Below are 143,673 nucleotides of genomic sequence, written 5' to 3' on the forward strand. Positions count from 1 at the left end.
TTCTGTGTAGATACCGAGTTTGTGCCATCGTCATTTTCCTGTTCATAAATACTGTCATCATTCTCGAAGTTGTCAGCGTCCTCAAAAACCTGTGTCACTGAGCTGCCAACATCCCCTCTTCCCCGCTTCTTTGAACTGTTGAATGCCTTACCAGGTATATAGTTAGTGCCATGAGTTTGTTTAAGAACTTCAGTTCCAGTTGGTGGAATAGGTGCAGAACGCAACTCTATGGTACCATCAAATTGATTATTCTGATGTCGAAATGGATGATTTGCTTCTAACCATCTTCGATGACCCATATAACAGAATTTTCCTCCATGTTTTAACCAATATGAATGAGTTAAATCTCCACAACAAGGGCATGCAATACGCCCCTTAGTGCTCCAACCGGATACATTAGCATATGCAGGAAAATCATTAATTGTCCAGCTAAGAGCTGCACGCAATTTGAATGTTCGACCAGTGAAAGCATCAAATGCATCAACACCCTGCCATAGCTTTTTCAATTCATCTATTAAAGGCTGCAGAAAAATATCTATATCATTACCTGGGCTCTTATCACCGGAAATAACCATTGACAGAATGAGTGAAGACTGTTTCATACACATCCATGGTGGCAAATTATATGGAACCAAAACAACTGGCCAAGTGCTGTATGTAGAACTCATCGTTCGAAATGGATTAAATCCATCCGTTGCCAAACCCAGCCTTACACTGCGAACATCAGAAGCAAATTCGTGATGCCTATCATCAAATGCTTTCCATGCTAAACTATCCGCTGGATGTCTTAACATTCCATCCCTTGTACGTCCTTCATCATGCCATCTCATTAAGGAAGCCGTCTTTGATGATGCATACATCCTTTTCAATCTAGGTATGAGAGGAAAATACCTCAAAACTTTAGCCGAAATTTTTTTAGACTGTGTAGCATCCACTTCATTCGACAAATCATGCCCGTCTTCATTTTGTTTTTTCCATCGTGAAGACCCACATGTTCGGCACAAATCTTCATTAATATTATCACCACGATATAAAATACAATCATTTGGACAACTATGAATCTTCTCATATCCAAGATTTAAGTCTTTTACTAGTTTTTTGGCTTCATAAGAAGTTGACGGCAAAATAACACCTTCTGGAAATGCATCTTTTAATAATTGAAGAAGCATAGTAAAAGACTTCCCAGACCATCCATTCAAATATTTCAAATGAAATAAATGCACCATAAAAGAAATCTTTGTAAATTTCTTACAACCCGGATATAGTTCATTATCACAATCTTTCAGCAAGTTATGATACCGAGTTGTGTTATCTTCAGAGTATATAGGTTCCTCAACATGTATAGATTCAGTAACGGTATGCTCATCACCTATTGGAGCTCCTTCTTGCCCTCCACTAAAATCTGTTAAATTTGTAATATTATATTCAAGAGCATCTCTGAGTAAGCCCCTCATATCATCTTCTACAACAGGATTTCTGTCTGCGTTACTAGATCCAATACTAGCAGTGTGTTCTATAACTAAGGGTTGGTTAGATGAAGACGACAATTTAGACTCTCCATGAAATATCCATTCTGTATAACCCTTCAGAAAACCATTCCATACCAAATGTTCTTCAACAATTTGTGGAGCGATAGCATAACAATTTACACATTTTTGACATGGACAAAAAATATTCCCATTCATTTCAGATTTCTCAGAAGCAAATTTAACGAAATTCTGAACTCCATTCAAATATTCGGCACTGGATCTCGACTTATTTATCCAACTTTTGTCCATTCTATTAAAATACTGATTGAACTGCAAGTAATATAAAAAAATATTAAACACTGATTTCGAGAAGCATATGATGTGTGAGAGGGGGACTAAATATTTAGTGCAGTATTAACTTTTTCAAAACTTAGGCAAGGGATTATATAGCTGCGAACTAGATATCCACTGAGACAAAGAAGTCAAAAGGTAACTCAACACTGATTCCACCATGTGAGAGTTTGCTATTGTGATAAAGTAGATTCTTGATGTGTGAGATGGGGACTAAATATTTAGTGCAGTATTAACTTTTTCTTCTTTTCTTCTCTTCGGAGTGTATAACAGAGCAGTGGTATTTTGAATGACAACAACTATCTGTTTCTAATACCATCTTCTCTGGCTCCAAATTCCCTTTGACAAACTCATCAAACTTATTCATGTGTCTTAGATATTGCATATGGGGAAACTTGTATTCTCTAATACTGATAGTTTAAATCTATATGTTAGGGGAAAAACCCTAAGTCATATATCCACAGAGGCGCTCGGCCGAAGAGCGCCGACCGAAAAGCTGCTCGGCCAAGAAGTGCCGACTGGAAAGCCACTCGGCCGAAGAGCGCCGACCGGAAAGCTGCTCGGCCAAAGGATGCCGACCAGGAAGGCACTCGACTAGAGGGCGTCGACCAGAGCGCGCGCCAAGAAGTGCCCCACCCAAAGCTGCTCGGTTAGAAAGCGCCGACCAAAGACAGCGCCAAGGCGCTCTGCTAGAAGGTGCTCGCCTAAAGGGCGCCGACCAGGAGTACTTGAAGCAACCCCGCCACAGGGCGCCCCATTGGGCGACCAGCTCGGCTCGGCACTCTTGCCGAGCCGATGCCTTAACCAAATGTTCAACCTCCGCCTAAAGTCCAAGGGACTGACAACTCCTACGGCTTGCGACCCGCCACTATCTCCAAGCCATCAAGGCATAAGATCTTCGCAGGTATTCGGCACGACCTGCCATTAATGCACGAGACTCTCTCAAGTCTCCGATGCACTCAGTCATTTAATGAACACGGCCCAAGACGATCTCCGGATCACTGAACCATCAGAGCGCATGGCTCTACCTGACCGCCGGTTCATTCGGTAATAAATGCACTTACCATCTACAGACCCCAGGCCCGCTACGGCCGGCGGTTCAACCACTCCAACAGGTCCGATCGACCGTGACAACTCCCTGGTTCCGGTCTGATTCGGCCTTATTTTCCACCACGCCATTAATGGGCCAAATCGTGCCCAATTATCACATAACAGGACAAACCTCATGTCACCTCCCAGGTAACCGAATCCTCCTATAAAAGGGAACCTGGGGGGAAGAGGAAAGGGGGACAAAAGCAAGAGAAAAAACCCGGAGCTGGAGAGAACCCTCCTAGACCGGGGGAAAAAGGAAGAAAACAACACAGACACAATTGAACACAAGATTCTGTCTTCTCCACATACTCTCTCCCCTGCTCTCTCCACATACTTGCCCCCTCTGACTTAGGCATCGGAGGGCCGGCGCCGGGAAGCCCGGCCACCGGCTTTTTTGCAGGACAGGACAGGACTGGACGCACCACCCCTCTTCGGACGCTCCCACGCCCCCCGGCGGAGGACACAGCCAGCCGGCGCACCACCGTCCGCCCCCTGCAGCAGCGGAGCTCCTCCTTCCCCGGCTTCACGGTGGCCCCCAGGTCCAATTTCCAGCAACACTATCCATGATGTTATCCTATAAGTTAGGCAAAAGAGATAACTTTGTACTTTAATTGGTGGATGAGGAACAATGTGCTGCTCCATACATGCTCAGAAATATTCGATTTAGATAGGAAAGTGAATTTGGTCCATATCCATTGCACAGGCAGCAAAATTCACTAAATATAACTGAGAAGCAAAACAACAAGATTGATGCAACCAACCTAACCCATCATGTGTAAAGACGTAGGAAGATTGGTCAATATCAAAGGAAGTGGATACAATGTATCCATGAACAGCTACACAAAAATAAGCAAACAGAAGCCATGCAAAAGGTGAATCAAATTTGCCAAGGCTAATGAATCTCATCAAAGTAAACATGTGACAACATTGTTTGAAATAATAGCCTAATAAAATGTATATCATCGAATAATAGCCTAATAAAATCTATATCATCGAATAAGGAAGATGATGGAAATTCAAAAGAGGCAAGGCAAACATGTGGATTAGCAATAACAAGAAAACGAAAACCTCAAACTCAAAAAGGTAATAGTATAGGGGAAAAAGCAAATGTAACATCAAATTCAACAACACGCAAAACAGTTAGATCAGTTACATGGAACAGGGCTTCATAACTGCAACATAAAAAAAAAAGATCCAAAAAAGGATCAGTGAAGAAATATAGCCTAAATGAACCTATAATGATAATGCAGTTCAGTGTAGTGCAGCTAAGAGCTCAAATGGATCACAAAACTGAAATAAACATCAAAAGGGAACCAAACAAATTGGAATAACATGTTTTCATTTGATAAGATTTCGGAATATTCATCAGGACTGGTGCCCTAGAATCAGCAAAGTAAACCAACTAAGAATTGACTGTGGTTTAAAATACCAAGAAACAGGCTCATACAGGTCATTGACCACTAAAATGTATACTACCTCAGACCCCTATACTGGCACAAGGTTTTGACAAACGCAGCTCACACCTTGTATTATATAGGCAATATGGACCAGTATGCACCAAGCAATATGCACTATGTCAACCAGTACCTGAATAGGTGGAAATGAAACACTTCCCAGATCAACAATAAAAAGCAACAAAAGAATAGGAGCAACCTGACATCTCAATCCTTGAGACCTGCCAAAGGAGATGAAATTATTGAAGTTGTATCATTTTTCACTATTTTCAATAATATTAAACAAAATGCAAAATTAAAAGGCCTTTTTGCATATCCGATACTAGGTTCAAGCTCTTTGATTAGCTTGAAACTAAAAGCCCATAGCTTGGTTCAGTAGTCAAAAACATTTAAGTAGGACCAACAACCATGTCATTGAAAACCAACATTTGTTGTAGTGACTTCTCCATCCACATCCACATTAAATGACATTTTATCTTTGTGTCAGCAAATTTGAATATATACCGAGAATCCCATGTATCAGATTCTTGGATTGATGGAGTCTCATTATATCACACTTACAAGAGAGGTTGCTGCCATCTTTCTCAAAAAATATGTATACTGTTGCAGGACAAGATGGATTAACCTTGTGATTTAGGTATAGCAGCTGCCCTTGCCCATTGTCTAACAAGAATTATGGATTTATGAGCGCCGTTTTTTTATTAATGAACATATTGACTTCCTCTTGTTGCACAAATTTGTGAATAAAAACAACTAACCCTATTTCATCTACTTAAATTGGATTTATGAATTCAGCAGTGCTTTTGTTCTAACTATCAGATCATGGTGGACTGACTCAGAACGAGTCCCACTGGTCATTTGAGGTCTACTGTCTTTATAGAAACTGATTCAATTCTAACAGAAGGTAGGGATTTTGACAGGGCTGGTTTCCCTTGATCGAAAAAAGCTATAAAAATTTTATACCAGTCCTATTCTCCATGTTTGACACTGCCATTAAGATAGTGCAGTCATTGTCTAGCTTTTAAGATTTCAACTAGGCATTCCTTGTCCTCTTATCATAGTCATATGCATTATATTCTAAAATATACATAAATATAATTTTGTGAATGGATTCATCGGTGGTTGCAGATTCTTCTGTGTCTCATGCGCTAACCATAGGCTTAAAAATCCTCCAGATCTAAAAGTCAAGTGTAAACAATTGACTAACTCATTTGTTGGGGCCTTTGTAACATTGTTTTCAAACTTGGTGCAGCTGGGAAATCATCTAACTGAAGAAATTCAGTGGAGGCATTCATCATGTTGGGGTCTTACAACTACATTTGATTATTGTGCCTAGCCCAATTCAGCACAAGCATGCACAACTAATCAAATAAAAGGAAAAAAAAAAGAGATGGTGAATTATGGCCAATTACTGTCGAGTTGATTGATTAAAAAAAAAAATTCATCAATTTAGCACAATTTTAGATAATTGCATTATGTATAGTAATTGTTAGAACATTGAAGCTTAGGAGGAGGAAATTTACCATGCATCTTTAGTGAAGGTCCTTCAAGTACTATCTATATCGGAATATAAAAACATCAACAGATTCCCCCTCTCTATATAAAAATGTTTAAATATGTATCCTGATGCTTCTTGAGGCCACACATATGCCGGAAAGCACCTATATTGTCTTCATATGCTTTGCACGTTACAATAAGTTCATGGATTCAACATTACAATAAGGAAATGCACCTGGACTTGTCCTGATTCAGTATTAAAATTTATTTCTGAGTGAATTCAATATTAAAATCTAAGAACATTGGCTACGCATGTAACTTGTAGGTGTAATCACTGTTTATTTCAATTTCTTTTTGCATTATATAACCTAGATACTCTTTCTTCTTTCTTTTCTTGTTCTTCTAGGAAAATCCACACTCATCAAAGGAAGGAATGAAAGGTCCTTGGAGGCTCAACCCCTCGAGTAAAGAAATTTGCACCATGTACAAATAATTAGGGCCTTTAAGGAAAAGTTACTTTATGTTAACCTAGAAGCAGTACACTGTACACACAGGCCTTCCACGACAAGTTCTACTGGTCACTTTCCAAGACTTTATAGGGGGTACTGGTTAGCGTTAGCTACAAGGAACGATCGGGACTTCGGGCCGGTCAGTCGACGCCGGAGAGGAGGGAGGAGGAGAAGATCCTCCAGCGGAGGCGAAGCTCGATTAAGGCTTATACCAAAGAAGAGGAGAAGGAGCGTGTTGAGGAAGGAGGAGAAGGAGGAGAACAAGCGAGACGGAGGGAGAGGATGGAGTAGGAGAAACTACCTCGGGCGGAGCGCGTTGGGGTCGGTCGGTCGACGCCGGAGAGGAGGTAGGCCTTCTGGAACGTGGCCGTTGGCGTCAAGGAAGTCCCATTCGTGGCTTTCAGCCGCCGGAGAGGAGGGAGATGGGGGCAGCGCCGGAGACGAAGGCAAGGGCAGCGCCAGAGAGAAAAATAAGGGGTATCAGGTGTAGCTAGGGCAAGAATGCGGGCTTGGGGTCGGCCGCTGGGTTTTAAGGGGGCGTCGGCGACGCTTATAAGCGTCGTATTAGGCCGGAAAATACGACGACGCTAATAAGTGTCGTCTATTCCTAAGAATTGCCAACGCTAAATGAAAGCGTCGGCAAATGTATGAGGGGTGGAACTTTTCCCGACGCTTCATCCTAGCGTCGGTAAAAAAGCGTCGGGAAAGGCCTAGTTTCCTGTAGTGGAAATATCACCATCCGATCTTGATCGATCCGTAGACAAGTACTGAAATCTTCTATAACGTCTGTTATAATATGACTAAAACTTTTTTCCACCACTGTACATGACCATATGTTTTTGAAATGGATCGAATAATATCAACCTAGATCCATTCATATTCGAATCTATTCGGATAAGGTACATATTTTAGCATTTGGCTAATATTTTTGTCCATGTTATACTCATTAAAAAAAAATTGTATTTGAATGTGGAAGATAACTACTCAATTATCATCCGATATCCAACTTTGTTTGCCACCATTTGAATCTCATATTTTTTTTAAAAAAAATAAGTGACAACATTAATATATTTTTAGCTTAGTTTAATTACCTTTCATACTATGATAATATTTGATTTGATGATTTATAAAGTTTTCTATTGGATATATATTCACTTTTATATATCTAATATTATTATCCGATTTGTACTCAAATATTATTTAAAATAAATTTTGATATGAATTTGAGCATTCAACTAATAACTGTATACACTGGCATCCAATTGTTAACCTATTGATCAGAGTCAAAATTGTTAACCTATATAGCATACACAATGTATGTCTTGCAAGATTTACTTAAGAGACATATCAAGTAATTACTATGCAATGCAGAGTGGGTAAACCAGATAAGCCACCCACCGTTTTCATGTCCAGGGTTTCACCCAGTGCATGGCACTCATAAGGAATGTTCCAGTTTAACATATAATGAGGAATGGCAAAAGAGCCCAACTAGGATAAAGTTTTGCAGAACTTTATCCAAAGAATAGTGGAAAAGACTTATAGAAAATCCCAAAATTTAGATTAAAATTGTACGCGACCAATCTTAACCGTAGGGAATAATTTCTCCATTCTCATGCATGCACTGCACCAAAGTGGAACCAAAGAGCAAAAATGGGAAGAGTGAGTGCTCTTGAATGGATAAAGTTGAATTTAATTCTTTCTCTTTTTCTATATTATTCTATTTCTACATTAAATGGTTGAAAACTTACGCCAGTCCCCCGTTTCTCACGCACCTCATAAAGCCTGGTTTGTCTTCGCTCTTTATCCTCGTTCTTCTCACCTTCTCCCCTCTAACCCCTTGCTCTCTGTCTCTCTATTTTCTGAGGTTTCTCTTTGAAGGCGAGGTGAAGATGGTGAGCGCGGAGAATGCTCGCCAAGCAGTTGGAGTTGTGGGCATGTCTAGAAAAACTAAACCTCACTCTATTCTTCAGATTTTGCCATCTTAATTACTTCCCTTCGATTTTCTTTTATGTTATTTTTAAAAAAGAAAATATCCTGTGCAATCTTTTTTATTCTTCCGCGACAAATTTTTTTTCCTCCTTTAATTCTTTCTTCTCTCCATACAGCAATCTATATATCTTAAATCTTTACCTTCTCTTTTTTTCACACAGGGAATGTCCTATCCTTCGGTTTATTTCTCGCCCCAGTGTAAGCATTCTGTCTCTATTTTCTAGTTCATATAATATATATATACTTGCCAAACAAATTAAATTAAATCGATCGATGGCCTTGATTTGTTTAGGCCAACATTTGCGACGATCTGGAAGAGGAAGACTGTGGAGGACTTCTCGCCGCTTCCTTACCTTGTGACGCTGCTGAACTGCATGCTGTGGGTGTTCTACGGCCTTCCAGTGGTGCACCCCGGCACCATACTCGTCTCCACCATCAACGGCGTTGGCGTCGTCCTCGAGACCATCTACCTTTGCATCTTCTTCTTTTACTCCCCCAACCGCCTCCGTGTATGCTCTCCTCTTGCTCTTCTTCTTTAACAACAACGTTCACTTGCAACCTATCTTCACTGCAAGTCTGCAACCATTCATGACTGTTCTAATAATATATATATATATATATATATATATATATATATATATATATATATATATATATATATATATATATATATAATTTTTTTAGGATTAGAATATTCACAGTCATGATGGTGTTATAGATAAAACAATCTTCGTTAAACAAATATTGTTTTATTAGATCATACAATCTGTTTTGGAGGAAAAAGTAATGCAAAAGGTTTGTATTTAGAAATATTTATATATAACCTCATGATAACGGCTTTTGTAACGTTGTAACAGTCGTTTTTCGAAGGTAACGTCGCTCTCGGTTGTCTGCTCCCGAGCCATGTTGAATCTATGTATGTTCTGATCTATTTTCTGACAAGATTTGTCGTGGTTTGTAATTTTCAGTTACGGGTGCTGAAGTTATTGGCCTTCGAGCTGGTGTCCATGGCAGGCGTGGTGATCGGTGTGATCCTGGGCGCTCACACTCACTCGAAGAGGCAAGTCATTGTTGGGGTGCTGTCCGTCGTCTTGTGCACGGCCATGTATGCCTCTCCCCTATTCATCTTGGTAAGCCTTCTTCAGGCATCGTCCTCCCCCTCCCCTCCCCTCCCCAAAAATAAGTAGCCCATGGCCATCCATCAAACATTTCGCAAGGCATGCACTGGTTTACACGGTATTGGGTTATGTTCTAAGGTTACGCATGTCCGGAGAGGAAAAGACAAATGCTACGTGTTTGGTTTATTATACATAAGGAAAAGAGAAAGTTATGGCTATACGGCTCACCACTCAGCGAGTCACGGTACACCCTTTGGTCTGCCACAGGCACCTTGCGAGTTAGTGTTTTTGGATTTTATCGAATATATTCGTATACGAATTGTATGAAGAATCCGCTTCAGCCACAAAAAAAAAAAAAAAGAAAGAAAGAAAAGAAGCGAGAGTTATGGCTCCTGAAGACAAATCCATCTTCCCTTTACTGAACAAGTGGAGATATCGGGAGAGAAAAGGAACCAGATTGTTTTCCTAAAGTTTCCATTTTTTATCAGGTTCGTACGAATGAGGAAAATAAATAAAAAAGCTACTGAATTCTTCTTATATAACAAGAACCAACCAAGAAGGGAACGTCCGGAAGTCATTTCCTACGCGTTTCTTTCTTTATTGCTTTATTTTTGGTTTTTTTCTTCTTGTTTTGCTTTGTCTGTTTCCTTGCTGTCTTATGTCCAGACGAGGTATGAGAGTTCTGATCATCCCCAGAAGCGCTTTGACTGACTTTGTTGAGCTAAATCTCTAGGGATTTTTACCTTTGAATTCCGTTAAAGACTGGGGGGTGGTTGAATGGGAGGTTATTTATGAAGGGACAAGAGGGGACCCAAGTTCGCAGGTTCAACCTATTCTAATTCAAAGGGAAAAACTGAAAATCTATTGTCACGCAGTACATAATGCTTTTCTAATTTTTGAATTGGGCCAACCCTATTCCTTCTCTCTCTCTCTCTCTCTCTCTCTCTCTCTCTCTCTCTCTCTCTCACACACACACACACACACACACACACACACACACGCATACAAAAAAAAAAAGGAAGAAAAATCATGTAATTTGGACCACTTTCTATAGCTCAAAAATCATAAAACTGTAGCTCCATTCAAGAAAAATTATATATTGGTCATATGATTATACACAACAGACTTTGTCTTAGCCTTATCATTTTTTTCTGCACCATAGATGTCAAGTAGGATCCTCTACGGTGCACCACCTACACCGTAAAGTGTTCCGCATCCTTAGAGATCCACCATCAGGAGATGGACTGCTGTCAAACAATAGGAGCCATGTATGACACGATATGTGTTGGTTTGATGGTCGTCCATCTCTTCATGGTGGTCATCCACAGCTGTGCAGCATTCTGCAATGCCGCTCGCGCATCGTATAGGATCCGTGCTCATATTTTTCTTTGTAGTCCAGCACATAATGCATTGATAGTGAAAAGAAAAATCATGTAATTTGGACCACTTTCTATAGCTCAAAAATCATAAAACTATAGCTCCATTCAAGAAAAATTATATATCGATCATATGATAATACACAACAGACTTTGTCTTAGCTTTATCATTTTTTTCTGCACCATGGATGTCAAGTAGGATCCTTTACGGTGCACGACCTACACCGTAAAGTGTTCTGCATCCTTAGAGATCCACCATCAGGAGATGGACTACTATCAAACAATAGGAGCCATGTATGACACGATATGTGTTGTTTTTGATGGTCGTCCATCTCTTCATGGCGGTCATCCACAGTTGTGCAGCATTCTGCGATGCCGTTCGTGCATCGTATAGGATCCATGCTCATATTTTTCTCTATAGTCCGGCACATAATGCATTGATAGTGCATCCGAACCACATCCAGCAAATAAGTATGGCAATTAGAGTAGCTATTACTAAGAACAACATTGTTTTCATATTATAATATTTAAATTTTTATCTATAATATTAGTATAGGCATGAAGGTAAAATTAATATTTAAAATATGAAATATTCACATTGCCTTCCGTTCTTAGTCGTAATAAATCGCAATTAGGGTTGTATTGGATTCCCGTGCCTCTAGTTTGGAATGAATATAAAAATGAACTAATCTAGTTTGACCTGAAATTAATTGAATTAATTTATGATTGCAAATCATAATGTTTCTCAAAAATGAATTGGATGTAGATAACTTTGTGACTCCAATAACCTGAACCTTCCTGAAACTAGCATGGTATATTTTTCACCACCCTCATTAAACTTAAGCAACCAATTTATCCTTTTTTTTTTTTTTGGTAAACCGGATGATTTAAATTAATCGAGTATAAAATATATCCATGGGAATCAGAAAATTTCTTTCAATAATGATTTTTATGTATTAATTTCAATTATGAGTATACATAAGTGATGAATATTCACATGTTGCTATCAACTAACTTTAATTTTGTGATAATGTTATACTATATTTTTAATTTTATTTTATTGCATTCTTTATTTAGAATATAACCAAGTAACCAATTTATATGCGGCTTTTATGATCTGTTTTTGGCTTAATCTCAACATGATGCACCGATAAAATAAATAAAGAAATAAAGGAAAACATGATCTCATCAAGATTGAAATGAATTAATCTTGGATTCAAAATTTTTACCCAGTTCAAGTATGGACTGAATTTGGATTATGCCAAACTCTCTCCCAGCTCGACCTACTTGCAACCCTAATTATAAATCAACATTATAATCTAAAATGGAAGAAGGTTCCCTAGAATTTTAGCATTGCTAAGGTTTTGAGCGAGAGTATTTTAGCTTCCGCTGACTTCCAACTGGATCTCTACTTGATGCTCCTTCTGACTCTTTGATGTCTCCATCATCGCAGAGATTAGTCATCAGCACAAAGAGCGTGGAGTACTTGCCCTTCTACCTCTGCCTTGCTGGATTGTTTAATGGCGCATGCTGGACAACATATGCACTCATTCGCTTTGACATTTTCCTCTTGGTAAAGGCCTCTCATCATTTATCTCACACAACGAAGTTTCTCGTGCATACTAGATGTTCGGATGATTGATGAGCTTTCTTGTTTCTCGCAAGCAGATTCCGAACGGGCTTGGGGCATTGCTTGGTGCGGTGCAGGTGCTGATCTACTTCTACTACCACCACTCGACTTCCAAAGCTCCATCCAAAGGAGATTTACCTGCAGCAGCTGCCTGAGGGGCTTTGATCAAGTCCTTCTCTTCTACTTTTTTTTTTTGTTTTTTTGGAATAGAGAAGAACCAAATGTCGCCTCATTCGCTGCTCATTGTTCTGGAGAATTCCTCTGGTCCCAACTGGCTGTACTCATGCGAGAGCAGTATGAGCTGAACCAAATGTCTAGCACCCAAATGGAGTGCACTTGTTGGAGGGAGAACCCAAGTCATGCCAGTTCAAAGGCACCCGACCAGAGAGGCGCTCGGCCAGGGAGCGCCGACCAGAATGGTGCTTGACCAGGGAGCGCCGACCAGAGAGGCGCTCGGCCAGGGAGCGCCGACCAGAAAGGCGCCCGGCCTCACAACGCTCAAGCTGGAGGCACCCCGCTGAGCAACTGGCTCGGCTCGGCACCCGTGCCGAGCCCATGCCTTAACCAAATATCCAACTCTCGTCTAATCCTCTTGGGGATCTGACAACCAGATACCCAACTCCACCGTACTCTGTTACTGTCCTCTAGCCATTAGGGCACGTGACCTCCGCAGGCCTTCGGCACGCCCTATCATTAATACATGTGACCCCTGCGGGCCTCCGATGCACTCAACCATTAAATGAACACAACCATTAAATGAACACGGCTCAAGATGATCTCCGGATCACTGGACTATCAAAGCGTATGGCTCTCCTTGATCACTGGTTCACTCAGCAATCAATGCACTTGCTATCTACGAACCCCAGGCCCACCACGGCCGGCGGTTCAACCACTCCAACAGGTCCGATCAACTATGACAGTTCGCTGACTCCGGTCTGATCCGGCCTTATTCTCCACAACGCCATCAATGAGCATGATCGTGCCCAATTATCTCAAAAAGACAAGCAACACCTATCACCTCTCAGGTAACATAATATCCTTCTATAAAAGGAAACCTGGGAGGGAAGAAAGGGGGACAGGAACAAACATTCTCCTCTTTTACTCTACTCATATACCAGCCTCCCTCTGACTTAAGCATCGGAGGGCCGGCGCCGGAGATCCCGGCTACCGGCTTTCTTGCAGGATCTTCCAGGAGGACGCCACCAGCCGGCGCGCCGCCACCCACTGTTCCAGCAGCGGAGCTCCTCCCCTCTCGGCTCACGGTCGCCCCCGGGTCCAATTTCCAGCAACAGTTGGCGCTAGAGGAAGGGCACGAGTTGCGGCCATGAAACTAAGAAGTAAAGGGGCTTTCAATGCCTCTCGACGTCCTCCACCCCAGTCCTGGACACTCTGTCCAGAACTCGCCACCTCCGGCTGAGTCAACTCAAGTTCGGCCGGAGCAGTTCGATGTCCTGGTGCAACAAGTGCAGGCCTTGGCCACCGCTGTCCAAAGCTTGCAACCCAGGGGCATTCCGACGGCACCGCTCCCTCCGGCCTCAGTTCAGCCGGTGCCTCCTGCAAGCGGACTCCCCCTTCGAGGCAGGACTCTCAAGCCCATGCCTCCCTCTGGAGAGAACATCCAGTTAGAGATCCTGGTGGCTGGCCACAACCATCAGAGGCTGAGTCGGTCCCACCCCAGAATGATGAACTCGACAAGAAGGTCGAGAAGCTGGAGCGCCAGATTCAGGCGCTCCGGGGAAGGAAGTCGGGACGTGATGGTGACTTCGAGTTCACCACAAAGTCCCCCTTCTCCCAACAGATTGAGGATGAGCCGGTCCCGCCATGATTCAAGATGTCCCAGGTGGAGCCTTACAACGGCAAGACCGACCCTCTTGACCACTTGGAAAGTTATCGGACCTTAATGGCCCTACAGGGAGCCTCGGAGGCCATGCTATGCAAAGCTTTCCCAGCAACGCTCCGAGGACCAGCCCGGCTTTCGTTTACCGGGTTGAAGCCGAGTACTGTCTCCTTCTTCGAGCAGCTCGGCAGACAGTTCGCCAGCAATTTTGCCGCCAGCCAGCCCCAGCGGCGGACATCGGACTCCCTCCTTGATATAAAACAAAAGGAGGGAGAGTCCCTTAGGGAGTATTTGGACCGGTTTACCGCCGCGACATGAAAAGTCCGGGAGCTTGACCAGTCAATTGCCATGTCGGCACTAAAGGCTGGAGCCCGGTCTTACAGGTTCCTCTTCTCCATCGAGAAGAATTTTCCTGCGGATCTCACTAAAATGCTTGTTCGGGCACGGAAGTACGCGAAGGCCGAGGAAGCCGTGGCCGTTAGGCGGAGCGGGACCGAGCAGACTTCCAAAAAACAGAAAAGACGCCGCGAGGAGCGTGGCCAGCCCAGAAGCCCGTCCTCGCGCCGAGCCAAGAATCTGCCCCGTTTGAAGAGTCCACCCCGATTACGGGGACCGCCTCAGCAGAGGTTACCACTCCGCCCGAGGTTTCCACCACGGGCTCAAGCACCAGAAGGGAGGTATGAAAACTACACTCCCCTTACTGCTCCTCAGGCCGAAATCCTCATGGAGATTGAGGGTCGGGATTATTTCCGGCCCCCGCCTCCTAGATGAGATCCCGGAGCCCGGCGTGATCCCCGGAAGTACTGCCGTTTCCATCGGGATCATGGCCATGATACGGAGGACTGTTTCCAGCTCCGGAACGAGATCGAAGCGCTCATCCGCCGAGGGGTGCTCGATCGATTTGTACGAGGCCGGCGTGAAGAAAAGAGGCCGGCGGAGAGAGCTATACAGCCTGAAGATTCAAATGCCAACAGGCCCATCGCTGGCACCATCAACACCATCCGAGGCGGAGCCTCGGTCGGAGAAGCTTCAGGGGAGATGACCTCTTCGAAGCACCTACGCGCCTCGGAAGCCATCTCATTCTCAGATGATGACTTGGAGGGAGTCGAAATTCCCCATGATGATGCTGTGGTCATCTCTATAGTTGTGAATAGATTCGATATAAAACGCATCTTAATCTATCTCACTGGCAGTCCCTCGTGAGTGCGGCACAAAAAGGGAAGGTAATGGAAGCTCGGCGAACGTTCTATATTTTAATGCCTATTGTAAAATGGGAATGACAGAAAAGCAACTACGGAGGATGAATGCTCCGTTGGTCGAATTTACTGGGGATTCGGTCCCAGTAGAGGGCGAGGTCGATCTCCTGGTCACAGTCGGGCTTGCCCCTCGGGAAAGTACTGTGAGAATGACCTTCCTTGTGATACGCCTGCCCTCGGCTTATAACGCCATCCTTGGAAGACCAGGTCTCAACGCTCTTCAAGCCGTGGTCTCAACTCGCCACCTGCTCGTGCGATTCCCCACCAGCCAAGGAGTTGGCGAAGTTTGTGGGGACCAGGCGATAGCAAGACGATGCTACATGGCGACCCATGAGGCGAAGCGACCGGCCGAAGTATCGACCCCAGCAACAGACCAGCCTTCAGCTAAAACCCTGAAGGCACTGGTTGACCCTCAGAAGAATCGGGTAGAGCCCGGTGAGCTACTAATCCAAGTTCCTTTACACGAAAACCTTCCCGAGCTAACCATACAGGTCGGCTCCGGCCTCAATGATCGCGAAAGGGATCGCCTCGTCAACTTCTTGCGGAACAACATGGATGTCTTCGCATAGTCGCCTGCGGATATGCCGGGGATAGATCCCGAGATCATGGTCCACCGGCTCCAAGTAAAGCCAACCTGCAAGCCTGTGCGACAAAAGAAGCGAGGTACCGCTCCTGAACGACAACGAGCAGCAGCTGAGGAGGTTGACAAACTCCTTAAGGCTAGCTTCATTCGGGAGATATCGTACCCAGAGTGGCTCGCCAATGTGGTCCTCGTCAAAAAGGCTAGCGAAAAATGGCGCATGTGCGTGGACTACACCGACTTGAATAAAGCCTGTCCAAAGGACAGCTTCCCGCTCTCCAGCATCGACCAGCTTGTGGACTCCACTTCGGGGCAGGAGCTGTTGGCATTTATGGACGCCTTCTCCGGATACAACCAGATCCGTATGGCGCCAGAAGATGAAGAAAAGACGGCCTTCATCACCGACGGGGGTACCTACTGCTACAAAGTAATGCCATTCGGCTTAAAGAATGCCGGAGCAACTTATCAGAGGCTGGTCAGCCGGATCTTCAAAGACCAAGTAGGCCGAAACATGGAGGTCTATGTTGATGACATGCTGGTGAAAAGCAAGGTGGCGCAAGACCATGTGACCGACCTTGATGAAGTATTCTCCATACTCCGAAGGTACCAAATGAAGCTTAACCCAGCCAAATGTGCGTTCGGAGTCACCTCGGGCAAATTCCTTGGCTTCATCATTACGCAGCGGAGAATCGAGGCCAATCCCGAAAAGATCCGAGCACTCCAAGAGATGACGTCTCCGAGGACAGTCAAGGAGGTACAACGGCTTACGGGCCGAATCGCAGCTCTCAGGAGATTCATCTTCCGATCGGCCGAGCGCTGCCTTCCATTTTTTGCGACTCTTAAGAAGCCAAAGAACTTCCTATGGTCGGCCGAGTGCCAGCAATCTTTTGAAGAGCTCAAGCACCTTCTTGTTTCCCCTCCCCTGCTCACAAAGCCCCGGCAGGGTGAACTCCTCTACCTGTACTTAGCTGTTTCTCCTGTAGCAGTGAGCTCGGTCCTGGTTCGGGAGGAGGGCAAGCTCCAAAAGCCAGTATATTACGCCAGCCGGGTCTTGAGGGATGCTGAGACCCGATACTCCAAGCTGGAGAAGACTGTTTATGCCTTGGTCATCTCTGCTCGGAGGCTCCGACCTTATTTCCAAGCCCACACGATGGCCGTGCTGACCGACCAGCCAGTAAAGCAGATCCTGCAAAGATCAGACCGCGCAGGCCGGATTACTAAGAGGGCCGTCGAGCTCGGAGAATTTGACCTCGAGTACCGACCCAGACCGGCGATCAAAGCGCAGGCACTCGCCAACTTTATAGTCGAGTGCACCATACCGGACGAGGCCGAGCCCAAACCTGAGCCTACACCAACAGAGCAGACCCCGAGTTTGGCATGGACTTTGCACGTTGATGGCTCTTCAAACTCGGGGGGTAGCGGAGCGGGTCTCATCCTCACCAGCCCGGATGGGGTGGTTGCCGAACAAGCCTTACGCCTCGAGTTTCCTGCTTCCAATAACATCGCAAAATACGAAGCACTCGTCGCCCGGCTCAAGCTAATCAGAGAGCTAGGAGTGAAGGACCTGAGGGCCTTCAGCGATTCTCAGCTCGTCGTCAACCAAATCCTGGGTGACTTCGAAGCCAGAGACCCCACAATGCAGGAGTATCTTCGGAAGGTACGAGACCTCACCTCGACCTTGAATTCTTTCCATATCCAACATGTCGCCAGGTCAGAGAACCTTAGAGCTGACCAGCTGTCAAAGCTGGCATCCTCTCGCATGAGCGAGCTTCCCAGAGCGGCGGCACTGGAGTATCTCCAAAAACCCAGCACGGAGGAGCTCGAGCAGGCCCTTTGCATCGAGTTCGAGCCAAGCTGGATGGACGAGCTCATCAGCTATCTGCAAAACGAAGTCCTCCCCAGCAACGAACGTGAGGCTCGCCGAGTAAAGCATTTCGCCGCCTGGTACATATTGCACGAGGGAAAGCTTTATCGAAGATCTTTCACCTCTCCCCTCCTCAGATGTCTCCGCCCGACAGAGGCTGATTATGCAATGCGTGAGGTCCATGAAGGAATTTGTGGAAATCATCTGGGGGGACGAGCATTGGCCCATGAGATCTTGCGCCAAGGATATTACTGGCCGACACTCCAGAAGGATGCTTTGGACTTCGTCCGAAGGTGCGACCGATGCCAGAGAAACGCCAATATCCAACGCCGGCCCTCGGCTCCGTTAACCAGCTCCCCTTGGCCTTTTGCCCAGTGGGGGATCGACATTTTGGGACCATTTCCTCTGGCGACAGGGCAAAAAAAATTCCTAGTCGTCTCCATCGACTATTTTACCAAGTGGGTGGAAGCCGAGCCGCTCGTCCGGATCACCGAGCAGAAGATGCGGGATTTTGTCTGGAAGTCAATAATCTGCAGATTTGGGCTTCCCCGCATCCTCATATTGGACAATGGCCGCCAGTTCGACAACCTCCGCTTTAGAGAATTCTGCTCCGAGCTTGGCATCGACCACCACTTCACCTCGGTCGCGCACCCTCAGACGAACGGAGAAACCGAGGTAACAAATCGTACTATTTTGTAGGGGCTCAAAGCGAGGCTCGACAAATCCAAAGGACAGTGGGTCGAAGACCTATACAATGTCCTGTGGGCTTACCGGACCACATTCCGTGTTCCCACCGGCGAGACTCCCTTCAATTTAACATATGGAACGGAAGCTGTCATCCCGTTGGAGATCGGACTCCCTTCTCCGAGGGTAGAACACTATGATGCCAGCTCCAACTCCTCACAGCTCAGAAACAACCTGAACCTGATCGAGGAGACAAGGGAGGCCGCCCAAGTTCGCATGGTAAGGTACCAGCAAAAGACAGCGCAGTACTACAACGCCAGAGTCAAAGTTAAATCATTCAAAGCAGGAGACCTCGTCCTTAGAAGAGCCGAGGCCTCCCGACCGACCGAGCAAGAAAAACTGGCTCCAAATTGGGAGGGACCTTACCAAGTCACACGCGTCTGGCGGCCCGGAACTTACAAGCTGGAATCTCTCGATGGGACTCTCATTCCACGAAGCTGGAGTTCTGAAAATCTCTACATGTACTACTAGTAGAACCCCGAGGGGTTCTCCATTTTTTAATCATAAATCTCATTTTACAACAGCTTATATGCACTTGTTCAAATTTGCCGATTCTCCTGATGATTGTCTCATGGTACCAGACCTGGCCCGGCTCGCCAATCAGCATAAAGCGGAGCCAGACGCCTTGACGAAACCTTGGACCACCAAACATCGAGCTCGGCTCGATCTCCATCAAACATCGAGCTCGGCTCGATCTCCATCAAATACCTCGACTACGGTCGGGATGCCCCGATATTTCGGGATGACGGAGCACCTACGCGGTCTCCCTGAAGATGTTCGTGAGTTCGTGAGTTCGTAAGTTTGTGAGTTCGTGAGTTCGAGATGCGATCTCCATCAAACATCGAGCCTGGCTCGATCTCCATCAAACATCGAGCTCGGCTCGATCTCCATCAAACATCGAGCTCGGCTCGATCTCCATCAAATACCTCGACTACGGTCGGGATGCCCCGATACTTCGGGATGACGGAGCACCTACGCGGTCTCCCTGAAGATGTTCGTGAGTTCATGAGTTCGTAAGTTCGTGAGTTCGTGAGTTCGAGATGCGATCTCCATCAAACATCGAGCTCGGCTCGATCTCCATCAAACATCGAGCTCGGCTCGATCTCCATCAAATACCTCGACTACGGTCGGGATGCCCCGATACTTCGGGATGACGGAGCACCTACGCGGTCTCCCTGAAGATGTTCGTGAGTTCGTGAGTTCGAGATGCGATCTCCATCAAACATCGAGCTCGGCTCGATCTCCATCAAACATCGAGCTCGGCTCGATCTCCATCAAACATCGAGCCTGCTTATGACCAGTGAAACATCCGTGATTGGCGACAATCTCTGATGGCAATTGGTTTCTATTATGCCGGCGTCCTTAAAGAACGGACCCCGAGCGGAAGAGCGTCCTCAAAATTGCCGAGCAAAGTTCACAGCCTCGGCGTAAGACGCTCATGGTACCAGGTACCCATTCGATTAATGTCTTTATTTTATTTACTTTATTCCTTGTTAATTAATTACCTGAATGAAACCCCGACCAGCGTCGGGGTACCTGGTCGGGCCAATCATTACTTGGCCTCACCCGTCCCACATGCACTGTTCGATAGCGAGCTATAGCCTAGTTTATACCGGCAGCTCGATGAGTCCTCATCCCGAACTTCGGGACATCTGACTCGGTTGTTGAAAGAAGTCCGACAATCCGCCTCGGCAACCTAAGGTCCGAGTTCAAAGTTTGAATAAAATTCGAGTTTAGCGATCTTCGGTCCTAGGGCTCGGCCGAATTCTGAGCTAAGCTCGAGAAGGCTTGCCGAGCCCAAGCGTATCCTCTTAGACACAAGCATCGCGATATCGCTGGTCGAAGGTCCGAGCAGCGGAAACTCGGACCTGAGCTTGGACTGGATAAATACGCCGAGCCTAAACGCAGGTCTAACTATGTAGCGGACGAAGTTGGGGCTGTAGAGCCCAAGTCCCTGGAACCTAAAGCGGACCCGAGTGAAGAAACTTAGGTCTACTGAAAATCGAAAACACAAACCAATTGCAAGTTACGAAAAAATATTTATTTAAAGGAGCCCGAAGGCTAAGTACAAAGTTTGGGCTCGACCTTAACAGTATGGAGGCCATCCCAATTTACAAAAAGGAAAACGAAAAACTTTAAGGCTCAGCCCTACTGTCCTCGGCGACTTCAGGAACGGCTGGCTCCTCCGCGATCGAGGCCTCTACCTCGGTAGAGGTAGCCTCGGCGACCTTAGGAGCAGCCTCAGGAGCAGCCTCGGCGACCTCGGGAGCAGCCTCGCCCGCCTCGGCCGAGCCCTCCTGGTCAGCCCCGTCAGATGCCGGAGCTTCCGCTTCCGCCTCCGCCTCGAATTCCTCGACCCCCGCTCCTGGTTGAAGCAGGTTAAGGTCGAAGTCTGGAAGAAGTCGCCGTAGCTGGTTGCGGAAGTTCTTGAAGCCCTGGATGAGCCCGTTTACGCCTTCCTCTTCCAGTAAGTCGCGAAACTCTTCCGATTCACGGAAGAGTTTAATGGCGTCTTGCGCCTGCTCCCGAGCCTCCTTCTCCCGAGCCTCGTGGTAGGCGGCCTTCCGCTCCAAATTTTTTATTTTCCGTTCGCGATCAACGAGCAAAGATTGCGCGTCGAGCAGACGGGCCTCGAGCTCTTGGGCCTTAAGGTGAGCTTCCCCCACCTCCTGCTCGCAGATAGCAAGCGATGACTCGGCCTCCGCCAGACGAGCCTCCGCGGCGCGCACTTCAGATCTGGCAAGTGCGTGCGCGCCCTTCTCCTCTTCGAGCTCGGCGGTCAGAGCCCGAATCTCGCCCTCGGCCGCCCCTATTCTCGCCTGGAGCTCCAGGCGCTCGGTCTCGGACACCAGGCGCCTCGCCTCGGCCTCCTCGTGCCCCCACTGATGCCTTCGGGCTCGCTCCCGATAATCTTGGATTATATGCATCAGCGTCTCCGTCTCGTGCAGATGCTGTAAAAAAGGGACGTGAGAAACGAGTTTAAAATAAAACTTGCACAAATATAGTTGCATGAACGAAGAGGTGAACTTACCCAGACGGCAGAGCAAAGGGCAGAGTCCATGAAGGCGCTATAATTCATGGACCGGATCTTGGCCTGGTCGGCCGAGAGCAGTGCAGCCCGAAGAACCTCGCGCGCTACCTGGGGGTTATCGAGGGCCGAGTCGCCCTCAAAAACCGCCCACCCGGGAGCGTAAGGCACCCGCTCCCGGGGGCCCGACGAGCCCGGAAGGCCGGCCTCGGCTGGCCTGGGCGGAGCCGACCCCGCAGCTCCTTGACTATTCCCCGGCTCGGGACTGGGGAATTGGGGTCGGACAGGCGGCCGATCTGACTGCCGCAAAGGTGGGGCGGGGCGCGCAAGCGCCAAACCCGCCGAAGAACTCCTCCCCCCTGGTCGGCACTCGGGACATCCTGCCGACCAGAAATTTGTGAAATTGGCGCCGGGCACGGAAGCGCTATCGTAGCCCCACCGGAGCTCGCACCCCTGGAACCTGGGCCCTCCCTCCGACCAGCTTCAGAGTGCGTGGTGCTGGGAGCGCCCGTCTCGGCCGCCGCGGTCGCCGAGACCTTCGCCTTCTTCTTCGGCTCGGTCGGCTCCCCCGCGAGCTCGGCCGCCCTCTTCTGAAATCGGGCGTACAGGACCTCGCTCTTGGTCACCATTTTTGCGATGTCTGCAAGGGCGAGCAGGATTAGAACACGGAACAATAGCAGAGTAAAAAGCGACTTTTCTATTGTTACCCTTACCCTGAGGACGCGCCGAGCTCAGGCCAACATTCACTAGAGCGTCCTCACTTATGAGGCCGCTCAGTAGGATACCGTCCCCAAGGCTGCGAATGGTGTCGAAGATCCCCTGCTCGCGCGTAGAAAGCTTGGGGACTTTATTGACGGACCTGAGTCGGGTCGGCCTCCACCTAGGGTCAAAACCTCATGTCCGTTCAGAGCCCGGAAAGAAGAATTTCTTCTTTCACTCGTGAATGGACGAAGGAGCGCCCTGGAAGAGTGGCCGACCCGCCCGAAGGGCGATGTAGAGCCACTCTCCGTCTCCCGGGTTTGACTTCAGCACGAAGAGTCGCCGGAAAACGTTTACAGAAGTCGGAATCCCGAACGCCAAACATAGCGACAGGAAACCAACTACTGTCCTCCAGGCGTTCGGAGCGAGTTGCGCCGGGACCAACTGATACTCCGTGAGCAACTCGTTCACAAACCCGTGAAGAGGAAATCGTAGGCCGGCCCAGAGTGCCTCCAGATACACTCTGATCCGGCCTACCAGGGGATTCGTTACCCGATCCCCCAACCTGGCGGGCTCCAAATGGAACCCTCGTCGAGGAAAGAACCATTCCTCGACCATTTCAACCTCCAACTCACTCATAGTGGACTCGACATCACTCGGACCGGAACCCATTGGGAAGAAAGATTCTGAGAGAATAAAAAAAAAGGGGGGGGGCCTTTGAAGGATGCCGGAGATAAGAAGCTTCGGACTGAGAAAAGCTGGAGGAAGGAGACAATAAGAAAATAGCAGGAGGCCAGGCGAGGATTTATATAAATCCCTCCAATGGCCCAGATCAGCGAGAAAAAACGCTGCTCCCCGTTCAGATCGCGATGCATGTCGGCCCGAAAGACGGAGCGCCACATTTAATTCGGGCTGACGCTTCGAATACAGAAGCGCCTCGTCGGATTGTGTGGCCCTATCATGAGCCCACGACGCGGGGACACTTCGGAGAAGGCACCCTAATAATGGGACATTTCGGGAAAGAAGAGACGTCGCATATTAAAAGCACCTCGAAGCGCGCGATAATTCGAAGCGCGCGATAATTCGAAACGCACGATAATTCGAAATTTTCTTAACTCATGATAGCTCGACTAAGACTACTTCCCGCGCTCAAGCTGGTGGCCAGCTGGAACTCGGAAGTCGGGGGGTAGTGTTGGGGGGAGAACCCAAGTCATGCCAGTTCAAAGGCGCCCGACCAGAGAGGCGCTCGGCCAGGGAGCGCCGACCAGAATGGCGCTCGACCAGGGAGCGCCGACTAGAGAGGCGCTCGGCCAGGGAGCGCCGACCAGAAAGGCGCCCGGCTCAAGCTGGAGGCACCCCGCTGAGCAACTGGCTCGGCTCGGCACCCGTGCCGAGCCCATGCCTTAACCAAATATCCAACTCTCGTCTAATCCTCTAGGGGATTTGACAACCAGATACCCAACTCCACCGTACTCTGTTACTGTCCTCAAGCCATTAGGGCACGTGACCTCCGCAGGCCTTCGGCACGCCCTATCATTAATACGTGTGACCCCTGCGGGCCTCCGATGCACTCAACCATTAAATGAACACAACCATTAAATGAACATGGCTCAAGATGATCTCCGGATCACTGGACCATCAAAGCGTATGGCTCTCCTTGATCACTGGTTCACTCAGCAATCAATGCACTTGCTATCTACGAACCCTAGGCCCACCACGGCCGGCGGTTCAACCACTCCAACAGGTTCGATCAACCATGACAGTTCGCTGACTCCGGTCTGATCCGGCTTTATTCTCCACAACGCCATCAATGAGCATGATCGTGCCCAATTATCACAAAAAGACAAGCAACACCTGTCACCTCTCAGGTAACATAATGCCCTTCTATAAAAAGAAACCTGGGGGGGGAAGAAAGGGGGACAGGAACAAATATTCTCCTCTTTTACTCTACTCATATACCAGCCCCCCTCTGACTTAAGCATCGGAGGGCCGGCGCCGGAGATCCCGGCCACCGGCTTTCTTGCAGGATCTTCCAGGAGGACGCCACCAGCCGGCGCGCCGTCACCCACTGTTCCAGCAGCGGAGCTCCTCCTCTCTCGGCTCACGGTCGCCCCCGGGTCCAATTTCCAGCAACAGCACTTATTATCTGATTTAATGTAAAGGTGGAGCGCACCCGATAAGGGTTGTAAGCGTGCCAAACTTGGTTCATGTCAATGCTGGATGATTATTAGAACTTGGCAAGAAAAATTAGTCCAAGACTTTAATTTGAATGCAACAAAATGATCAAGCCCCGACTCAGAATCCTACCTCGCCTGGTATTTACACCGACACTGTTTGCACTGCACCACATGATGATTGAATTGTTATTGTCTTACTGGGGGCTGTTCTTCTGAAGATTGGAATATGTTACTGATTCTGATGGTTATCTCCTACTGTGAATTCTTAGCTTTACGTACTGGTCTCTGAAATGAAACACCTAACGTATTTCTGTTTTGTTGGCTCCAAACGGTGCTAGCGGATTAGGATCGCAGAGATGTTTTATGCTAAGGGTTGGGTTAATTGGAATGCACGAGCTAAAACTTATTGGTTTGTGATTTGGGAGTAAAATTGTTTTCTTGGAGTTGTCTAATAGTGGGGCTCACGAGGACAAGTTGGTGGCATGCATGGATATAGCACGGTTCACTGCATCCTACGCTCCAAGGTTTGTTGCTCGTTAGGTATAATATATGGTCTCAAAAGTTCACGGGGTCATGACTAGAAACGTCTTAATAACCAGGCTTTTTAAAAAAAAAGAAAATGATATTTGTGCCTCTGCATGGAGTTGTATATGCTTTTATTGAGTTTTTTCAGTAGAAACTTCTCATAACAAATGTTTATCATAAAATATAAAAGCCCCAGATTTGAACTAGTCCCTTCATCGAACCGGAGGTCGGATCCACCCCGTTTCTTTTTCTCTTCCATCAAACATTTCCATCCGTTTGTACTGAATTACTGGGTTCTATATATATATATGCCTACGCTTGCGTCCAACAATCATTGATAAGAGTAGTAAAATAATATAAATTCTAGGTAGTTCCAATCTTAGTCCACGTAACACATTTCGTACTGCATTACGGACGGGTTATGCTAAATTTTTTTTAGTTCCTTTGATTGGCTGTCTGAAGAGATCATCTTCTTCCATTTTGACGATAATGGTTTTTAATTAATGTGTCTACAATATTCTTAGTATATACAACGGTAAAAAGGTTATAAGGTATCAAAATATTGCTCTTCCATTTGTTATTTGTTATAAATCGGAATGCGAGATTATAGTTAGGGAGGGTTCTCAACATTTTTGCATTACCAGTTTGAGAACTTGGTTCTTATATCTGCCATGCATCGACTGTTGATCATGATGCTATTTAATACACCAAAATCTAAACAGCAGATGTTGTTGTTGTTGTTATAAAAACTGCTTCTTTCTTTTCCCTTCTGCATTTCTTAGTATAGAGACCAGTTATCACCATTTTCTTTCCCTCAGTAGAAATTATAAGATGGATCAGATCCACCGTAGACGTAGGATGAAATGTTTTCTTCTTCTTTTTTTTTTTTTCTCGTGTAATAACCATACGCGCTAGGATCATTTCATCTTAGATATGTGGTGGATATGGAATAGGAGAGATACGAAGTTGCACTTTTTACCTATTCGAAGGAACCATGCTGCATCCGAGTATCCTTGACAATGAGCAAAAAGAGGGCCCAAATGGTATAGTTTTCCATCTTGTGAGATTAAAATGATGATCATTTATAGTGTTGTTAAAACACCACGTAATATATATTCAGCATAACATCTATGCTTTGAATTTTCCTTAGTTTCTTAAAACTATATAAAACAATTTTTATTTTATCTAGGACTATATTATCTAGAAAAATCTAGGGGATCCTCTCACGCCCTAAACCCATCACCTGGGTCGACCACATGATATGACCGCATGAGTCCTAGAATAGTGCCTCAAAAATCATGCAAGACCTAAGATGAACAAAAAATATATATAATAACTTCACGATTAATCAATTAATCTAAATAAATAAATCCATCGTGTCCAAAGAATCAAATTGGTTCAGTTATAAGATCTTCAAATATTTGTCGGTATCAAAAAATAAACTAACTAATAACTCTGATACTCGAACTCCATACCTAACCCATCCAAAACTATGCATCCTGTGACTCTAAGAAGAAATAAAAGAGATGGTGTGAGCTTTACAATCTAGTAAGAATCCTCACACATCTATACCAATACAATAATATAAATTTGAAAATAGCAAGAAATTATTACACACATCATACAATCACAAACTGACTATAAATATCAATAGAAATCCAGCCACTTAAGAGTGATATATCATATAGTATCTCATAATTCTTCGATAGTGTTTTTAATACTTTTCACTCCATTTCTTTTTAACTTGATCTAAATTAATTATCTTTTCGACTTTGGGCCAAATCCTGATCATAATTTCTGCCCATGATGGGGCCATCAATAGGTGTCTCGTTTCCAGCCCGTGACTAAGCAACTGATAGCATCACATTTTCAACTTATGATAGGGCTTCAATGGTATCATATTTCCAAACTGTGACGGGGTAATCGATGATAACAAGATCAGCCCAAAGTTTTTATTCATTCAATCAAGTTTACATTCATACATGAATTCTTTTTTTCTATTTCCAATTTTAGATTAACCACGGTCACATTTTCTACCTGTGATAAGGCAGTCAACATAACATAGTTAATCCAGAGCACCACATCCATTAGTTCGATTATGCAAGTATAAGTTATACTTGTATATACATCCATCATACTATCAATCACAAGTATACATGATCAAAACATGATTTAATACACAAACCATCATAAAAGTATTCTAGCTTCTTACTTATCTTGATCATTAGCATGCATATATGTATATATATATATATATATATATATATATATATATATATATATATATATATACTATGTACAAAATATCTATAATTATGCAGGTCAGTGTACAATAATTCTAACCTTTTTGCTGATAAGCCAGACAAACTAATCACCTGCTCACACCGCGATTTACGAAGCAGAATGCGCAGAACCATGCTCAATGTTCTCTAGCCTAAAAGATTGTTCTACCATACAACCAAATGAATATCAAATATTATTCAAGGTATTCGATAACTCAAAATCCTCTATTGATCCACTAAAGGGTTCACCATCATGTGGTAAGCTAGGACTACCCTCTGAGTTCCTTTAACCAATTTTTTTTCGGATCAAGCTAGAGAGAGAAAATACCAAGAGAAAAAAATAGAAAGAGAGAGAAACTAGAGAGAGGAGAGAGAAAACAAGAAAAGAAGAAGAAAGAATGGAGAGGCTCTCTCTCTCTCTTTCTTCCTTCTTCCCAAATAGAGGAATGTGTTTGGCGGTGGGTAGCCGCCCATAGTCGGCGACTCCCAGTGATCGACGACCCATGACGGTGCCGGCGGCGTGCCACACCCGACAACGACTAGCCAAAATGGAAGAAGAAAATATCGAAATAGGGGAGCTATGTTTATCATCAATCAGACAACTCACCGACCAGAGTCAAGGCGGAACAGTGGCCCAAAGACTGGAAAAAGAAGGAGAGGTAGCTCATTTTGCCTCCGACGAGCTTCTCGGTCGGATCGACGACGAAAACCTCAAGTTCCTTCTATAAAATACTTAGAGATCTAAGCTTCTAATGGAAGAACTCCCCTGGGTGATACCAAAAGAGACGGAAAAAAACTCTTTTATAGAAGAAGATTGGCTCAAACAAGGAAAGATCCGATCACCTTAGACTCCTCCCTCCGATGGAATTGGAGGAAGAAATCGGAACAGGGGTAGTCTTTCCCTGTCACACGTGCCGGGGCATCTGATGTGCCCCAGCGGCCGGCCCAGTCGCAATACGATTCTCCAAACTTCCAAATACGGCGAAGCTTAAGCAACCAGATTTGGGACGGAGTTCGGGTTGCATCTTTCGCACGGAAGAATGTCAACCGTTGGATGGATCCTTGCACAACTCTCAAAGCACTCCAATTTCTCTGTTTTCTGCTGCATAGATCCCGAAGCGGTTATTGTACGATCCAACGGTTGAGAGAAGAGAAATCACTCTTTCGCGCGAAAGATACAACCCGAACCCTCGGGAGGCTGGGACGAGCAAAACCTTTCGTCTTCCGGACAGCCTTATCCGCACCGTGGGGACGTCTAGCGGCTCTCCGATTTCCACTATCCCTTCTCATCGCTATTTGATCCTCTTTCCTTTGCGCTAACTCCAAAACCCTACCTTCTCCAATCCCTCTCCCCTCGAAACCCTAGCTCCCATGGCGGCCCTCCTATCCTCCCAGTCCCAGTGCCGCTTCTCCGCTGCCGCCCCGAGATCCTCCGTCTCGGCCAGGCGGAGCTGCTTCGATGGCCACCGGAGACCCCTCTGGTTCCGCCGCCTAGGGTTCTGCTGCTCTTCTTCTTCATCGAGGTTTCGCACACTCGATTCCGGATGGGGAGATGTTCCGGTTGGTCCAGTTCTCTTCCAACGTAGGCGTTTTTAGATTATTTTCCACTTATTTATATGCAACTAGAGTTTTAAATGGAAATATGAGCAATGTAGAGATGTATACGATCGGGAAGTTGGCATAATCTGAATGAATTGGATGAGCAATTCGATTAATATTCGCTTTTTTGTTACCATAGTCGAATCAGCTACTATTTATGAACTATTCACTGGAGAAGACTTCTTTCCTGTGTCATTGTCAAAATTCTGACTAAAAGAGTTCCTTCGAGTAAGATTGCTGAGGATTTTAGAGCAAATTTCTCCTCTCTCTCTCTCTCTCTCTCTCTCTCTCTCTCTTAATTTCTGTTACATCATAATTTCCACATTGTAAAGATTCTTGAGTCACAAAGAGATGCTTTCTTCAAGTAGGCAGTGTAATATTAAAATAAAGACAAATTTCTCGTATGTTGGATAATTAATGCTATTTGTTTCCTCATAGGAGGAAATGGGATTATTTTTTTATAATCATATCATATGTTCTGTGAAAATCACCTTTTGAATAGTTCCATTCGGTAAGAAGGTTGAGATTCTTGGATCACTTCTCATGATTTTCTTCTCCACTATATTAGATTTTCTTCGTTGTGTTTGGTATGGCCTTTGCAGCAATGCATAGTGCTTTTCTTGACCAAGAAATTGAATTTTCTAAAGAGAGAGACTAATTCTTGATGGGTTTGATGAAAATCCTCTCTTTTTGCACCGTAGATGGTTGAATTAGTTGCACAATTTTGATTTATTTTTCTTTGTAAAGTTAACTTGTTTTTTCTAGTAAAATAGTTCTCGCTTTGGTAAGAATGCTGAGACTTGAGATATTTCTCCTGCTTTTTTTTTTTGGTTTCATAAGATAGATCTCCTGCCTACCTGATATGCTTACTATGAACTAGAAATCAATATGGCCATATTTCCTTTGAAGAAGATGAAAGTGTTTGAGAGAGAGAAGTTCTTCGTGGGTCAGATGAATAATCAGTTGTTTTCATTCATTTCTTTCAGAGCAAGGTTCGCCGTACCGGTATCGAACTCCGTACCGGTGCCGCACTAGTATAGGCGTACCGAGTGTCAGTACGGTACGGTATACGGTACGCCAGGCGTACCGACATTGGCGTACCAATACCGGTATCCATCGGTACGGTTACGGTACGCTCGATACCGATCTGTACTGACCGGTACAGCATACCATGTTCCAGAGTTTGTTGGTTAGATTGGACAGTTTTATTCTATATTACAAAAATTAACTTTCCATCTCCATAGTAAAATTCTTATCAAAATCGTTCCTTGAACTATGCTCCGATTTTTGAACCACTTTCATTTATATTTTTGTACCATTAGATCAGCTTGCCTTCTTGGTGCTTGACATGGATTCTTTCATGAGATATAGGTTGAATTTCTTTCTTTTCTTACTGGGGAGAATAGAATTAATTCTGCCAATTCAATATCATTCTCTGTGGCAGTCACTTTAATGTGTTCTCTTATTAAAACCACAAACAGTTTCTTTTGGTAAATGCTGAGAGCAGTTTGTATATCTTTTGAATTCTTGGGCAGAAGAAGAACTCATTTCACCTAAAGGAATGTGCAATTTCCATAGCATTGGCAATTGGATTGGTCACTGGTGTTCCTACATTGGACTGGCCTGCACATGCATCCCCTTTAGGCCCTGTGCTGCCTGATCTGTCAGTGCTAATTTCTGGACCACCTATTAAGGATCCTGGTGCCTTGTTGAGGTATGCATTGCCAATCAATAACAAAGCCATTCGGGAGGTTCAAAAGCCTCTTGAGGATATCACAGACAGTCTCAAAATCTCCGGGGTTAGAGCATTGGATTTAGTTCAGAGAGTAAGCATAACTAACAAAAGTCTCATTCTGAGATCTTATTTGCTATTCCTTACAATTTCTGCAATCACTCAAGTGATTTTTGTTTTATAATTACTGAATTATACATGTTACAGTATGTCATGTAAAATGATGTTCTTAAATGAGTACATTGTGCTCATCTTTGGCTTTGCTTTACAAAAAGCACTTTCACCATTCTTCAACTTAAAAATAAAAAGCAATTAGTTTGAAAGAAGCTGATTTTCATAATGCTTAATAAAAAGTGCTTCTCACACAAGCAGAGGTCAAATAGCTTCTTCTGCGAGATGCTAGAGAAACTAGTTTTCATTTCATGCTTGTATCAATCACATTATGTTTTCATAAATATAATTGGATTTGCCTCACCTAAGAGCAGGAATGGTGGAGATGCAAATGGATTAGACAAACTTAAATTTAACCAACTCAATGTGCACCCAAACCCGAAACTTGATTATGTTAGTCATCTCAAAGTCCTTAATCCAAACCAAAATCTCAACAAAGTTGGACTTAAGTCCATGTTAGTTACATACAACCCAGTTGAAACCAAATAGACTGAAAACTACTTCCATCTTTGTGCTAGCAAACACCAAACAAGAGGAGCCATTCTCTTTAAAATACTTCTGTGGAGGTGCTTCATGAAAAGCATTCTTTAAATAGCAAAAGCAAAGTGAAACATGCCCTGAGTATGGATGCCCCATTATGCCATTGTAATTATAGCATGCTGGCATATTATTTTTCTAACTGGAAAACACCTAGCAACATTAATGTGATAGACAACAGCTGGAGGAATTTTGAACAAATACAATGAGATTGGAGTGGTTGGTGATATTCTATAACCTAAGATGATGATTTTCTATCACTTATTAAATTAATCGTGTATCTGGAAAAGGAACCCATTTATGCTACATTTCCAGTACCACTATCTAAACTAGTTGAATTCTAGTGCATAATGTGGTTTAAAGGCATGTTGCCTTGCATGCAATGATGAGGCATCCTTGACCTAACCCTATGGCTGTAAGTGAGTGAAATTTTAGGCAAATCAAATCATGCTCAAGATCATTTTGTATCATAAACAGGCTGAGCTTAAGTGCAGCTCAACCAAATTCTACTGTAACTCATAGGAAAAAAAAATAACCCCATCCTTCCTGAGCCAGGGCTTTAAAATATATAATTTGAATACATTTCAGTTGTGAGATCTTAATCTGATGGCTTATTGCATTCTTCTGTACATAAAAAGAGTCAGGGCAGACATATATAAAAATCTTATTTATAAATTTACAAATAATAACTGAAATAACATTGACATACTATGTGATATACTTATTTAATCAAGCTCAACATAAGTGAGCTGGCCAATATCAAACTTTCCTTGTTTACTGATGAGGCAGTCTGTTACTTATCTGAGTTTTATGCTGAACACAGGATTATCATGAATAGCTTACTTGTTTGACTCTACCTCTCATAATGTTGATGAGCTAGATAATGTCTTGCTGCTTTTTTATCAGATGATGATATTCTTGCCCTATTGGTTCATCTCTTGGATGATTACAACTCAACTATAACAATTTACTGATTCTGGCTTGATGTAGTCTCAGGACTCCATCTTATACTTAGTTTATGTTTTTTGTTATTTCTGTGTTTTTCATCCAAAGCCATGTTTAGGCTTGGATTTTCAGTCGAGTCATGTACTAGTACTGCCAAGCAAAAGGGGTCCACCTAGGTGTGATAGAAAGCCTAACCCAACTCCAAACTACTACACTTAATTGCTTGAGCCTTAGCCTTTCTTCAATGCCCACGGTCATCACTCATCTATAGGAATGGAGGAGAATGTATGATAGTCTTGGAAATAAAATTGTTGAATGTCTGGAAGAAGGGGGGAAGGAAGTTAGAAGAGAAAAAAAAATACAAAATAAATCTGCAAAAATATGCAGAAATCTGCAGAAAACAATATAAAAAAAAGAAAAGAAAAAAATACTGTTCACATGAACAGTAACCCGACCGTTGCTGTTCACGGAACAGTAACCCGACCTGGTTACCATTCACAGAACAGTAACTCGGCCTATAAAAAGGGAGGACAACATCCAAAAAAAAAAGAGAAGAAATCCTAGAAAGGTGAGTGTCACCATGGGCAAAGCCCTGAGAGACCTTTTTTCTTCCACTTTCATCCTGCTTCTTGACCTATTTCTTCTTGGAGCCACTTTCTTGACTCCATGACCCTTCATCTCGATATCTTGGTGGAGCGCGGTCTGAAAGTTCTTATTGGATTGGAGGGACCAAACTCGCAGAGGTAATTATCCGACTAGTTCTATCACCATCTTTTGCCCATCCCTCGTTTTTTCGTCCATCAATCATTATTTCCACCCATCATCATTACCCTCGTTGCCATCTATCACATCCTTGAAATTCGAGTTTACTGGCAGTATTTTTTTTATTGTTCTGTTGTGGTTATTTTCAGTTTGCTGCACTAGTTATATTTCATTGATTAAGTTTTAATAATAAGATATCTATCATATTCTGTTTTGCGTTCACATACCTCTATGATGATCTTTTGAGATAATGGGTATTTGCTAAAGTGTCTAGTCAATCGTACCATAATTGATTATTATGAAATCAATCTACACCTGTAGTAATCGATTATAGGTTGCACCAAAGTAGTATCAGAGCAAATAGATCCTGCATATCTAGAAATATTTATTATTGTGTTTGCATCATAACGTTCATTTTTTCTACACTTTAAATTTTGAGAATTAAATTTCTGCACTTCCAAATAGAGAAATATATTTTCTGAATTAACAAAACAGTAAATTATATTTTCTGCATTTAAAACTACAAAAATTTTAATTTTTGGAGTTAAAAATGCAGAAAAATTAGTTTCTGCACTTACAAAAAATTCTGCATTCATTTTCCACATTTAAAAAATAAAAAAATATTTCTGCATTAAAATATTAATTTCTGTATTAAAATATTCATTTTCGGAATTAAAAAATGAAAAAAATCCGAAAAAAAATTCTGAAAAAATTTTGTGTCACCTCCATAACATTGGAAGCACCTCCGAAACAGTTTTGGGTCGAATCTTAGCCTACAATCATGTTTGATAATTGGCAAGATGCATTTAAAATCCAACAACAGACCTTAGAGCAGATCCAACGACAGGTAGAACACCTCTCCAGCTTCATGACTAGACTAGAATTGAACATACCTGAGATAGTGAGACCTAGGAGAGAGAAAAACTATCAGGATAAACCAAGACGTAGAGTCAGACCTCAAGGTAGACAAAGATCCATCAGAGGGTAGTTGAGAGTAGTAAATCAGATGAGATAGAAAATAAATTAGATGACCGACCACCACGTAGAAATAGAGAGAGACCACCACATAGAGAACCCCCTCGTGCCAGACGTTGGGATGATGGCATTAAGATTGATATTGGGGATTTTAAGGGGCGTTTCCAACTAGATGCTTTTCTTGATTGGGTCAACAAAACCGACCAATATTTTGATTGGAATGAAATCCCTGAGGATAAAGAGGTCAAATTTGTGACCCTCAAATTAAAGGGACACGCTCTGGTTTGGTGGAAGCAACTCCAAGAATGAAGAGTTCAACAAGGTAAGGATAATATTCGTACCTGGAGTAAGATAAAGGAGAAGTTAAGGAAGAGATTTGTCCCATTGGATTATCGCCAAAATCTCTACTTGAAATTCTAAAACCTTCGACAAGGGACTAAAATCGTGGATGAGTACACCGAGAAGTTCTATAAGCTCCAAGCAAAAAACGATCTTAGTGAGGACCCCATTCATGTTACTAGTAGATTTATCAATGGCTTAAGACGGGATATTCTGGACCTAGTGGTGATGTTCGATGTCTTGAGTATTGATGATGCCCATCGCCGTGCACTGAAAGTGGAAACACAACAAGGGCGAACTAGTGGTCGAAAGTGGGACTCAAACAGAAACTCTATTACCCAAGGAAAGAGTCAGTTCGACAAGAAAGTAAGTTTTCATAACTCTACCAAGACCACAACTACCTTAAAGCCCAATTTTAACAAGGACTTATGGGACAAGGGCAAAGGCATACTGGCACCGGCACCTGATTCCACTATCATTTGCTATAAGTGCCGACAACCCGGACATAAATTCTTTAAATGCCCCCTGAGAAAATTCCAGTCTCAGTCACATCTGATTGAGCAAGGACGATTCAGATGAGTCCAATCTAGAGGCAAATGAGGGTAAGTCTGAACAACAGGATGGGTCGGAGAACGACGATGTCCACATTACAGGTGATGAGGTGGGCCCACTCATGGTGACTCACCGTGTCATGGTCGCGCCTAAGCAATTTGTCTAGGATAATTGGTTGAGGCGAAGTATTTTCTTGACTATAGGTACTGCGGGGGGATATAGATGTTCTATCTTGATTGATAGTGGCAGTACTGAAAACTTCGTGTCTCAATACATGGTTGATAAACTAAAGATACCTACACAAAAGATTCATAAACCATATAAGGTATCTTGGTTTAAGGAGAGAGTTGAGGTTCCGGTCACCCACAGGTGTCTAGTAGAGTTTTTCATTGAAAAACGATACCAAGATCAGGTATGGTGTGACGTTATGCCTATGGAGGTGTGCCACATATTGTTAGATAAGCCTTGGCAGTACGATAGGAAGTCTCAGCATGATGGAGAAAAGAATACATATTTCTTTGTGAAAGATAAAATGAATATCACACTTTATCCACAAAAGGAATTGTATGGGAATAACACAAAAAAATTTATGAAAGAAAAAGGCAAAGAACCTACTCAAAGAGCCTTGTTTCCTTTCCAACACCAAATTGTCACGCGCTTCAGGAAGACAGGCGTAACCCAAGTTGGAAGTACCTAGAAAAACGACTATTGAAACAGGGCTGCTACCGCGATACTATAGCGCACTTTTTTGCTACCCCGGGACAAGGGACTAAAAGCCCAACCAACTCCTCTTTGATGACTGGCTTATCAAGGCTGAACCAAAAGAGAATACAGGATTGTACACCCTGTTGTCTATCGCTAGTGGCTCTTGGGAGGATGTCACCATGGACCTCATTGTAGGACTACCCATGACTGCTAGGAAGGTTGATTCGATTTTTGTTATGGTGGACTGGTTTTCAAAAATAGCACATTTCATTCCATGCAGGAAAACATCTGATGCATCTCATATGGCACATTTTTTTTTAAAGAAATTGTTAGATTGTATGGTATCCCAAGGTCATTCACATCTGATAGGGACACAAAATTCACTAGTTATTTTTGGAAAACTCTTTAGAGCAAATTAGGAACAAAACTAAACTTCAGCAGTGCTTATCACCCCCCAAACAGATGGTCAGACAGAGGTAGTGAACCGTACACTCGGTAACATGCTTAGATGTTTGGTTAGTGAGCGTCCTACTCAGTGAGATTTGGTTTTAGCATAGGCTGAATTTGCATACAATAGTTCTATAAATCGTACTACTGGTAAGTCTCCATTTAAAATCATCTATGATTTTTCTATTCCACACATACTTGATCGTGCTTCCATTCTCTATCATGGTCGGATAAGTGCCGAAGCAAATGACAATATTGAGTAGGTCCGTCATATCCAACGGAAAGTTCATCAGCGTTTGCTCGACTCCAGTGCTATGTATAAGGATGATGTTGACTGTCATCGCAGGGAGGTTCACTTTGCAGAGGGTGATTTGGTGATGGCCTATTTCAAGAGAGAGAGATTTTCATTGGGCAGTTACAGCAAACTCAGCCCGCGAAAGTATGGTCCATTCCATATACGTCGAAAGCTGGGGAAGAATGCCTATTGAAGCTTCCAGACAACGTCTAGACTTCTGCAATTTTCAACATTGTTGACCTGTATTAGTTTCAAGGAGATCCACCAGAGGCAGTTGCAGTTCCAGATCTACCCAGCACCAACTCAGAGTCCAGTTTCAATGAGGGTATTGAGGATATTCTTGATGTGCGAGTAATAGACACTAGGCGTGGGCAGTACCGTAGATTCCTTGTGCATTGGCAAGGGAGACCTATGTCAGACAGTTCATGGATCAGTGAGGACGAGTCGAGGCGCTAGAGACCTGGTTTGTCGCAGTGCATACAGGAGACCTACTCGTCAGGAGTCGAGTTCTTTCCATTTGGGGGGAACTAATGTAGTCTCAGGACTCTATCTTATACTTAGTTTATATTTTTTGTTGTTTCTGTATTTTTCATCCAAAGCCATGTTTAGGCTTGGATTTTCAGTCGAGTCATGTACTAGTACTGCCAAACAAAAAGGGTCTACCTAGGTGTGATAGAAAACCTAACCCAACTCCAAACCACCACACTTAATTGCTTAAGCCTTAGCCTTTTTTCAATGCCCACGGTCATCACTCATTTTTAGGAACGAAGGAGGATGAATGATAGTCTTGGAAAGAGAATTGTTGAATGTATGGAAGAAAGGGGGAAGGAACTTAGAAGAGAAAAAAAGGATCCAATATAAATCTGCAGAAATACGCAGAAATCTGCAAAAAACAGCAAAGAGAAAAAAAAGAAAAAAAATACTATTCACATGAACAGTAACCCGACCTGTTACTGTTCACGAAATAGTAACCTGACCGTTACCGTTCATGGACTAGTAACCCGACCCGGTTACTCTTCCCCGCAATAACTCCAATAGGCAGAAGTAATTCGGGATTGGAAAAACACCTATTTATAAACTCGCTAAAGGAGCCTTTTTTGATTATATTCCGCGCCGAAGATTTGTGCTTGTGGGCTGGGGTGAATATAGCGGACCAGCGGATCTGGTGGTCGACAATCGTTCGGACTTGGTACCCCGACGTATAAATATTCACAGCCCGGCTCACACGGATTTGAACCCGTGACCTCAAGGTTATGAGCCTTGCGAGCTACCAAACTGCTCTACTCCGCGCTGAAGAACTGGGAACCAATGGACGAAAAAAAATTGGATACACCCCCCTCCCGTACAAGTGCTACCCCTCGATTCATTCGCCTGTGGGTTTAAGCTTCTAGTGAATTCACAGATGTACTAGCAGGCTTTTGCTACTTCATTCCTCCATTTGAAAGGAATGGTAGCGCACTCAACCTCCTTTGTGTGCCGCGCATTTCCTTCACGAGTACGTTCGCCTACTCCGCCAAATACGGATACGCCTCCATGAGCTTTCTAAACCATGTTTCTTTTCTTTTTTTTTGTCGAAACTATCCATGGGCAACCTGTTTCAGACAAAGAATGGGACAGGGGAGGAAGTGGAAGAGGTTGTTGGAGAGGAACTGAGATTTGCAAGGGTACTGAAGCAAGTTGGACACTTTTAGCTTACAGTCACTGCTTCCCTCTCTACTGCGGGCCCTGACATCGCTTACAGAATGGTAGTTTTCAATCTCGTTTGAGTAGGTGAGAAGTCTATTAAAAGGGAAGGCAACATCAGAAAAAAAATTCTAGAAAGGTGAGTGCCACCATGGACAAAGCCCTGAGAGACTCTTTTCCTTCCACTTTCATCCTACTTCTTGACCTATTTCTTCTTGGAGCCACCTTCTTGACCCCATCATCCTTCATCTCGATATCTTGGTGGAGCGCGGCCTGAAGGTTCGTCATCCATTAATCATTATCTCCACCCATCATCATTACCATCGTTGCCATCTATCACATCCTTGAAACTCAAGTTTACTGGCAGTATTTTTTTTTATTGTTCTGTTGTGGTTATTTTCAGTTTGTTGCACAAGTTATATTTCATTGATTAGGCTTCAGTAATAAGATATCTATCATGTTCTGTTTTGTGTTTACATACCCCTATGATAATCTTTTGGGATGATGAATATTTGCTGAAGTGTCTAATCAATCGCACCATAATTGATTATTATGAAATCAATCTACACATGTAGTAATCGATTATAGGTTGTACCATGGCTTTATTATCTGCCACCTATTATTCATTATTTCAAAACTTTAAAAATAGTTATGCATACTTTAGCCAGGTGATTCCCTGTTAAACTAGATTCTTTTGGTCAATACATTATGCAATTACATAAAAAAGAAAATTAAATAAATAAGATATTTTCCTGCTTTGAACTGTAGAATGTAAGGCAGGCATCTCGTGCTCTCAGTCAGGGGAGAACTTTGATTCTGTCAAGTGTGGCTGAATCAAAAAAAGAACATGGACAAGTGCTGGTTGACAAGCTGGCCGCTGGAATGGAAGAGCTCCAACGTATTATAGAGGAACGGGATAGAGATGCAATTGCACCAAAACAAAAGGAGCTTCTACAATATGTTGGAGAGTAAGATATTTCTATTATGTAAAATGTTTATGTTGAATTATATGACAATTATTTCATATGCATATCAGCAAAACTAACCTTATCTCCTGATCTTGCATGTTGATGTTTTACAGTTTTCTTATATTTTTCCATTTCATGTTTACTGCATTTTGTTACCTAGTCAACATTGATAGATAGGGAGCAAGATGCCTAACTTTGGACCTGTGTTCTGTGAATTAGAAGAGCAAGCTTTGGCTCTAGTGTCACTTAAGAGAAATTTACAGACTTTAAACAAAAGGTAGTAGTGAAGTATATAGTACTAGTAATAGTACATTATTTGCAAATAACTTACATGTAAGTTTCTCCTGGAATAGCGGATGATTTAAGATACTAGTATCAACTATAAATTTGGGCTATAGGCCACAAATGAACTTCATTATTTGCAGTTTTGAGTTACTAAATTAAAGCCAGGGTGCCAATTCTAAATAACCATGACATGAGAAATTAAAAAAAGAATGTCACTTTTGCTTAAATTGCTTCCTAGCTTAGTTAGTAGACTTGTGAGTCGGTGCTGGAGAGTTTTTGGATGCCAGAGTGGGAAGCTGAGCTTCAAAAAAAATAAAAGGAAGCACCCAGGAAGCAGGTGTGAGAATGAGATTATGAAATGGGTGCGGCACCTAAGGAAGAAAATCCCATCTACTAAGTTAACAAGTCATGATTGTGCTTTAATGTTTTTTTACAACAGCTGCAGGACCTGATGTTATGTTTTTTTATTATTTAAAACAGTAAGCATGGAGATAATTCACTTTATACCATGAATAATGTCATGTTTTCAAAATATGCATGAACTTAAGGCTCATGTTGTTCACAATTCCATACGGTGTTGTGGCTTTTGAAGGCTGGACAGTCTAGGCATTTCTTTTTGCCTTCTCATTCCTCTTAAATCTGTTAACTTAGTGTTTTCTTTCCTGCATGACACTTTTCCTTATAAATATAATTGCTATTTTTTGTACTGAAAATTCATGTGATATTCTTATTACCATTTTTCTGTTTGGTAGTCGCTAAAAGCATTGAACTGTATTCTACTTGCTTATAAGACGTCATGTGATGTTTAACTTTCCTTGGTTATCTGGGTGAGAAATATCTGACACGAGAACATGGGCATAAGCCTTCTTAAAAGGCACAGTTCTCATATATACCCTTGTCATTGACTGCAGCTGAGATCTTCCTGCGACATTGGATTTCTGCAGTGTTGAAGAGGATATGGTGGATGGTTTCCCGTATGAAGTGCCAGAGGAATACAGCAGTTTGCCTCTTTTAAAGGGAAGGGCAACTGTCGATATGAAGGTTAAAGTTAAGGACAATCCTAATATACAGGACTGTGTATTTCGCATAGTTCTTGATGGGTACAATGCCCCCGTGACAGCTGGGAACTTTTTAGATCTAGTGGAAAGGCACTTCTATGATGGAATGGAAATCCAAAGAGGTAGATCCTTGTCTCATTATTGAAAATGAGCCCTTGTATCTGATTCATCAACGATAATATCCAACTATATAAAATTAGTGGATATGTGCGAGATGACATTTATCATCAGCTTTGTATATTAAGAAACTTCAGCTATGTTTGTATGTGTCTCATTTTCATGTTCCTGTTCTGTATTTTTAATTCATGATGGCTGCATACTTGTCTTATTTCTTTCAAGCATGCAATAATCAAAATTTGATGTGGTTCTTATGCAGCTGATGGCTTTGTTGTTCAAACTGGAGATCCTGAGGGACCTGCTGAAGGTTTTATTGATCCAAGTACAGAAAAAATCCGATCAATACCTTTAGAAATCATGGTTGCTGGTGACAAAACACCTGTCTATGGTGCAACGTTGGAAGTAAGTTGCTTTACTTGCTTTATGAAGTAATTTTGATACTTCATCTTTAATAACCTGGTTATATTATTGTTTAACACTTTGAAGCCTTAAGTGCTAGCATCTTATTAGTGATGGCATCTTTCGAATGCCTGGATAAATGAAAAAATTAGCTAAACTTTACTGCATAAAATGTGAGGTTCCCAACCTTGATTGGACGCCTTTGCTTGAGGTCTCAAGGCCCGTGGCTAACAAATACACTCTCTTTCTTATAGAATGCATCTGTTAAGAGACTAATTACCTGCACTATGGAGAGAAACAAGAGGAGGATCATATCACTGATTAAGCTAAATAGAGTTTCTTGGTAGGAAATATAATCCAAATATTGGTTGATGTCCAGGATTGAAGTCTCTGTCTGTTGCGGTTACCCCAAATCAGAATTGTGAGATATTGTCTTGGGATGAAAACTGGGTTGCTCTACTTTGTACTGTGTAGGACAAACTAGGACAGTTACCAGGATGACCGGTACCCATTGTCCCAACTCCCAACACTTAGGATGGGCTTGCTTCTTGGTAATTTGCTAGGATGATATTTTTTCTTTATTTCTAATGTTTCTCTCTTGTTTATTGTTTTTAATGGTTGTTTAAAGACTTATTTGATATTTATTTATGTCATGATTTAGAATTAGGGGATGTTTTTGAGGGTTTGGACTTAATCCTCAAGGAGAGGTCCTATGTCAGTACATCCTCTAGAGATATGACACAAATAACTAGAAAAGAAAGAAAAAGAGGAAGAAGGTGAGAGTTCGATCATGGGCACCATAAACCTAATACCAAATTGGTACTGGTATTGATTTCCGCACCATAAATCCAATCATGAGCTCAAAAGCCTCGTCTAATCTCAAATTATGATAAACCCATTCTAAAAACTAAACAATCATTAGAAACGGTAAACAATAGTAAGGAACAGGGTTTGTCGTACCGGCCCGTACCGGCTGGTATGGGCCGGTACGAACCGGTCCGGGTTGGGATCCAGTACCGGAAGTTTTTCATTGGAAAACCAGCCGGTACGACTACCGTACCAGTACGGGACTGGTATGTACCGGTCCGGGCCGCCACCGGTACCGGTACGGCAGACCGTGGTAAGGAACAAATAAAAGCAGAAAAAAGTGTCCTAATGAATCAATGGGATGCCAATGACCAATCCATTCCCAGTGTCAGAACAGTACTGACCAATATTAGGTCCAAGACTGAGATTTAAAACCTTGTTAAATGGGTTCCAAGTCATTAGTCGAGAGAAATAAGAAAAGCAATTCAACCAATGACGAGCATAGACACACATCAGTCAAGAGAACTGGGAAGAACGTTTCAAACAATAATGAGAGCATAAAAAGCTAGAGAGCATACACACATCTTTCAAGAGAACTAGGAAGAGCATTTCAACCAATAATGAGAGCATACACACACATCCATCGAGAGAATGAGGAAGAGCATTTCAACCAATAATGAGAACATACACACACATCCATCGAGGGAATGAGGAAGAGCATACACTCTCATACATTTTTTTTAAAAAAAACTGTGGCAGGAAATCTAGTACCAACCATTAGTTGATAGGGTTCCAGCAGACCATCAAGCTCTTGGTTCGCTCAGATCTGCGACCTGCATTACACATGCCAAAGTAGAAACAATAATAGTAGGCATTCCTTTTCATCAATTGATGAAAAGGATCTCACTTCAGCTATCTCATTGAATGGGTTTGTGATTAGCCATCAAGTATTCCTTCCTGTTCAAGTGCTCATGTTGGCATCCCAGATTCTGAATACTAGTCCATGATGACCACCCCTAGGATCTCAAGTTATTTTTACCGATTGTCTCATGCTCCAAGGCTGAGCACAACAACCATGGGCATGCATGCATGTGCATACACTTGCATCCATGCATGCATGATCAAACTTGCAAGCATGCACACACATGTATGCATGATCATGCACATGCAATTAAAGAAATCTTCATGGCCGGAAAGCTAGTACCAAACACGCCCAAATCAAAAATGCTTCTTCACAGGACAAATGGTGCCAAATGTTAGTTAATGCACATGCACACAAAGCTAAATAGAGCTTCATGGCAGGAAAGCTAGAAGTACCGAATGTTAGTTATGGGATCATTGCAGTCCAATACAGTGATAATAACAGGCGTCCATTTCATCAATGGATGAAAAAAGATCTCACTCCATCTATCTCATTGATAAATGGGATTGTGGTCAGCCATCAAGTGTCCTTGCTCTTGAGTTGTTCATGTTGACATCACACATGCTGAATCGTAGTATATGATGACCGCCTCTGGGAAGTCAATTTATTTTGCACTGCCAATCACCTCATGGTACCACACTGAGCACATTTTGCATAACACTTGAATCTGGAATACTTTTGGCATCTTTCTGCTGGATTACTGTTAAAATGTTTTTTTCTGCCTTTTCACATTAACAACATCAATCAATTCTCAGAACTGCTGTACTTCATAACTTGCTGGTTATTGGTGCCTGGCATGTATTGTAAGGTAGGTTTGGAGAGTCTGAACATCTATATAGAGGTTAAACGTAAAATTCAGATCATCTTTATCCCACTCATTGTACGCATTCAAAAACTCTTGTCTGGTAAACTCATAACGGATTTCAAAAATTACTCTTTCAGCATGATCGGTGATGTGTGGCTTTTCTCATCCGTATTTAACTCAGCGGCGCATGTCCTGATTCTTCATTATTTCATTTTGATTATCAGGAACTTGGTCGATATAAGGCTCAAACCCGACTTCCATTTAACGCATTTGGAACAATGGCAATGGCTAGAGATGTAAGTCATGCAAAGATCCCCTCATGGAATGCCGTACCGGCCGGTACGGGCCGGTACGTACTGGTCCGGCCGTGGACCGGTACCGGAACGGATAAAAAACCGGTATTTTTCGGTTTTTTATCCGAACCGGCCGGTACGGGTGCGTACCGGCCGGTTCGAGCCCGTACCGGCCGGTTCGGAGCCCGTACCGGCCGGTACCGGCCTCGTACCGGTGGCCGGTTCGCACCGGTACGATTTTTTTTTTTTTTTTTTAGAACCACAGTGCCGCGCGCTGTGGTTTTTGAAACCACCGCGTACCGGCCGGTACGGGACCGGTACCAGCCGGTACGTACCGGACCGGACCGGTACCATACCGGTCCGGCCGGCCACCGGTACGCCGACCGGTACCGGTACGGCGGACCTTGGATCCCCTTTTCAATAGTAAAGTCTTATATTTGTCAGTCCTGACACCATGTCTGCATTGCTGTACTTGAAACAGGAATTTGACGACAATTCTGCTTCCAGCCAGGTCTTTTGGCTGTTAAAAGAAAGTGAACTGACTCCTAGTAATGCTAATATATTGGATGGGCGGTATGCTGTGTTTGGATATGTTACTGAGAATGAGGATTATTTAGCAGATCTCAAGGTGGGAGATGTCATTGAATCAATCCAAGTTGTCTCGGGCCTCGATAACCTTGTAAACCCAAGTTACAAGATTGTGGGTTAGACTTACTCGACGGTACATTTTTCAGTTTGGTTCTCTCAGCATCTATGTGGGCTTTGGAGCATTCTTACGGTGGACATGCACCGGAGCCTCAAATTCTTTTGAATATTTAAAAACATGACTTGCACAGCAGTTAATTCAAATCTTAGAAATTTGTTGAATCCAGTATGTAAGCAATACTATCTGCACATTTGCTTGTATTGTCTGTTTATGAGATCGATTGAAACTACCAGAATCTAAGCAGGTTGAACCAGAATTTTATACTAGGTTGTTGTATCTTTTTAGCCACGTGAGGTAAGCTGTATGACAGTATGAGGAAATATTAATTAAGCCATAAATCAGCCTAATCTATTCCTTATTATTAGTCACATGGTTTACATTATGGCCGAAAGATGACATTATTTGCTTGTTTTTCCAGAAAATGGCATGCATCGACAGCCCTAAACAATTGTGGTTTTAGTGGTTGTTTTTATTAGTTCATATCTTTATAATGGCCTGCAGCGGTATGCTCGAGTTTATGAAATGAAGTCCTTGGCACTGTTCAAGGCTTGAACATGTATGTGATCTTTGTGCATATGCATAAAACTGGATGATTTGTGCATGTAGAGCAAAACACCAATGACTGTTTGCAAAATGAGATATCCAATACAGGGCAGATGTTGGAAAACATGCCCACTTGTAAATTGAAACAGGCCTGGTTCTAGACTTTCTGAATGGAAACAGACCCAGTAAGCCAAAGAGAGAAAATTCTGATGTTGATTCGGCAGGGGTCCAGCAGTTTAACCCATGGGTAACGCGCGTGAGGGCCCTTGTACTCTGTCAACTTCCCTGCTGCTATTTGGTGATAAATCCATGAGACAGGAGCAAGCAATATATATATATATATATATATATATATATATATATATATATATATATATATATATATATATATATATATATATATATATATATATATATATATATATATATATATTTGTGAATCGGCTGCTCACACTATCCTAGCATGAGCATAGCCAGCTACATCAGCATCAAGTAAACAACATAAAGCAAAAGAAATGGAAGACCGCTCGCCCAAGAGACACCATTGATCCCGTGAAGGCAAGGCAAAAGGAGGTCCAACGTGTCTGCATTTCACATATAAGTTCAAAATAAAAGGTAATATGTCCATCTCAACTAAGAATAAAAGAACCGATGTATTCAAGTAAAAATAATGTCTTGTCTTAGTACAAGCAGCTAAACTGTTTGAGATAGTAATACAGTAAATAAACATTCATGGGTTTTCTTTTTATTTTTCTTTTGTTTTTTTTTTGGCAAAAGACTTTCTGCTGCAGCATTGCACAAATTTTCATTTTTTTATTAAGGGTTTGGTTGGTCTCAACGAAATCCATGGACAAGAAAAAATGGAAAAGGAAATTTGAAAAAATTTCAGAAAATTAGATATAGATTTTCTAAATTTGTTCCTTTTTTTATCAAATAAATAAAAAAAAGATTTTCTAGGGAAAACAAGTTTTCTGAGTAATTTTCATGAAAAGAAACAGACCCTAAGAGCCAATTTTAGTTGGTTGTTCAAAAAAGTCTTTCATTTGTCTGCTTCTGCCAATTCTTCCTGTTGAACCTCTGTATTAGGTTCAAGTGGGGGGGCTGGTTACCTGTTGTAATGGTGCATAATCTCGTAAAATTCACTATATTCTATGCACCTAAAAATCTCGCTTTTAATGTGACGGCCTAGATGCTGATAATTTAGGTCTCACTCCCTTGTGAGGGCAGGCTGGTCGGTGGTTGGCGCTTAGCTTCATTTGTGGCGGGATCTAACATTCAAAATCCGTGAGGTTTGCCGGGATTTGGAGAGCCCGTGGGTTAGGTTGTGCGCATGGTTCAGTGGTACGGTACTCGTGCGATAGGCTAATAATGGGCCGGGCCCAAGTCCAGCCCGCCATAAGTTCAGGCATTCTTTGACATAGCCCTGATGCAATTATACAATACAATGGCTCTGCATGGTTTGATATTTTATATATATATATATATATATATATATATATATATATATACTTTTCAATTACAAACTGATGAAACCAACGAAGAAGATCAGAAATGATTAGAGATTCCAAATTTATTTTTTTTGAGATTAGAAGGGAGCCATCCGAATTTTTTGAGGGTTCTCCAATTAGACTTGGAAGTGGCAGGAGGTGATATTATTCGAGCGCGCCCGGTAGTACTTTTAAAAAATTAAAGATTAATTACGAACCTTGAAGCATCTTGACAGAAATATCCGTACTATATTACCAAATAAGATCTTGGCCAAGATTTTTTTCCTTTTTTTTTTTTTCCATGGGAACGTTTTCTTTGAATTATTATTATTATTTATTATTATTATTATTATTATTCAAGAACGTCCTCCGTCTTCGTAATTTTGAACGAAAAGTGTTCGTGCGCCGCACCCGCACATGACTCCTCTCTTCGATTCCTTCATCCTTCGTGCGCGCCTCCCCATAGACCCTCTCACATTCGTATAAGAATAAAAGCCATCGGTCTCTCCCTCACTTGGAATTCCGCCTTGGCGGTTTGGAGGACGGAGCGATGGCGAAGAAGCCCCTAAACTTGGACTGGGACGAGCTGCTCTCCGGCCGGGACGAGCCCCCGCCGCCGGAGGTGGTGGTGGTCGCCGACGCGGCGGACGGCGGCGTAGGGGCGGAAACGGTTCAGGGTGACGCGCGGATGTTGGCGGAGATCTCCGATCCCGTACTGGAGGAGAAGATCAACCGGGCGGTGAAGAATCTTGCCTCGCCGATGCTGGACAGGCTGCCGGACCGAGGGGAGAAACTGCGGTCCATGCTCCGGAAGTTCCACGACAAGCGCGACCAAAGGACGCTTGCAAAGATCAAGAAGGTATGTAGATAGATAGCGTTGGAAGGAATAGAGCTATATGGGTATTGTTTGTTAGGGGTTTTGGTAGTTTCAAGAAAATTCTTGAATAAACGATTAGGGAGTTGGACTAATTTATATCATAAGAAACGTAATGCCTCACTAGAGTGAGGAAAAAGGAATTTATGAATGAACATGGAGACAGATACAGATAATTCCTTTCCTTGATCTTTTTGGGGTGAGGAAGATGGACCGGCGAGCAGAAAGATGAATCATGTCTTATGAACAGCACCGGTTTCTCCTCTTCTTTGGTGTTGTTATCATTATTATTTTTTTGATCGCCGATGGAAGCATGTCCTGATAAACTAGAAGCTTGAAGAATGTTACGAGTAGTATTAGAAGAGTTGAGAGGGAATTATTCAGTTGAGGTGCTGACTTGGAAGGAAAATTGTGGTTAGCAATTGCACTGCATAATAATTTGTTGTCTCGGTGACAGCATGGATATTGTGCATCTTGAGGTTATAAGACAGAAAAGATTCTGAGAATTTTTTTAGCTTTGGTAGCAAACTAATTAATATTTCTTACATATAAAGAGTTTCAACTCAAAATGCACTGTCGGCTGTAACAGCATTACGGTATGGAGCTTGTCCTAAATGTGAGATTCTTGTGAGCATTTATCTTTCGAGAGAAAAGGGCTTAAAATAGTGATCGGTGCAAGAATCCCTTGTCACCAGGAGGAAAACGGCACAAATTTTGTTCAGGCTTTCTGTCTTTGGAGAGTGAACTGGGGAACAAACTATCGGAGTTTCTTGTAGATGCTTATTGTAATGTTTACCTGTTTTGTTCATCTAATGACAGAATATGTTTGTAGGATAATGGAATATGCGAGAAGGCAAGACAATGTAATATCAAAGAAACATCTGGTGAGTTTTATTATTATTGCTGTTGCAAGAAAATACTTTTCATTTTATGTTTGCTGGGGTTAGTTCATCTAGATCTTAGCTTTTTTGTAAATTTGATCTTGTTCTAACTTATAAGCTTTATTTATCATTCTGGCTAGAGAACCTAGATTATGCATAAAACATATTTTGTACTAATATAAACTAGTGAGAAAACATTTATGATCCATGCAGAAAGCAGAGTGTTGGGCTGGACTTAGGCTAACATGAACAATGTAGAATGTATGCTTGACTACAGTGAATATAGATATAGGAAGAGGAATCAATTCAATATAAGTATGCCGTATTGTTTCTTCACTACTTATGTATACTAGCCAGAAAGGGTCAGTATTAGATGTTGAGCCCTGGTGTACTTGTGGAAACTTGAATTGTTTTTCCAACTTTGTCTTTTTCGTAAGACCAACCACTTCTATAAGTTGTTCATTCTTTTTTCGCAAATTTAAAATTTAAAAATTTATTTATTATGAACATTGTTGTTAAAAAAACTGATTTCTTGAATGCAATTTTAAGTTAAATAGTGGAGACCACCATCGGTTTTGAAAGACAATGGGATTTCTATCAGTTAAACAACCGCTTCTTGTTTCCAAGAGTGGAATGCATTTTTTGTTCCTTTGGAAGAATATAATTGGCTGGTATGATATGTGCTGTGCTGGCACACATGCTGTGTCATGCCAAAACAAAAATAATGGATCCAATAGCCTCTTTATTAAAAATATTACAAAATTAATAGGTCATGTGCTAATCCATGCTGGGCAGTTACTGGCTTGACGTGGTCCCACGCTCAATAACTTGTTCCCTTCTGAATTTGTCTCATAGGTCTTTTAGGTTCTCTAAGTTTTAAAGAGCTATAAATTTGATTATATCCGATAAGTTGAAACAAAACCAAAAGCTGTAATTAGCTAGGAATGAAAGTGGAATGTCTGTTTTGCAAATGAACAACCTGTTGATATTATTAAGTCAATATAACAGAAGGATAAAAACAATTATGTTTCTCCTTGCTTCATTGGGAAGTGTTTTTGTTTAAAAAAAGTGGATGAATTGGTATAGTAGGCCTCTTTGATCTAAAGATGATGAAAAAGAAACACAAGATTACCCGATTATCAGTTGAGATGCAAAAGGTTGCTTGTGGCAATACCTAATGTGCATTGCCATGTCATTAGAGCGGTAGAAGAGAAGGGCATGGTGATGAGGAGGGGAGAGGGAGGCATGAATTCATCCTTGGAGCAGTGAAGGGAAGGGGCAGATATTGGGTGGTCTCAACATCGTTATTGTAGGTAGTGGAGAACAGGAGAGCAGGCCATGGAGTGAGAATGGAAATAGTGAGAAGGGCTTTAAGATCTGGAATCTCTTTGATTTTTTATTTTATCTCCATTGCCCAATTGCATTTGTTGTTGACCCATGACCTGGTGACTAAAATGGTATGCTGCAAATCATTGTGTTTAAAACATTGAGAAGAATCGGTGCATGAAAATTAATAATTTATATCAAAAAACACATAATATGCATATGTTTGTTCTAGTTTTCCTTTTCAGGAAAAGAACTTGATAGAAGACCTATTAGTACATGTGCAAGCAAGATTTTGTGGACACCTTTTATCCCGTCAGAATGCCCCCTTGAGACCATTATTGACTATCTCGCATATCAAAGCCATTAGTTGCCCCTTTCAACCTTAAACTCGAACATATCAGAATTAGGTAACAGCTGTTAAAACATCTGTTATAAGCTGCTAAACCAGGGAATGGTGGACAATAATGATAAAATAGTTGTGTCATTTGATTATTACTTTTTACTGTTTTCTTAATTGACATGGAAATCTGAATTGTAAAATATTATTTAAATGAAAAGAAGAGTAAAAAGGCCGTATATCAGTTGTTATAATGTGGTAATTGATAACTGACATTTATCGTTTAAAAAAAATTGTCCCTCAACACAAAAGGAAAGATGGGGACATTTGATAACCTGATATATACTAGGAGGTATTTTTCTAAGTAATCATGGATTTTTGTATTTCAAGTTACTGATGCCTTTTAGTTGCAGATTTGTTTAGTGAGTTCAGCCTCGACACTGCACCATGTAAACCCGATTCACAATCTTCATTTGCCTTTACGTTTACTAAAAAGCTTGAAGGCAAGGTAAGATGATAGTCACCTAGCTCAAGTGTACACCTACCTTTTGTTATTGCTGGTAGAGGTACTCATTTTTCCTCTTATAATCAGGCTGATGCTGCATTTAGCAAGGAATTGAGTTTTATTAGCCAAGAGAAGCACAAAAGTTTAAAGAAAAGTGGAGAGCAAAGGCATGAGGGATTTCAGCCACCTAGAATGTCTTCACAGCGGGCTAAAAGGTCTTTTACGGACATCCCTTCTTTGTGCTTTTACAGTGAAGTTAAAAAGAGAATTCCCAGTGGTGATCAGAAGGACAGAGTCTCCAACTTATCTTTGCATGAAGGCAGAACCTTACCCAGGCATTTCTCTAAGAGGTATTTGCTGGTGAATGAGCTTTATAAGATGTTTCCAACTTCTCGAGTATCTGATACTACATTCAACCAAACTATTACCTTTTGATTTCTTTAAACTGTATTAAATTGTGCCTATTCAATTTTTCATTATTTTGATCTGGTGTTTGTTTAGCATTTTTTAGATGATGCAAGCCCCAAAGATATTTTTTATGTGTTGATATTTCAAACCAAACTTTGCGATCTTTTAGAACCAAGCTTTCTTGATTTTTAGAAAATTTTGCAGGCATCCTCAATGATAAAATGTTGATGTTTCACCATGTTATTTAATAACCATCTATAATTTATTCCTTTCAGGCTTCTGGATTATTATGGCCATTTTAAATCATCCAGATTGTATTGCTTTTGGGTTGCGAGTTTCCTCCCTTCTAGTTTTGATTCAATAAGGGGTTGGGAGATAGGGTCTTTGATTGTTTGGCCCATCTGACTAGGTATTAGGTTTTTCTTCTGATTAATTTCATCCTAGTGCCCTCTAAGGATAAAATACTGGGTGATAGTGGTTATTTGTACATGCATGACAAAGCAGGTTCTTTCTTCCCTTAGGTGGTGGTAATGGAAATTAGTGAGAAATGATAGGATTAAGAAAAAGGAAAGCTGACTTGTTAGTTTCTTGTCAAAATGCTTTCTTCAAAGGTTGGAAAGGGAGGTCTTGCTGCTTGCTGGATCTAGCTTGCAAGTCTGGCACATCTATTGTGTGTCTTGCAGGAAATAAGGCAAAAATCTGTATCTGTTGTGTACTTGTGTTTATATATCTTATGGTTTGCAGGTTGGGCATTGAATAAGTGCAGTATTTGTTAAGTTGAAATTTTGTTATTGAGGAACAGCATCATCATGTCATCAAATGTTATTTTGATCATGATAATTTCCTCTATGAGTTCCATTTTGATTTCTGAGGATGCCAATTAATTTAGAGACAATACGTAGATATTCTACTGGATTCCCGTTGAGATTGGAAGCTTTTTTGTTGTTTACTATCCCAGCGTTTCTTGCTTGGAGAGGAACCATGCTGGGCTCTTTCTTAGTTGAAAACTTACAACAAGTAGATGGAGGAGAATAAGCTGACTTGTCTTTGTCTAACCAAAGTTCTTGTTGAATAATCATCTTGCCGTAGAGTTATTAAATTGGACATCGACCAATTTGTTGTGGACAAAGACATCCAAGCTCACTTTTCTAATAATTTGTTTAGACAAGACTTCTGACTAGTTAGTAAATTGACTCTTTAGGTTTGAGAAATTTCTAGTTTTATTTAATATAAGGAAACGCTGATCATCTGCAAGGCAAAAAGTAAAATAATGTTATTTTTTTTAAATATTGAAGATATTTATAAAGAAAATCAATTTGTTAATTAAAAAATTTTTTGAGGCTAGTGAGGAGAACAGAAACTTGTTTACGAATACTGAAGATAATGGTGAAGAAGATTAAGTTGAAAATTCTTTGGGTCAGCAGAAATGAATATGGAAGCAACTGCTGAAACATTCAAAGTGCTGGATTTTGAAGAGTCTCTCTTGTAGCAGGTGAATGTTAAACAGAGGTTCAATATGGGGTATCAGCTTGGTTATATAATGAAGGAATCTGAATGGTGATAGACTACAAAACCCTCTGCCTTGCCGAGCATCTGAATACCTCTTCTCTGACAAGGTTGAAAATAGTTGTAAGATATTTGACTTCATAGGGTTTATTAAAGTAGACATGAGTTTCAGAGAACCTACAAATAATCACGTCCGCTCAAGAACTCAAGAATAAAAATACCAGTACCAAGCTCCTATCTGTTCTACCCCGAATGGTATGGTATCAGGATGTTAGCATTCCAACTCCTGAGATGGTCTAATTTTTCTTAATTTCCTAATCATTTAATCAAAAAGTGCTTTTTCTTGCACTTCAAAGTTCTAATCTTTGTCTCCCTAAAGGATTTCATTTCTATTGAGTGAATCATCTCAAGAACAATTGTTGAATTTTGTAAGAATACTGAAAATGGGTTTGAAGGTTAGGACACACGAATTGTAATAAAGTGATTTTATGTTTAGAAAGATGATGCTTGTCCTTCAACCTACCAAATTATTTATAATCCTTTAAATCTCGAAATCGTAGTTAAGATGATAAGATAGTTTACACTTGAAGACCCATATTTGATTATAACACATGACATTCTGCAGAATAAACTGTAATGCAGTGGTTCTATTTTGCTTCCTTTGCTCTCCCCACATCCCTTTGAAGTATGAAGCAGACTATAGATAAAAGTGGCTCATCATTTGATGGCAACATCTTGAAATATGGATGACTCAGGCTTATCAGTATGTTGCAATTTTGGACGCTTGATAATCATAAAATAGTTGTCCTGCAAAAGAAATTATTGTTCAGAATAATGACTGTTATGAATTAAGGAGACACGAAGTTCCTTTTTATAAGACCGGTATAATTGACTTGCAATACCAAAAAATGGAATACATTAATAATTGAAAACTTAGTTGTAATCAAGGATTTAGATATGATATTTGCTGTTGCATACAGCATCAACACTATGCCAGCTAGCACAACTCTGATTGCAGCTGTGGTCGGCTGGTACATGAGCGGCAAGTCTATTTTGATCTCCCAAATTATTTTTTCCATTTTGTTTATTTTTCACAGTTTAATCATCATGTATAATGAAAATTTGAAAGTTTTAAACACATCTGTATTGAAAGATCAAGTTTTAGGTGTTTTAGTACATGGGATTCCATAAGGAACATTTGTTGATTCTTGTGTTAATGGTTTATCTTGGCAATCATCTTTCTTTATTTCTTTTGAGTTGTTCATGAGGATTTTGATTGTGCAAATTCAAGAACCGGAGAGTTCCTCACCACTCTCTCTTTCTCTCTCTTCCCATCCAAGATCTGTCGAACTGACTGTATAGTACTAGTCTGGTATTAACTAAGGTCCACCGAATTGGTACTGGGACTCATACCAGTCTGCGGCCGGTACCGGATCCCGGTGCTGACACGCCCAATTTTTTTTAGAGTTTTGTAAATATTTAATTGATAATCATTCTTTTTGAATTTTTTCAATGATTTTAAGTCTAATTTGATATTTTTTGGTGTTTTCTTGATAATTTTTGATGTTTCTATGGTTTCGGTTTAACCTAAATGATGTGCCTTAATGTTTTAAAATGATACAAATCATAAAATGATTAGTGAGATGTTGTATGCTACAAAGAACAATATAAAATATTCTCAAATCAAGTAGTGACGTAAAAATTATAAAATAATAAAATCAATTACATACATTTAAAGTACAACATATATACCGATATCTAAAATCGGATCAAGTGGTGATGACTCTCGTAGATATCTGGATTATCAGTATAGTCAGGAGGCATATCAATCCACCTCTCTAACCAAGCGGCATTATAGTCTTGTATACTCATCCCATAAGAAACGCACGCCGAGTTGTAAGCACTCTCGGATCTCTCGCTGAAGCTCTGACTCTGAGAGATATCCTCTGGTTGATAATATGACTGTGGAGGGGCCATTCGAATATGCCGGCAGCAAAATTCGACTTATGAGATACTCCGAACTACGTAGGATAGTAGCTACCGGAAGATGCCTCAGACGCACTAGATTCATATCCGTATCCGTATGGATCATAGGTTGCCTGTAGTTGCGGATAATAGGATCTAGTATACGACTTAGAACATGATACGTCTATGGATCATACTTCACGTGCGAGGCCATCTGCGGCTGCATCTTGGCCTCCTGAATGACCTCGAGGAGCCCGTCTTCTACATCTGTACGTCGAAGTAACCACCAGCTAAGTGCTGCTTCAACTTGGTTATTCCTCATCTCTTGAACTCTATGTTGTACCAGTTGTACATCCAATTATGCCGACTCGCGAGCATTTGCCCATGATCCCAACCAATATCACACCCTGGCTTCTTTTTTTTAATGGCTCCATTCCGGCAGTTTTATCAGATACGTCAGTTTATCAATTATTTAAAAATAATAAAGTTTCGTTATGATGAAGAAATGGCTTGTGGCGTCAAGCTTTTCTAGATGGAGTAGCGTCGTGAGAAAAAGTTCATAAAAAAAAGCTAATCACAATTATGATCTCTAATAATTTGTTATCTCAAAAAATATATCTTATTTATCTAATACATAATACTAATTTTTTATATTTTTTAATTTGTTTATATATTTTTAATGATTTTTAAATTTAAAAATATGTTTAAATATCATACATTTAGAAAAATATGATTTCAACCTCAAAAATTACTTCTAAATTATGTAATACGTACTACTAATTTTTTGTAATTTTTGGTATTATTTATATATTTTTAATTATTTTTGAATTTAAAAATAATATTAAAATATTAATATTTTAAAAAATTAATTCCAGCTCAGATCCATGTAAAACCTAATAATGGATGCTACATATATTTTTTTAGACCTTTAGGCATGCATCAAAGAAAACTTGTTTTTCAATTTTTTTTAAATTTAGGCCTATGCCACTGTGCGCATGATCGCGTAGAAACTTGAATAAATTGATACCAAATATTTATAGAGAGTAGGTTGTATACTCCTAAATATGTTTATGATTTTACAGCTTTTTTAATTTTTATTTTTTTAAAAAATAATTTTTTAATCCAAATATATATATTTAATTTTTAAAAATTATATGTAATTTAAAAATTAAAAATTTTAATGTCATCGTGTAGATCGTCCATAGATGTACAACATACAATAAAATCAAGCCCAAATCAAAAATTTTGGCATGATCTTTCCTTATTTTATAGTTTTTGAGCTATTTTTCCAACTCGAAAAAAAAATTAAGGAAATGAGATAGGGGAGAGTAAGCACATCTGATTTAGGCTTTCTTCTAAGCTGCTGAATCGGTGAGTGTTTTGATTGTTTGGGAAGAAAAGCGATGGAAATTTTTTGCCGCTTTCATTTACAGAAGGCCTTCCCAACAACAATATGATGCTTTAAAAGCATCAGATTAGTCCACAATGACAATCTGGCTCGGGACCAGGCTGACCGATTTGCACCAAGTCTGCACTGATCCGATCGGTTCGGTACGGGTTCTGGCCGGTATGAGGCGGGAATAGCAAATAAAAGGCAAACCGACCCGGTTTTGCACCGAGTTGGCTCGGAACCACTTGAACTCCGGTTCGGTAGACCATAGTATCAACTATCAATGTTAGGTTCAGTATATGAACCAAACTGGCCTATAGGTCTGAACCAAGCAGAACCATCCCATGTTGCCTAGTACCGCTCTGTACCGCTCTATTTCAAGCAATACCATGGCTGGGAGTGAGAAAAAGTATTAAAAACTTGTCTTAATATGAGGTGCATATCGTATCGTACCAATAACGTACCTGTACGGTTCTCAGTATTGGTTTTGCAAACTTTGATCACTTTCACATGAAACCAAAAAACAAGTGGGCAAGGTACGCCGAACCGATACCGGTCGGCGTATCGGTGGCGACCCAGATCGGTTCGGTACCGGTTTAGGCACCGAACTGATTCGGCTGGTTCGGCCTGGTTTTGGCTACGGTAGCTGCACTGTAGCTGTTATATTGGCATTAAATGCTATTGTAATGCCACTGTAGCTGCATTGTAGTTGTTACAGTGGCATTTAATATCACTGTAGCTCAGCATTAAATGCCACTGTAGCTGCATTGTAGTTGTTATAGTGGTATTTAATAATGCCACTATAACTCAGTATTAAATGTCACTGTAATGATACTGTAGCTGCACTGTAGCTGTACTGTAATGATACTGTAGCATTGCTACAATGCATTTAATGCCTATAGTGGCATTAAATGCCATAGTGGATCAGACTCGGTGCCGGTTTGCACCGAGTTCTGGCCGAACCGGACGGAACCGGTTCGGTTCGGCCTTGTACCGATGTGAGCCGCTCCTAATGGCACTGGTACACCATCCGTTTTTCACCTCTGTATCGGACCAGTCCAGTACGGGCTGAACTGGCCGGTACATGTTCCGTCTGGTTCGGCCTTGTACCGATGTGAACCGGTCCGATTCGCACCGGTATGCCATCCGTTTTTCACCTCTGTATCGGACCGGTCTAGTACGGACTGAACCGGCCGGTACATGCCGGTTCAGCATACCATGCTTATAGCTATCCTGCTTGGTGTCGAGTGTTTTCCAAAATTTAGAACACTGTGGTATGGATGTGTACTGGTCATGTATTGATGTGGTATGTGCCATAGGATGCCCTCATATCAACTCATGCTTTGCTGATATGGAGTGGGCATGTAGTGTGTTAACGGGTAGTGCATGCTGTGGTATGGTTGGTTTTTGAAACATTGATATGCCTCAATCCAGTGCGAGACAACAATTGAGACCCAATCCAAAGACATCGAGGTCTGTTCTACCAGCTCAAGGCTGGTATGGTACATACCAGTCACTATGGGGCTGGTACGCTTGGTACTTTAAACCTTGGCTGGAACATTCAGGCAGCATTTTCTAGGAAAGCTGTGCTATCCACGTATTAAGCAAAAAATCAGGTCAGCTTTGTTCTACAAGTTGTGCTATCGAGCTCAGGCAGTCCTTTGCATATTTGCACTTGTCTTTAGGTGGCATACTCCTACACTATTAGGATCTATTCTTGTATAGAGAATGACCGAATTGAACTCATCGTTTTATCTAGAATTGCTTTTGGTCTGAAAGAGATTTGAACCACTCTATCAAAGCCATCCAGCAATCTAATAGGCTGGAAAGCATACAGTTTCTATGGGTGCCTTTTCTTAGGATAAACTTCTTGGTCTAAGATAATTTTGGTGATGCTTGAAAAGCAGTTTATTGAAATAAAGCTTTTTTTTTTTGCACACTTGTTAACAAAATATAAGTGAATATTAATATAGAAAGACACTTTGACATCTTCATTCATGAAATTTGAATCTCTCTATGCTTAGGCTAGCGCAATGCATATTCTGATGGCAACTATATGGATTTTTATCAGACAAAAAAATTAACATTTGCAGAATACGCATGTTAATTTTCCAGCTAATTGATTCAGTCAAAAATGGTTTTTTTAGTTGTTAATCATGGAAGAGTGTTGGTTCTTTTCAGACCATATGCTATGTGAAATCTACTTGGCCTCATGATTTCTTTTTTATGCTTTTTATTGCGTATGCGATCAAATATGGTCTAGCTATACCCTTATGGTCCTTCATGATCTGGAAAGAAGGTATTCTGGCATGTACACTACTCTATATGCTCTTTCATAATATAAAATGATGGTTTTCTGACGTGTATGCTACTCTCTTTCAGGAAGAGAATTTCTGAATTGCAGGACTCATTGGATTTGGAGTTTAAGAAGGTGTATATGCTTTCCCTTACTTATTCTGGAATACTACTCATCATTTCTTTTGCATACCCTTGTATTTATAACTACTTTTCGCTCTACACATCTTGTGATGCCTGCTTTTTTTTTTGAATCTTCTATTTTTTGGTGTCTTAATTTATTTACCATTATCATGTAATATTTGCCTAGTGCACCTTAGTTTTTCTATTGCATGGTATGACTGCTATTATATTTGTCTATTATTTCATTTCAAATATCAATATTGTTGGGAAATATCTTTTAAGTAAGAGAATTTGACACCATGTGCTTTTTTTGATATGGGTAATATTAACTAGATCCGTTGAAAATGACTTCCACCTCATTAAGTTGCAAACACATGTTTTGTATGCTAGTTCATTTGTCCCTTCAAACAACCTATGGTGCTTGTAAACGCTACTCAATAACTTGCCCAATTATTAGGAAGTGAATGGGTTCATATACTGACAATTGGACCTGTTTTGCTTTTGGCATGTTTGGTCCTGCATATAATACTTATTTGATTTTAGGTTTGTCATTCTGCTAGGTATGATAGAGATAACCCGAAATCATGTCTTATATGTGGATGTTTGCCTTATAACCATATTTTATTTGTCTACACATGTTTTATGGAGGCAAAAGAAATACATCTATTACGAAATAAATGTACTGAATTCCCATCGCTTTGGAACATGGGGTATAAAGAAGCAGACGCCATGCTTTTTTTTTTTGGGAAGACTGGCTCAGCATGTCCTAGAAACTTATAGCTATCTCATTGGCTCAAGAGAATCTATCTGTCCACCTCTCTCCTATCTAACTTGCTCATCCACTTCACCACAAATCCTCTTCCTCTCCCCCCTCCATATTTCTTTATCACCTGATTTTTGGCTGTTGTAGTCACCCTTCTCCATCATTTGAGGATGTAACTCCATGTGTTATGCCATCAAGGATGTGCTCCACTCCCCGCAGCCAAAATATCAGTGTTTCTTACTACTATGTCTGGATACCAAGTGTTGGACAAGATAATGTTATTGGTTGAGCAAAGGCCCCATGGAGGATATGCGAGCACCTGATACTGAGATATGAAGAGGTGGTGTAAGCAAATGGATCAGGCGGTTGCAGCTTACTGCTCATACTATAGACCAAGGTCCACCGAACCGATACCGGGACCCATACCAGTCGACGCCCAGTACGGTTTGGTACCGGTTTGGACCTGTACCATCTCGATACGGGTAGAGCATGTTGGTTCTGTACTGGCACGCCCATTTTTTTGGAGTTTTCAAAAAATTTTAATTAGTAATCACTTTTTTTGAACTTTTTCAATATTTGAAGTCTAATTTGATATTTTTTTAATATTTTTTTGATATTTTTTGATGTTTTTATGATTGCTGTTTAATCAAATGATGCATCTTATTGTTTTAAAATGATACAAATCATAAAATAATTAGTGAGATGTTGCATACTATAATGAAAAATATAAAATATCCTCAAATCAAGTAGGGGCGTGAAAATTAAAAAAATAATACAATCAATTACATATATTTAAAGTACAACATGCATGCCGATATCTAAAGTCGGATCGAGTGGCGATGCCTCTCGTAAATATTCGGATTATCAGCATAGTCAGGAGGCCCATCAACCTACCCCTCTAATCAAGCAGCATTGTAGTCTTGTACGTTCATCCCATAAGGAACATGCACTGGGTTATAAACATTCTCGGATCTCTTGCTGAGCTTTGGCTCTGAGAGGTATCCTCTGGCTGATAATACGGCTATGGAGGGGCCCATCCGAATATATCGGCAGTAAAATCCGACCCATGAGATGCTCCGGGCTGCGTAGACTAGTAGTTACCGGAAGATGCCTCAGACACACCATATCAATATTTGTGTCTGTATGGGTTATATGCTGCATGTGGCTGCGGATAATAGAATCATATTTACGACTCGGAATCTGATACGTCTATGGATTCTACTCCACGTGCGAGGTCATCTAAACCTGATACATCTAATAAGAATAAGCTTTGTCTTCAATTATTTAAGCTTGATAAGTCTTGAACAGGACTTTTTTTCTTTTGACTGACATGATTTTTAAGTTTAATAGCAGATTGAAGATGTGGTTCTTTTGGATGATGAAGACATAGAACCTGTTCAGTCGACACAGGGAGATACACATAATGAATGGTAAGACCTTTTCTACACGAGCATCATTTTTTTGTCAAAGTGTGGTTCATTTTCTTTTGTTTTGGATCCAAAATTTATTATTTAGGTTCTCCTGCTTGTTTGACCTATTCTTCTTGTGTTCTAGGAAGGAGACGAAAATTTATTATCCTTCTAGGTGAGATTTATTTAAGATTGAAGGATGATGCAGGTTTTGTACCATCTAATGGCACTATTTGCAGCTTCCAGTTTACTATCTTGTGCTCTCTATCTTTCTTACAGGGAGGACCCAGAATGTGTTGAGCTTACTTATTCTGACATAAAATGCCTAAATCCTGAATCATATTTGTCTTCACCTATAATGAACTTTTACGTTCAGTAAGTGATTTTTTTTACTTTACTTATTGCTTTTGCATTAAGTTCAATTTGTTGGTTATCTTGATGTTACTTCTGTGTTTTTCGTCCATTACAATCTTTTGCACAAAATCGCATCTAAGTTTTTTTTCTTTTTTTTGTTTACTTCTTTTTGTGTCTGTCCATGTGTGTGTGTGTGTGTTTTCCCAGGGGAGAGGTGCTTATTGGCTATTATTTTAATTTTGTGGTATGAGAATGAGCATTCACATTACAGCACGTGGGAGGTTTGATTTTATCCTTCCAAGTGGTTGAAAAATTATAGGGGTATTAACGGGTCTGCATGGAGCTAGCCAAAATCTATCCTAGCAAACCCTGTTACTGAATTTGGCCAGATGGTTCTGTATATATCCCTGTTTGATGGATGGTTCTGTACTGGGAAGCATGCAGCAAAATATCACATTATAGAATGGTGCAGAGGGGATTAATACTTAAATGATGCATATTAAAACAAGATTTTGGTTTAGACAAGGGATTCAGTCATTTCGCACATTCACAATCTTTGTGTGATGAGTGATGACAGGGTTCAGGATCAAGCAATGTACCTGTAGGCGTGTGAGTTGGTTATTCTTGCTTTAAGTGATGCTAAAATTGAAAATATAATATATTAAGTTAATAAAAGTGGTAATGTTGTTTATTGACCAACTATTAGATATATGAACTGCACGGGTGAGGCAGAAGATTTCCTGGTTATGTATTTTGATTAGAGGATTTCTTTTTTATGTTTATCAATACAAAATTAGTAAAGATGTGAATGTCTAGAAGCTGAAACTGGTTGCATTAGAACTCCTGGGCCATGTAGCAACTTCTTGGTGTAGGAGAGAGTCAAGTGCAGGATTTTAACTGAGAAAAGATGATGCTGATAACTGAGAAGAAATGAAGATGGTCAGGTTGTTAAACCAAAGGAGATTCATCGAAAAGCAATATGTTGGAGTTATGAAAAGCCACAATGGTCACTCAGGGAACGGTTGCCAAATGTGTTTATATTTGCATGGAAAAATGATTGACATTTTTACATAGGCATTTAATGCTTAGCTATAATGTAGGTTGCACATTCTTGTGCTTCCATTATAGTGGAAACATGGATCTAGAGTTACTAGAACTTTTTCTGACTTGTTTGGAGGTTTATTAACATTGCTATAGCTGTGAAAGACTCGGACCTCTTATTCTCCTAGTTATTGGATCATCAAATTTTTCTCCACTTGTTGAAATTTGTATAACTTGCAAAATGATTGCTTAAAAAATTGCTTCAAATTAGGAATTTAGTTAAAACCGCTGAACAAAAATAGGTTTGAGGAGTCAAATCAGCAACAGGAATAAGTTCAGAAACATCTTTGTATTTCCTGGAAGCACTGCTATATCACCTGTTGTCTTACCAATGATTTAGGCAATTTTGGTTGAGGGCCATGGCCAATGTTTTCATTGTTACAAGGCTTTGCATCTAATTTCTATATTTAATTATCATATTACTAATGTTGATATGCATCTGCATTTTTCTTAGATGAGTTATATTATTCATAGAATCATAGTTAACTTCTGCAGAAGTATTCTAGAATATCGGGCAGATCTAGTATTTTAGTGAGGTGCACTTTTGAGTAGTTTTTATATTATTCCTGGCTTAGCAAGTCGGGTTCAATGTTGTAAATTTTGATACTCCAGAATTGTCTTTTTATATTTTATATCTTTTAAGCTTGTAATGGTCATGCCTGTTCTGTTTGTTTGTTTTCTAAACCATCAGTTTTTTGGCAGGTACCTTCAAAGATCCCTGTCTTATTTAGGTAGGCCAAGCAGCGACTACTATATTTTTAACACATACTTCTACAAAAAACTTGAGGAAGCTGTGTCTAGCAAGGTATGCTTGTCTAGAGCACACGGAAATGATGATGATTCAGTTCAGTTCATCTTGGCAAAAGTAATTTTCATGTCAATGCAGTATTTCCTATTGCATGAGTATAATACAAAATTAGCAATGTTGTAGATCTAACTCATATTGATCCAATACCCAAGAGTTACAATATTGGATATCCTACCTGCACTTGCTAGGGGTGGCATGTTTCATATATTGTGCTATCCAATGCCAACACTTCACACATATGATGACTTGAAAAGAAACTGATTTTTTGTTCCTTTTTTGACCAGTCTATGAACACGTTCTGATCAAAAACATATCTTTTTAATTGATCTGTAAAAGTCAAACATCATTTATCATTGTAGATATCTGTGATGGTTGTTCTTCTAAATGTGCATTGTATAGTTTCAAGTTCATTTATCAGAGAAACTTACGTTGTGCTAAGGAAAAATGAACCGAGCCAACCCGGTCGGAGATCGGGTCGGTTCGGCAATAGAAAATGTTTCCGGAACCGGACGGTTCCGTCCGATTCGACTCGGTTCGAATCGGTACTGACCCGTACCGGATGCCGATTGGTATGGGTCTCGGTACCGGTTTGGCCAACCTTGCGTTGTGTAACCACTTCTATCAGAATGATAGCTCAAATTCATGACAGAGAACATGTTATAACTTAATAAAAACGAATATAGGTGTTATATGTGCTATTATTCTTCAAAGCTTATATTACTGTGGGTTGCCTTATATCTTAGCATTTGATTTATATGAGTTTGCATTATTAGTATTTAGTAGTGTCTGATCATTAGATTTCATAGAGTATTGCTCAATATAAGGCTTTTCATAGAGTTCATAGTCTATACGTACTATACTCCTTGAGCAGTGCCATATTTGAGTGTGGTAGTTTTACCTTTGTTAAGATTCCCTTTGGCATATGCTCTTCATCAAGGATTTGGGTTTTGATGCATCTTGGCATGTCCCAATCCCACAAATACCATATCATTCAAATGAAAGAGCGGTACCTCAGAGTCACCCAAGGTACATCGTACCGGTACCAGTAGGCGTACCGGTCGCCTACCGGACTGGTATGGTTCTGGTTCGAACCGGTTTAAACCGAGACCGAATCGGCTAGCTTTTTTCTGCGGAAGCAGGTACGCCCAGCCGGAGCCGGGGAAGAAGAAGAGAAAAAGAGAGCGAGCGGGGGAGGGAGGGAGGAGAGGCCTCTGCCGCCCGTGGAGGGCCGCTGGGGGCGGTGGGGGCCGAGCCCGCGGGGGCAAACTTGCCAACTTCACTTAAAAATCTCCAAATTAAAAAACCGCGGGCTCCACCGCCACCCCCTGTGCAAGCTCCGCTGCCCCCCCTTGGCCTCCGCCAGCCCTCTGTGGACGGTGGAGGCCTCTCCTTCTCCCTACCTCCGCTGCTCACTCTCTCCTTCTCTTCTTCTTTTCCGGCTCCAACTGGTTTCGGCATCTACGGGCCTTGTACCGATTTCCACGGCTCCGTCGTACCGGTCAGGGCCCGGACCGATACGGTACCTGCTGAACCGGCCAGTTCAGCATACCATGGAGTCACCTAGGATGTTGGTTTTCTTATGGATTAGGACATTTAGGACATCCTGGTGGGTACCAATCGAGATAGAATAGGATAGTTGTCTGGTCAGACAGCTTGGCATTCCAAGGCATTTTCCCCCCCTTCATTTGTGTTGTTAATGATAGTTCCAATCCATCCTAGTTTTCTTGATATTATACTGACCAGGGACCAAAATGGGATGGGTACCAGGACCAGGACGATGATCCTTGCTCTTCATAGTATTCCAGTTCAAAATGATGCCTCCAGGATTATAAATGTTGTGGCGACCTTTGTGGGAGATCCACTTATAATTTGGTGCAGTTGGACTAATTCACTACCTAGAAACTATGCTATTTTTGTCTTTCCCAGCTAAAATTGCTTGGAATGTCCCCATATACCTATGATCCAGTATCAAGATGATATAGTGCATCCCATACCTTAGGGCGTTTGTTTCTATCCTTGAGGGGGACCTAACTTTATTTTATGATTAGATGGAAAATTGTTAGAGCAGTCAGAGTGAATGCCATCTTAGTTGGTCAATTATTTGGCTTACCTCATTCTCCGGCCATGAAGGGTTGCACAATGCCATAGTTTCATTCTCTTGCAGAACCATGCCTTCATGTGGCCATCTGCAAGCACAAGGTGGATTCCCCTGCTTATGAATCTGAATTACAACTATGTCAAATCTTACACTTCCTGTTCTTCTTTTTTTTTCATCAAATTAATGTTTTATTGATTGTGGCTTCTTTTTAGAGTCTTTGGTAGTTGACTGACCATAAATATCCTCCCCTATGAATAGTAAATATAAGCAAATTCATGGTGAATGAAATCCATTTTCAACATCATAAAATTGAATGCAAATTACTTATTAAAATCAAAAAAAATTTGATCACAAACCACTTCCCCGGCAATCTTTTACCTAAGGTCCACCATACGGTACCGGTTGGCATACCGGTCTGTACAGGTCCGTACCAGTCCCATACCGGTTCTCCAACGATAAGCTACCGGTACCGGATTTCACGCTGATCCAGTACTGGTCCCAGGCCGGACCAGTACGTACGGGCCCGTACCGGCCGGTACGGACCGGTATGGCAGACCATGCTTTTACCATTTTGGGCCTAATTTACTGTCTTGAGATTTCTTCTCTCTTTCTTGAGTGCTGGATCCACTTATGCACCCACTGATTTGGTGAATCATGAACAATTATGTCTGTCACACAACAACCATGTTCCTGCACTCGACAGCTTCTTCTCTGCTCAATTGTGCACCATGTATTTGCATAGTCGATGGATGATGGACCGACCTTCGTTGCCACATTACATGAGTGGTAATGACGATTTTTCTCGGTACCCATCCTTTCCATTCTAGTTCTACACATTCATTTCATCTTTATCATGGTTTTGAACTTGCTTTTAGTATCTAGTGGAACTACCTTGCAAATTCATGAGTCATAGGACTTAGATTACATTTGCCGACTGTTAATACATAATGGTACTCTGCCTGTCTCCCAGTCAGGTGATTTTTTTAATAGTTGACCTTTGTTGTGTTGTGGGACCAACCACTAGCCCTTGGGTCATCACCATCTTGTCCATCTGGCAATCTCCAACTCTTCTAGTCAGTGTCTTTCTTCTGTCTTCAGCTCCCCTCTTAACTTTGTGTGGAACATGCTAGCTGGACAACTTTGCCTTTTAGGCTCTACAATTTCCTTGGGCTTTCTTTTAGACTTCTTTTTGTCAAAGCACTCTACAATTTCAAACTCCATCAAACTTACAGTTTAACCATTGCTTTTAATGTTTCATTACCATTATGTAATGTCTTTTAATGTTCCTCATTCATGAATTTCATCATCTGTTAGCCCATGACCTTCCATTGCATGGTTTTCTTTGACATTATTCTTGGCTATCTTGTTTTTCGTTTTGTCTTATCTCCTTTTGGTTTGACATTTTTGCAACCTCTGCTATGATTCTATCTTTTATCTCAATTTGTATTTTCTTAATGCTGTTATAGCCTTCATTCTTGAGGATGCTTCATGGTTCGTGTTACACTAAATCCTAAATGATGAATTAGACTATTTGAATTGTCAATCCTTGTCTTTACAGCCTCAGTATGTGGATATCTTTGAGAGAAGCTTATACCACTCATGCAAAAGCCTCCATTTTGGTTTTCTACAAAACATCATAATTTTCAGATGCTTGCATCACGATCGAGCCACCATCCTTGTCTTTTTTGATATTTCTTGGTAACTTTTCTGTTTTAGCATCACTTTTGAGTCACTGACAGTTGCAGTAGGAAAAAAAAAAGCAGGAGTTTTTTTTTTCTTTTCTGACTTGCGGGATCATACCATTCTGGCGAGGCTTTAGACCTTCTGATCAGTCATGCATATCCAGTTTACTGCAGGCCTTTTCTATGAATCACCTGCTATCCAGCAGGGTTCAGGCCAATCTGGTCCTATGCCTAAAGGGCCTGACAAGTGTGGTCCTCGATTCGACAAACTGTTGGTGTATTATACTCCGTGAGATTGAGAGGGGAGGAGGGTTTTCAGATTAGCTAGCAGGCTAGTCTGTTATTTTGATCATATGTTTTGATACATCCATAACTTTTGTCTAAAAGCGGAAGGGAATATTTCCTTCCCAATTCCTCAGCTTACCGTAGTTCCTCATCCTGTTTCACTATCCAGTACACTCTTATCTTTTCCCAATGCTCTTTTAGCATGACATCTCCCCTCTTCTTTCGGGAAAAACAACACTTTACACTACCCCCTCTTCTCTCAACCCATTTTTTGCTTAAAATGTGACATTTCAAATTTTTAATATTAAAATAATCACTATTATAATGGCTGCTATAATAGTATTATAAAATTATTTTTTGGACTGTATAATTATTTTTGGAGGTAATCTGATAAAAAATAAATTTGAGAAATCATATTTTATTTATAGAAAGGTACACATGAAGGTAATGGCCGTTATTTATGTTATAATGGATCATTATAATGCTAAATAATGTGTTCTAGTAGCCATCATCTTTCCCTCGTTATTATATAAAAATGACAAAGTTCGGAAACACTGAAACTGATTTGATGAAAAAATTGAAACTTTGAAAACAATTTTTATTTAAAGGAAGGGGCACAAGAAAAGAATGACCATTATTCATTTTATAATGGACCATTATCATGCTGAAGTGCTAAATAATGTGTTATAATGGCATTTAACTTTTCCTTTTTATTTTATAAATAAATAATTTGGGATGCAAAAACTGATATAACGGCCGTTCTAATGGTTACAAAACCATTATTTGAACCCTTACCTTTCATTATAAGATACATAATATTGGGATAAAGGCTAAATGTTTTCATGACAAGTTATGTAGTGATAGAGCAACCACTAATGAATCCCTCATTCAGGGTTTGCCCTTTTTCATTTGATAAAATATTTTCAAACTTTATTTTTTAAATTTTCCTCTCAGAAAAACCTACCAACTAAATATTGATTTTTATTAAACAATATTTTTTTTAACAATTGTTACAACAATTTCAATCTCTATATTATATTATATTATATATAAAATTGTGTTTAAAGATAATGGTTGGCAGGGTCGGCAGAACTGTCCCGAACCGGACGGTTTCGGCCGTCCCGAGCCATACCGGTGGCTCACTGGTACAGTTCCGGCAACAAAAACGAAATTCGTTGCCGGAGCCAGAGAAGAAGGAAAGAGAGAGCGAACTGAAAAGGGAGGGAGAGGGAGAGAACGAGACGACGACGGAGGGCCGACGGGGGCCGCGGGAAGCGAGACCGACTTCACTTAAAAATCGCAAAATTTTTTAAGGCAGCGGTTGGGCCCCTGTTTCGTTCAAAATAGAAAAAGCGGTCGCGGCCTTGGCCGGCCTCAGTTGGCCTTCGCTGGCGTCCGCCGGCCTTCCTCCCTCCCCCTTCTCTCTCTCTTCCTCTCTCCCACGGTCTGTGTGCCATCTCCTCTGTCGGTACAAGCCCGGCACAATCCGTACCGACTCGTGCCGCCAGAGAACCAGTACAGTGCCCAGTACCAGTTCTGCCGATCTTGGTTGTAAGTGTTACAAATAACATCAATTGCTTGGTTTTTTTACCATTTAATAAAATAACATATAGAATTTTTTTCCATAAAATATTGCCCCGTCTAAAGTTTTTTTTATTAATTGATGATTCAGAGAGATACCATTCCTTTTCTTATCATTCAGTATTTTCTGTTATAATGTTGTTATTGTGATTCTTTATAATAGGTATTATTTTGGCATTAAATAATTACATATCACACCAGATGGAGTAAATGCCAACTGTAATAAGTCAATAACAATTTCGATGGGCTCTATTATAATAGAACAACGCCATCACTGAAATATGGTTTCAAGCTAAAAGATGAAGGCAAGGTTTCAGTAATGGTGTTTTCCTATTATTATATGCGATAGTCAATACTTGTCTCATCTTATGCTATTTGAAATTATTTAAGTCAAAATAATGACTATTTCTAATGATTGTTATATTAGCATTGTATAATGAAAAGTAATGAAAAAATAAAGAATAACAATGTTATTGTTTAGATCACTATTTACTTCATTATTTTTCAAGTGGTACAAACTTTTTGGAGAAAAAATTGGCAAAGAAATTAATTTGAAAAAAGAAATGATATTTTACTATGGAAACAATACAGATACCAAATGATGGGCATTATATGTGTTGTGAGTTGTGACATGCCACTATCGCTGTAGATAATCCATTAAAATAGATAATCCCACCACAAGTATTTTCACTTTATGCTCTATTATTACTAATAACCAATATACTATATGCTATATAAGTATAATGTTCAACACCAAGGTCGGAGAAATCGGTACCAGACCCCGTATCGGGTCTCCGGCGGGATGGCTCAGTACGGGCCCACGTCGTGCCGTGCTGGGCCTGTACCGACACAACGAACAAACGGGGGAGAGGCAAAACGAGAGAGAAAAAGAAAGAGAGCGGGGAAAGGAGGGAGAGGACGCCAGAGGAGGCCCAACGGAGGCCACGAGGGGTCCAACGATGGGGAAGAAGGCCGCTTAAGCTGGCCCCCTCGCGGGCTCCGCCTCGTTCCCTCCCTCCTCCGCTCTCTCTCTCTCTCTCATTTTTCCTCTCTCGTTCTGCCTCTCCCGATGGTCAGCCGCTTAAGCGGCCCTTCTTTCTCGGCGCCTGCCCCTCGGGCTCCACCAGCCCTCCACCAGCGTCCTCTCCCTCCCTCCCTCCCTCCGTCTCTCTTTCCTTCTTCTCCGTCTCCGAGAACACGTCCCGTTTTCTGAGCCGAAACCGTACCGGTGAGCCAGCGGTACGGTTCGAAACGGGCGGAACGGGCCAGTTCGGGTCGGTTCCGCCAAAATTGTAATCAATACAAAACTGCGAAAATCTTTGATTTTGATGTTATGTTGATGCTCTAGTGCATAAGCTTGACATTTGTAAACTATGGCTCACCGGTACGGTTCGAAACGGGCGGAATGGGCCAGTTCGGGTCGGTTCCGCCAACGTTGTAATCAACACAAAACTGCGAAAATCTTTGATTTTGATGTTGTGTTGATGCTCTAGTGCATGAGCTTGACATTCGTAAACTATGCAATTAACCTAAAATGCAGTCCCTACTCAAATCCAAACCTCCCTTAGCTTTGAGTGGGAATTTTGGGATGAATTTTTTAAAATAAATAGAGCATTAAATGCATTATCTACCTGGGAACAATGTTCTATCCTGTAATTGATGATTTTCCTATGACATGATCTCCAATAATGCAAATCTCTAAACCTTTCTAATGTTTCTCATTGCATTCCCACCTTCAAATGGTGCAAAACAGAATAGAAACCCTTTAAAGGGAGTCTCACTTGCTACTGAATGTTTAGATCAATCTACCTTTAACTGGTGCGATCCAGGCGGTTCATGCCCGCTTCACCGAAACCAGCACTTACTGAGCCTCGATGTACTGGTAGTTGGCTAGTATAATACATGCTGAGATGTGACCACTGTGGCTGGTCTTTCAAACCATGCTTTTCAGTGATTGTAACTGACTTTATGCTAGTTGTAAATTTCCTATTTCATACTTACATTACTTATAAACAGTTCTCCCAGTTTGTTTTTTCATAGTTGTCTGATGATTTGCAACTGTTCAATCCTATTCTAAATTTGTACCCATCTACCCCAATTTCATTTATTGTCTATAACAGTATTTTGTGAAAATATCATAAATATCTTTTTTGTGCTTAGTTTAATACATTGATTACAAAAGAAGGCTAATTTTCTACCTAAATACATATCTGATTTGGATTTATCTTGATTTCTAGGGTGATCATATTTCATGTTTCTTGAAGTTGAGACGATGGTGGAAAGGTGTGGATATATTTCAAAAGGCATACATCTTTTTGCCAGTTCATGGAGAGTAAGTTGCTGATTCATAAAATGTTAGATGTTTGACATATTGTTGTTATAGTTTTTCTTTTGGAAGTTGATGTGTTTGTGTGTAATCCGGCTTTTATCAATAGTGACCAGGAGGGGGGAAATTATTTTCTGAATATAAAGAAACATTACATTGTTATAGAAGGATGTGTCTATTTGTACCAGTCCGTACCGGTTCCGGATTCAATGCTGATCCATGATCCATGCTAATCCCATACCGGTCCCGTACCGGCCCCGTGCTGGTTCTTCAACGATAAGCTACCGGTACCAGATTCCATGCTCTAACCATTAAAAGAAAATTTCTACTATTTCTTCTTTTAGAAAATTAAAATAAACAAATAGTGTTAGTCTTTGTTTCCTGAATTTGTATATGTATTGACTGAAAAGTGAAAACAATAAAAAAAAAATTAAAAAGATTCCTATTGGAGTCCCTAGTGATATGGTCACCTATTTAGTAGTTGGGCTGTTATGGGAGGAGATTCCTTTGATAGTGGGATCTTAAATGTGCTTGTTAAAAGGTCGGGGCACATTTTATCAATCCATGATTCTTAGACGTGGCAAACTAAAGAGTATATCAGGCCCGTGTGGTGAAAAAGAAAGAATGTAAAGAAGTTTATGGAATTAGGGGGCCTCCCCCTGGAGCTAATGTAGCTCTGTCATCATGGTCTGCCAATCTGACATAAATCGCTCGGTTTGTGGCATATTGACTCAAATTGGTGCAGAACTTGGTCGGTTTGACCTCTTAGTTTGAGAATTAGTGCGAATTGGCTTAAACCACTCTGAACCAAGTGGAACTACTCGATTCTCCTATGTTTGGAGCAGTTTGGGTCATCTCGACCAAAAAGAAAGGAGGCCATGAAATACCATTTTCCTCACTTTTCTTCAAAAGATTGTGAAGGTAAGTGAAGCAACGTGAGGTGCAAAGGGCGATTCGAAATCGGGACTTAATTTGAAGATCAACACACAAATTGAAGGCAAACTGGATTGAAGAATCCTTTTTTTGATGAAGAAAGTTTTCTCCGAGAATTTTTTATTAATATTATCAAAAGCAACCCTTCATACAATATATTAGAAGTATGTATAAGATATGACCCCTACTTCAAACATTAAATCTATACAAAATTATACTAGAACTTGGATCCAATAATAAAAATATGTTAAAATTATTCGACACAAATATAGAAACCCAGCTAAAATTTGATTTTGTCTCTAATAGAAAATTTATAGAAAAGTTTGCTTATCAAAGTCTTTGCCTATGAATCCGTTGGCTCCTACGAAACTTGGCATGGTCCAGCAGGTCATTATTCCTATTGGCTGCACCCTGTGCTACATCAGGAAAAGTGGGTTTTGTAAGGAAAAACTCGTATATTCTACCTGATGCAGGACAAGGAATCAACAACGATGAAGATGGAAGCGTTAGAGGAGAAGACATTGATCCAGGGGGATGAACTCATTGAAACCCCGTCGTGGAGCCGTGATTAGGAGAGTCATTTTGCTTTAGAATTATGTTTTGGTTGAGTCAAGTGTTGTCTTTGTTTGATTGCTGAATTAAGTTTGTTTTTGGGTCTGAATTAAGTTGGGAATTAGGTGTCCATGTTGAATTAGGATTTGGTTGTTATTGGGTCCCGTTGTGAGGTTTTAGGGTGAGTTGTGATCCTATATAAGGATCGTTGGAAAGGGGTTGTACCCTTCTTCTTGGTTATTGTTTTTTTCAGCCGTCAAGGAATGAAGGAAAGGAATGCTTGAGAGTGCAGCATGAATTCCCCCTGTTTTATGCTCTGTTCTTGTTCAGCGAAACAGAGTTTGGTTTGATGTTTGGAGCAACGTTGAATTCCCTGCTTGGACGCCTTGATACAGGCCTTTGCGGGACGATCCAACACCACGGCAGCCTCGTTTGAGGATTAATCCTCCTTCCCAAGCAGCGTTTCCGTGGCATCTTCGCGACGCTTGCTAAGTTCTGAGTTTTTCTCTAATCCGGCAGCGTTGAATAATCATCTTCTCCACGCTCCCGCATCACTACCACAAGATTAGGTTTGTAATAAAAGCTTAAAACCCTTGCCCTAATTAAGAGGCATTGAAATGGAGATGGTCCATTGGTCCTGAACATAATCAATTTCCAAATCTGTAGAGGATGACAAAGGCTAGGACATGTAGATCTAACATTAGACCCCATGAAAGAGACTCTCTTTAGTTCATCTAGAAGAAGGTTTGTTGAAGACGGGCAACCACAACATTTAGTTGAATAAAAGTCTTGTCCACCATTATAGCCTTTTTCATAACCTATTTGATGCCCTTAATTAAAACAATTCACCACTATCTGAGCTTTTGTGTTGCTTAACAAATATGAATAACCTAGGGCATACAATGATATGCATCTGGCCATCGAGTTACAAATCTTTGTTTAAGTATCATAGTTGCATCTGTTAAGCACTCATACAGTTTCTTGGGACCAATGCGAAATAAACACTAAAGCACCCTTAAAATTATAATGTAAAGATCCACGAACCTTAATATAATACTGAGAATCAAAAATTCAAAATATTGAAAAAAAAGACAAGAATATTGAACTGATACCAAACTAGTACCCATTTGCATATCGAGTATCGGTATGCTTCAGCTTGGTACCTTATCATACTGATACCTGATCGGTATCGTCCCTAGTTGTGGATTTTACCGCCCATGATAGTAACCTGGAAATTGTGATTAGAGCTTGCATTTGACACTTGTCTCATTGCAAGGTATACAATAGCTTAAAATTTGGAGGGCAGTAAATCACGCATATCACAAATTGCATGCCTAGTCCTTGTCACTTAGAAGTCTGTGTTGAAGCTTCTATGCTGCTTCCCCTTAAAGAAACCCTACCACAATGTCACTGAAAGTGAAAATAAGTTACTTCTATGAAAGACAAAAAGACACAGAGAAAAGTGAGGCAGCAAAGTTGGTCCCCAGTGGATGCCTCTGAGCCCATGGCTAGCTCTCCAGTAATTTAGTTGCGCCATCCTGAGGTTTAGTCTCAAGGAATGCAACCTACACATGTACAATGACGACATGCGTGCAGTGGTTATGTATACTTGTCCAATGGTGAACCTGCTGTATTAGAGTCTGATCTATCAAAACGATAGTCTGACATGCATAAACATTATATGTACGTCATAGAATTTTCTATGCCTGGAGGAGCTAGAACTTATCCCAGATTGTCATTGCAAAGGGTCAAAAAGTGTCACCTGGATATTTGAAAATCAGTGTTTGTGGCCTCCAAACACTTGGCACCTGAATATTTCCTGACACTCCTTGACACTTAAAAGAAGAAAACTATGATGCCGTCACTGTTATATATCAATGTCGTGCTAGTAATTTTCGAGTCTAATGTACCATTTTGCAAAAGTTGAATTTTCCCAAATTACAAAACAATCAGTCAAACAGATTATTATATGCTTGTATGCATCTTTACAGGCACACTTATATTTTATGGAATGTTCTTATGGCCAATTCTTCTGAAATATCTAATGTCTGACTCTTCTAGACAGTTGGGCACTTGACACATGTGTCATGTATTCAGGTAATATTGATGGTAACATGTGACTTGATATATATCTTCCCTCTTTTGGCTGATGAGGAAGAGCTGAATGAGGGCGTGATTACAAAAACGGGAGAATTTATAGAGTTGGTGAAGATAGGATACCTAATACAAGAGAGTGGGAATTAAAGTTTGCATTATGATAGTAGAAATAGATTCTCAGGTTTCCAAACAACGAAATACTATAATTTTTAATGAGAATTATGGTTGGGCACCACTAGTAGGGTTTGAACCCTAGACCTCTTGTTGTTGGTGGAGAGGGGTGCCGACCAGCTGAGACAGGGCTGGTTAGCCAACAAAATATGATACTCAATTAAGTACTACTTACAGGAATGACAAAATGTGCACAATTTTTTTTTAAATAATCATTGATAAGGAGCCTATAACATCCCATATTTCATTATTCATTCAAACATACAATATGTCTTTATTGATGGGAGGTATAGATGATTGATATGACAGAGAAGATACATTCAATAAATGGCTGTGACCTCATAACCAATTAGGTCTTTGGAAACATGGACTCACTTTTAGCCTAGGCTTCTGTAGAGTGCAATTGCGGTGGAAAGAGGAATAGTTCGTTATCATTTATGATATAGAAGATTAGAATCATTGCACTGCCTGTAAGTATTCGAAAATGTGGGTCTCCTCTCACTTCTGCATATGTGGTTTTTTCCTTGATGTTGAATTTTGACCTTGCCTTCAGCAACAAACACTCTAATCTTTATATTGGTTGACATTACTTTTTGCTGCTCCTCTGAATATAATAGTTTTATAATATTGTTAGTTGAGTCTTCCTGGTATAAAGCTGTCATCTTTTTCTTCATCCACTATGTATGTACTTACAAAGCTCTCATAGAAATAGATGTATATAAAGCTACTTTCTAGAGGAAGATGTAATGACTCTGAATCCTTGTGAAATTTCTTGGCATATGTTATGATTACATGGAGCCAGTCTGCACTGGAGCTTGGTGATTATTTGTATTCCTTCAAAGGAAGATGAATCAGGTCCCATCATCCTTCACTTGGATTCACTGGGGATTCATCCCAGTGGTCAAATATTCGATACTATTGGTAGGTAAGTAATTTGCTAAGTTTTTTAATTACTAATACTTGATTTACATTTATGCACGAAAAAAACATTACCAACTTTTTATTGATCAATTGTCACTTAAGATTAGTTTCATTTGTCATTGCGTATTTGTTGGGAAGTTTAAGTTTCTCTTATATCGTATCGCTAGGGTGCTAGCAAGAACAAATCTACTTTCTTCCAAAAAGCATAGGACTGAATCCCATATCAAAGATAATAAAAAATGTGACAGTTCTTTTTGTTTATGTGTCAAAAGCAGCGGCGGTGAATGTGAACATGTTGCAGCTATTGCTTCTTGTTCTATTTCACGTGTATGGACCTGCACAAGGTGTTGCATAGGACATCTATTGTATGACACATATGCTAGAGGAATAACAACTATTATTTCATAGGAAAACCTCTCTCTATGGACTATCAGAAATGGATCACGAGGGATCTAGAGAATGAGAGAAAGAGGAATGTAGTGAGGAATGTTTCCGATAAAGTACTTTAATTTTTAAACATATAATATGTTTAAAGAGAAGTTTCATGCTTGTTGCATTATCAACTTATCACTTCTTTCTTAATTGCATGTTGAATTGTTGATGGCATGTTGCCAAGGAAAAGCAGATCCTTGAATTTATTCAGTTTGCACCATGTATTAAAAATTCAAAAAATACAGTTTCATTATTTTGAAATGATTATCAATAAAGATATCTTTCTAAGATCTGAATCTGTATCATGCATCCTAGCTACCTAAAAGAAGAATGGAACTACGTAAATCAAAATGCTCCACCACCAGATCATGCTTTTTCTGATAGGATATGGAGACATCTTCCTTGTAGGATCCAGAAGGAAAGAGTAAAGGTAAATCTCTTTTCAGCAAGCCACTTTAAGGTTTTAAACTGTCTGTTATAACAAATTCCTTTGCTGCTATGCAAGAAAACCATGTACACGATACAAAGTATATCCTGTATAATGTATGAATCATATTAGAAATCACGTACAATTGTGTTGATTGAAATAGATGTTACATGTTGATTTCTAGGAACAATATGCTATCTTTCAAAGATGTGCATAAATGTGCTACATGAAATCGTTCGTTCTAGATGTTTGTATGATACATGCTTTTGTGATAGTCTGATGTAAATCACATGTTCATTTCTAGAAAGACAAGTGACTTGGCATGTGCTTAGACTCAACGATTCAAGTACCGATTTGTACTTGGTCATACTAATTGCATCGTACCATACTGAATACACCTGTCAGTACCATAATGTACTGACACATGGTAGTTGGTGTCGCCTTTTTTTGTGCCAGCACCAACTGCTATACTGTGTTAGTATGATATGATATGCACCATACAAGAGCATGTTTGCCTATTACAAGAATGTGCAAGAAATGTTCAACTAACTCTTTTTATATTTTGTTTATGTTAATAAACTATTAAACATGAACTAGGCGAAACCTGCAATGTCCTCTAAGATATGGTCTCTTGATTTTTTATTAATTGAGACCGGTGTGGGTAACTCATAATTGAAAAAAAAAAATAGGGAGAAAAAGCAAACCTGAAGTGGCCCAAACCACGTCACCCTAAAGGTCAAACAATTGTAGCACTTTGTGCCACATAAGGTCCTTGTGTGGGTCAAGAATCAAACAAAATATTGTACCACTTCAGATTTGGCAAGTCCATGCCCAAGCCATTGATAGCCTCAGCATTCACCAATTTCTGAACCACATCCTTATTAGTACCTTGTCTAAATTTTTGGCACACCTTGTTCATACTTTAAACCAAGGTATACATGGATTTGCACTGATGCACACTTTCTCCCCAAAAAATGAAGGTATATAGTGTACAAAATTGTAACAACCCAAGATCTCATCTAGAAAGGCTAGCAAGAAGGTATTATTTATATGGTAAAAGAAAGGAGTTACCCCTCTTTTTTGAGTCATGAATCTTCCATGTCCAACTATATAAAAAAGTAGAGTACCTTTGAAATCCTTGATATTGGAGCAGTACTCATCTGCATCCATGTCATCTTGATGCGGGCATAAAAGTATTCATTGCACGTTGAGATATTTGACTTGGTACATTGGAGGTTAAGTGATGCAGCATAGGGTGCAGCCAGCAAGTATTATGACCAGCTAGACCATATTAAGCATCGCAAGAGCCAGCGTAGTCGTTGGCAACGACTTCAATAAACAAATATTTGATTTTGCTGGATTTTATTATGAATTTTTTATTAGGGAGAATATTAAATTTTAGCCATGTTTCTATATCTATAGTAGAATAACTCTAGCATGTTTTCTTATTGTTAAGTTCTATGTCGAGTATGATTCTGTCACGGGTTTAATGCCTGAATTAAGGTTAGGGGACCATATCCTATAAATATGCATCTAATGCATGGTAAGGGGCAGCCTTTGACATATTAATAAAGTTCTTCGAAAGAATTTCCTTCACCAAGCAAAGGGTTCTTCAATCCAACTTACTTCTGTTTGCATGTTTATTTTTGAAGTGCAACCTCATCAATCAAATTATCCCTTCTTACCGAAGCATGCATTCCAGTTTGAAGGGCTTATTTGTTCACGAGAGGATAAATTCTGGTATCCATGACTACTGATCCTTATCTAACCTGTAAAATGGTTGGCTTTCTTTTGATCATTTGGCCTCTTCTGACAACTGTATCTTTGATATGAATGTCCTCTTACCTGCATTGATGCTTGGGAATGACATCTAAATGGTACATGAGGATGTTAATTATGACTGATTAAAATGACATAAGATTTACATGAAAGCTGCAATGCACACAAGCTGCAGTGCATAAGTCAACTTTATTTCTATTTACATGTTTAAATGGTGTAATTTGCCTGCCACCTGGTTATTTATTGTGTTTATGCATGCTCCTCTCTTTGGTCCCTTGTCTACATTTATTTGTAATCCCATGTAGTTCTGCAACCTTGTTAGCCGCAGCACATTTTTCTTTCCAATTTCATTAAGAATGCACTCTTCACATCCATTTGATACAATTTGAAATCCATGAAACATGCAAATGCTAGAAGTAATCTAATAGCCTCTAAGGGATACAATCAAGAAGAAAGAATAGATTTTGATGAAACATTTGCTCCTGTATTTTATTTTCCCTTTTCCCTTTTCCTTTTTTTTTTGTTGGGGGCTAAAGTAAAGTTGAGCACCCGGACCGGAAGCTGCCCGCCCGGATGACAAGATCTGATTTGAGGGGGTGGGGGGCGATGTTGTGATTCTTCATGTTACAATGTTCTCTGCATTTCTAGTTGCGAAAACTGAAATCCAGATACCATAGTTCTAGATTACTTAATGAATATTACCTGCTTACGTTAACAGGTGCCCCAGCAGAAAAATGAGTATGACTGTGGCCTCTTTGTGCTATACTTCATGGAGCGGTTTATAAGAGAGGCTCCTGAAAGGCTGAGAAAGGAAGACCTTGACAGGGTTAGGCAATTGAGAATATTTAATAGTGCTTTAAATTCAGGTGCCAACTCATTCCCCTTGCTTTTTACACCCTGGCATTTTGTTTTGACAGTTCGATCGCAAGTGGTTTAAACCTGAAGAGGCATCTGGATTGAGAAAAAGAGTCCAAAAGCTGCTACTTGAAGAATTTGAGAGTGCCAGGCTGGAGGATGGAAAAGAATCATCCACATCCTCTGCTAGTTCTGAAAGTGACAGCAATTAACGAGAATAGTGACCAGTATTAAGGGATTCAGGAACTGCAACAGTTTGTCATCTGTCTTTGTTTTTTGAAGATTGCATATCATCACAAAACTGAAGACTCCGAAGCAACTGAACTGGCAGTAAATAGCTACGGGAGGAGCAAATTTTTGTTGAAGTTGATGGGCAACGATTCTGCAGCTGAAACATACCAGCTGGAAGGATTTTCTAAATATATCTGAAGGTGATTAAAGCTAATAAATCAAGGTGGTTAAAGCATTAAGAGAAGATGTGTGGACTTCTTCATTTGGAGGATTGGAAAATCATTCCATAGATACTTTAGAGTTCTTCACATAAAAGGTAGTTTCCTCAGCAGGGGGAAATCGCAGGTTAGGTGCGGCCGCAAATACTAATGAATCGTGACTGTTCTGCAGTCCCTTTCTTGATCTCAACTAGATGGTTTGTAGAGGGTGAGCGTTGGTATAATGATAAGGTTGCTCCATTGTGGCCTAGGTTTTATGGATTTAAAGCTCAAACGGCCTCTCTGCACGCAGGCATAATGCTGCATACGTCCGACCCTTTCCAGATCCCTCATGCAGTGGACCGCCTTTAACCAGATTGGCTGTCCAAAGAAAATCTTGACAGATGTAAAGGCATCTAATGTTGATAGAGTTATGATTGTTAGAGTGGATGTTTAGAATGGCGCCCAATTTATATCCTTGCAGACTAATTCAGTCTTCCTCAAGTATATTTTGAATGTCTGAGTAATATATTTTCCTTACCAAGAGCAGTCTATCCCTTTATGTTTATACATTTTACTAATTCTATATAGTAGGTTCTCTTCATATAGCTCTAATTTGACATCTGTTTTTTCCTTGGGAATAAGCCATCTAGCAGCGGATATTACTTGGACACACAAGCCGTTTTCAGATTTCTGAATCAACAACCAAAATGGAGGGTAGTTGTTGGTGCTTTAATGGAAAAGGTACTTTTTTTTCTGAGAGAAATGGAGGGAGGGCAGGCGATGATTTAATTACCCAATTCTAGATTTCGGGGGATGCACATTTGAATAATCAAACCCAGAGCTTGCCATCAAGGCAAGCTCTAATTTTACTGAAAGAGATACGCTTTGGTTTGGTTATCTTGTATGCAGGCTCACCATATGTGGATTCTTCTGGCAAGTATTTGTTGCTTTGCAAGGTAGCATTTCAATCCTCAGCGGTGCTGATGGTGACATATTAGAGCAGCTTTGAATGCCAGCATAACTTCTAAAATGTGCTTTTCAGCACTGTAGATCTCGTTGGTGAATAAAGAGGGGTTAAAGGGCAGAAATGCAATCATGCCTGCCAACTATGATGATAGTTTCTGTTAATAATCATACTATTTATTTCCTAGTCTATGCAGCTCGCAAATATGGATGTGGCTGTTTGTGAATATGTGTGCGCCTCTTTTTTCAGAAAAATAAATAGGACAAGAGGAAGCCTGACTCAAAGCAAATGGAGGTCACTGGAGTTGACACCTGGTGTTAACAAGGAATATTTGAGAAGAAAAATATCAGAAAAAATAATTAACCAGAAAATATTGTGATTTTTTTTTAAAGATCAAGAGGGGCTAATCTCCACCTTTTTACCCTTATCTCCGCCCCAACCCTTGAAAGTGGCAAGAGGTGGTACTGGAAAACATTATGACATTGTCACCAGAGAAAAACTCATCTTCGTCCCATCTTCACCTGATCCTTATTTGGAACGCTAAATGGCATACAACAGGCAGTACCATCTAACGATTTCTTATTACAATTCCTTCATTGCGAGCACCTTGCTTTCTTTTCTGTAAAGAAGGAGATTTAAAAAGAAGATTAAAATAAACTAGAATAGGTTATATGTGAATCATCTTACAGGACATCTGAAAAGTCAGCTAATCCTAAAACTGGCCGGCCAATGATTTAATGCACACAAAGATGAAAAATTCTTTACATCATCTTATAGAACTGAGAGATGTGCAGAGCTCCTCAACTAAAACAAGGATCCCACTGCCTCAGCTCCAGGAAACCAGGTTCGTCTACCTAGGTAGGTACAATCTGATCGCCGAGGTCTATATCCTTGGAGCGATTAAAGGGCCCTGGTTTGCTGTCTTGAGTTATCAAGGGCCTCTCTTCTTGCGAAAGCATGAGAGACATCCTTGGGGCTGATCAAGAGGGATCATTCCTCCACCCTTTGATGTGTCTATCGCCTCCAACAAAGCCACCGCTCCATCCATCTCGGGTCTCTTGTCAGGGTTCGCATCCCAGCATCTCTTCATTATATTGGCCAGAGAGCTTGGGCAACATCTTGGTATCTCTGGCCTCAAGTTCTGCGATTAACAAAGTCCAACCTTTTAAGTGCTGGAAACTATTCATTCTAGCAGTGATGTGAAGATGCATGCATGGATTGAAAGTATACCTGCCGAACAACTGCAGACGTAACCTCTGAGAAGCTAAGATCAGGATATGGCATATCACAGCAGTATATTTCCCATAAGCAAATGCCGAAACTGTAAACATCACATTTTCTGTTGTAGGGACTGCCATTGAGGACCTGCATGCAATTTAGATGCCAAGTCATTGGTGATAAGTTGGACCATACAAAACTAAAGAGCATAAGAGGAAGTGTCATGGGTGAACGGTAATGCAGCTTGCACAGAAAAATCATCATGCTAGAAAAAAATGTCACATGCTTTTCTTAGTACATCTTTTTTTCCTTGTAAGCAAAGATCAGCCAAATTGAACATTGAAAGAAATCCATGTTTCTCCTTATTATTCAGCTAAAAAGATCTTGGAATTTCCAAGGAATTATAAATCTTTTCAGGTAATAACGGAAAACATAACTACGCCAAAATTTGATGCTTCCAGCTGAAGACCAGCAGTTTGCAGACTGCCATAGAGTGAAAATATTGAAGGGTCAGTTAAAAAATAAAATATGAGTTTGAAACCTGCTTATATCCTTCTTAAGCATCTCTTAGTGCAGTTCTGGTGGGAAAAGAGCCGTGCATTGGATTTTTTTTTTTTCTCCTCTTTTTTCCCCTTCCCTACAGGCTTCTATGAAAAAAAGAAAAACAGTAGCTGCACATGGGTCCATAGAAACTGAAGAATGCATATTGGAAATAACTCATCTAGTTAATCTTACGTTATATTCAAAAGGTACTGCATTTGTAAGATAGAATTACTATTTGGTTTTGATTTGGGAATCACTGTTTGGTTCTGATGGCCTTTTTCTCGTGTGTAGGAAAGCTTTCTCGGATATTAACAACTGAAATATTTTAAATGTTTCATACAAATCAATTCAAATCAAGGTTTAAAACTACTGACTTGTACTAGCCAGTACAGCATGTACTGTACCATCCCAGTACCTGTATCAGCAAGGTACAGGAGTAAAAGAGGATCATTTCTCAGCCTACATGATCAATTTAATCTGCGAAAAAAATGATGCCTTAAAAAGGTCAATGAAGGGAATACGCTATGCCAGACATTGAACAATTCCTGCAGAAAAGGATGGTGGCATACCTCAGGTGCCATGTAACCAAGTGTTCCTGTTTCACCCGTCATGTCATTAGGATTTTGAGCCTCAACACGAGCAACACCAAAGTCAGCAATTTTTACTGTTCTTGTCTTATCCAGAAGCATATTCTCCGTCTTCACATCTCTGTGCACGATCTTTTTTGAATGCAGATAACTCAGTCTGCAGAAGAAGCAAATTCTTCAGAAGGCTAGAAGCTGTAATATATTAGATATTCATTTGCTTTGACTGCCTCTTTTTTTTTCTTTCTTGGTGCACTAACTGCCTCTCTCCAAGACAGCTTAATATTAAAAGATAGTAGTAAGTAGCGAACCATAAAATAAGTCAGATGACGCTGATATTACCCTCTTGCAATATCAAGAGCCAATTGAACGACAACTTTGAAGGCTAATTTTCTTCTCCGGTTTTTGATAAGAAATGTTTTCAGTGCACCACCAGGAAGGTACTCGACGACAACACAGCATACATTACTTGGTATGCCAAGAAGGCCATTTTCTGTTTGTATATTTAGATCTCCGGCACCCATTGTAGCACCTATAAACTGTAGAAAAGTAAATTGACTGGTTAAATTAATGTTAAGATTGTCAGTTGAACAAATTGAAAGGGAAAACATTTACCAACAGGGTAGGAGCTTGTGCACCTTTTCATTTCCCCCCAAAAAAGTACAAAATGCATGCTTACATTGGATTATACGAGTATGTTTGGATGTCAGATAAACAAAGTGGGCATCAGCTTGTCTGCAGTTTGTGCATGTGATGGATGATATTATACACAGCATAATCCACAAATTGTTGTAAATTAGATATACATGGCAGTGGATTTAAAAGAGAAGGAATCTGCAGAATACTATAACTATATATATAGCTATAGTTAGAGTTATATGCGAGATCGCTGTAAGCTTTAAGCAAATGGACTTCTTTTTAAGATCAAGAATTTCAAAATCCAAGAAAATAAATAGATCTTGTGGTTCTCGTAGGGTAATTACAACTATTAACTGGAAGACTAAATTACATAGTAGCAGCTTTGATTAAGAACAAGTTAATGTGTGGAGTGTACGATTTCATGGATTGCCATGACATGTAGAAATTATATAAACCTTGTGTTTACTTTTGGAGTATGTTTCCTATAAGCTATAAAATGGGATGAACAGAGAGACAGAAAGGTGGGCAGGAAGATTGGCAAGGAATCCAAGCAGACTAGGATTAGAAAGGCGTGCTGTGATTAGAGTGAGGACACCATCTAAGGGTGAAATATGGGTAATCATGGGACTTGAAAATTTGGAAAATATTCCCATTTTTATATAGTCTTAGGATGGGAGCTTTTCCAGAATGATTGAGCATTGAGTGTTTATGGTAGGGCATAGGAGATTTCAGTGGAGCAATGAAATGCATAGAGATTAGAAAGAATAACAACAAAAGCATGTTGTTGTGCCAAACACTAAGAGACAAAATCTAGGTGAACAAAAGGGATTTGACACCCTAGTTTTATGAAAGATGATGATTAAAATACTTGGTGGGCGAGGGTTGGGTCTTTCGAGGTACATGGCAAGAAAGATATAGGACTCCATTTGGAACAGAAAGCTAGATCCTGCAAGCTAGCAGGTATGCAAGAGTATGAAGGTGACTCTATTGCTTTTCCTCTTCTTTTTTTTATAAGGAAGGAGCACTTTGTTTTTATTGAGTCTAAATATTTTGAGGTAGCCAATGGATGCCCAGAAGTATGAGTTTGTTTTTGATGTGTGCCATTGACAAAGAGTCCAAGATTTGTTGACGTATGTGGAGTCTGGAGTTTGGAGATATATTTTCCTAGCCATAGGATTTTTCTAGGCCATGGCTTCAGATACTACCTATATATTTCTAGGCTGCAATTTCTCATACTCCTTATTTTAGTGCATCATTCGATCTTGCTAAGGGAGCACGGCCCAAGGGTTAGCAAAACATCTAGTTATATACTTATATTAGAAGGTGGGCTTAATTAGAGAAAGTTTAATAAGAGAAAGTTTATGAAAAGAAAAACGGGCATTTTGGAATTGAAAAGAAGTTGGGAAATAGTGCTAGTTTAAGAGTAGGTCTTCAAGGATAAGGATACTGCTGGAAATGTAGAGGATTGAGAGATACTAAAATTTTATAGAGTGTTAGGATTTATTAATTTTTTATAAAGCACATCAAACATGCCAGGTTGCTAGTATAGTTAGAAGTAGATAGAGTGATAGAGAAATGATGCATGACTTACCTTGGACAAGTTTTATCTACGGAATTTGCTCCACTTCATCTTTCCGGTCAATTTAGCGAACCTAGAGCTAGTGTGGCCCTTGTTTATATCATACTCAAACTACTAGAAACCATGTGAATTTGATGGCTTATGAAATGCCACATCATCCTTATTCTTGAACAAGTGGATCAAGTCAGCTGGGGTGAGTTGTCCAAGGTGGACCAGACAAAGCTGATTCACCTGCCTGCCCTTTTAAGCAGTTGCATCCAACCACTCTGGGTATAATGTAATCTCGATCTTGACCATTGATGATCTAATCAAATGTTAGGCGATCATATGTAGCTTAAGTAAAGGAACAATCCTAAAAGCCATAACTCGTATGCCAACACCTCCAAAATTTGCAACAAATCAAGGTTTTAAGTCTCAATATCAAGTTCCATACCGGGAGGATATGGTACTGTACATCCTTGTACCAACGCATGGTATGCTACCAAAGTTGGCACAACACTTATACCATATGTCAATACAGCAGCATACAAGACCCTTAACCCCCAAACCACCCAGTACAGGTCAGTACTTAAAACCTTGCCACAAACAATGCTAAATTCTGATAATATCCTAAGTATTCAATTATTATGGCAAGATGGTAAGAGTAAAGTTAAGCATTTAATCCCCCAATATTTGTCTTAGATTTCTTTTCTTAATTCCTTATTCTTGGTAACAGGATAGAAAGTCTTCTAATCGAAATGCAGCAATTAATTATCCTAATCTTATCATTATCAAGTGAGAAAGTGCAGGAATTACATATGCTAGTTTTCCTGATCAGCTCCAAGTGCCATGTCATCCTTACTCTTGAATAAGTGGATTGATTGGGCGCAGGCAACCCATCCAAGTCGGACCATACCGAGTCAGTTCTGTGAAGTGTCAAGATATTTGTTGCTTTTGTAGGGGGTAACCTTGTGCAGTTAACTGCAAGTTTCCCACCTCTTTCAACATGAGACAACCAAACACAATGATTTCCCTTGCCTTTGTTAGTTGCAAGAATTCAAACAGAAAAAATGGCTCTTACAATAATTGCTGGCAAATTAAATAGATACTTGCAAATATAAATTGTGGCTTTTCTATTTGCAGTACAAACCTTATTGCAAGCAAATGGAATCATAGGCAATCAGACTGTCCCTTACGGCCATAATTAATCCTCCAGGTATGACAAATATGATAATATTTTGTTTTACTTGTACCTTATCATAGTGGGAATCTTGAATTTGGAAAATTTCCTTTAGCAGATTCCATCTGTCACTTTTTTCCTCAAAATATCCTTGACCAAAACCACTAATCCCCTAATCCCCCACCTTTAAAATCACTAATGTTTGTGGTGATATATAAAATCACTAATGTTAACTAGCTCAAAACTGCACACAATTTTCTCCCACATTCCCCCTTGGCAACTTACTAAAATAGTAAAATCTTCACCAATTATACGAAATGACTTTGGATTGAATCGTGCCTTCACTAGGGTTTTAGGGGCTTAGGGTTATTTCAGAGGTACATAATTCCATGTAACTAAGATGGTAATCATGAAAAAGGCAAGATTACTGATAATGTAGCCAGAAAAAAGGTAACACATAAAACATATCAAGAGGAAAACTAAAAGAGTAATGTGCTACGTTTTCTATATGAGATCTTTTTCTATATATAAATTAAGATTTGGATCTGATTTAGGAGAAGGAAGAATTTTCCCAACCCGCTATCTCGAATCTCTAAAAAAAATAGAAAAAGATGAAAAAATTATGAAAGTAAGGTTCTCTTTTCTTTTATTGATGATCCATCCCTCATAAACTGTGGTTCATAGCCTCTACTTATAATAGTAGTGAGGTCTTCCCTTGTATAGTTTGGGTCGGATTCCTCTTCTAGTTCAAATAGAACTAACTTTCCAAAAATAAATAGAACTAATAGAAATAACCACCAAAAAAATAAAATCGTACAAGAGGTAGATCTCGAGTTCTACATCAATTTTGCCTTCTATTGCTTCACCTAATTCTTCACAGATTGAGAGATACACCTAACCAAAGTCTTTTTCGAAAAGAAACTTTTGGTTTGATCAGCCTATTTTGAGACTTAAATGATGAAATTTCGGCCCATTTCAACCCCTTAGCAGGTTGGCCCTAAGTTGGAGATGTAGAAAAGTTACTCAATTAAAAAAAATATACATCTTAATTAGAATTCGTATGACCAAGTTATAGGCTCCAAAATTTTAGCTCACAATTTGGCTTCCTAATGTGGCAGATCTTGCTCGTGCACCCTGTCCAGCCCTACTCATATTGGCCAAAGTGATTCACATCGAGTCTAGTGATCCTTTTGGATACCCGTAGTGGCCAAAATGATCCACATCGAGTCTGGTGATCCATTTGAATCGAATTTTGACAAAAATATAAGACTAATATTGCCTATGACCCTATCAAAAATAGTTATTATTGTTATAATAAAAAGTTGTTATTATTTGACGAAGGAAGCCATTGACCCGATATTTCTGCATGCAAAAATGGAAGTTACAACAATCATTCTAACATAGTAACAAAAAAAGAGAATTTTAAGGTGTCATAGCTTTGTGAAATTATAAAAATCTAAAAGAAGAACACCTTGTTTTTTAATCTCCTCATGTAATAAGCATGCATATGTACTAGTACATTCCATATCACCTGAATAAAATAAGAGCGATTTAAGATCTGAAGCATTTTTTCAATATTGTCTATGATAATAGGATCTCATGAATGAATCTGTCATAACTTACCATAAAACTTTAAAAAGATGCAGTGGAAAATGTGGATATAACGCACTTCAACCAAGTGGTCTTATCCAGCAAGGCGACTTATTTGAACTAGAGGTCAAGTTTTTAGATTCTGCTTTTGCTCCCACCAATCTTTGAAGATATCATATGTTATCCTAAATTATCTTTCTCTAGAACATTGCTGGGAGTTGAAAACATGAAAGACAATTAAGAAATTAATTTTAATGTCATACACTAAGTTGTTTCCCAATTAAATGACACACTGGAAACTCAACAAGTCAAACTGATATAATTAAGGTTTGGACGAGGTAGAATTAAGGTTTAACTCCACTAAATAGAAGAAAATTTGTTTAGTTGCGCCTTCTATGCGGCATGCTAGTCTTTGTTTAGCCCAAATAGTAGCCTTCATCAATGAAGCATTTAACTTTCACAACATGATTTTTACCTTGCTAAGCATGGAAGAGGACCCCCACCACATCCATTGAATGCACAGAAAGAACTGTAACTTAGCATGGCAATGCCTAAATGGGTTTGTTTGAAAAGTAAATGCATTTATGCGATGAAACTTTACCTTGGTTACGTTGGGATGATCTAACTTATGCCAAACAGAAACTTCCTGAGAAAAAGCTGTCCTGAGTACAGAAATTTCAGCTTCTGTCCTGTGACCCTCTTCTCCCCAATCAAGCAGCTTCACTGTGGAAAAGAAAGAACAAAAAAAGATGCTCACAGTCAACAGTGAATGAAGATACAATACATAATCAGACTTTTTTGCTTATGTCATTCTGGATAAATTATCTATCAAATAGAACAAGGAAAAAAGATAACCACAGTAAGTAGATTGCATTATTTATCTCCAGTATTTGCAAAAGAATAGTATGGAATTATTAATCAATTCACAAAAATCACTCCATGTGCTGATGGTTATGCTTTATGCTTTTTTTGCTAAAAAAGAGCAAAACACATATGTGGACTTTTAAACTATGAAAATAGGAAATGGAGTGCAAAGAATTTTCAAAAAGAACTGACACAAAAGTGGTCCAGAGTGCTCTTAAAGACAGGTTATCAGGGACACAAAGAAGTGAAACAAAGAAAGGATGGAATATTTTAGCTTAATGTAATGACGACCCTCAGTTGTTTATTATTGATATAAGTCCCACCTCAGAGTATGAATTCTACTAGTTTGGATATTTCTAAGGAAAATCAAACTTTTACTTGGCAAATACCTCTCTTGTACCACTTTGGTTTACATGTTGATGAAATATGTTTTGGTACTGTCTATTTTCCACCATTCACTCGAAGAAAAATAAAAGAAATAAGTTCTGGCAATGATTGCAGCTCTGAGTTACTGAACTTAAATATAGCCCATCTAGTTTAACTCCAAGTAAGGATGTAGGAACATGGTGATCTAATGTTTTTTATCATCTTAAACATGGTTCGATATGCCATTCAAAATTTTGATATTGAAGCTGAAAAGTCAAGATTTCAGCCAGAATTGATTTGAAACTTGGGCCCACTTCAAAATTTTATCCAACATGACTATTTTATTGGGTCAAAATAAAATTTATATGTGAGCAATTTATGCTAAATTTGCCTTCATTCTATCTTTTTAAATATCGGGAGGCATTTTCTCCAGATCCAGCTTAGATCTTGTGAGTGTCAGAATAGAGAGTGCTACTTCTTTTTTTTTGGTGAGAAGATAAATGTTATAATGTTAGGTTCCAAAAAATACGACATTGTTTTCTGTTTTGGGAGGAAGGGGGGGTTACAGACCACTTGATGCATAGACTAGGGTCTCTAAATCATATGACTTGGTATGTAAGCAGTTTGGAAGTGGTCAATCACATCCAATGGCTTGGATCATTGATGTGGGACATCCATTGTCCGATCAAAACCTGACCAGATTTGAGTAGAGATCCACTTAAGTATAGCCAAGTCTATATGTCTCCCTATGTATATACACACACACATGTATGTATGTATGTATGTATTTGTTTGTACATCCTCACACTATCTCCATCTTTATATATAGGATGGACTATGCTCCTCCCGAGAGAAGAGAATATCTAATCTTGGATCCAAAAAATCAATAATTAGACACCCAAATTGAAAATTCAAACCGTTGATCATGATCTATACCACTAAAAATGTTTAGAAACTAAAAATCATGTGTTTCAATGGTCTCTAACAAAGGCATCAAGTTGGCAAAAAAGGGATTTTTTTAATTGTGCTAATGTGCAAAATATATGATAAAGCATTTAAATTAAGAATCTACTCTATATAGATTGAAAATCAATAGATTTTAATGCTTAGATCATAGCAACATATGGTCTCATATTATTTTTTGTGTCTACTTGATGCATAAATTAGAGAACATCAAAATACACAAGTTTTAGTTTCTAGGTATTTTAGTAGCATAGATCATGAACAATAGCGTAGATCTATGATTTCAGTGCCTAATTATTGATTTTAGACCTAAGCAAAGTGGATATTCTCGCCTGTCAATATATATATATATATATATATATATATATATATATATATATATATATATATATATATATATATATATATATATATAATGAAAGAAAATATAAAAAGTTAGTGTCTTTCCACAATTTTGCTGATATCTAATATGACTGCTGTACGCACCTGCTTCAAAGTTACTATTGGTTGGAGGTTAGTTGAGTTCACATGAAAGTTTCAAAGCAAGAAACCCTATCCAACCAAGGTCACGGGAGCAATTAGCAGATCCAACCCAACCCGTGAGACTCGCAGGCTTCTAAATACTAAAAAAAATCGGGATATAGCACACTTCAAAAAAGAAAAAAAAAATCCAAATGCCGTAACGATAAAATCAAGAACGAAAAATTTCCAAATGCCATGAAGACAAAACAGAAACAATACCAAATATATCCCACATTTAGGATAAGTGACTTATTCGACATTGACAGGAACTTCACAGGATACAGATTAAAGACTGGGCAACAAAGACAGCGAAATTTGAACGTAGAAAAACAACAAAGAAACAAAAACAAATCGGATATCTCAAAAATTAAGCCAAGAGAAGAAAAGAAAAATATTCCCAGCGATGAAAGATCAAACTTTACCAACTTTCTGAGCGAAAAAATCAATCGGAGTACCGATGGACGATCAAAGAACCAAGAAACCAAGAATAGAAACAACTGATCGAATTGGTACCAAGAACCAAAACAAAGAGTAGACAGAGTGGCTAAAGATTGGATTTTTACTCTTGTCGTCGTCTCACCTGCGACGTCCTGGCCGTCGTAGACACCGCGGTGGACGGTGCCGAAGGTGCCCCGGGCGATGGCCCCTTTGATGACCAGCTTAGAGGGATCGATCTCCCATTCTTGCCTCTGCCTCTCCCCTCGGCCGCCGCCGCCCTCTCTCTCCTCCTCCTTCTTCTTCTCCATCGTCCATGCCCGGCTCAGGTGCCTCTCCAGCTGCTCGTCCAGGCTCTTCAGATCGATCTGGTCCGCCCGCAGGAACCCATCTCCCCCCTCCCTCATCTCCTCTCCTTCTCTCTCTCTCTGTTCTCTCAAGAAGAGTTTACAAGAAGTGCGAGTTCTTGTTTTCTTCTTCGTCCTTATCAACTTAGCAGCTATGAGAGCTCTTCCCTTCTCTCCCTTCTTCTCTCTTCGCCTCCTGCTCTTCTCCTGCTTCTCTTTGCTCTATGTTCCATGTGAGCACATGGGTTGCCTGAAGACAACGTGTCTCTGACCCAGTTGGGGTCTCTCAGTGTTCTTTTTTTTATTATCTTTCTCATTCTCTTTCTCTCTCTATATTTAGAGTCTCAAAGACTCGTCATTTCCATTACACGTATCTCTCAAATGTGACTTTTTCTGTCAGCGTTGGAAGCATACTCGCGGTCAATTTTCGTTTGCCACGGTCTTGCCTTCTTTCTCTCTCTAGATTACCGTGAGTCCAATGCAAAGATCACCCGATCCGGATCGGGTAGTAAGATTTGTAGTCCGATGGTACCCGTGTAAATATTTTAATCAAAAACTCCACTAATCCACCTCAGTCTTGATGGATGATCCACCTTAGGCCTCATTTTGCCGTTGATAATAGAGTTTTTTTTGAAGCATAGCTTTTTCAAGTAGGACTTTTATAAAAAAAACTATTTGTTGCTTAGTAACTACAATTATAAAGTGCCATATAATTTTAATATATATTTAGTAAACAAAGTAAGAAAGTATTTTGGGTATGACAAAATGATAATAAAAAATATTACAAATATTATACAACAAAGCATAATAAAATATAATAGGTGTTAATATATAAATATATCATATAGTATAAATTACTATAATATAATATTATATTATTATATTATTATAATATAATATTATATTATTATATTATTATAATATAATATTATATACTGTAGCATAATAATATAACATAATTTGATATTATATAATATAATATATCAATGTATTATGATATAATGTAATGTAATATATAATAAAGGTATAAAATATTATAATTATTATCATTATATATTAATAAATTAAAAAAATTATTTTTTGTAATTATAATATTTTATTATAGGTATTTTGATATAAAAAGAAAAAAATATAAATCAAAACAGCTTTCCGACGCACGCTAAAAACGCTTTTTCAAATAAGCTTTATTTTTGAGCTTCTCCCAAAAAAACTATTTTAGCTAGAAAGCTAAAAGAGCTTTCCGATTTTTTTTACTAAACATCTCTACTCCATCCAAAAGTACCTTTGGAGTATCAGAAAGTGCTTTCTAGCCAACCAAAATCTCTATCAAATGGAACCTTAGTCGAATTCTCAAATTTATTCTTAGAAAAATATGTTCAATTTATATTACATTAAATTTATTAATAATTATTTAATACTTTATATTTATTTTTTATTGCTTTATATTAATTCTATATTATTTTTTATTTTATATATTCTAATATATTTATAATTATATTTAATAAATACATTAAAATTATCATTTTTAATATTACATGATCATGGTAAGGGTATTAAAACAGAAAATTTTAATTCAGATATACTGCTTTATTCAAAAGTTGATCAAATAATGGTTAAATATATAACAGTCATTATTTGGATGCTGATCATCAACATACATAATGTTGCTGGAAATTGGACCCGGGGGCGGCCGCAAACTGAGAGGGGAGGAGCTCCACTGCCGGAACAATGGGTGGCGGCGCGTCGGCTAGTAGTGTCCTCCTGGAGAATCCTACAAGAAAACCAGTGGCCGGATTCTCCGGCGCCGGCCCTCCGAAGCTTAAGTCAGAGGGAGCTAGTATATGAGTGGAGTAAAGGGGGAGAATGTTTGTTTTTGTGTCTGTCCTTCCCCTCCTCTCCCCCCAGGTTCTCTTTTATAGAAAGATATTATGTTACCTGGGATGTGACAGGGCAAATTATCTTTTTCGTGATAATTGGGCACGATCATGCTCATTAATGTCGTTGTGGAGAATAAGACCGGATCAGACCGGAGTCAGCGAACTGTCATGGTCGATCAGACCTGTTGGAGTGGTTGAACCGCCGGCCGTGGTGGGCCTGGGGTTCGTAGATGGCAAGTGCATTGATTGCTGAGTGAACCGGTGATCAGGAAGAGCCATACGCTTTGATGGTCCAGTGATCCGGAGATCATCTTGAGCCGTGTTCATTTAATGGTTGAGTGCATCGGAGGCCCGCAGGGGTCACACGCATTAATGATAGGGCGTGTCGAAGGCCTGCGGAGGTCACGTGCCTTAATGGCTTAAGGATGGTCACAGAGTACGGTGGAGTCGTGTATTTGGTTGTCAGATCCTTTAGAGGATTAGGCGGAGGTTGGATATTTGGCTAAGGCACGGGCTCGGCACGGGTGCCGAGCCGAGCTGGTTGCTTAGCGGAGTGTCTTGTTGTGAGGTCGGGCGCTTCTTGGTCGAGCGCCTCTCTGGTCGGCGCTCCTTAGTCGGGCGCCTCTTGGTCGAGCGCCTTTTGGTCGAGCGCCTTTGGTCGGCGCTCTTTGGTCGAGCGCCTTTCTAGTCGGCGCTCTTTGGTCGAGCGCCTCTAAGCTGGCATGACTTGGGTTTTTCCCCAACACTACCCCCCGACTTCCGAGTCCCAGCTGGCTACCAGCTTGAGCGCGGGAAGTAGTTTTAGTCGGGCCATTATGAGTTAAGGAAATTTTGAATTATCGCGCGTTTCGAATTATCGCGCGCTTCGAGGTGCCTTTAATAGGCGGCGTCTCTTCTTTCCCGAAATGTCTCATTATTAGGGCGCCTTCTCCGAAGCGTCCTCGCATCGTGGGCTCATGATAGGGCCGCACGATCCGACGAGGCGTTTCTGTGTTCGAAGCGTCAGCCCGAATTAAATGTGGCGCTCCGTCTTCTTGGGCCAACACGCGTCGTGATCTGAACGGGGAGCAGCATTTTTTCTCGCTGATCTGGGCCGTTGGAGGGATCTATATAAATCCTCACCTGGCCTCCTGTTATTTTCTTATTGTTTCCTTCCTCCAGCTTTTCTCAGTCCGAAGCTTCTTATCTCCGGCATCCTTCACAGGTCCCTATCCTCTCAGAACCTTTCCTTCTTCTTCCTAATGGGTCCCGGTCCGAATGATGTCGAGTCCACCATGAGTGAACTGGAGGTCGAGATGGCCGAGGAATGGTTCTTTCCTCGACGAGGGTTCCGTCTGGAGCCCGCCAGGTTGGGGGATCGGGTAACGAATCCTCCGGTAGGCCGGATCGGAGTGTACCTAGAGGCACTCTGGGCCGGCCTGCGATTTCCTCTTCACGGGTTCGTGAACGAGTTGCTTACGGAGTACCAGTTGGTCCCAGCGCAACTCGCTCCGAATGCCTGGAGGACAGTAGTCGGTTTTCTGTCGCTGTGTTTGGCATACGGGATTCCGACTTCTGTAAACGCTTTCCGGCGACTCTTCGTATTGAAGTCGAACCCGGGGGACGGAGAGTGGCTCTACATTGCCCTTCGGAGGGTCGGCCACTCTTCCAGGGCGCTCCTTCGTCCATTCATGAGTGGAAGAAAAAATTCTTCTTTCTGGGCTCTGAACGGACATGGGGGTTTAATCCTAGGTGGGGGCCGACCCAACTCAGGTCCGTCAATAAAGTCCCCAAGCTTTCTACGCGCAAGCAGGGGATCCTCGACACCGTTCGCAGCCTCGGGGACGGTATTCTACTGAGCGGCCTCATAAGTGAGGACGCTCTTGTGAATGTTGGCCTGAGCTCGGCGCGTCCTCAGGGTAAGGGTAACAGTAGAAGTCATCTTTTATTCTGCTATTATTCTATGTTTTAATCCTGCTCGCCCTTACAGATATCGCGAAAATGGTGACCAAGAGTGAGGTCTTGTACGCCCGATTCCAAAAGAGGGCGGCCGAGCTCCCGGGGGAGCCGACCGAGCCGAAGAAAAAAGCAAGGGTCTCGGCGACCGCGGCGGTCGAGACGGGCGCTCTTCGCTCCGCACACTCCGAGGCTGGTCGGAGGGAGGGCGCAGGTTCCAGGGGCGCGAGCTCTGGTGGAGCCACGATGGCGCTCCCGTGCCCGGCGCCGATTTCGCAGATTCCTGGTCGGCAGGAAGCCCCAATCGCCGACCAGGGAGGGAGGAGTTCGGCGGGTTTGGCGCTCGCGCGCCCCGCCCCAGCTTTGCGGCAGTCAGATCGGCCGCCTGTCCGACCCCAATTCCCCAGTCCCGAGCCGGGGAATAGTCAAGGAGCTGCGGGGTCGGCTCCGCTTCGGCCAGCCGAGGCCGGCCTTTCGGGCTCGTCGGGCCCCGGGAGCGGGTGCCTTACTCTCCCGTATGGGCTGTTTTCGAGGGCGACTCGGCCCTCGATAACCCCCAGGTGGCGCGCGAAGTGCTTCGGGTCGCGCTGCTCCCGACCGACCAGGCCAAAATCCGGTCCATGAACTATGGCGCCTTCATGGACTCTGCCCTTTGCTCTGCCGTCCGGGTAAGTTGATCTTTTTATTTGTGCAACTTGTGCAAGTTTTATGCAAGTTTTATTTTAGATTCGTTTCTCACGTCTCTTTTTTACAGCATTTGCACGAGACGGAGACGCTGATGCATATCATCCAGGACTATCGGGAGCGAGCCCGAAGGCATCAGCGGGGGCACGAGGAGGTCGAGGCGAGGTGCCTGGCGTCCGAGGCCGAGCGCCAGGCGCTCCAAGCAAAGGTGGGGGCGGCCGAGGACGAGATTCGGGCTCTGACCGCCGAGCTCAAAGAGGAGAAGGGCGCGCACACACTTGCCAGATCCGAAGTGCGCGCCGCGGAGGCTCGTCTAGCCGAGGCCGAGTCGGCGCTGGCCACCCGCGAGCAGGAGGTGGGGAATGCTCACCTCAAAACCCAAGAGCTCGAGCGGGAAATAAAGAACTTGGAGCGGAAAGCCGCTTACCACGAAGCTCGGGAGCAGGCCCAGGACGCCGTTAGGCTCTTCCGTGAGTCGGAAAAGTTCCGCGACTTACTGGAGGAAGAAGGCGTGAACGGGCTGATTCAGGGCTTCAAGGACTTCCGCAACCAACTGCGGCGGCTCCTTCCGGACTTCGACCTGAACCTGCTTCAACCAGGAGCAGGGGTCGAAGAGTCAGAGGCGGAGGCAGAAGCTCCGGCATCTGACGGGGCCGACCAGGAGGGTCCGGCTGAGGCGCCCGAGGCTGTTCCCGAGGTCGCCGAGGCGGTTCCCGAGGCTGCTCCTGAGGCTGCCGAGGCTACTGAGGAAGAGGCCTCGATCGCGGAGGAGCCAGCCATTCCTGAAGTCGCCGAGCCTTAGTTTTTTGTTTTTTCTTTTTGTAAATCGGGATGGCCTCCATACTGTTAAGGCCGAGCCCGAGCTTTGTACTTAGCCTACAGGCTTCTTTAAATGAATATATATTTTTTGTAACTTGCAACTAACTTGCGCTTTGATTTCGGTAGACCTAGGTTTCTTCACTTGAATCCGCTTTAGGTTCCAAGGACTTGGGCTCTGCGGTCCCAACTTCGTCCGCTACATAGTTAGACTTGGGTTTAGGCTCGGCGTATTTATCCGGTCCGAGCTCAGGTCCGAGTTTCCGTTGCTCGAACCTTCGACCAGTGATATCGCGACGCTTATGTCTAGGATACGCTTAGGCTCGGCAGGTCTTTTCGAGCTTAGCTCAGAATTCGGCCGAGCCCTAGGACCAAGGGTCACTAGACTCGAACTTTTAGTCAGACTTCGAACCCGGACCTCAGGTTGCCGAGGCGGATGATTGGACTTCTTCCGACAATCGGGTTAGATGTCCGGCAGCTCGTGATGGGGATTCATCGAGCTGCCGGTATAAACTCGGCTATAGCTCGCTATTGAAAGGTGCATGTAGGACGGGTGAGGCCGAGCGATGATTGGCCCAACCAGATACCTTGACGCTGATCGGGGTTTCATTCAGGTAATTAATTAACCAAGAATGAAAATAAATGAAATAATGTAAAGATATTAATTGAATGGGTACCTGGTACCGTGAGCGTCTTATGCCGAGGCTATGAACTTTGCCTGGCGATTTTGAGGACGCTCTTCTGCTCGGGGTCCGTTCTTTGGGGACGCCGGCATAATAGAAGAATACAGTTGTCGTTAAAGACGTTTGTCGCCAATCACGGACGTTTCGCTGATCACGAACAGGAGATCGAGCCGAGCTCGATGGTCGATGGAGATCGAGCCGAGCTTGTTGTTCAAGGACATCACGAACTCACGAACATCTTCAGGGAGACCACGTAGGTACTCCATCATCCCGAAGTATCGGGGCATTCCGACCGTGGTCGGGGTAGGAGAACGAGCCGAGCTCGTTGGTCGGTGGAGAACGAGCCGAGCTCGTTGGTCGGTGGAGAACGAGCCGAGCCCGTTGGTCGATGGAGAACGCATCACGAACTCACGAACATCTTCAGGGAGACCACGTAGGTACTCCGTCATCCCGAAGTATCGGGGCATCCCGACCGTGGTCGGGGTAGGAGAACGAGCCGAGCTCGTTGGTCGATGGAGAACGAGCCGAGCTCGTTGGTCGATGGAGAACGCATCACGAACTCACGAACATCTTCAGGGAGACCACATAGGTACTCCATCATCCCGAAGTATCGGGGCATCCCGACCGTGGTCGGGGTAGGAGAACGAGCCGAGCTCGTTGGTCGGTGGAGAATGAGCCGAGCTCGTTGGTCGGTGGAGAACGAGCCGAGCTCGTTGGTCGATGGAGACCGCATCACGAACTCACGAACATCTTCAGGGAGACCACGTAGGTACTCCATCATCCCGAAGTATCGAGGCATTCCGACCGTGGTCGGAGTAGGAGAACGAGCCGAGCTCGTTGGTCGGTGGAGAACGAGCCGAGCTCGTTGGTCGATGGAGAACGAGCCGGGCGAAGTCTGGTACCATGAGACAATTAGGAGAATTGGTGAGTTCGAACAAGTGCACATAAGCTGTTATAAAATGAAATTTATGATTAAAGAGTGGGGAACCCCTCGGGGTTCTACTGGTAGTACACGCGGAGATTTTCAGAACTCCAGCTTCGTGGAATGGGGGTCCCATCAAGAGACTCCAGCTTGTAAGTTCCGGGCCGCCGGATGCGTGTGACTCGGTAAGGTCCTTCCCAATTTGGAGCCAGTTTTCCTTGCTCGGTTGGTCGGGAGGCCTCGGCTCTTCTGAGGACAAGGTCCCCTGCTTTGAAGGATTTAATTTTGACCCCGGCGTTGAAGTATTATGCTGTCTTTTGCTGGTACCTCGCCATGCGAACTCGGGTGGCCTCCCTTGTTTCCTCGATCAGGTCAAGGTTGTTCCTGAGCTGTGAGGAGTTGGAGCTGGCATCATGATGCTCTACCCTCGGAGAAGGGAGTCCAATCTCAAACGGGATGATAGCTTCCGTTCCATACATTAAATTGAAGGGAGTCTCGCCGGTGGGGACACGGAATGTAGTCTGGTAAGCCCACAGGACATTATATAGGTCTTCGACCCACTGTTCTTTGGATTTGTCGAGCCTGGCTTTGAGCCCCTGCAAAATAGTACGATTTGTTACCTCGGTTTCTCCGTTCGTCTGAGGGTGCGCGACCGAGGTGAAGCGATGGTCGATGCCGAGGTCGGAGCAGAATTCTCTAAAGTGGAGGTTGTCGAACTGGCGGCCGTTGTCTGATATGAGGATGCGGGGGAGCCCAAATCTGCAGATTATTGACTTCCAGACAAAATCCCGCATCTTCTGCTCGGTGATCCGAGCGAGTGGCTCGGCTTTCACCCACTTGGTAAAATAGTCGATGGAGACGACCAGGAATTTTCTTTACCCGGTAGCCAGAGGGAATGGTCCCAGAATGTCAATTCCCCACTGGGCAAAAGGCCAAGGGGAGCTGATAGAAGTTAACGGAGCCGAGGGTCGGCGTTGGACATTGGTGTTTTTCTGGCATCGGTCGCACCTTCGGACGAAGTCCACAGCATCTTTCTAGAGTGTCGGCCAGTAGTATCCTTGGCGCAAAATTTTATGGGCCAATGCTCGTCCTCCCAGATGATTTCCACAAATCCCTTCATGGACTTCGCGCATTGCATAGTCAGCCTCTGTCGGGCGGAGACATCTGAGGAGGGGAGAGGTGAAAGATCTCCGATAAAGCTTTCCCTCGTGCAATATGTACCAGGTGGCGGAACGCTTTACTCGGCGAGCCTCACGTTCCTCACTAGGGAGGACTTCATCTTGCAGATAGTTGATGAGCTCGTCCATCCAGCTTGGCTCGAACTCAATGCAAAGGGCCTGCTCGGGCTCCTCCGTACTGGGCTTTTGGAGATACTTTAGTGCCGCCATTTTGGGGAGCTCGTTCATGCGAGAGGACGCCAGCTTTGACAGCTGGTCGGCCCTAAGATTCTCTGACCTGGCAACATGTTGGATGTGGAAATAATTTAAGGTCGAGGTGAGATCCCGTACCTTCCGAAGATATTCCTGCATTGTGGGGTCTCTGGCTTCGAAGTCACCCAGGATTTGGTTGACGACGAGCTGAGAATCGCTGAAGGCCTTCAGGTCCTTCACTCCTAGCTCTCTGGCTAACTTGAGCCCGGCGACGAGTGCTTCGTATTTCGCCATATTGTTGGAAGCAGGAAACTCGAGGCGTAAGGCTTGCTCAGCAACCACCCCTTCCGGATTAGTGAGGATGAGACCTGCTCCGCTACCCCCCGAGTTTGAAGAGCCATCGACATGCAAAGTCCATGCCAAACTCGGGGTCTGCTCTGTTGGTGTAGGCTCAGGTTCGGGCTCGACCTCGTCCGGTATGGTGCACTCGACTATGAAATCGGCGAGTGCTTGCGCTTTGATCGCCGGTCTGGGTCGGTACTCGAGGTCAAATTCTCCGAGCTCGACGGCCCATTTAGTAATCCGGCCTGCGCAGTCTGACCTTTGCAGGATCTGCTTTACTGGCTGGTCGGTCAGCACGGCCGTTGTGTGGGCTTGAAAATAAGGTCGGAGCCTCCGAGCTGAGATGACCAAGGCATAAACAGTCTTCTCCAGCTTGGAATATCGGGTCTCAGCATCCCTCAAGATCCGACTAGTATAGTATACTGGTTTTTGGAGCTTGCCCTCCTCCCGGACCAAGACCGAGCTCACTGCTACAGGGGAAACAGCTAAATAAAGGTAGAGGAGTTCACCCTGTTGAGGCTTTGTGAGCAGGGGAGGGGAAGCAAGAAGGTGTTTGAGCTCTTCGAAAGACTGCTGGCACTCGTCCGACCATAGGAAGTTTTTTGGCTTCTTAAGAGTCGCAAAAAATGGAAGGCAGCGCTCGGCCGAGCGGGAGATGAATCTCCCGAGAGCTGCAACTCGGCCCGTGAGCCGTTGTACCTCCTTGACTGTCCTCGGAGGCGTCATCTCCTGGAGCGCTCGGATCATTTCAGGATTGGCCTCGATTCCCCGCTGTGAAATGATGAAGCCAAGGAATTTGCCCGAGGTGACTCCGAACGCACATTTGGCTGGGTTGAGCTTCATTTGGTACCTTCGGAGTGTGGAGAACGCTTCATCAAGGTCGGTCACATGGTCTTGCGCCACCTTGCTTTTCACCAGCATGTCATCAACATAGACCTCCATGTTTCGGCCTATTTGGTCTTTAAAAATCCGGCTGACCAGCCTCTGATAAGTTGCTCCGGCATTCTTCAAGCCGAATGGCATCACTTTGTAGCAGTAGGTTCCCCCGTCGGTGATGAAGGCCGTCTTTTCTTCATCTTCTGGCGCCATACGGATCTGGTTGTATCCGGAGAAGGCGTCCATGAATGCCAACAGCTCGTGCCCCGAGGTGGAGTCCACGAGCTGGTCGATGCTGGGGAGTGGGAAGCTATCCTTTGGGCAAGCTTTATTCAGGTCGGTGTAGTCACGCACATACGCCATTTCCCGCTGGCTTTTTTGACGAGGACCACGTTGGCGAGCCACTCCGGGTAGGATATTTCCCGAATGAAGCCAGCCTCAAGAAGTTTGTCAACCTCCTCGGCTGCTGCTCGTTATCGTTCAGGGGCGGCGCCTCGCTTCTTTTGTCGCACGGGCTTGCAGGTTGGCTTTACTTGGAGCCGGTGGACCATGATCTCTGGGTCTATCCCCGGCATATCCGCGGGCGACCATGCGAAGACATCCATGTTGTCTCGCAAGAAGTTGACGAGGCGATCCCTTTCGCGCTCATTGAGGCCGGAGCCGACCTGCACGGTTAGCTCGGAAAAGTTTTCGCGCAAAGGAACTTGGATTAGTAGCTCACCAGGCTCTACCCGCTTCTTCTGAGGGCCGACCCGTGCCTCCAGAGTTTTAGCTGAAGGCTGGTCGGTTGCTGGGACCGGCACCTTGGCTGGTCGCTTCGCCTCATGGGTCGCCATGGAGCATCGTCTTGCTACCGCCTGGTCCCCACGAACTTCGCCAACTCCTTGGCTGGTGGGGAATCGCATGAGCAGGTGGCGAGTTGAGACCACTGCTCGGAGGGCGTTGAGACCTGGTCTTCCAAGGATGGCATTATAGGCCGAGGGCAGGCGTATCACAAGGAAGCTCATCCTCACGGTACTTTCGCGGGGAGCGAGTCCGACCGTGACCAGGAGGTTGACCTCGCCCTCTACTGGGACTGAATCTCCAGTAAATCCGACCAACGGAGCATTCATCCTCCGTAGTTGCTCTTCTGTCATCCCCATTTTACAATAGGCATCAAAATACAAAACGTTTGCCGAGCTTCCATTATCGATTAAGATGCATTTTACATCAAATCTATTCATAATCATAGAGATGACCACGGCATCATCGTGGGGAGTTTCGACTCCCTCCAAATCATCATCTGAGAACGAGATGGCTTCCGAGGCGCGTAGGCGCTTCGAGGAGGTTCCTTCCCCTGAAGCTTCTCCAACCGAGGCCCCGCCTCGGATGGTGTTGATGGTGCCGGCGATGGGCCTGTTGGCGTTTGAACCTTCAGGCTGTGCGGCTCCCTCCGCTGGCCTCTTTTCTTCACGCCGGCCTTGCACAAACCGATCGAGCACCCCTCGGCGGATGAGCGCTTCGATCTCGTTCCGGAGCTGGTAGCAGTCCTCAGTATCATGGCCATGATCCTGATGGAAACGGCAGTACTTCCGGGGATCACGCCGGGCTCCGGGATCTCGTTTCGGGGGTGGGAGCCGGAAATAATCCCGATCCTCAATCTCCATGAGGATTTCGGCCCGAGGAGCAGTAAGGGGAGTGTAGTTTTCATACCTCCCTTCGGGTGCACGGGGCCGTGGTGGAAACCTCGGGCGGAGTGGTGGCCTCTGCTGAGGCGGTCCCCGTAATCGGGGTGGACTCTTCAAGCGGGGCGGATTTTTGGCTCGGCGCGGGGACGGGCTTCTGGGCTAGCCACGCTCCTCGCGGCGTCTTTTCTGTTTCTTGGGAGTCTGCTCGGCCCCGCTCCGCCTAACAGCCACGGCTTCCTCAGCCTTGGCGTACTTCCGCGCCCGAACAAGCATTTCAGTGAGGTCCGCAGGAAAATTCTTCTCGATGGAGAAGAGGAACCTGTAAGACCGGGCTCCAGTCTTTAGTGCCGACATGGCAATTGACTGGTCAAGCTCCCGGACTTCCCATGTCGCGGCGGTAAATCGGTCCAAATACTCCCTGAGGGACTCTCCCTCCTTTTGTTTGATATCAAGGAGGGAGTCCGATGTCCGCCGCTGGGGCTGGCTGGCGGCAAAGTTACTGGCAAACTGCCTGCCGAGCTGCTCAAAGGAGGAAACAGTACTCGGCTTCAGCCCGGTAAACCAAAGCCGGGCTGGTCCTCGGAGCGTTGCTGGAAAAGCTTTGCACAGCATGGCCTCCGAGGCTCCTTGTAGGGCCATTAAGGCCCGATAACTTTTCAGATGGTCAAGGAGGTCAGTCCTGCCGTTGTAAGGCTCCACCTGGGGCATCTTGAACCGTGGTGGGACTGGCTCGTCTTCAATCCGCTGGGAGAAGGGGGATTTCATGGTGAACTCGAAGTCACCGTCACGTCCCGATTTCCTTCCGTGGAGTGCCTGAATCTGGCGCTTCAGCCTCTCGACCTTCTTGTCGAGCTCATCATTCTGGGGGATCGCCGCAGCGGTCCGCTTCGGTGCAGGTTGCCCTGGAACTGACTCAACTTCCGAGGGCTGTGGCCAGCCACCAGGGCCTTTAACTGGATGTTCTCTCCAGAGGGAGGCCTGGACTTGAGAGTCCTGACCTCGAAGGGGAAGTCCGCTTGTAGGAGGCACCGGTTGAACTGGGGCCGGAGGGAGCGGTGCCGTCGGAATGCCCCTGGGTTGCAAGCCTTGGACGGCGGTGGCCAAGGCCTGCACCTGTTGCACCAGGGCATCGAACTGCTCCGGCCGAACTTGAGGAGTTGACTCGGCCGGAGGCGGCGAGTTCTGGACAGAGTGTCCAGGACTGGGTGGAGGACGTCGAGAGGCATTGGAGGCCCCCTTACTTCTCAGTTTCATGGCCGCAACTCGGTCCCTTCCTCTAGCGCCAACTGTTGCTGGAAATTGGACCCGGGGGCGGCCGCGAACTGAGAGGGGAGGAGCTCCGCTGCCGGAACAGTGGGTGGCGGCGCGCCGGCTGGTGGTGTCCTCCTGGAGAATCCTGCAAGAAAGCCGGTGGCCGGATTCTCCGGCGCCGGCCCTCCGAAGCTTAAGTCAGAGGGGGCTAGTATATGAGTGGAGTAAAGGGGGAGAATGTTTGTTTTTGTGTCTGTCCTTCCCCTCCTCTCCCCCCAGGTTCTCTTTTATAGAAAGATATTATGTTACCTGGGATGTGACAGGGCAAATTATCTTTTTCGTGATAATTGGGCACGATCATGCTCATTAATGTCGTTGTGGAGAATAAGACCGGATCAGACCGGAGTCAGCGAACTGTCATGGTCGATCAGACCTGTTGGAGTGGTTGAACCGCCGGCCGTGGTGGGCCTGGGGTTTGTAGATGGCAAGTGCATTGATTGCTGAGTGAACCGGTGATCAGGGAGAGCCATACGCTTTGATGGTCCAGTGATCCGGAGATCATCTTGAGCCGTGTTCATTTAATGGTTGAGTGCATCGGAGGCCCGCAGGGGTCACACGCATTAATGATAGGGCGTGCCGAAGGCCTGCGGAGGTCACGTGCCTTAATGGCTTAAGGATGGTAACAGAGTACGGTGGAGTCGTGTATTTGGTTGTCAGATCCTTTAGAGGATTAGGCGGAGGTTGGATATTTGGCTAAGGCACGGGCTCGGCACGGGTGCCGAGCCGAGCCGGTTGCTTAGCGGAGTGTCTTGTTGTGAGGTCGGGCGCTTCTTGGTCGAGCGCCTCTCTGGTCGGCGCTCCTTGGTCGGGCGCCTCTTGATCGAGCGCCTTTTGGTTGAGCGCCTTTGATCGGCGCTCTTTGGTCGAGCGCCTTTCTGGTCGGCACTCTTTGGTCGAGCGCCTCCGAGCTGGTATGACTTGGGTTTTCCCCCAACACATAACATGGTAAACCACATCTAAAATCATTACAATGGTCATCTTATAATTTTATAATGGCTGTTATTTAATCCATGGATTAAGCCATGTCTGGAGAGAGAGAGAGAGAGAGAGAGAGAGAGAGAGTAGAAGATAATGTACTATTTGACTTTGCTTGCAATCTCTTACGTTGAAAGTTTTTTCCTAGTTTTTAAAGACTCTGCCTCCTCCGATACTGGGAAGCGCTGCTTGTATTTTAGAGGCATGGTCGTTGGGTATGGCGCAGTGAAGGTTGTATCAAGGGAAAATGGTCAAATAAGTGGACAAAAACGTGACGTACATGTCGGATTTTAGTTGGGCTTCCATTGTTGACGTGGTAGGACGCACGGGTGGATGCATTTATGGGTGAAGTTTTATACGGGGGAGGTTCGTTCTTTGAAGCATCATGAAAAGTCACCTCTGGGCTTATCTTTATTTGACTTTGTTGCCCGAGGAAAAGACACAGGACGGGAAGATGTCCCGTGACCGGATTGCTCTCCTCCCCCTCCTCTTTTTTTTTTTTTTTTTTTTTGGGGGGGGGGGGGGGGGGCGGGGGGGGTGGATGAGAACAGTATGAGAAAAGTGCACCATTCAGAGCCATATAACAGAATTGGATGCAACATTGCAGTTGTCCTCTGGAATGGGGAGACTCAGGGAAAAGGGATTGGGCGAGGAATCCTAGGACTGGTGGGAGAAGGTGTCATGCTTCCATAAGGTTCTTCACGGAAAAACTAGAGGAGATACGTGGTGGAATATATAATAACATGGTTTGAGATGACTCGATTGGAAAATCTCATAAAATTATCCTTCCTACTTTCGGGATTAGAGTTCTCTCAACAAAACAAAACGGTGTGAAGATATTATGAATAATATCTCGAAGACAAAATCGATAGCAGCCATGTCTATGTTTTATCGTCAACAGATAAGTCGTGAGACAAATATAGAAACTCAGGAAAAAAAATAAAGGGATGTTTGGATTTTTCTATGCTATTGGGTTGAATATTCTGTAGAGTTTATGGATTGGGCCAATATAACTAGAAAAATTGCAGACTGTAGGCTAGTTTAGAAAAAATATGCATGAATAGCTTTGGAATGGGCGGTGTTGGCTTTTTTTTTTTTTTTTTCTTCATGTGGGATTCAGGCTGTGTTGGTCTTTTTCTTCTTTTTATAGGATTACCCACTTCAAGATATTTTATAAATACAGGCCTAACCCAACATGTAGCATGTGATATTGCTGGTTGTGTTGGTCCAATTCACAAATCCTAAAAAAATTTCGGCCTAATTCTATAAAAAAATCCAAACCGGCCTCATTCATTTATACCAGCGATATCCATGCTAAAGATAAGGGCTTTCTTTCTATTTCAGTTCATATCAGCCTAAATGAGAAAGTGGAGTTAATTTCGTTAATAAACTGGACCGAAAATCTAACAGAGGTTGACTTGCTGGTTTACGAGTTGCCAACTTGGTAGTTGATTGCTAGCCAAAAGATAGTGATAGCCAATATTTCTATTCTTGTTTGTGTGCTTGTTTGCTATTTTTTCAGACGATCTCCGCTCGAGCTGACCCCACACCGAAAGTTATCAAGCAGTCTTGGGCTCCATATCAGTAAGGGGGAAGCCAAAACCTATTAGAGTTCCCCACCATCGTCTCACTTAGATTTGGGGGTTCATACCTTCCAGTAGCAGCTATGTAAGTTGCAAAAAAGCAACTTGCCTACCGAGGTGAGAGATCAAAATTTTTTTATCTTTTTTCTATAATCAACAAGAAATTTGAAACTAATGATAAAGTCGACAACAATCTAGCTTGCTTAGTTGGGCAACTGTCTTTTAGGATAATGTACTTCGAAGAGGTTCAGAAGGTCAATAATAATTTTAGCTTAGTTCGTTGGCGTCCCTCTTTGAAGGATTTGTACGCGGAAAAGGTTTAAAGTTCAAATCCTAATAATAATTATAAACTAGTCAAACATTGATGCCCCTCCTAATAATTTAGATCCTATGCTAGCTAAATACTTAGCTCCATGTTAAGCATAAGTTACTAACCTTGATTGGAGAACCCCAATGCAAGTAGTGCATTGCGATCATCCACCGAAAGGGGCCAGCATCAAAATGCGAACCGGCTTTCCTTTCTCCAGGTCACTCGCGGTCTGTGGCCCGGCCCGGTCCAACAAAAGCCCTGGCCCCAAATCCCTCTCCCAAACCCTACAAAGAAGATAAAATGAGGAGTCCCGCCCCTAAAAAGGAAATAATATGAGCAGCTCCGTTCGCCATCCCCGCTTCCTCCTCCTCCTCCTCTCATGGCTTTGATCCGATGGACCGCCACCTCTCTCTCCTCTCTCGGCATCTTTCCTTCCTCCAATCCTCGCCTCGCTCTTCCCCGGCGTTGCTTCTCTCGATTCCCTCGCCGCCCGCTTCCTCCATCCGGGAGCCGTTCCGAATCGGGTATTGCCTCTCGAATCCTCAACAAATCCCCATCTTTTCTGCGGTGTTTTTCTTCCATTTTTGTTCAATGATCCATTTCTTGGTTTTCGGTGAGCCAGCGAGCTCGAAGGTTGTGCTGAAGGAGATGGAATTCCCGGAACTAGAAGTAAGCGCGCTGTTCTTTTTAACCGTTTCCTCACCTTCTTTCTTCTTGCTATCCCTTAACGCGCTTACTTTTAACTAATAACTCGCAGTACCTTCTTTTTCCCCGAATGAAAATGCGGAGTTATGTTAGTATAAATTAAGGGAAAAAAAAATAGAAATCCAATTTTGGAGTACTGGAGAGCTTTCTTGTAATCTTGGGTGCATTTTTATATGCCTGTAGTTGTTTACTAGAAACTTGTTCTGGTAAAACTCAATCTTTTTTTTTTTGGACAGAAATGGGTTCAATCATATGGATTTAGATCTGGGCAGGCCATGATGTTGTGGAAGTGCCTATATGGAAACAACAGCTGGGCACATTGTTATGATGAATTGACAGGTCTCTCTATCCTCCCGCCCCCTTATGATAACACCTTCTTGCATGCATTGGTTGATGGACCTTTTTAAATTCGGTTTATACTTTACAGTATTCGATTTATTAATTCTAAAAATCGAACAGATACTCCAGGCAACTTATTTTTTGTTGTTTGCTTCATTCGGGTGTTCCACAACATTTTCTTTTATAATATGTCTATCTAAAGAAAGTCTTAGAAAAAGAAATTTTCTGTTAAATCACTCAACTGGTACTTGAAATGCTGTTCTTACTCTAAGCACTTGCAATGGTAGGAACTTGATTTCTTTTCTTTTGTTCTTTGTTCTTTTTCCTCTTTGGCTGGGGAATGAAGCTCTTAATGCACTAAAACCAAGTACCTTAGTAACTTAGTGTTAGGCAAGTTATGCTTGAAATAGGATCACTCTTAAGGCATGGTTGGGTTGTAAGTCCTTTATCAAAGCCACAATCATTCTTCATCATTCAGTTTCTTGATATGCTATAAGGGGATTGAAGAAGTCATATTGAAGGAATGCCAAACAGTAGAAATTATTGATTCAGTCATTTACAAATAGTGAAAATGAAAATAATCATGTGGCAAAGGTGAGGGAAGGTGTGTGGTAAGCATTTTGGTGCACTAGGATAGGAGGTGAAGTATAGTTTTGAAAGTAGTTCTCTAGCACATCCAGAGATAACATTATTGCGGAAGGCATTTATGTTTTATGTTGCTTAGAACCAAGGGACGCGGTACCGAGCATACTGACGTACCGGTCGGCTCCGGTAACAGTACGGTATCGGTGCCGAACTGAGCCGAACCGATACCGTACGATGGGGCTGGTTCGGCCTGGTTTCGACCCCATCGTCATTTTTTTTTTGTGGAGTTCTCTCACTTTTGGATTTTTTTTTGATGTTTCTATGTTTAGGTTTAAGATTAAAACTACATGATGCAACTTATTACTTCCAAATGATTCAAATAATGAGATGAAGAACATAAAATATCTTGAAATTAAGATACAATCAATTATATACATTTAAAGCACTCTCGTATATCTAAAATCGGGTCGAGTGGCGATGCTTCTCGTCTATATCTGGATCATCAGCATAATATAGAGGCAGATCAACCCATCCCTCTAATCAAGCGGCGTTGTAGTCTTGTATACTCAATCTCCGAGGAATGCGCGTCGGGTCATAAGAACTCTCGGATCTCTTGCTGAAGCTCTGGCTCTGAGAGGTGTCTTGATAATATGGCTGTGAAGGGGCCCATCCGAATATGTCGGCACCAAAATTCGACCTGTAAGACCCTCCGGGCTGCGCAGGATAGTAGCCATCAGAAGATGACTTCGATGCACCATATCCATAGGCTGGCTGAGGTCGCGGATAATAGGAAGACTTGGAACTTGATACATCAATGGATCCGACTCCATATGGGAGGTCATCTGCAGCTGCATCCTGGCCTCCTGAACAACCTCGAGGAGCTCTTCTTTGATATTCAATGGTATCCGACCGGCCTATATCAGACGGCCTACCGTGGTCCATATTTTGTGTAGCATGTGTAAATAGAGACTCACCGGTGTATCAAAAACCTTCCTCCGGTTGTGTCTCATAAGTAGTACCATATTGTCCTCCACTTCCTCCATGGCTAGTAGATCCATCACCACCAGAACCTTGATTGCTGCTGCTCCAAGTCTCCTTGACACTCTCCATTGGGGCCATTTTCTTTCCTTTTCTCGTTTGCTGGGATAGACGCCCTCCTGATCGAATCGATTAAGTACTAAAGCGTCCTCGTCCTCGCATGAGAGGATCATCTCTCTAAATGGAAGCGTCGTACCAGTCATGCGGTGACTGGCTCTCCTCTAGCCACATCCTATCAGCTGTAGGAGTGCGTGGAATGTTGTGCTCAGTCCATTGCTGTGGATCGACCATAGCCTCGGCGGCTATGATGCTGGCTGGTCGTCGAGGCGATCCTAGCTCATCAAGCTCGGGCTCCTGCTACTGGGTCGTAAGCCAGTCGAGCATAGGATTATCATCATCATCTGTAAAAATCCTATAGATAGGATCTGCATTCTTGAGCTTCACTTTCTTCTGAATGCATTTTAGCCTCAACCGCAGATTGTAGTGCACATAAACTAGGTCGTTGAGGCGCTTTTGTGTTAAACAGTTCCTCTGTTTGTTGTGGATGAGGGCGAAGGTGGACCAGTTGCGCTCACAACTACTTGAAGAGACCGTTTGGGAGAGGATCCGGATAGCTATCCACCTAAGATTTTTTGCGGATCCGCCAAAATGAATCCACCACGCAGCTGCAAAAATATTGAAGATAATTACATTTTACATATATGATGGCCTCATAGTTGAAGATAATTCAGCTGCAAAAATGTCTTGCAGATTTGTATTGTACTTGAATTCATAGTTATTTTGCTCACGACAGCTGGTCGCTGTCCAAAGCTGTGGCTGCCCTCTCTAAATAATTTGGTCAGTAAAAAGAAACTTGTAGTATATTAAGAATATAAGATCCAATATATTTGCATATGCTACTAAATCATAGTTATCTCTTCTATACATGACGCAACGACTTCTGGATCAGGCTCCATCTTATAAATAACATTACGCAGAGCATCAAGAAGTTCATCATCCATACCAATTCCACTCTCGTACTGGAATCGGATATTTAGGTAGTATGCTGCACATAGATGACACCATCTTAGTATAATTATACAAATATATCAATCAGTATAATTATCAATATTATCGCTTACCTGCTAGATGCAATTTTCTACTCATTTGGGCTCCCCATCGCCGCTCAATAATGTCGATGTACTCGTGGGCATGGGCTACATCTGCCTCCATGATCTGAGCCTTTGCCTTCTCCATCATGTGAAACAACAAGCCCATCTGGGGGTACCTCTCGCTATCCACGGCCCGCAGTACTTCATATAATGGTTTGATAGCCTTGACTATCACATTGGTCCACTGCCAGAATGACTGTCTACTTACCAAGTCTTCCATCCTGCTTTCTTCAGTGCCGGCCTGGGCATATCTACTTTTCTGCCACTCGGGACTGACAAACATCTGATGTAGGGCTCCTTTCTTCTCGATAAGGCTATCAAGTGCAATGTAGTTCGTAGCAAACCATATGACTCCTGGTCTAAAAATCTCTCCTCCTGTATACTTTCTCATTAATGAAAGAATCCAAGTATGGCTATAAATATACCTGGTGATGCGTTGGGCTATCTCCACCGTATATTGCACCCTACGGATCTTTCTAATGTCCATTAGGATGAGGTCGGTGCATTGTGCAGCACATGGGGTCCAGAAAATTTGTGGTCGCCGCTCCATCAAGACCTCTCCAGCCAACTTATATTGCGTCCCATTATCAGTGACGACCTGCACGACATTCTCCTTTCCAATTTAATCAATCACCTCCTCCATAAGTCTGAGGATGTATGAGGCATTGTGCACCTTATCCGAAGCATCAACTGACTTGTGGAAGAATGTCTTCGTATCACAGTATTTCAGAAAGTTGATAATGGCCCGCTTTGTCGGACCGGTCCAACCATCACACATCAGAGTGAGCCCATATGTGGGCTACTTGCTTTTATATGAGCCAATTCAATTCTGTAGCTCCTCCTTATTGTTGTCAAGAAGCTCACCGTAGATGTCCTTCGGGCCTGAAGGATCGACATCGGGACCGGCAGACTGTATGGCGGAAATGGCAGACTTGTAGTATGTATTATCTGCAGCATTTGCTGGGATGTGGCTGAAGTGGAACCAGGATCCAATAGCTTGTTATATATCCTTTTTCTTCTCCTTCTTCCATATTGTGTCTACCCTTTGCTGCTTAGAATCTCTTCTGGGGAAGCCATGTGGATCTACATCATGAATTGACACTGCTGGTGGAATTCCTCCGGAAGACTTCTTTCGGCTACCAAAACCATCCAGGATAGATGCAATCCGGCTACATCCTTTGCCCTCGCCCTCCCTGACTGAGGTGGTCCTTTGAAACTCTGGATCTTGTCTGCTTCCACCAGAACCGGCGCCCGACTCGAAAAACGAAGGCTCAAATCGAGCCCGATGCCTCGCCACCTCCTCCTGCTGCCACCGATCATCCAGACTCGCCTGCATGACAGCCTAGATCTGTGCCTCCTTATCTGGACCATCGACCTCCTGTGACTCCATGAAGTGATAGGAAGGTGCTTCTGCAGTTTGGCATTCCACGTCCGCTTTCTGCTTTGTAGCTCTCTCTTTGGTTGCTTTGATCTCAGCGAGGTTTTTCCTCATTAGTTGACGGATGTTCGGTGAGCACTCTGAGCACGCAGATATCTCACAAGAATTACCGGCTGAGTGTTGCTTTAATCTGGTTACGCCTTCTTCCTTGAAGCACTTGTGGCAATAATTGCATTGGAACTAGTGTCGTTCACTGAGCATCTTCCCATGCTCTCAGCCAATATTACGCTCTTGGGGTTGCCCTCTCCTTGATGGCTCCATTTCTATGACCACATTAATTTTTTTAAATTTTAAATTTATTTTTAATTAAAAATTAATTTTAAAATTTTTAATTAAATTATAAATTATATAAATTCTGTAAAAACAAAAGTTAATGTCACCATTAACATCGTCCATATATCGACAACATATAAAAAATTCAAGACAAAATGGAATCATTTAATCATTTCCTTTTTTTTTGGCAATTTTTGACTTATTTTTTTAAGCAATTTAAATGAAATATTAAAAAACAATGTAGGAGAAAGAAATTTTACCTTATTTAGTTTTGCTGGATTTTTCTTGAAGAAAAACGACGCTCTCTGACCCTTCTAAATTTTTTTCACGTCTTTGTCTTTGCCTTTCTCTTCTTTTCCTCCTCCTTTGTCTCTGCTTTTTCTTTTACCTTATTTCTGGCTTTGGCTGATAAATCGCTCGGCTTTTATAGCCGAACAAATGCTAAGACAACCACGCTACGGGTGAAGTAAATGGCCAGTGCTGTGGCACTTTCAAATGCCGCCATTTACTCTTCGCTGTGGCACTTTTGATGGTGCCACAGCGCATGGCAGGGTGGAAATCATCCGAAAAACTACCCGTTGAGGCACTGTGGCACTTTTGAAAGTGCCTCTGGCCAGCTCTAAAAAAAAGTGCCACAGCGCTGGTACTTAGCATGTGGCTACAGCCACGCGCTGCCCCCCATTGGTTTGCACCAGTTCGAGCATGTACAGGTACGGGCTGAACCGACCGGTACAGGTCGGTTCAGTAGACACTACTTAGAACTATATGTTTGAAAGCATTTTGGGCGGCACTAGGTAAACACCTATTTAGTGAAAAAAAGAAATTTATAGTATAGGGTTGTTGTACCATCCCAAATTGCCTGGTTTGAGGCGTACCAAAACCAAACTGATGGAAAATCGGGAGAGTTCACTCTGTCGGATTAGAACCAGTCGATTAAATCCTCCTAGAGGCTCCTGACATTTGAATAAAGCCTAGTTTGGTTAAAAAGCCCGACCATTGGCTCGTTAAAAGCCTCCCACCACCATCCCTGGCTTGGATCATTCGAAAGCCTCAACCCCTGCATGCTTGCAATCACCCCTCCCGTGGTGTCACTAGAAAGCATCCTCCTCTCTTTCTTTCTCTTTGGGGTTCCTCTTGGCCCTCTTCCTTCCTCCCCTCTCTCTCTCTCTCTCTCTCTCTCTCGTGCTCTGCTAGGGTTAGGGTTAAGGTTTAATCCTCCCCCTCCGTTCCTCTCCCTCCCACCCTTCCTCTCCCTCTCCCTTTCTCAATTCCTCTCTCCTTTCCTCCCTCTCCCCTTTCCTCTTCCTGTTTTTGGTACCTCCCAAAATGACCCGGTGCAGACCCATACCTTAGAGAACCTTGTTATAATATCAAAACATTGTTGCATTATGCATTAAGATGCAACTTAGACATTAATGGGCAAAATAAAATCTACATGATTTGCATGTGATAGAGGATTTTTTAGGTAGACATACTAAAGGGCTCAAGTCATTTAGCTATGCCAATTCCTCATCAAGACCACTGTCTCATTCCTATGCCGTCATTCAACATTATTTATTCATGATTTGACTCATTAAGCTAACTTCAACCCACATAGATGAGATAAAGCTTGCGAGTCAAGGCTTACGTGTATGCCCCACACACAGATGCAGGGAGAGATATACATTTGTATACATATATGCATGCACGCATACACATGTGTGTGTGTATACATGTATATTTTTTATATACGTGTATATTTTTCTTAAGTATATTGTTTTTAGTAATTTAATTAAAATTTTAAATTGTCCATAAACAAATTTTTGTACCTTTCTTTTTACCTTTTGCAGGTTTAAAGAAAGAATTTAGGAAAATGATAAGTGAAAATGCTATTCTAGAGGCATTGTCAGTGAAAGAAATTCTCAGAGCATCGGATGGAACTCAAAAGGTGGTTTTGGTCTCCCATCTAATTATATAAAATGTCTTTTTGGTTGCACTTAAGCAAATCTTATAATTTGAGGCACAGATTTCTGAAACTCGTTCTCCACATATTCCGGGAATATCCTCATTAATTTTGTAATTCACAGGAGGTTGCAGATTTTGTTCGTTTTGAAAGACGGGCAGGTGATAGAAACAGTTGTGATTCCTTGCAGTAGGGGGAGGACTACAGTTTGTGTTTCAAGTCAAGTGGGTTGTGCTATGAATTGTCAATTCTGCTACACTGGCAGGTATGGCTACCTTCATGCTCCCCTCTTGTTTTGCATATGCTGCAGATTTGCTAAGTTGGATTCAGAAACTTGTAGGATGGGTTTAAGGAAACATCTATCAACAGCTGAAATAGTTGAACAGGCTGTTTTTGCTCGCCGATTGTTCTCCAGTGAATTTGGATCTATTACAAATGTTGTATTTATGGTAAGCATGCGATTCTTTTATATATTATATCGGTAAAGAACATGATATATTGAAAAGGTAAAAGAGGAAATTGTTTTTGATGCATGTTTATGATCAATTAGACATACTTTTTACACCTATTGGCACATCACAAAAAAGTTGACAAGGATTCGTGATGGCTAGAGACATCAGTGTCATAGAAGATTTGCAGCCAATCAATCAGTGGCTGACACCATGACTCGTGATGCCTTTCCATCAAGTATGCTCAATATGCATGGATGTAATTGCCTTTAAATAGATACCTGTTTCCTTGTGATTATTATTGCATACTATTCTCACAAATCAAGAAATAATTTGCCATTTGCAAGTTATGTACCTTGTTACCTATTTAACATTACTAAGGTTGAATTGGTTTAGATGAGTGCAACGAGACTATGAGGAGCTAGTTGTCTCGCTGCAACCATTTCCTCCCACAAAGTTTCATGATCTTAGACTCCATTATTCATCTTTCTTTCGGAACATCAAAATCTTCTAATGGCACTGTATAAAAATCCATGGAGAGACATTCCTTCTTTCTAATTGTATCTAACAATTTCTTTAAGGGATTGGCAACAATTTCTGACATTTCATGGCATAAAACCAAGTAAGCACTCAGAATATTTTCATGTTGCTTAACCTTTGCTTCATCACCTGCTCCAATAACTTCATTTTTATGAAGATCAATACTGCAATACTTTTTGACTGTTGGTTGATTACCTTATTTTCCAATATCTCATCAACTGATCTAGTCATGAAACTTCATTATTTTACCCTATGATTCCTAAACTTTTGCTGTTATTCCATATTGGTCCTCATATCTGGTTTGTTTGCACCATAATCAAATGTATCTTTATTCAGTTGCCCGAATTGGGTCTTGGTATGCATATCCTCCCTTGGTTGTTTGTCTAATTAATTACTTTTATCGAAGTCCTTAATTCATCAATTTTCTTAGATATCCATGTTTATTTTTGTTTGTTGTACCCTATTCCACTGAAATAGTATTTGTGAGTTGTGACACTCTTAATGCATCTCTAGTGATCCATTAATCGCCGTTTACTCTCCCGTGCATTTATCTAATTTACATTTTCTTCTTGTTGCTTTCCCTTGAGCTAGCTTATCATATGGATCATCATATGTTGCAATTTTAATTCTACCTCTTTAGTTCTTTCCCTCTTTAAAGTCTTACTTCTCATATTTCCTTTGCCTTTGAGTAGGACTGCTATTTATATAACCTGATGATTGTAGCCAAAGTAAGAACCTAACGTATGTGATGTAGAAATAAAACTGACTAGCCCATGGAATGTGCATGTTGCAGAACTTTCAGCTGACCACACCTTCCTGATTATTAAGTATTAAAGTGAATTTCAGAAACTGATAATTGCTGGAATATTCACCGTAAAAAATTATTTAATTACTTTAAGACAAAAAGGCAAGTTAACAAAGCAAGCGAGAGGTGAAAAGTGATTGAATAGTGACATAAGAAGCTAGACATCCATAAGCCATTAGTTCTTTAGTATCCATATCAAGATAAATAAAAACTGATTTGCTAGATCCACATTAAATATTAGGGCACCCTCTGTCTACTGAATTGCAATCATAAATGTGGTCATGCCGAAACAGCTGAAATAGTCAGGAGTTCTCCCCCAAATTAATGGTTCTTTTTGTCACATTAAAAATTAAGCATGCTGGTATTATTAAATTTAAAATGTAAAAAAAATGGATGAAGGATATGCATTTTGTAAAGTTGTTTTGTATTATGCAAATGGACTATAGGTATTTTGTAATGTGATTGTTTTCTTTAATAATATATCATTTTTAAGTTCAAACCAATAATACTTTTTGTAATAAAAAAAAGGCAACCCATCACATGTGGCTTGTGCCATTGCTAGGTCTAGGGAGTATCAGATGTACACAGCCTTATCCTAGCATGAGGAAAGGTTCTTTCCATATTTGGAACCCATAACTTCTAGGCCATAATGGTGCAACCTTACCATTGCGCCAAGGCTCACCTTCTTTTATACTTTCTATGATCAAAAAGAAACTTTATTGTAAATTATAGAAAATTCTAAAGAAAATTCAACCATTCCGCTGTTATGTCTTTCCCTTTACCCTCATTATATGTTTTATTTGATTTTCCTCCACCACATCAGTTCTTTTCAGGCTTCTGTTTACTCTGATGCAAGTGATGGCAATTTTATTTCATACTTCCTAGCTATCTCTTTTTTCTATTTATTGTGTTTAGGGTATGGGTGAACCACTACATAACATTGACAATGTCATAAAAGCTGCAGCCATAATGGTCGATGAGCAGGGTCTTCATTTTAGCCCTCGCAAGGTGACCATCTCGACCAGTGGGCTTGTCCCACAATTGAAACGCTTCCTTCGTGAATCGAACTGTGCATTAGCAGTTAGTCTCAATGCCACGACAGATGAGGTGATTTTCAAGTTTACTTCAATGGACAACTACACTGCAACTAAGTTTTCTATGGCTTGACCAATACAAAAATGCAGGTCAGAAATTGGATCATGCCAATCAACCGGAAATACAATCTCAGCCTGCTGCTGGAGACCTTAAGAGTGGAACTTCAGTCCAAACCTAAGTATAAAATACTATTTGAATATGTGATGCTTGCAGGAGTAAATGACAGGTTGGAATCACCTGCTTTGTTCTTCACAGCATTTATGCTTCTCTTGCCAGTTAGCTTAATAGTCTTCTGAACTTCCCAAATTATAATCTTCTGTCATAATACTTGTACCGTATTTTGCTGGAAGTCATTAGTGACCTTCATAAAGCACCAACATAAGCCTGCAGATGGCATGTCTGATAAAGCTCTGTGCTATCAAAAGTCAAAGCTGTATCTTGCAAAAACTACAGGGCCGAAGTTTGCAAAATGTTACCCCAGAAGGTAGAGGAGTAACAATCATGTACTCCATGCAATTTATGATATGGTGAATACTCCTGACTAGGACTACCTAATACACCCCATCTGACCATTTGTCTAAGACATATAGACAGTGGTAATTTCGATCCATTCTGACATTAATAGGGACAATATGTAAGACCTTTTCCTACTCTTGCATTTCTAATGAGGCACAACCATCTTTTAGTTAGATTCAGTGTTTTAAATGCGGTGGCATATGTGGCCGCTCATGCATATGTGGTCCTCTGACCACACTGCATGGTGCATACCCTTTATGCAGTTACTACAAGCAGGCTGCATGCATATGCAGTTAGAATTGTGCAGCTGCATGCACAGCCTCCATATCATTGCTTGACCACATTTATGGAACATTGTGCAACCATATATTCTAGTTGGATTTGGGTTTCACACAGATTAGCCACTTGTATTATCAATAATATCAGTATGTTAATTATGTGATCATTATTACTGCTAGGAATTAAGTATTAAGTTATAAACACTAATTACTAGATGTTGCTCTTGTTAAAAATGCTATTATTTGTATGAATTATTGCTATGTTATTGTATTTAACACATTTTATTTACTTTTAAATACTTAAAATACTAACTGCATATGTGCCTGCATATGCAATCCACTCAATGAATATGTGCTATGCAGTCCCTTGACTGCCCACATGCCACAGCCACCTTTCAAAACATTAGCAAGATTCACACCAAAGGAGTACAATGGTGAAAATTGTGTGCAAATATCAAATTTTTTTTCAGAGGTAACTGCAAATATCAAATCCTGATTTGGTTCTGACCGACACGATGAGCTGTGTTTGAGATCAATATATGAACTCTGCATACTCCATATTACAGTTTTAAATGGCACATGCAGGACAGATACCTACTCGACCATAAGAAAAATCTTATATATATAGGACACAACTATATTTGACCAATTTTGCATTTTAGATATTCTCGCCCAGAGTTATCATGGTTTAGCTATGACGATTTAGATTGCAAAGTGCATTACGTAGCTTCAATTGTGTTGGTTCAAAATCTGCGTTAAGATGTGCCAGTTTGAGCCTGATTGTGTTGGTCCACCTTAGGAAAGCCTATTAATTAGGAGACATGGATAGAAATTCAGGGATGTGCTGATCTCTTGAATCATCTTTATGTGGGAAATTTTCTCTAGGACTGCAGATACTGTTCTTAAGATTGCAATAGTCCAATTTGCTTTTCCAGTTAAAATTGACTCCTGGCTGTGTTTTTATTTTTTTTGGTCGGGACACTAATAAATTAAGCTGCTATGTCATCCATTAGCTTCTTAGTGCATTCTTATGGCATGAGAATTTTATGAGTTCATGGTGATGCAGGGAACTCAAATTCTTTTTTGTCCAAGAGCATCACAAGTGCCTTCTTATGGCATTATAATTTTAATAATTGTAGTAACAATGTATTGCGTGCTCCATGTGATATTGCATTACAGACTGATCATAGGATGTTAGTGACCTTTTTATTTTGCTTGTTCGCCTATATTTCCACCTAGTTATATTTTGAATTAGCACCTATGACCTCCAGTAAACACAGGGAAGCCTTCAGGATTACTTCAATAACCATTTTGTTGTCCCTTAAGAACTGGATAGAGCTAATGATAGTATTATTTGGTTGTGTATATAATTCATGCATGAGTGTGCCTTTCGTAATGGTTATTCTTCCTTTCTTTCGTTTCTCGTATCTGGTCTCTAATTTGATGTTTTCATCTTTCTTTGAAAGCATTGAGGATGCAAAGAGACTTGTAGAACTCGTTCATGGGATTCCTTGCAAGATCAACCTCATCTCGTTCAACCCTCACAATGGATCTCATTTCAAGCCTACCCCCGAAGAGAAGATGATAGAGTTCCGGAATATTCTGGCTGAAGCTGGGTGTGTCGTTTTCTTGCGACTTAGCAGAGGGGATGACCAGATGGCTGCTTGTGGCCAGCTAGGGGAGCCTGGTGACATCCGGCTACCGTTACTTCGTGTTCCTGAACAATTTTCAAATGACCGTATGATATCAAAGGAAGATCAGTGAATGAGGAAGTAACTTATAGATGACACATTTAAGATTAGTAGAGCAAAAAGTTAGATACCATAGATGCTGTGATGGGCATCATGTGTCAATTTGTCAAAACTTGCATCATTCTTGTCTCAGGGAATCAAATTCTCACTGAGAAAACAATTCTTGACTTCTTGTGAGATGTTTGTGCTAACTGTATACTTAGTAAAATTGCTGACCCTACTTGAAGGTCATTTTGATGGGTGCATCTAATTAACGCAGCAGGATCATGTACCTTGCATGTTCATATTGCTTACTTTACAAAGGAGGGCTAAAATTGTGCTTCGGCCAGGTTGTCTACCTACATCTATGGGCTTGTTTGGTTCGCGGGAAAAGAAGGGGGGAAAGTGTGGTCAACGGGAAAGTAATGAGATGCCTTTTGTTTGGTTAGAGTTTTCAAGAGAGAGAGATGGAAAAGTTGTATTTTTATGGAAATATGATTTCCACATTTCATGGAAAAGTCTTTCTCATGAGAAACATGGGAAAGTTATTTCCCCATGAGAAACATGGGAAAGTTATTTTCCCATGAGGTGGAAATTACTCCATTTTTATTTTTTTTCAAAAAGACCCTTCGGCATTAAAGAAGCATTAAAGAGGCATTGAAGATCTAATTTTTATTAAGGGTATGATAGAAATTATACATAACTTTTCCGGGAAAGTAGATGGTTAATCAAACATAAGCATTTTGAAAATCTGTCATTTTTCCATAGTTAACCAAACATGGCAAAAGTACTTTCTTAGGCATCCTCTTTCTAGAAATCTGCTTTTCAGGAATCATATTCCTAGGAGAAAAAATTCTTCCCGCGAACTAAACGAGCCCTATAATGCTATTTTAGGTATATTAAGCGGATGTGCTTTGTGCTGGGCAGGGCTTTCAAATAACCGGGCGGTTTGTAAGCAGCTTGGGCTTGGCCTGAATTTAGCTTCTTGAATTAATAAACAAGCTAATCTATTTGTGGCTTGGCTTGTTTGAGCTTTGTTAGATTTTGTTCAAAATATTAGTAAACAATTTTTTCAGTTGATATTTAAATAAAAATATTTTTTATCTTTATCTTTTACAAACTGACATAATTTTGGCAAAATATATAATTGTTGCATGCACATGCGCATGTGCATGTACGATAGCTTGAGAGATCTTATGCGCTTATCAGAACTCTTAAACAAGTTGCAAGTAGCGTAAGTTTTCAATAAACTAGCTTCAGCTTGGTTCGATCGCAAATTGAACCAAGCTAGAGCTAGATTTCGCTCAATTAAACCAAGTTCATTTATATTCTGCATTTTCGATATTAGTTCATCATTATCATTAAATCAAATTAATTTGAATTTGTTTAGTTTGCTGGAAACTTTTTTCTCACCAGAATATTTTTTTTAAAAATAGTTTTTGCATATTTGATTGAGTATTTAAAAAAAAATGTTTGAAATATATTAGTTCATAAATTTTGATAATTTAAGTGTAGTTTTTTAAAAAAAAATTAATTTCTAATCAGAAAAGTGACTTTTCTATATTTTTTTATAAAATATAATAATTTTATTTTTATAGAAATGCTATTTTTGTATTTTTTATTTAAAAATTTTAATCAAATAAGTGGTGATTCTTCATCTCCCAGCACTTTTTTCTTTTTTTTTCGCGAACCAAAATATTTTTGCAGAAATTAGGAATAGGGGAGAGACCACAAGGTAGAGAGCTAGAGGTATCTGGAGGTATCCATACCGTCCGGTTCCTCGATCTCATCCCCTAGTTCGAGAGGAGATAATGCCAGACGCGACCAACCTCCACTCTCCAGCGAGACATGGAGAGTATAACGATAACTCCAAAACCTCATCTCTCCTCCTCCCTCCTCCAATCCAAGCCCTTCCTCGTCTTCCTCTCCGCCTCTCGGCGGAGCTCCGCCTCCAGCGGCGGAGGTGGCGGCAGAAGACGGTCGGGTCGGGTTAGCGTTAGGGTCGTGGGGTATATGGAGAGGAATCCCAACTCAGTCTCGGGGTTTGCGAGCAAGGTCATCGGGTCGCTTCCGTTGGTGGGGCTCCTGACGAGGATCTTCAGCGACGAGGGGGGCGTCGGCGGCGACATCGTGGACTTCGCCGAGTTCCGGCGGCGGGTCGGCAAGAAGTGCGGCATCACCGACTCCCGTGCCTTCTACGAGTTCCAGGACCGACGTGGCCGGGTTCGCCATCTGGAACAAATTTAAGTTTTGAGAAATTAGTCTCCTTTTTTTAATGGTTGCACCGCTAGTTACAGTAGAACATTCCCTTTTCATGGTTAATGGCAAAAAAAAACGAGAAGGCATATTTTTGAACAGTCATGTTCTTCCTTTTGTTCGCTTTTTAGTAATGTTCGGTTTTCGACACTAAATTTAGAATAGTTTTAGTTGGTGGCTTTTAGGTTATTGCGTGTTACCTATCTTTTATGTCTGTATGTTCTTAATATTAGTATTCCAAAAATTTATATCTTTAATGGCATTTGTGGACTCACATAATTATAATAGTTGTTTGAAGTCTCTAAACGAGAAATATTTAAGTTTGTGGCATCTATTGGAAATATGTAGTTCAGTAACTACTGCACCTCCCAGTGAAGTTTCATTGGCTGTGTTTGTTGTATGCGATATTAGTCAATGTGTCAGCAATTATAATATTATAAGCCATTTCTCTGTTTACTTAGATGGAAAAGCCATCGAATTTTCATTTTCCATAGTAATGCTAGTGATAAGTTTCACTGTTTTTAAGTCAATAGATTATCCTGTGCACAGTAGACAGTTTAAAAGGAGTACTTCAGCTTTAGCATTTTTCTTGAGTCTCTGATGTGCTGTGCTTTATATTTGTGATTTTCAGGACACCATAGACTACTTTCCAGCTAATGATCATAAGGACAAGATAATCAAAAGAAAATGGAAATTAATATAGTTTTTAATAGGAAGGAGACTTTTACACTATTCATGCAACTTCACTTGACTCAAGCTTTACTTTTTTTATTTTTTTTATTTTTTTGGATAGGCAGGGGATCCATTATATGTTCTTTTGTGCTGCTGGTTGGCTGCTGTTGGTGCCGGCCTGTTAAAGTCTGAAGAAATATTGGAAGGAGTAGCCAGGCTTCGTATTTCCAATGATATTGAGTTTGAAGAGGAGACATTCTTTGCTGCAATGTCTGCTGCAAAGGAGGTCAGCACAACTATTTATAATTTAGGATAGTATATATAATTTTAATTCTGTTATATAATCTTTTATCACCGAAACTTTGTTCACATAATCATGTCAAATTTAAGAAAAGAAAACTCTATGGACCCAGCATTTTATTGGATCAACATCATTCACAAATAGCAGGGCACTCCTTGGCACTTCAAAAAGGGTGTGCCCTTCGAGTGCCGACATTGGTCATAATTTTTTAATGACCTGCAAAGAATACTTAATTGCAAATATTTCAAGTGTCAACGGTTCCAAGGCATCTCGGTATCAAGCATCTGGGTAGTTCTGGTGAAGCACCACATATATGTTTTTACATGTGAGCGCATCACTTTGCAACAATTTGACCTTTAGCTAGTGCAGTTTTGGTATGGAGATGTGCGCTCCTGCTGATGAACGCTGAGTGTGTTACGTGTAGAGCTCTCAGTCAGCAAGGACTTGGAACTGTTACGAGTTCTACGACCCGTGGTGGCTTTCTTGTGGATAAGGAAAGAAAAAATATGGAAAGTGAGAGAGGTAGCCTCGTTCGAGAGAGGTAGAATCTCGAGAGTGATCACAAAGATCGGTTTTTTGTGTTAATATTCATGTCTTAGGAAAGTACATTAAGGACTCTTAAATAGCCAATCGAGTCCATGCATGACCCTACAAGTTAGGATCTGCACATTACACTACTACTACCATTACTTCTCATTCCTATTATGCAGGATGAGTCACCAAACAACCTGCACGTTGCATAACAAACTAGGAGACCAAGTAAACAAGGAAACAAAATAGAATCCTAAGATAACTGCGTGGGCATCATGGGACACCTGTCCACACGAGCAAATAGCCCTCTCGGGTGTGTGGTTGCTCTTCATGCGGGTACATGCATGGGCATGCACGTATCATTCCTCCATGCCGAGAATATCCTTGTCCTCAAGGACAAAATGGGGAAATCGTGTGGTAAAATCTTGAAAGTCTTCCCATGTTGCTTCGGCTGGTGAGTGGTTCTTCTAGTGAACCAGAACTTGTTTGCCGGATGGTCGATCACGCGTCTCCAAGATTACTTGTGGGATGATGGGAAGATCATCTTGGGTTTCATAATCGGGTGGAACAGCTTCGACCAATTCCTGTGGCCCAACTTGCTTCTTGAGTAGAGAGATGTGGAACACTGGATGTAGCTTGCAACCAGACGGTAATGAAAGCTTGTAGGCTACTGGGCTAATTTTAAGGACAATTTGATAAGATCATAAAATTTAGGAGATAACTTTTGATTGATCTGTCGTGACATGCTCTTTTGCCGATATGGTTGCCTTTTTAAATAGAGCCAATCGCCCATGGAGAATTCCACTTCACGATGCTTGCGGTCATAAATTTGTTTCATTCAGTTCTGACTCATCATCAATCGTTGACAGATAATTTTTAACATCTCATCTTGACCCTTGAGGGCTTGATTGACGGCCTCGATTTTGGTCGTCCCGAGCACATAAGATAGTAGGGATGGAGGCGGCCGACTGTAGACGACTTCGAATAGCGTCGATCGAGTGGAAGAGTGGAAGGAGGTGTTGTAGGTGTACTCGATCCACAGCAGCCAGGGAGTCCATTCCTTGGGGCTATCGGATGTGATGCATCAAAGGTACATTTCAAGGGTCCGATTTCGGTTTGCCTATCGGTTTGAGGATGATAGGCGGAGCTGAAATTGAAATTGATACCCTGTAGTTTGAAAAGATTAGAACAAAACGCACCTGTGAATGTGGGGTCACGATCGCACACGATGCTTTCTGGCATGCCATGAAGTTTGAAAAATATTTTCGAAGAAGACCTGCGCCACCTTAATAGCAGTGTAAGGGTGCGCCAATGCCATGAAGTGCACATATTTTGATAGGCGATCAACCACCACAAAAATTACCGATTTGCCCCTGGATTGTGGGAGTCCGTCAGTGAAATCCATTGAGATATGGGCCCAGATTTTTGTTAGAATGGGGAGCGGTTGAAGGAGTCTAGTAGGTGAAAGATTCTGGGATTTGTGACGCTAACACATGTCACAATCCCGGATGAAGTCACACAGAATTGCGCATCCCCTTCCAGAAAAAAAAATTGCTCGGATCCGCTGGAGATTTTTGTGGAATCCCTCATGCATGGTTGCATGGAATTCTTTGAGGATCAGTGGGAGGAGCTCGGACGTGGGAAGCAAGTATATCCGATTCTTAAAAAAAAGAACTCCATCTTCATACCTCCATGGGCCGACGTCTTCATCTTCCTTGATGAGCTTGACCAAATTTTGCAGTGTTGGATTCGAAACGATCTCTTCACAGATCGGTTTCAACCAGCAAGAAATTGGTTGGGATATGGCATGCAGATCTCCATGATCTTGTTGAGAAAGAGCATCGGCGGCCTTGTTTTTCACCCCTTTTTTTTATTCAATTATGAAGTAATACCCAATTAGCTTGGAGAGACCTCGTTGTTGTGAATCTGTTGTAATACGTTGATCCCACATGTACTTGAGGCTTCGTTGGTCGGTTTTGATGACAAAGGGCCGGCCAAGAAGGTAAGGTCGCCACTTTCTAATGGCGAGGATGATGGCAAGCATCTCCTTGTCATAGATGGAGAGCTCCAAATTCTGTCCATGCAAGGCTTGGCTGAAGAAGGCAATGGGTCGGCCTTCTTGTTGCAGAACTGCGCCGATGTCGGAGCCGCTGGCGTTGCACTCGACCACAAAGGACCGAGAGAAATCAGGGAGGCGCAAAACAGAAGAGGTGGTCATTGCGGCTTTGAGAGTTGCGAAGGCCTCCTCTGTTGCGGATGTCCAGATGAAATTGTCCTTTTTGAGCATATCCGTCAGAGGTTCAACAATACTACCATAATGTTTGATAAATTTACGGTAGTACCCTATGAGCCCCAAAAACCCACGAAGAGACTTGAGATTAATGGGCTTGAGCCAATCTAGCATCGAGTTTCTCCATGTCTGGTTGAATCCATAGAGACTGAGCGTGCAGCTGTAGATCGTCTCTGTCCTCCTCGGAACTCCACCAAGCGCGCCTGGATTTTGTCTTGGTCCACTTCGACGCCCACCCTGGTGATGACGTGCCCCAGGTAGAGCACCTGGGTCTGGCCGAAGGTACACTTCTCCCTCTTCACAAATAAGTGATGGGCCCGCAAGGTGGTGAGCACCACATCAAGATGGTGTATATGCTCATGCATCATGCGGCTGTAGATTAAAATATCATCGAAGAAGACCAACACAAATTTGCGCAAATAAGGTTGAAATACCTCATTCATCAATGATTGAAAAGTTGGGGGAGCGTTGCTTAATCCTAACGGCATTACTAGAAACTCATAATGCCCTGGTGAGTTCGAAAAGCGGTCTTCGGCACATCTTCTTGGTGGACCCGAGTTTGATGGTACCTCGATTTAGATCGAGTTTGGAAAAAAATGAGATCCATGAAGCTCATCCAATAATTCATCAATCATGGGGATAGGGAACTTATCTTTAATCGTGATCTTATTCAAGGCATGATAATCGATGCACATGCGCCACAATCCGTCATGCTTCTTCACCAAAATGACTGGCGAGGAGTAGGGGCTGTGACTGGGGCGGATGACTCCTAATGATAGCATCTCCTTGACCATCTTTTCAATCTCGATCTTCTGGAAGTGTGGGCATCGGTACGGACGCACGCTTACGGGCGCGCTCCCGGGTAGAAGAGGGATGCAATGGTCGTGGGCCTATGGTGGTGGTAGCTGGGTAGGTTTTTCGAAGATATCCGAAAAGCCTTCCAAGAGGGTAAGCACACCCAGATGCATAACCTCCGGAGAGTGAGCTGAGGGTGCCCCAGCTATTGCATGCAGCTAAATGATTAGACCCTCCTTGCGTCGCTGGGATTCTCGGTGTAGATCTGTCTCATTTACAAGTTTAGAAAGAGAATTTGATAACCCAGGCAAACATACCTTCGCTCCAGCTATCTCAAATTGCATCTGGAGCTGAGAAAAGTCCCATAAGATGGGTCCCAAGGTTGGTAACCACTGGGTGCCCAAGACCATTTTGTGGCCTTCAAGCGATAGTAGATAGAAGTCCACCACGAAGCGGACTCCTTGGAGGTCGATGGGTACCCCCTTGCACTTGCCGAAGTTGGACAACCTCTCGCCATTAGCTACTTGGACTTCCAAGCCTCCACACGAGTCGGGTTTTAAACCCCCTCGTTTCGCCAGCTCTTCCTTGAGAAAATTATGCATGCTCCTCGAGTCCACTAGAACAGTGACCAGTTGGACCAACACCTTTCCCAAGACCTGCATGGCTTGTGGTGCATACATGCCAGACATGGCGTGAAGGGAGATCTCCAGTGGGTTCTCATGACCTATGTCTGGTGGTTCTTTGGATTCCTCCTTGTCCTCCTCGGGCCAGCAAGCTTCCAAGGAAAAAAAGTTTTTGCACACATGACAGGGACCGTACTTATCATTGCAATGAAAGCATAGTCCCTTTTGCCTTCGCTCTTCGATCTCAGCGGGAGAGAACCTTCGAATAGTGGGTGTTGTAATCGAGGGAGTGATGCCACCTTCCTTAACAGGGGACGTGGTTGGCGAAGCTAGGAGGCTTCTTGTTGGCGGCCACGGCCCTTGCTTCATAAAGTCTAGCAAGGCCGACCGCAGCTGACAGGGAGAGGAGCTGGGTGGCTTGCACTTCCACTCGGATGAGCTCCTTGAGCCCACTTGTGAAGCACCCGATCTGTTGCTTTGGAGTAAGAGCACTTGCACGAGTTAGAAGCCGTTCAAATTGGGTTTGGTACTCACGAACACTTCCTCGTTGCTGGAGCTTGGTAAGATCGCCAAAGAAGTCCTCGAACTGTGTTGGACCGAATCGGACATGGAGTCTGAATTTGAGTGTGGTCCACGTGCATAAGTGCCTATCCTCCTTCGCGATTTGGTACCATAGCTGAGCGTCTCCATCCAAGTGATAAGCAGCGAGGGCTACTTGTCCATGAGGTTGGATGTGTTGAAATTTGAAAAACTGCTCAGCCCGACAAACCCAGCTTGTAGGGTCCTCCTTCCCATCATATCTAGGGAATTCAAGCTTAGTGAGTCGCGGCACAATGGAGCGTCCACCCAGAGAATAGCCAGCCGAGGGCTGACCGATAGAGTGACCAGCGGAGGTCTCTCCCCAGTCGGACGGAAGTGGAGGGGTGAGCTGGTCGAGGCGGGTATTCAAGGCGGTAAACATTTCTTGGATCTCGAAACGACCCTGCTCTTGAGCTACAGTGAGGTTGCCGATCTCCACCTCGATACGGTGGATCCGCTCGTCCTCCATGCCTGGCTCTGATACCAATGTGTTACGTGCAGAGCTCTCAGTCAACAAGGACTTGGAACTATTACGAGTTCTACGACCCGTGGTGGCTTTCTTGTGGATACGGAAAGAGAAAATATGGAAAGTGAGAGGGGTAGCCTCGTTCGAGAGAGGCAGAATCTCCGAGAGTGATCACAAAGATCGGTTTTCTATGTTAATATTCATGTCTTAGGAAAGTACATTAAGGACTCTAAAATAGCCAATCGAGTCCATGCATGATCCTACAAGTTAGGACCTGCACGTTACCCTACTACTACTATTACTTCTCATTCCTATTATGTAGGATGAGTCACCAAACAACCTGCACGTTGCGTAACAAACTAGGAGACCAAGTTAACAAGGAAACAAACTAGAATCCTAAGATAACTGCGTGGACATCATGGGACACCTGTGCACGCGGGCAAATAGCCCGCTCGGGTGTGTGGTTGTTCTTCATGCGGGTACGTGCATAGGCATGCATGTATCAGAGTGCCACGGTAGTTGTACCTAGATTCAAATATTCAGATACTTCTGTGAAGATGCCATTCCACTGAGTTACGCCAGCTGTGGATGGGAGGGGATATTAGGTGTCCTGCTGTCCTCTAGCTCCTAAAATTAATTTTTGTCCTGATATGAACTTTTATTGGTTGCTGGAGCTGTCATCTGTGAAATTGTCACAAACTGGAGTTGGACTCAGGTTTTAGGACAACTGTACAACATCTTATGAGTATGATGACCAGACAAGCAGTTTAGTGGCTCTGAAGTTACGCATCTGAATCCTTCAGATGAGGAGTGTGGACATGCGAGAACGAGAAGGCATAAGCTTTGCCGACTGAGGTGCTTTTTTCCCAACAAGTCAGAGCAAACTAACCAGGGCTTAATGGAAGCGTTTCAATAGTTGTTCTGTTTGGAGGTTTTGTGTCTGAGGCCCATTGAGATGCTCTAGGTTTTCTTGCATCATTGTTGGTATGGCATTGTTGGAGGCATTTGTAGACATTCGTGACACTGTGTGCATAGCGTGAAAGATCATGGTTTAAATTTGTTTTAGCGCCTAGGGATTATAAGGCCTTGTGCCCAAGATTGGCCTTTGATCTAGCCCTTAAAGCTCAACTTCTGCAAACCTGCGCTGATGTTATGCTGGCAGATGTGCTCCTGTGCTTGGGGCTTCTGGCCATTTTGTAGATGTCCTCAGCACTTGGTGGTTTATGGATTTACTTTCAACTATTCAAACTGCGCATGTTAGCCATAATCATCATAATCAAGTTCAAAACCCACAAGCGTTTCTGGAATTGCTATCTACTCTAGACATAGTTACATATACAACCATCACTGATCGAATGGGTCTTCTTGTAAGGTTATGATCCTACATCATTTTTTATTTTCTCACTAATATTCAATCATGAGATTTAATGCCTTAAAAATGAGATTTAATGCCTTAAAACATCCTATATGGTTGTGCAGAGACGAGCAAATCTAAAGGCCGGAATTCCAGAAATTCCTATGGAGATCAGAGTGGAGAAAGCTCTGGAGGCCATATATGTGTGCTGCTTTGGCAAAGATCCTATAGAAGGAGAGGATCAGAGATTACTGTGCATTATGCTGAATGCAGTTTTTCCTTCAGTTGGGAAATCTGAGATAGATAGGATAGTAAGTTCCATGGCAAAACAAATTGCTGCAGGTGAGAGAACAAGTTATCCAGAGAAAAAACCTCTGTCCAAAGAAGCTGTCCAGCGGCAAATGAAGGACCTTGAGCTCTTGAAACAGAAAAGAAAAAACTCAAGCTGATCTTCTTGTATGCAGAATTTTTGTCTGTTGGTCCAGAAGAAAATTTTATGCATTGGTCTACATGATGCTTCCTTTGTTATCCTAAGCAAAATGAATAAAAAAGCTAAGATTAATCCAGAGTTTCTTATAGCACCATGCCTAATGTATTTTTTATTTCTCCCTCCACATCAATTGTTATACCATGTTATAAGTTTTCTTTTAGGTCCAAGTAATGAATATCTGATAATTTAGATTTCGTCTCCCATCAAATGGTAATGTACAGGGGAATACATCAATATCATATCATCCATCATGATTGCATGCAGATGTTTATTATGGCAAGTTATGCATCAAGGCATCAACGCGTCTTCAATCATTGAATGTCTTGAGTAATCTAACTCGCAGCATTTGAGACCAAACACAAAACAGTGATTGATAATTTCCTATACTTTTATTTTTTTGGCAGATTTCCTGTACTAGTTTTTTTGATAACTACCTGTAACACTCAGTTGACCTTCCTGTCTCTTGCTTTCTCCAGATTTCTTGCTTTACTTTGAAGTCATACCAATCTGTGCTTCTAACAGAAGAGCCTTATCTCATCAATCATTAAAAAAATGTGTAATTCTGCTTAAAAGTATATATTGCACAAGAAAAAAAAATCCAATTTAAAGATTCTTTACTTCCATCCTTAATCATTTTGAGAAGAAAAAGAAAAATTATCGTATGTCACAGACAGATAGGATGATGTAATTAATGCAATCCCGGAATCCGATGTAAGGATTCTTTACTTTTATCCTCAACTTTCTTGCTACCACTGCTGCCCTAATGGTCTCTTGCTGCTGTCACTTTGCTCCACCTCTACCCAGTTGATGACCTTCATGATTAAAGACTTGTGGAGAGCTGTCCAGCTTCTTCCCATCAGCAACCATTGATGATTCCATTGCATTCTTCAGACCTGCTGCTAGTGCTTCCTCCAAGAACTCCATAACCAATTACAAGCCTGCTTGTATCTGATTAGCCAATTTAATCAAGCTAAACAAGCCAGTAGTCTGTTCTTTCTTTTCATCAGTAACTGCAGAACCTGGTTGTTGTCTAGCCAAGGATCCACCTCTTGTTTACATCTAATCTTGGACTTTTGCCAAGGTTTACTCTCAGTTTGTCAGGAATGAACGAAACCAATTTGGATAATGCTTCTGCTCTTCCTTCAACATTAGCGAGCCCGTACAACCAGACGTTGTCTGCTATTCCATGCAAAATAAGCAAATATTTCTTGATGATTGGTTTGTTCATGATGGGCTCTCTATCACAGGCCACAACAGTAGAAGTTTGGATTGCCTCCATATTCATCACTTCCCTTGCAATGTTATTGTGAAAGGTTAGAAACTGATCCAAACAAACAGCTGGAGCATCTGGTCTTGCAGACGTGCTCGAGTCCGAAAACATCCTACAAGTGGCCAAAACATCTCTGAGACCTACACAAAATCTAAATACTTTTAGGATTTATGATATGGAAAGCATATAGGTTATCTTACTCCAGAACCCAAGCTAAAGCTTCAATTGCAGAAGCATCTTAGTGCTTGAAGAGCTGTGTTTCCCGGGACACGAGCTGGCCGTTACCATTCACCGGTCTGGAGGGAGATGTGTGCTAGAGCAGCTTTAGTGCTTCCAGAGATTAGATGGGCCATTGGGGACGGGCGATCCATTGATATTTTGGAAGATAGCTGGGTGATAGAGCAGCCGATCAGACACTTGCCAACCCTGGTGGATTCGGCGAGATTGGCAGGATGCAGGGTCAGTGACTTGTTGGACCCAGATGGGGGTCGGTGGAGGGACGGGGTGGTCCAGAAGGTGTTTGGGGAGCAGCTGACAAAGAGAATATTGGCTCTATCGATTTCTGCCTGAGAGGAGTCAAATAGGCTGGTATAGTTGCCGTCGGGGCAGTCGTGAGTGCAGGCCAGGGATCTCTATACACTAATCAGCAAGGAGCCTGTTAGGCAGATTGATGGAGGCTGGATTTAGAGGATGCGGATTCACCAGCGAGTGGCACTCTTTATCTGGAAGGTAGCATGGAGATGCCTACCGACCAGGAGCCTGCTTGCCAAGCGAGGTATGCGGGTTACGCAGTGCTGTGAGCTGTGTACGGATATCGAGAAGACCAGTGACTATATTCTTTAGCGATGTTCTAGGGCTAGAGAGATATGGAGGTAGGCACTTGCGCCACTTCCCCACTCGGTGAAGTCTGTGCAGGATTTGTTTCAGCTGCTGAGAGCTTCCGTACGGAGTCCCAATTCGGCTACTGAGGGGATCCATAGAGCATACTTGGCACACTATATTTGGCTGGATAGGAACGCCAGTATTTTCGAGGGCAGGAGGTCCTTACCGAGGTTGGTGGCGGATAGAGCCATGCTGCATGCGGGGAAGGTCTCTGCTACTACTGTCACGTTTTCCTCTGAGATGACTAGGGACATTTAAGGCACTCATACTACTGTCACAACGCCTAGGTACCTTTGTCTCTTGGGTGCCCTCACCTCCTGGTTATCTCAAAGTGAACTTCGATGGCAGTGTGTCGGCGGATGGTATATCAGAAGGTGTTGATTTCATGATCAGAAACTATCTGGGCAGGTTGGTCGCAGCAGGTGGGCATCATACACCAGGCCTTCCGGTTGTTGGGTGACGCAGAGGAAACAATAGGGATTGGATTCAACAAACGCTGAACCAAAAAAAAAAAACAGAATAAATTCAGAGTTTCAGAAAACTCCCGGAAACAATTTCATTGATGAACTTTTTTTGACCCTTGCAAACATGACGCTGCCCCTTTTATAGGCCACTCCTAAGATTTAGAGTCCTAACTAAATTAGAACTCTATAATAGGAAACTAAAACAAACTAAGAAATAAACTAAGAAACAGAAATAGAAACTAAATAGGACGCTGAAACGAAACAGAAACAGAAATTTCTCAGCAAATAACCAGCTAACAGAAATAGGAATTATTCAGCCATATCTCTTCCAGATTTCCTGGGATTTCCACGCGTTCACAGAGTCTTTGGATCCTTCATCTTGCTCGAACAATTAGCAACGCCCTCCTGTTCTGCATCATTGGGGTAGAGCTTCAGACGACCTAAAAGAGTTCGTCTTATGCGAGGCAGGTTTTTTGTGCTGAGCGAGTGTATTTAAAGGGGGATTCTTCCTTGGTGCTTGATTGGATCCAGGGCGTGGACAGGTATGGGAACGGTCACCTACTCATTCGAAATATCAGAAGGTTGGTTCAGGAGATGTGCGATCCTCAGATTACACATGTGTTCCGGAAGGCAAACAGGGTTGCAGACTAGGTTGCCTCCTTTGCAGCTCGGTATTCTACGGAGTTTTTTTGGACGTCTGCAGCAGACATTCCCACTCCCTTATACTCTTTACTTTCTTATGGCTTGGCTGGATGTGCTCACATTAGAGTAATTTAAAATGCCGTTTTTCACCAAAAAAAAGAAAAAAGAAAAGGAGCTGTGTTTCTTGATGCTGCCGTCCGCTGTATAGCCTCCTGAAAGTTTATTGCGTTGTCAGCAAATCTTTTCACAGATGCAAGTAAAGAACTAGAAGCAGAAAATAAGACACCATATCTTTCCTGGTACGCTGAGCTTTCCAGGTATTGTGAGAAAATTGTAGTTTTTTGGAGTTCCTTGCAATTGGTGAGGTTTGCTTGACTTGAAATTTTCATCAAATGCATGGAAGGAGGCTGCCCTTCTCACACTTTGAACACTTGGGGGGACGTCGTTGAGTTCTCCTATAAATAAGCTGAATAAGCTAATATAGGCAAATGGATGTTCACATCTTTTAGAGAACTTATTCATTTTTCAGTATCTCAATAGTGCCAGGCAGAACATAAGGTTAACATATTTCTTTGTTCTGTCCTCATGCCTGCGACCCTAGATGTTTTCATCCTCCCCCTTCATTAATTTTTCTTTCAAAGAAAAAGAAGGAAAAACACACTCTAACCATACCATTTCTCTGGCGGTACACTTATCCATTGACATAATTAACAGATTATATGGTGAAAGACATTATAATGGGCAGTGAGCAATTTTCAAATGTCTAAATATATGACGATTAGCAAGTATTAGGGCAAAGAGCATGTGTCTGCTTTCTTTTCTTTTTCTTTTTTTCTTGGGTTTGGTCAAATATAACTGCAATGAGAACATATTACTTGAAAACATAAAATTGCAAGTATTGCATTTATAATATTTGTTGCTGGCAATTGGACCCGGGGGCCGTCACGAAGCCAGGGGAAGGAGGGGCTCCGCCGCAGGGACGGTGGATGACCGTGCGCCGGCTGGTGGCGTCCTCCTGGAGGGGTGCAAGTCCGCCGTAGGAGCGGTGGTCGATGGCGTGCCGGCGGGTGGCGTCCTCCTGGGGGGCGTAAGTCCTGCAAGAAAATCGGTGGCCGGGCTCCCCGGCGCCGGCCCTCCGATGCTTAAGTCAGAGGGGGCAAATATGTGGAGAGAGCAGGGAAGAGAGTATGTGGAGAAGACAGAGAGAAAATTTGGATAAGATCAAGAGGATCAGTTTCCTCAATTGTCTGTGTTGTTTACTTCTCTCCACCCGGTCCAGGAGGATTCTCTCCCCCTTCGGGTTTTTCCTCCTCCTCCCTTTTTTCCCCTCCAGGTTTCCTTTTATAGGAGGATGTTTGTTACCTGGGAGATGACAGGAGGTTTGTCCTGTTTTGTAATAATTGGGCACGATTTGGCCCATTAATGGCGTGGTGGAAAATAAGGTCGAATCAGACCGAAACCAGGAAGTTGTCACGGTCGATCGGACCTGTTGGGGTGGTTGAACCGCCGGCCATGGTAGGCCTGGGGTCCGTGGATGGTAAGTGCATTTATTACCGAGTGAACCGGCGGTCAGGGAGAGCCATACGCTTTGATGGTTCAGTGATCCGGAGATCGCCTTGAGCCGTGTTCATTAAATGACTGAGTGCATCAGAGACTCGAGGGGGTCTCATGCATTAATGGCAGGTCGTGCCGAATACCTGCGGAGATCTTATGCCTTGATGGCTTGGAGATAGCGGCAGGTTGTAGTGGAGTTGTCAGGTCCTTCAGGCTTAGAGGGTTAGGCGGAAGTTGAACATTTGGTCCAAGGCAATCGGCTCGGCACCCCAATGGGGCGCCCAATGGGGCGCCCTGTGGCGGGGTTGCTTCATAGTACTTCTGCTCGGCGCTCTTTGGGCGAGCGTCTTTACTTGCACTCTTTGGTTTTCCTGGTCGGCGCTCTTTAGGCAAGCGCTTTCTCTGGTCGGCGTTCTCTAGCCGGGCACCCTGCTGATCGGCACTCTTCGGTCGAGCGCCTTTCTGGCCGAGCATCCCTACTTGGTCCTTTTGGTTGGGCGCCTCTCCTTGGCGCTCTCTCTGGTCGGTGCTCTCTAGCCGAGCACCCTGCTGGTCGGCACTCTTCGGTCGAGCGCCTTTCTGGCCGGCGCCCGTTGGCCGAGCGCCTCCGTGATGGTATGACTTGGGGTTTTTCCCCCAACACTACCCCCCGACTTCCGAGTTCCAGTTGGCTACCAGCTGGAACGTGGGAAGTAGCTCCAGTTGGGTCATTACGGATTCCGAAAATCCTAATTTATTGCGCATTTTGAATTATCAAGCGCTTCGAGGTGTCTTTAATAGGCGGCGTCTCTTCCTTCCCGAAAAGTCTCATTATTGGGACGCTTTTTGCGAAGCGTCCTCGCGTCGTGGGCTCATGATGGGGCCGCACGATCCGATGGGGCGCTTCGGCGTCCGAAGCGCTAGCCCTAATTAAATGCGTCGTTCTGTCTTTTGGACTGACACGCGTCGTCATCTAAACAGGATACAGCGTTTTTCTCGCTGATCCGGGCCATTGGGGAGGTCTATTTAAACTCTCCCCTAGCCCTCTGTCCTCTTCCTATTGTTTTCTGCTTCCAGCTTTCTATTCTTCCAGTCTTCCTCAGACCGAAGTCCCTTTTCTCCGGCATCTTCCCCAGGTTGTCCTTTTTACTTTTTTAATCCTTTTCTTCCCCTACAATGGGTTCTCTCCCCAGTGAAGTCGTATCCACCATGAGCGTCCTGGAGGTCGAAATGACCGAAGAGTGGTTTTTCCCTCTTCAGGGGTTCCGTTTGGAACCCGCCAGGCGAAGGGATCGGATAACTGATCCTCCGGTAGGCCGGATCGGAGTGCACCAGGAGTCACTCTGGGCCGGCCTCCGATTTCCTCTTCACAGCTTCGTGAATGAGTTGCTGATAGTATGCCGATTGGTCCCGGCGCAACTCACTCCGAATGCTTGGAGGACAGTGATGGGTTTCTTGTCACTGTGTTTACTGCAGGGGATTCCGACCTCTGTTAACGTTTTCCGGCGACTTTTTGTCTTTAAGTCGAATCCGGAAGACGGGGAGTGGCTTTACATCGCCCTTCGGGCGGGTCGGCCACTCTTCCATGGTGCCCCTTCGTCCATTCATGGCTGGAAGGAGAAGTTCTTCTTCCTTGGCTCTGAACGGTCCTGGGGGTTTGACCCCAGGTGGGGGCCTACCCATCTTAAGTCCATCAACAGGCCCCCCAGCTTTCTCCGCGTGAGCAGGAGACCCTCGACACCATCCGCGGCCTTGGGGATGGGATCTTGCTGAACGGCCTCATTAGCGAGGACGCTCTGGTGAACGTGGGGCTGAGCTCGGCACGTCCTCAGGGTAAGGATAATAGCAATGCCTCTTTCATTTCCTTAATTGTTCTAATGTTCTAATTTTGTTCGTCTTTGCAGACATCGCCAAGATGGTGACCAAGAGCGAGGTCCTCTACGCCCGCTACCAGAAGAGGGCAGCCGAGCTCTCGGGTGAGCCCACCAAGCCGAGGAAGAAGCAAAAGGTCTCGGCAACCTCGACTCCCTCGGCGGCGGCAGTAGCCGAGGCGGGTCCTTCCTGCCCCGCGCATCTCGAGGCGGGCCCTTCTCGCCCCGCGCACCCCGATGCTGGTCGGGGGGACGGCGCGGATTCCGGGGGCTCGGGCTCCAGGGGAGCCTCAGGGGCGCCCCCGTGCCCGGCGCCTTTAGCGCAAGTTCCTGGTCGGCAGGATGCTTCAGTTGCCGATCAGGGGAGGAGATCCGTGGGTCCCGTGCTTGCACGGCCCGCCATAGTCGTGCGGCGGTCAGATCGGCCGCTCGTCCGACCCCAGCCCCCTAGCTCCGAACCAGGGAGCAGTCAGGGAGCTTTGGGGTTGGCTCCACCTAGGCCAGCCGACGCTGGCCTCCCGGGTTCGTCAGGCTCGGAAGAGCGGGTGCCTTTTGCACCCACCTGGTCGGTGTTCGAGGGCGATTCAGCCCTCGAAGATCCTCGAGTAGCGCGCGAAGTATTTCGGCTCGCGTTGCTCCCGGCTGACCGGGCCGCGATGCAGTCCATGAGCTACAATGCTTTCATGGACATTACTCGCTGCAACGCCGTTCGGGTAAGTAAAATTTTCCTCCTGTGTAATCTGTATAGATTTTTTACTAGTGGCGCCTTACGTTTTTCTTTTCGTCTCTTTTATAGCGTTTGCACGAGACGGAGATGCTGATGCACCTAGTCCAAGAATACCGGGAGAAGGCCCGGAGGTGCCAGCGCAGTTACGACGAGGCCCGGGCGAGATACCTAGCCGCCGAGGCGAAGTACCAAGCCGCCGAGGCCGAACATCAGGTGCTCCAAGGAAAAGTTGGAGCATCCGAGGAGGGAGTCCGAGCTCTGACCGCAGAGCTTGAGGAGGAGAAGGGCGCGCATGCATTGACGAGGTCCGAGCTGCGCGCCGCAGAAAGCCGCCTGGCCAAGGCCGAGCAGGCGCTGGCCGCCTGCGGGCAGGAGGTGGAGAATGCCCGCGGCCGCCACTTAGAGCTCGAGCGGGGGCTAAGGGACCTTGAGCGGAAGGCCGCCTATCATGAAGCCCGGGAGCTCGAGGCTCGAGAGCAGGCTCAGAACGCGGTGAGGCTCTTCCGCGAATCGGCGGAGTTTCGCGACCTCCTAGAAGAGGAGGGCGTGAATGGGCTAATCCAAGGCTTCCGGGATTTCCGCAACCAACTGCGGCAGCTCCTCCCGGATTTTGATGTAAACCTGCTCCAGCCGGGAGCAGGGGTCGAAAGGCTGGCTGCGGAGGCAGAAACTCCAGGGACCGAAGCGGCCGTAGCCGTCCCCGAAGTGACCGAGGTCGCCTCCGAGGCTACTCCTATCGCTGCCGAGGCCACCGAGGGGGTCCCGGCTGCTGAGCCAACCACTCCTGGCACTGCTGAAGCCGAAGTGGTCGAGCTCGAATCTTAGTGTAATTTTTGCTTTATTTTGTTTAAATCGGGATGGCCCCCCATACTTGTAAGGGCCAAACCCGAATTTTCGTGCTTAGCCTACGGGCTTTTTGGAATGAATATCTTTTTCGGAAACTCGCCTATTGTAGTCTAAGTTTCTCTGCTCGGATCCGTTTTAGGTTCCGAGGATGTGGGCTCTAGAGCCTCAGCTTTTACCCGCCACAGGGCTTTTAGGTTCGGCTTGCCGAGCTCCGCTGCTCGGTCTTTCAACGCTTATGCCAAGGGATTTGGTCTCGGAGAGTCTTTCCGAGCTTAGTCCAGAATTCGACCAAGCCCTAAGGCGGCCTCTGGGACTTAAATTTTAACGAAGTTAGTGAACTTTGGGTCCGAGCCTCGAGTTACCAGGGCGGACCAGATTCTTTCCCACCAATTGGGTTGAATACTCGTCAGCTCGTGACAAGGATTCACCATAGTATAGTAGTTGGGTGTCGTGAGCATTCTTTCGCCGAGGCGATTGAAAATGCTCTTCTGCTCGGAGTCCATTTTTTGAGGACGTCGGCAGAGATCCGAGGACAATAGATAATGTAAAAACATTAATGTGAAAGCATAAATGGGTACCTTGTACCGTGTGCGTCCTCGCGCCGAGGCGACTGAAGACGCTCCTCTGCTCGGGGTCCGTTCTTCAAGGACGTCGGCAGAGAGAAGTCCAAGAATAAAATAATGTGAAGACATTAAATAAATGGGTACCTGGTACCAAGTGCGTCCTTGCGCCGAGGCGACTGAAGACGCTCCTCTGCTCGGGGTCCGTTCTTCAAGGACGTCGGCAGAGAGAAGTCCAAGAATAAAATAATGTGAAGATATTAAATAAATGGGTACCTGGTACCAAGTGCGTCCTTGCGCCGAGGCGACCGAAGACGCTCCTCTGCTCGGATCCGTTCCTCGAGGACGTCGGCAGGGAGAACGAGCCGAGCTCGTGGGTTGAAGTCGGTGGAGAACGAGCCGAGCTCGTTTGGTCAATGAAGACCACGTCCCAACGTATTGAGGCATCCCGGTAACCGGGGCGTCCCGACGTCTCAGGGCATCCTGACCGTGGTCAAGGTAGGCGAACGAGCCGAGCTCGTCTGGTCAGAGAGGACCGCAACTCATAGTCGGGGAGCACGAGCCGAGCTCGACGGTGGAAGCCGATGAAGAACGAGCCGAGCTCGTCTGGTCACCTAAGACCGCACCCCGACGTCTTGGGCCATCCCGGTAACCGGGGCATCCCGACGTCTCGGGGCATCCTGTCCAGGGTCATCTTGACCGTGGTCAGGGTAGGCGAACGAGCCGAGCTCGTCTGGTCAGAGAGGACCGCAACTCATAGTCGGAGAGCACGAGCCGAGCTCGACGGTGGAAGCCGATGGAGAACGAGCCGAGCTCGTCTGGTCAGAGAGGACCGCAACTCATCTCGACGTCTCGAGCATCCCTTTAGCCGGGGCATCCCGACGTCTCGGGGCATCCCGACGGATCGGGGCATCCCGACGTCTCGGGGCATCCTGACCGTGGTCAGGGTAGGCGAACGAGCCGGGCTCGTCTGGTCAGAGAGGACCGCAACTCATAGTCGGGGAGCACGAGCCGAGCTCGACGGTGGAAGCCGATGGAGAACGAGCCGAGCTCGTCTGGTCACTTAAGACCGCACCCCGACGTCTCGGGCCATTCCGACGGATCGGGGCATCCCGTTGTGGCAGGGCATCCCAATATATTGGGGCATCCTGACGTCTCAGGGCATCCCGATGAATCGGGGCATCCCGACGTCTCGGGGCATCCTGACCGTGGTCAGGGTAGGCGAACGAGCCGAGCTCGTCTGGTCAGAGAGGACCGCAACTCATAGTCGGGGAGCACGAGCCGAGCTCGACGGTGGAAGCCGATGGAGAACGAGCCGAGCTCGTCTGGTCACTTAAGACCGCACCCCGACGTCTCGGGCCATCCCGGTAACCGGGGCATCCCGTTGTGGCAGGGCATCCCGACCGTGGTCAGGGGAGGGGAGATAAACCTGACACCATGAGATAATCAGGAGAATCGGTGAGCTCGGAAATCATAAATTAATTATGAAATGAAATCCATAGAATGAAATTCAATAATCGAATAATGAGGAACCCCTTGGGGTTCTACTGATGGTACACGCGGAGATTTTCAGAGCTCCAGCTCCGCGGAATGAGAGTCCCGTCTAGGGACTCTAGCTGATAAGTCCCGGGTCGGCGGATGCGCGTGACTCGGTATGGTCCTTCCCAGTTCGGGGCCAGCTTCCCTTGCTCAATTGGTCGGGAGGCTTCAGCTCTTCTGAGGACAAGCTCCACTGGTCTGAAAGATTTGACTTTGACCCTCGCGTTGTAGTACTGGGCTGTCTTTTGCTGGTACCTCGCCATACGAACTCGGGCGACCTCCCTTGTTTCCTCGATCAGGTCGAGGTTGCTTCTGAGCTGCGAAGAGTTGGAGCTGGCATCGTGGTGCTCGACTCTTGGAGAGGGAAGTCCAATCTCCAGTGGAATGACGGCCTCCATCCCATAGGTCAAGTTGAAGGGAGTCTCGCCGGTGGGGACGCGGAACGTAGTCCGGTACGCCCACAGGACATTGTATAGGTCTTCGACCCATTGCCCTTTGGATTTGTCGAGCCTGGCTTTGAGACCCTGCAAAATAGTACGATTTGTTACCTCGGTTTTTCCGTTCGTCTGAGGGTGCGCGACCGAGGTGAAGCGATGGTCGATGCCAAGCTCGGAGCAGAACTCTCTGAAATGGATGTTGTCGAACTGGCGACCGTTGTCAGAGATAAGGATGCGGGGAAGCCCGAATCTGCAGATAATGGACTTCCAGACGAAATCCCGCATCTTCTGCTCGGTGATCCGGGCAAGGGGCTCGGCTTCTACCCACTTAGTGAAGTAGTCGATGGAGACGACCAGGAACTTCCTTTGTCCGGTGGCCAGTGGAAATGGCCCGAGAATGTCAATTCCCCATTGGGCAAAAGGCCAAGGGGAGCTGATAGAAGTCAAAGGAGCCGAGGGCCGGCGTTGAACATTGGCGTTCCTTTGGCACCGGTCACATCTTTGGACGAAGTCCATAGCATCCTTCTGGAGTGTCGGCCAATAATATCCTTGGCGCAGAATTTTGTGGGCCAATGCTCGCCCTCCTAGATGGTTTCCGCAGATTCCTTCGTGGACTTCGCGCATGGCGTAATCAGCCTCCGTTGGGCGGAGGCATCTGAGGAGGGGAGAGGTGAAGGACCTCCGATAGAGCTTTTCCTCGTACAGTATGTACCGGGTGGCGAGGCACTTGATTCGGCGAGCCTCTTGTTCATCAGTGGGGAGGACTTCATCTTGCAGGTAGCTAGTGAGCTCGTCCATCTAGCTTGGCTCGAACTCGGTGCAGAGGGTCTGCTCGGGCTCGTCTGTACTGGGCTTTTGGAGATATTCCAGTACCGCCTCTTTGGGAAGCTCGCTCATGCGAGAGGACGCCAGCTTTGATAGCTGGTCGGCCCTAAGATTCTCCGACCTGGCAATATGTTGAATATGAAAGGATTCCAAGGTCGAGGCGAGATCCCGTACCTTCTGAAGATACTTCTGCATGGTCGGGTCTCTGGCTTCGAAGTCGCCCACAATTTGGTTGACGACGAGCTGAGAATCACTGAAGGCCTTCAAGTTCTTTATTCCTAGCTCTTTGGCTAGCTTGAGCCCGGCGACAAGTGCCTCATACTCCGCTATATTATTTGAAGCGGGAAACTCGAGGCGCAAGGCTTGCTCGGCGACCACCCCCTCCGGGCTGGTGAGGATGAATCCTGCTCCGCTACCCCCCGAGTTTGAAGAGCCATCGACATGCAGAGTCCATGTCAAACTCGGGGTCTGCTCCGTGGGTGGCTCGGGCTCGGGCTCGGGCTCGGGCTTGGCCTCATCTGGTATAGTGCACTCGACGATAAAGTCTGCGAACGCTTGTGCTTTGATCGCCGGTCTGGGTCGGTACTTGATGTCGAATTCTCCGAGCTCGATGGCCCATTTGGTAATCCAACCCGCACGATCTGATTTCTGTAGGATTTGCTTGACCGGCTGGTCGGTCAGCACAGCCACTGTATGAGCTTGGAAGTAAGGTCGGAGCCTCCGAGCCGAGATGACCAAAGCATAGGCAGTCTTCTCAAGCTTGGAGTATCGGGTCTCGGCGTCCCTCAAGACCCGGCTGGTATAATATACTGGCTTCTGGAGTTTGCCCTCCTCTCGGACCAGGACCGAGCTTACTGCAACAGGGGAGACAGCTAGATATAAGTAGAGGAGCTCACCCCGTTGAGGCTTCGTGAGCAGGGGAGGGGAAGCCAGTAGGCGCTTGAGCTCTTCAAAAGATTGCTGGCACTCGTCCGACCACAAGAAGTTCTTTGGCTTCTTGAGGGCTGCAAAAAATGGAAGGCAGCGCTCGGCCGAGCGGAAGATGAATCTCCCGAGGGCTGCCACTCGGCCCGTGAGCCGCTGTACCTCCTTGACCGTCCTAGGAGGCGTCATCCCTTGGAGGGCTCGGATCTTCTCTGGATTGGCCTCAATTCCTCGTTGTGTAATGATGAAGCCGAGGAATTTGCCGGAGGTGACCCCGAATGCACATTTGGCTGGATTAAGCTTCATCCGGTACTTTCGGAGTGTGGAGAATGCTTCCCTGAGGTCGGCTATATGGTCTTGCGCCACCTTGCTTTTCACCAGCATGTCATCCACGTAGACCTCCATGTTTCGGCCTATTTGGTCTTTGAAGATCCGGCTGACCAGTCTTTGATAAGTTGCCCCGGCATTTTTTAAGCCGAATGGCATCACTTTGTAGCAGTAGGTTCCCCCGTCGGTGATGAAGGCTGTCTTCTCCTCATCTTCTGGCGCCATGCGGATCTGGTTGTATCCGGAAAAGGCGTCCATGAATGCCAGCAGCTCGTGACCTGAGGTGGAGTCCACGAGCTGGTCGATGCTGGGAAGTGGGAAGCTGTCCTTCGGGTAGGCTTTATTTAGGTCGGTGTAGTCCACGCACATACGCCACTTCCCGCTGGCTTTCTTGACGAGGACCACATTGGCGAGCCACTCCGGGTAGGCTATCTCCCGGATGAAGCCGGCCTCAAGGAGTTTGCTGACCTCCTCGGCTGCTGCTTGCTGTCGTTCAGGGGCAGCGCCTCGCTTCTTCTGTCGCACGGGCTTGCTGGTTGGCTTTGCTTGGAGCCGGTGGACCATGATCTCGGGATCTATCCCCGGCATGTCTGCAGGCGACCATGCGAAAACATCCATGTTGTCTCGCAGGAAGTTGACGAGGTGACCCCTCTCGTGCTCGTCGAGGCCGGAGCCGACCTGCACGGTTAGCTCGGGAAAGTTCTCTCGTAAGGAAACTTGGATCAGTAACTCACCAGGCTCTACCCGCTCTTTCTGGGGGTTGACCCGTGCCTCCATAACCTCAGTTGTGGGCTGGTCAGTTGTTGGGGCGGGCACCTCGGCTGATCGTCTTGCCTCGTGGGTCGCCAGGTAGCATCGCCTTGCCATCATTTGGTCCCCTCGAACTTCGCCGACTCCCTGGCTGGTGGGGAATCGCATAAGCAAGTGGCGAGTTGAAACCACCGCTCGGAGGGCGTTGAGGCCTGGCCTTCCGAGGATGGCATTGTAGACCGAGGGAAGGCGTATCACGAGGAAGCTCATCCCCACAGTACTTTCGCGGGGGGCGAGCCCGGCTGTGACCAAAAGGTCGATCTCTCCCTCTACTGGGACTGAATCCCCAGTAAATCCAACTAACGGGGCATTCATCCTCCGCAGCTGTTCTTTGGTCATCCCCATTTTACAATATGCACCAAAGTACAAAACATTCGCCGAGCTTCCATTATCAACTAAAATGCGTTTTACATTGAATCTATTTATA

The 143,673-nt window shown here is 43.0% G+C and overlaps 6 protein-coding genes across 10 annotated transcripts; 5 read left to right on the forward strand and 1 right to left on the reverse strand.

The window, feature by feature from the left end:
- The first annotated feature begins 8,261 nt into the window (after nt 1-8,261).
- On the forward strand, nt 8,262-12,640 carry LOC103715969 (bidirectional sugar transporter SWEET6a-like). Its single transcript, XM_039126213.1, has 6 exons — nt 8,262-8,304; nt 8,523-8,559; nt 8,654-8,870; nt 9,330-9,491; nt 12,309-12,428; nt 12,524-12,640. Exons 1-6 carry the CDS (start codon nt 8,262-8,264, stop codon nt 12,638-12,640), a joined length of 696 nt encoding a protein of 231 aa, XP_038982141.1.
- A 16,037-nt stretch (nt 12,641-28,677) lies between these two features.
- On the forward strand, nt 28,678-44,930 carry LOC103715968 (peptidyl-prolyl cis-trans isomerase, chloroplastic). Of its 3 annotated transcripts, none has more exons than XM_039125628.1 (7): nt 28,678-29,037; nt 30,615-30,902; nt 38,988-39,187; nt 40,417-40,652; nt 40,907-41,049; nt 43,805-43,876; nt 44,355-44,930. In XM_039125628.1, the coding sequence occupies exons 1-7, from the start codon at nt 28,849-28,851 to the stop codon at nt 44,580-44,582; spliced, it is 1,356 nt and encodes a 451-aa protein (XP_038981556.1). In that variant the 5' UTR covers nt 28,678-28,848; the 3' UTR covers nt 44,583-44,930. The 3 variants fall into 3 exon arrangements, with proteins under 3 accessions (XP_038981556.1, XP_038981555.1, XP_038981557.1); XM_039125627.1 differs by having other exon boundaries at nt 28,679-29,037; nt 30,612-30,902; XM_039125629.1 differs by having other exon boundaries at nt 28,945-29,059; nt 30,612-30,902.
- A 2,097-nt stretch (nt 44,931-47,027) lies between these two features.
- LOC103715955 (ubiquitin-like-specific protease 1D) lies at nt 47,028-79,825 on the forward strand. 3 transcript variants are annotated; one of them, XM_039125630.1, is made up of 14 exons: nt 47,028-47,468; nt 48,316-48,367; nt 50,441-50,535; nt 50,620-50,882; nt 58,184-58,232; nt 60,333-60,412; nt 60,537-60,566; nt 60,671-60,766; nt 62,549-62,711; nt 70,538-70,632; nt 75,182-75,304; nt 76,048-76,162; nt 78,657-78,764; nt 78,856-79,825. In XM_039125630.1, exons 1-14 carry the CDS (start codon nt 47,160-47,162, stop codon nt 79,003-79,005), a joined length of 1,728 nt encoding a protein of 575 aa, XP_038981558.1. In that variant the 5' UTR covers nt 47,028-47,159; the 3' UTR covers nt 79,006-79,825. The 3 variants fall into 3 exon arrangements, with proteins under 3 accessions (XP_038981558.1, XP_038981559.1, XP_038981560.1); XM_039125631.1 differs by having other exon boundaries at nt 47,029-47,468; nt 60,336-60,412; XM_039125632.1 differs by having other exon boundaries at nt 47,030-47,468; nt 62,549-62,651.
- A 978-nt stretch (nt 79,826-80,803) lies between these two features.
- LOC103723380 (serine/threonine-protein kinase STY13-like) lies at nt 80,804-91,278 on the reverse strand. The gene is made up of 6 exons (XM_008814273.4): nt 90,796-91,278; nt 88,102-88,223; nt 82,876-83,072; nt 82,519-82,693; nt 81,419-81,553; nt 80,804-81,329 (listed from the first exon to the last, which is right to left on the reverse strand). The coding sequence occupies exons 1-6, from the start codon at nt 91,055-91,057 to the stop codon at nt 81,120-81,122; spliced, it is 1,101 nt and encodes a 366-aa protein (XP_008812495.2). The 5' UTR covers nt 91,058-91,278; the 3' UTR covers nt 80,804-81,119.
- Nucleotides 91,279-106,659: 15,381 nt separating this feature from the next.
- Nucleotides 106,660-119,490, forward strand: LOC103723381 (dual-specificity RNA methyltransferase RlmN). The gene is made up of 9 exons (XM_008814275.4): nt 106,660-106,872; nt 106,971-107,017; nt 107,290-107,392; nt 113,707-113,804; nt 113,954-114,084; nt 114,160-114,268; nt 116,529-116,720; nt 116,798-116,934; nt 118,969-119,490. Exons 1-9 carry the CDS (start codon nt 106,728-106,730, stop codon nt 119,264-119,266), a joined length of 1,260 nt encoding a protein of 419 aa, XP_008812497.1. The 5' UTR covers nt 106,660-106,727; the 3' UTR covers nt 119,267-119,490.
- A 1,521-nt stretch (nt 119,491-121,011) lies between these two features.
- LOC103723385 (photosystem I assembly factor PSA3, chloroplastic) lies at nt 121,012-129,778 on the forward strand. Its single transcript, XM_039125633.1, has 3 exons — nt 121,012-121,455; nt 122,282-122,446; nt 129,225-129,778. Exons 1-3 carry the CDS (start codon nt 121,081-121,083, stop codon nt 129,546-129,548), a joined length of 864 nt encoding a protein of 287 aa, XP_038981561.1. The 5' UTR covers nt 121,012-121,080; the 3' UTR covers nt 129,549-129,778.
- The last annotated feature ends 13,895 nt before the right edge of the window (nt 129,779-143,673 follow it).

The sequence above is a fragment of the Phoenix dactylifera genome, chromosome 4 (assembly GCF_009389715.1).
Source record: "Phoenix dactylifera cultivar Barhee BC4 chromosome 4, palm_55x_up_171113_PBpolish2nd_filt_p, whole genome shotgun sequence".
Classification (NCBI taxonomy): Eukaryota; Viridiplantae; Streptophyta; class Magnoliopsida; order Arecales; family Arecaceae; genus Phoenix; species Phoenix dactylifera.

Bases quoted from the DNA above. Each gene is read 5' to 3' on its own strand.
- LOC103715969 (XM_039126213.1), top strand. From the start codon at position 8,262: ATGGTGAGCGCGGAGAATGCTCGCCAAGCAGTTGGAGTTGTGG. The intron at 8,305-8,522 runs GCATGTCTAGAA...TTTTTCACACAG, and splicing joins CCAAGCAGTTGGAGTTGTGG to GGAATGTCCTATCCTTCGGT. The intron at 9,492-12,308 runs GTAAGCCTTCTT...CCATCATCGCAG, and splicing joins CCTCTCCCCTATTCATCTTG to AGATTAGTCATCAGCACAAA.
- LOC103715968 (XM_039125627.1), top strand. From the start codon at position 28,849: ATGGCGGCCCTCCTATCCTCCCAGTCCCAGTGCCGCTTCTCCGCTGCC. The intron at 29,038-30,611 runs GTTGGTCCAGTT...ATTCTTGGGCAG, and splicing joins CCGGATGGGGAGATGTTCCG to AAGAAGAACTCATTTCACCT. The intron at 39,188-40,416 runs GTAAGATATTTC...GGATTTCTGCAG, and splicing joins CTTCTACAATATGTTGGAGA to TGTTGAAGAGGATATGGTGG.
- LOC103715955 (XM_039125630.1), top strand. From the start codon at position 47,160: ATGGCGAAGAAGCCCCTAAACTTGGACTGGGACGAGCTGCTCTCCGGC. The intron at 60,767-62,548 runs GTAAGTGATTTT...GTTTTTTGGCAG, and splicing joins ATAATGAACTTTTACGTTCA to GTACCTTCAAAGATCCCTGT. The intron at 75,305-76,047 runs GTAAGTAATTTG...CATGCATCCTAG, and splicing joins ATATTCGATACTATTGGTAG to CTACCTAAAAGAAGAATGGA.
- LOC103723380 (XM_008814273.4), bottom strand. From the start codon at position 91,057: ATGAGGGAGGGGGGAGATGGGTTCCTGCGGGCGGACCAGATCGATCTG. The intron at 83,073-88,101 runs GTAAAGTTTCAT...ACTTTTCTACAG, and splicing joins ATCATCCCAACGTAACCAAG to TTTATAGGTGCTACAATGGG. The intron at 82,694-82,875 runs GTAATATCAGCG...CTTCTTCTGCAG, and splicing joins GCTCTTGATATTGCAAGAGG to ACTGAGTTATCTGCATTCAA.
- LOC103723381 (XM_008814275.4), top strand. From the start codon at position 106,728: ATGGCTTTGATCCGATGGACCGCCACCTCTCTCTCCTCTCTCGGCATC. The intron at 113,805-113,953 runs GTGGTTTTGGTC...AGGAGGTTGCAG, and splicing joins CATCGGATGGAACTCAAAAG to ATTTTGTTCGTTTTGAAAGA. The intron at 116,721-116,797 runs GTGATTTTCAAG...ACAAAAATGCAG, and splicing joins TCAATGCCACGACAGATGAG to GTCAGAAATTGGATCATGCC.
- LOC103723385 (XM_039125633.1), top strand. From the start codon at position 121,081: ATGGAGAGTATAACGATAACTCCAAAACCTCATCTCTCCTCCTCCCTC. The intron at 121,456-122,281 runs GTTCGCCATCTG...TTTTTTGGATAG, and splicing joins TCCAGGACCGACGTGGCCGG to GCAGGGGATCCATTATATGT. The intron at 122,447-129,224 runs GTCAGCACAACT...ATGGTTGTGCAG, and splicing joins CAATGTCTGCTGCAAAGGAG to AGACGAGCAAATCTAAAGGC.